The sequence below is a fragment of the Ictalurus punctatus genome, chromosome 15 (genome assembly GCF_001660625.3).
Source record: "Ictalurus punctatus breed USDA103 chromosome 15, Coco_2.0, whole genome shotgun sequence".
NCBI lineage: Eukaryota > Metazoa > Chordata > Actinopteri > Siluriformes > Ictaluridae > Ictalurus > Ictalurus punctatus.
Window position 1 is genome coordinate 4,511,339 of NC_030430.2, and position 136,162 is coordinate 4,647,500.

At 38.6% G+C, this 136,162-nt stretch overlaps 5 protein-coding genes and 3 long non-coding RNA genes across 12 annotated transcripts; 4 read left to right on the forward strand and 4 right to left on the reverse strand.

Annotated features, from left to right (window-relative positions):
* The first annotated feature begins 212 nt into the window (after positions 1–212).
* Positions 213–37,826, forward strand: rarga (retinoic acid receptor gamma a). 3 transcript variants are annotated; one of them, XM_017486976.3, is made up of 10 exons: positions 213–343; positions 604–725; positions 10,072–10,348; positions 32,222–32,370; positions 32,696–32,837; positions 33,762–33,925; positions 34,361–34,537; positions 34,633–34,837; positions 35,277–35,435; positions 35,629–37,826. In XM_017486976.3, the coding sequence occupies exons 3-10, from the start codon at positions 10,192–10,194 to the stop codon at positions 36,003–36,005; spliced, it is 1,530 nt and encodes a 509-aa protein (XP_017342465.1). In that variant the 5' UTR covers positions 213–343; positions 604–725; positions 10,072–10,191; the 3' UTR covers positions 36,006–37,826. The 3 variants fall into 3 exon arrangements, with proteins under 3 accessions (XP_017342465.1, XP_017342464.1, XP_017342467.1); XM_017486975.3 differs by having other exon boundaries at positions 218–343; positions 455–725; XM_017486978.3 differs by lacking the exons at positions 213–343; positions 604–725; positions 10,072–10,348 and adding an exon at positions 16,323–21,713.
* On the reverse strand, positions 35,298–35,728 carry LOC124628967 (uncharacterized). The gene is made up of 2 exons (XR_006983756.2): positions 35,593–35,728; positions 35,298–35,495 (listed from the first exon to the last, which is right to left on the reverse strand). It is a non-coding gene; the product is annotated as an uncharacterized LOC124628967 (long non-coding RNA).
* Positions 37,827–40,174: 2,348 nt separating the features above from the next.
* Positions 40,175–83,700, reverse strand: calcoco1a (calcium binding and coiled-coil domain 1a). 3 transcript variants are annotated; one of them, XM_017486980.3, is made up of 16 exons: positions 59,727–59,905; positions 57,069–57,218; positions 56,871–56,973; positions 54,041–54,243; positions 53,552–53,743; positions 53,062–53,210; positions 52,449–52,518; positions 51,514–51,669; positions 50,973–51,227; positions 50,058–50,183; positions 49,854–49,949; positions 48,543–48,630; positions 48,066–48,316; positions 47,517–47,608; positions 46,808–46,866; positions 40,175–45,958 (listed from the first exon to the last, which is right to left on the reverse strand). In XM_017486980.3, the coding sequence occupies exons 2-15, from the start codon at positions 57,198–57,200 to the stop codon at positions 46,839–46,841; spliced, it is 1,941 nt and encodes a 646-aa protein (XP_017342469.2). In that variant the 5' UTR covers positions 57,201–57,218; positions 59,727–59,905; the 3' UTR covers positions 40,175–45,958; positions 46,808–46,838. The 3 variants fall into 3 exon arrangements, with proteins under 3 accessions (XP_017342469.2, XP_047016426.2, XP_017342468.2); XM_047160470.2 differs by lacking the exon at positions 59,727–59,905 and adding an exon at positions 83,680–83,700 and having other exon boundaries at positions 40,175–46,866; XM_017486979.3 differs by having other exon boundaries at positions 40,175–46,866.
* A 24,644-nt stretch (positions 83,701–108,344) lies between these two features.
* Positions 108,345–112,535, forward strand: hoxc13a (homeobox C13a). Its single transcript, XM_017486492.3, has 2 exons — positions 108,345–109,152; positions 110,769–112,535. The coding sequence occupies exons 1-2, from the start codon at positions 108,489–108,491 to the stop codon at positions 111,023–111,025; spliced, it is 921 nt and encodes a 306-aa protein (XP_017341981.2). The 5' UTR covers positions 108,345–108,488; the 3' UTR covers positions 111,026–112,535.
* A 3,024-nt stretch (positions 112,536–115,559) lies between these two features.
* On the reverse strand, positions 115,560–118,583 carry LOC128635155 (uncharacterized). Its single transcript, XR_008398047.1, has 2 exons — positions 118,465–118,583; positions 115,560–118,384 (listed from the first exon to the last, which is right to left on the reverse strand). It is a non-coding gene; the product is annotated as an uncharacterized LOC128635155 (long non-coding RNA).
* hoxc12a (homeobox C12a) lies at positions 118,052–119,925 on the forward strand. The gene is made up of 2 exons (XM_017486477.3): positions 118,052–118,640; positions 119,442–119,925. The coding sequence occupies exons 1-2, from the start codon at positions 118,052–118,054 to the stop codon at positions 119,678–119,680; spliced, it is 828 nt and encodes a 275-aa protein (XP_017341966.1). The 3' UTR covers positions 119,681–119,925.
* Positions 119,926–126,517: 6,592 nt separating this feature from the next.
* On the reverse strand, positions 126,518–128,991 carry LOC108276190 (uncharacterized). Its single transcript, XR_006983774.2, has 3 exons — positions 128,853–128,991; positions 128,666–128,717; positions 126,518–126,606 (listed from the first exon to the last, which is right to left on the reverse strand). It is a non-coding gene; the product is annotated as an uncharacterized LOC108276190 (long non-coding RNA).
* A 45-nt stretch (positions 128,992–129,036) lies between these two features.
* Positions 129,037–131,715, forward strand: hoxc11a (homeobox C11a). The gene is made up of 2 exons (XM_017487642.3): positions 129,037–129,727; positions 130,952–131,715. Exons 1-2 carry the CDS (start codon positions 129,037–129,039, stop codon positions 131,182–131,184), a joined length of 924 nt encoding a protein of 307 aa, XP_017343131.2. The 3' UTR covers positions 131,185–131,715.
* The last annotated feature ends 4,447 nt before the right edge of the window (positions 131,716–136,162 follow it).

A 136,162-nucleotide genomic window follows, 5' to 3' on the forward strand; every position in this document is an offset into this window, starting at 1 on the left:
TGTCCATATTGTACAATAATACCCAAAGGACACCCTGCATTTAAGCCCCTGGTTTCCTCTACAGGATATGGTGTTTGTAGCTGGTGTTGGAGGAATACTATGTTGGAATCGTATGACGGAGGGGGAGGAACACCCCGAGGCTTCAGTCAGCTCTGCCTCTGTGCAGCACTTCTAAATGAGTTCCTTATTGCCATCCGAAAATCAGCCATTGTTCAGTGTTTGTCAGTTTCTCCGACAGAGGGAGATTGAGGTGAAGAAAACAAGAGAGCGAGAGAGAGACGGAGAGACAGAAAGAGAGGGAGGGGGATAAGAAAAAGGAGACTTAGGAGACAGAGAAAGAAACGTAGGTCTCTCTTTTTCTCCTGTCTAGACATTTTGTGTCTTGTCAAAAAAAAGAAAAAAAAGTGCTGTTTATTTAAAGTCACATGACCCAGGCTGCATTTATGATTCACAGAGCCTAATTATTTCTCACCGAGAGCCACAGGGAGTGTGTGAGTGCCTGTAGAAAGAGAGGGAGGAAGAAACGAAAGAGAAGGAGGGAGGGAGAGGGAAAGAAAGAGACAGAAACGAGTTGGTGAGTTGGTTTGTGCTCTGCCTCTACAGCTTAAGGGACCCGGACGGACAACGAGCGCACTCGCTTCCTCTCCTCACGCACTCTTGTCTCCTCCTTCATCCTGGGTGAAGCTGGGAAAGTTTCTACAACGGCTGGAGCTGCGCACAAGTGGGTGAGTTTGGCTCCCAGGACACTTTCTAAACAATGCCTTTGTTTGTTTTTTCTTCTTTTCCCCCCCCTGGACTTCCTCTCTCTTTTCTGCTACGAGAGTTCGAAAAAAGGAAAGAAAGGCATTTTTGACTGCAGTCTGAGCCGATACCGCTGTCAGCCTTAATTGAAGACAGAGATTGAGAAAGTGAGTAAAGGGGAAAGAGAAGAAAACCAATCAGAGTTTCCATACTCTGGGACCAGCTCCCGGTACAAATATACCACTCTTTCCACTCTTTGATTTCGTTCCATGTGTGTATATCACCATACTTGTATTTGTTAACTCTGTCTGTGTTCAATTGCCCGAAACATTTTTATGTCCTTTTAACAGAGAAAAGATGTGAGTAGTACTCCGTAGAGTGTCCCGATATGTGTAAAGGGATACTCTCAACATTTGCATGTTTGTACCGGCTGTGAAGGGACCATTCTACACACGTGTTTGTTTATAAACAGCCGTCACATTGCGATTATTTGCATCTATGAAGCATTTTCTCTGCAATGCTATGATTGAGGAATGCCTGCCAATCTCACCATTGTCGTCCTGTCAGTCTCGCTGGCGAACAGACTGTACACGCAGCCAGGTGAGCAGGTTCATCAGCACCTGAGTCACATTGCACAACTTCCGAGAGACACGGTTTGCTCAAAACTGCAAAGACAGACACTTGTGAGCGTTAGTGCATGACCATGTGGCGCCACAGGGATTTTGATGTCACCTGATAAGCCTCCGCAGGTATAACTCGTAATTGTAAATGCATAAAGATTGGTGTTAACGGTTTTGAGAGCTGTTAAGAGGAGGAAAAAGTTTACGTCCCTTTCGGTGACTCGTGATTTGTAGCAAACGTGTAACTTATATGTTATTACCTCTTAGTAAACATAAATCATCTCCAAAAAAGTATTGATCTGGCTATAAATTGTAGCGAGGGAAATATTTGGTCGGGATCGATTATTTAAGCTTGATCAAAGATTTGCATTTTAATTTGACAGTACTTCGTCTTGTTGAGTGCTTGCTATGTGTCGTATATTAAAATATTGAACGTTGGTATTTAGCATAGGCCTACTCTGGGTTTATTTTTAATGTGTGACAGAATGATGGTTAACACATCCAGGAACAATCTGGGCTGAGGAGGAGCCTGAGATGCGAACAAATTGCAAACATGGCAGCCATCAATTTAGCCACCCACCCACACACACACACACACACACACACACACACACACACACAGGATCAGGTCCTAACTTTTATAGCTGGAATGCCCCGGCCTTTCTCTGTTCCGAGCTGTTTACATCTCTCAGATTAACCACGAGTTTACACGAGCGGAAACAAAAGGGACCGTCACAAAGAAAAACAAACTATTGTCAAACCAGATATTCACGTTCCGCCATGTTTCAGGCCCGAACTGTAATGTGCCTTCTCACCCCTGCTTAATGGAACAGCAGACATTCCTCAGCTGATTGTGAATAAACAGATTAAATATAGCATCGTCAATTGCATCCATTCATTTCCGCTGGCGTCAAAGAAACAATGACTGTGTGAGAGGTGTGAGATGAGGAGTGTGTGTGTATATATATTATATATATGGTTTGAGAATTTACCTTCACAGCCAGCCTCCTTGTTTAGTAATTCACTTTTAATTCACTTTTATAGGTCTAGATACATCTGTATTTACTAAGTTATATGTGACAGTGAGCTGTTTTCACACAAGGATAGGAATATCTGACCGTTTGACCTGGTGGAGATGATTGTGTTGTTCCTTCAAGCAAAACTTATTTTTTTTAAACAAACAAACAAAAAAACCTAGCAGATTTTATTTGGAAAGCTAAAGCTAAGTTTTCTTTTGGTTTCTGAGATTAAGGTTAGGGTTAGATTTTAGGTGCGGATGACGATTGTAGAAAATCGGGTCTGATGAGAATATTTTAAACACTGAAGTCGTGCGATTAAATACGCAAGTAAATAATTTCCACCCTTATAATAATAGTAATAATAATAATCTTTTCGCCCTTCTTCTAGAACAGGGTATTTTGGCCTTTGTCAAAGTGGAACTGCATGAAAGAAATAAGTTCAAGGCTGACGTACAGCACAGGGATTTATTTATTTTCTTAAAAAGTGTTTTAAGTGTAAGTGATTTATGGAGAGACCACCCCACTGTGTGACTGAGGGTCTCATCTCTCTTTTTTTTCTGTCAAGAACTGTTTCTTAGGGCAATGAAGTGCAAACATCAGGGAGGAGCCAGACAGGTGGTTTAAGGGCAAAATGAAAGCTGGGGATGGGAGCTGGGGAGCAAGACTCTCTGTACCCTATAATTACGTAGGAAGCTGTCAGATCACTATTTTCCTCTGTATATTTTTGCAGGTGTGTAAGGATGTGTGTATGTGACTATTTGCGTGTCAGTCGGCGTGTACGCATGTCTGTATGTGTTTGTGTGAAAGATGAACATCTGCTTTTTGAAGTTTTTTTTTTTCTGCCTGCATGTGCTTGTGTGCATGTTAGGACTTATATTAATGTGCATATAGTGTGTGTGTGTGTGTGTGTGTGTGTGTGTGTGTTTTTATACTCGTGAGCTACTGTAACGAGAGACGCCTAATTGTCTGATTAAATAAACGGAGCTTGTATGAAAAAGCTAGCACAAAGAGCAGCTCAATTGTGACTTTTTCTGAACCATAGCTGCAATCAGAGTGGATTTAGTAAGTGATTTCTGGTCACGATATTGAAGAATGGGAGGACTAACAAAAAAAAAGCTAATACCTATCAGTAACTTGCAAGTACTATTCTAGGGTTCAGCCATATAGCATGGGGTGTCATCATGAGCATCAAACTGTTACACACACACACACACACACACACACACACACACACACACACACACACACACACACACACACACACACACACACTAATCCATTTGTGATTGCTGATTTTTTTTTTTATTGTAAAGCTTTCTTCAAACCAAGGTACACAAAACTTAATTTCCTAGTTTGTCCTTTGATTGGAAGACGCATATCTCATCTATTTACTCATAGGCATTTTGAAAAAAAAAAAGAATGATCAAGAAAGTGATCCTCCTGGCTGATGTATTTTACACCCATGATTATATTTCACATGCTCCATCTCAATCACTGCTTATGACATGTTACAGATGTGTTAAAGATGTGTCAGGCTCAAATAATTTAGCCCCAATGGCGATGAAATATGGAGAGTAGTTCACTATGCTTCTGGGCTGGAAAGAAATCAGCCCAAGCCTCTACTTATAAAACGTAGAATTCTGGCTTTTGAGATTGAAATCATAAACCTCAAATCTCAAAAATACCGATGTTATGGAAATGAGGCCAGAGGTGATTCCCAGGAAAACCTTTCAGAGCTTTCAGCCAATCACAGTCATTTCTCACGCTCATGCTCACGAAGTTAAGCAAAGAGACGCAACGTAGAATTAAGTGGAGTCAAAAGGAAAGATGTGATCCGGTCCATAAGTGCATCTAAAGACGTCATGTTCTACTGTTTGCCAGCAAGCTGACGTTAGTGTATCCTGACTAGCTAGAACGTCACCTAAATACCGAAATACGCCGGGCATGTTTTAACATCACTATAGAAAGCTAGCTATTTTAGTTTAATATAAAAACGTTTTTAATTTGCTCGAACACCTTCAAACAAAGAAAAAAACCTTAGCAAGAATGTAATTTTTTTACATTAACAGTGTTATTTAATGTGATGTGTATATAATTCAAATATTTACAGAATTCATTTGAATACTTTTTTTTTCTTTTTTTTTTAAAACCGTGTTAACGTCGCAAATACGACAATGTGGATGGCACAAAAATGGCGATTTTTCCAAAAAATCTATAAATATTCTATAAAGACAATGAGGCTTAGTCTTGTTAGCTGTCCTTCACTGTCCCATTACACACAGAAAAAGTAATGTATTTCAACCATAAATAATTTGTCCTAATAATAATGCGCTCCTTGAGTTTCTGCCTTGTTTTCAAGACTCGTTTTAATCATCGCCTGTTTTTCTGTCCTCCCTATACCGCTCTCTTTTTCCCTCCTGAGGTTCAACATCACATCATGGAACACTAATGTCAGTGGCTTCAGTCCTGCCACTCTCTCGTCACCTCACACTCCATCCTTCTCTCTCTTCTAGCTGCCATGGCATGACACACACATAATTCGGGAGGCTGAGTATAAAGTGGAACACCGGCTCGTCCCGCTAGCGTTTCGTCTATTTCTCTTCCTGTGATTGAGAAATCGACGGTTTCACTGATGGCCGGATTTAAAACATTCATACATAAGTAGCGAGCCTCTCCCTTCCTACGTGGGTGAAAACGGATACAGTGTACAAATTGCTTGTTGTGACACCTATTGGCATTCGGAAGAGGCAGACAGAAACAGAATCTCTCACGCAGGTGTGTGATTACAGGACAATTTATTTGATTCTTCAGCTACTTCACTTCAGGATGAGTGACTCTCAAGTGATGTGGATTCTGCATGGCAGGTGCTGGGTTACTCTTTGGTCAGAGTGGAGGTCATTCCAACCTCCACCTTTTTAAAAAAATTTTTTAGGGGTGTTAAGAATATGTGACTTCTGCCAGGAGAGGCTCTGTTTCAGTCTGTTTTAGCTCATGAGACTTGCCAATCAGAGAAGATGTTGAAATTAAATATGCCAGTGATTTATGGTTGCTTTGTCTTCAAGATAAGTCAGATGCTCAGTTTTTCAGCTGTGCAAAAAACATACAGGAAGGAGGAAAAGATCAAGGGGGTTGGGGGAAACGAAGGCAGACATAGCTGGAAGAAATAAGGAATGAAAAGCAGTCAGAGACGAAAAGACAAAATTGTGTGTTTTTGTGTATGCGCGCGTCTCGTCTGCTCCTTTTCCTTCTCCATACTTTGTTGTGATGTGCGCTTGTTGCCCAAGCTCATGACCACCCGAACCCCTCTTCGCCTCAGGGCGTCTCTGCAGCAGCCAAAACGTTTTGCACAACACACTTCACATTCAGACATCTTTATTCAATTGGATCCACATGCATTTCTTTATAGGAAGCCATGGCACACAAGGCCGGTGTGATTTCACCACGCTCTCCTGTGAACGTCTCCCTGGCAAACCACGGAGTCGGATTGTTTTACCAACAAGAGCTCCGGATGTAAACGGCGCCTTGCGCACACATGTTCGCCATTTCATTCACAGGATATAAATATCATTAATTTTATTCAAAAAAAAAATCTGTTAGAACAATTCTTCAGCAACCTTTCATTTTGTACAGCTGAATCATTCGGATCTTGTGAAATATGGATTCAAGGCATGTGTTAGCAGAGAGAACAGGAGCGGGCAAGTCTTTCTGTGGAGCGTCAGAAGAACCTGAAGTGTGCCAGTCACCGATAGCAATTTGACCACATTCCTTTATATGGTTTAGATTTAAAAAAATGATTTCTTTCATGCTGAGTATAAAATGTTCTCTTTTTTTTTGTAGTGGAACAGCTTTAAAGCTCAGAATCCTAACTTTCACCGTATGCCCCATCTCACGTTTTCTCTCTCTCTCTTATTTAACCCAGACGAATCCAAGACTCCAGGCTGTGGTTAGACCTTCTCGTAAGAATGTCTCTTTGATGAAAAACAAATGTGGAAATTTAAAGCCGGGTATATGATCCATATATTTAAGAGTATAGAGTGGAAATATTCAGAGAGAACTTGAGGAGGCAGGAAGTGACCCCAAAAACCGCGAGTCCTACCACCAGGGCAAGAAGGGTTCATTTTGTGAAACCCTATTCACCCTCATCTTTTCCTCCTGACATCCTGTGTCATCATCTTATTTCTTTCTCTCTCTCTCTCTCTCTCTCTCTCTCTCTCTCTCTCTCTCTCTCTGTTGTGGCACCTATGGCCAGTTCAGCGCTTAAGTCTCAAGTGGTTGTTTTAACGAAGGTAGAGTGCGAGAAAGGCCGTAGACGAGCGACACCCGATCCCGACAGAAAAGGGACACTCGACTCCGGAAAACCCGACCCTCCAAAACACTCTTTCACTGTGTTTTCAGCACCTCAGGCAAGAACCAACCCAGACCATCAATCATGTCCCTGTGACACTACTATAGACACAAAATGCATCATCGACCATGCTCAGAGCTTCTCTCTGTTTCTCTGTGCCTTTTTCTGACTCTCTGGGACTAATAAGCCTCGGCATGCTCAGCTAATGATGTGTCGAAAAAGTTTGGTCAAAGCCCGAGTCAACAGTGAAAGCAGTGGTTGGTGGAAAGTCCCAGCTTGGGCTTTTAATCCCTGCAAACAGTGCGGGCCTACTGCGTGCCCCCCGAGTCCACTGGAGCTGCCAGACACGGTCGATGAGTTTGTGTGTGTGTGTGTGTGTGTGTGTGTGTGTGTGTGTGTGTTGGAGTCTGCCAGAATATAGCTGTAATAAGAGACCATATGTGTATGTACTTATGTGTGCTTGTGGTGTGTGTGTATATATATATATATATATATATATATATATATATATATATATATATAATATATATAATATATGTATATATGTGTGTGTATATATATATATATATATATAAATATATATATAAAATATATGTTTGTGTATGTGTGTGTGTGTGTGTGTGTGTGTGTGTGTGTGTGCGCCCCAGGGCTTAGGGGGCTGTGCCAGAGACTGGGCTGAGGGTGTTGGGGGAATGAGCTCACTCCATGCAGTCCGTGCTCCATAAACCCAGCACAGGCCGTGTAAAAAAGCCAATGTGACTCATTAAAACACGCTGGCGCCAGCTTTTTTTATTAATTCATTACTGTGTTTTCGGGAAAATTCTATGAACAGGGATCCCTTTTCAGTTCCCCTTTAAGATGCCTGCTTGAGACTTTTTCTTAGGGACACACCAAAATTCTGGTCATTGAAAAAACTTTTTAATTTTTTTATTTTTCAAATAAATGACAAAAAAATCATTACAGTATTGGAAATGGTCTAAAAATCTAAAAATGCTTTTTGTACTCACTGATTTCCTGCACATGTCACTGTTGATTAATTTTTAGTGATGATGATCTCGGCCTTTGTGGAGGTTTCTCAGCCTTTATGAATTTTTTTTTTAAATCTGCCATTTGATATTTTGTTTTTGAACCTGTGTGTTCGGAATTTTTTATGTAACCAAATGAACAGTATTTTTGTTTTTCCTGCAGCCACAAACATTTTTTCTTTTCTTCTTGCTTTGCAGCTTACAGTTGATTTTGATTAGATGTAAAAGCCGTAATAATAATAATAATAATAGAAAAGCTTTGAATTGCTTTTTAACATCACTTTGAACTTCCAAGGCAGACAAACATTTAGCAGAAGTCAGGAAAAGAAAATGTCTGTATTTAATTTGAAGCAGGCATTTCCTGGCTTTGATTAAGAACGTGAAGAAAACACATCTCTTATTGTCTGTTTGTAATGATTGTGTAATGGCTGTGGATGGGACCTTGCGACTGGCTTTCTTCTCCTTGGATTTGAGAACCGTGCAGAGAAACGCATTTGTTCTGTCACAGGACCGAGCGAGGCTCAGAGGCACCTGTGTGGAACTTTGGGCCATGTGTGCTTTCATCGGGCGCCGACTTCCAAATGATATCTGTTACATATGGAAAAGTTCTGTGGGGTCATGCGAGGCGTTGTATAAGCAGTCGGGGCCGAGGGTGGGGAGACATGGGTGAAAAAAAAAAATAGGGGGTGAGGCTACGGTCTTCGTCGGAGCTTGAAAAAAAAAAAGAAATTAAATCGGGGAGCCCTTTGGAGACGAGAGAGGATGAAAAACAGACTCATAGAGAGAGAGGGGCATGGATAGAAAAAAGAAAGACAGGGTAAAAGGGAGAGAGCAAGGGATAGCAAGGCCCTGTGGCAGTGGCTGGCTGGCTGGGGGCGGGTGCCTCTCTACCTCGTTCCTTCCTGAGACGTGGCCACTCGAGGCCGCCTGTGCCGCGGATGCACATGTGGAACAGTTTACGGTAATGGAACTCTAAATTAGTGGCGGTTTCAAGCTGCCTGCAGCAGTAGGCTGTAATTAACTGGCTCTGTTGAAAGAGAAAGAGCCAGAAAGACATGCAGGGAGTGTATGTGTGCTTTTCAGGAGACATATATTTAGAGACCAAGAGAAGAAAGCACTCAGTGAGAAAGGTTTGACGCCTGGCGCTTTCAAGTTTTAAGATGGCACAAATTTCTGCAGACTGTGCGTCTTTTAACCTTCCATCATTTTGTGTTCTGTGTGAGCGCGTGCACTAGAACGAGCACCGTATCCCTTTTATACGGTATATGTGTAAATGCTTTTCTAGGTGTGTGTGATTGAAAGAAAGGAAGGCAGTATCCTGCGTGTCTTGGAATGCAGTAGCTGCTTTTGTGGGGCATGTGGCCGGCGCTGGTGCCCCCCAGTGCCCAGAGTTTGAGTTGCTCCGTTCAGACAATCCACATTTCAGTTGCCCATCACCCTTTAGACTTGTTTATTTCCAGTTCTTTGCTGTTTCCCCCCTCCCTCTCCACTGCTGCACAAGCCACAGCACTTCCAGAAAGCTAAATTTTTTGGCTCGGTGCATTCACAAAGGGTGGAAAAAAAAGCCACATGTAAAGAATAGGCCGCTGGCCCCCACCCACTCATAAAATCACTCTGGGCAAGCGAAAAATCGGACGAGACGGCACAAAGTTTGCAAGTGAGAGGATGGAGAGATGTAGAGGCAAAAAATGAGAAGTTCAACCAAGTTCAATGTAGCAGATGCAAATTTACCTCCGTTTTTTGCCCTTTAACTTTCTTGCTTCTCTCTCTCTCTCTCTCTCTCTCTCTCTCTCTCTCTCTCTCTCTCTCTCTCTCTCCATTGGGGTGAGTGGGGCAGTTCAGGGCCCGGAGCCTGGCTGGGGCTGAGCTGGCCTGGCAGCACAAACAGAGAGGTTCTTTCTTGTGGAGTTCTGGTGATTTAAATCATATGGCATAGCCTGGAAGCACTGCAGAAGTCTGGACGCTTTTCAAAAGTGCAGGAACAAGAGCTCTCTCTCTCTCTCTCTCTCTCTCTCTCTCTCTCTCTCTCTTTTTCCTAACCACTTTCTTATTTTCCTTTCCCCTCCCTCTACCCCCTTTTTTGCTTTGCCTTTTCATTTTTATTGCTCTCTACTTTCTCTGGTACTTTCTGTACTTCAGAACCCTCTCCACGCACGCATACACCCACAGTCATCAGTACACTTTTTTGGCAGGTAGAGAAGCAGTTGTCATTCACCTCTTTTGATTTATTGCATGAATTTATTGAGTCTCACGCTCTACTTCCTGGTGTTGTTCTAATCAAAAGCTTATGTATTTTTGCTGTTTTGTCTGTATTCGTGCAGGTCCTCCGGCTCTGGAGTGCTGAGTACGCCAGGTTGTAGTACCGTTAACCCTCCATCACCCTGGCATCTTGGCCGGGATCACAGGGCCAGCCAATCAGAGCCCCGGCCTGTAGTGTCGCCATGGCCACCAATCGTGGTCACATGCCCGGCTTCCCGCCCGCCGTCTACCCATTCGCCTTCAACTCTATGCGGAGCCACTCCCCCTTTGACCTGATGGCCAATGGCAGTCTCTTCGGTCGCTTCGGGGCGGACCTTCCCAAAGAGATGGCGGCCTTGTGTGAGTACACTCCCCCCACCCCCCCTCTCTCTCTCTCTCGCTGTGTCAAACTGTATATAGAACAGTATGATTAAAGCAGTATGTCCAGATCATTAACCTTTTAGGATTGTCAGGAGCAAGATTAGCCTTTACAAGGGGCCTGAAATGTCATATTAAAGGGCTTGGAAAAAAAAGAGGAGAATGAAACACAGCTGATTAAAAAAGAATGAGTGTTTTTAAAGTGACTTTTTAAAATGAATGCAACTTGAGTTAGATCCTAGAGGGCGCTGTTGCACACTAAATGGCCAAACCAGCGAGTGAAAAGAAGGTAACGATGAAACTAAAACTGTTTTTTTTTTTTGTGCAAAACCTTTGAGACATTCCAGAAAAATAACAAGGTTTCTTAAGCACTGATTATCTTGGCCATGTGAAAGAAGCGAACCTATAAAGTTATTTTGGAGTCAGAATGTGTCATTAGCGGTGTGTGAGAATTTCTGGCAAGACAAAAGGGGGTGGGGGGTTCTATCAGTGAGGCAGTGGTTAGGGTGAAAAGTTAAGACAGTGATTTGAAATCTTATCTGGCTGCTGGGGGAGTTTATGAGTGGCAACAAGTAAGTAAAAGACAATGCGTTTCCCCCCTCACACAGACGTGCACACATTCTCCCGGTGCGGTGTCTCACTCACTCTTCAGCATGCCCGAACAGCGCTCTTGCCTTTCAGATGTCAATCAATACCCCCCCCCCCCCCCCCCCCCCCCCCCATCATGCTGCCAACCTAATCCAGTAGGTATTTATTTACACAGAGAGGGAGAGAGAGACAGAAAAAAATAGAAAGAGAGACAGAAGTGGGTTGAGGAGATGTGTGTGTGTGTGTGTGTGAGAGAGAGAGCACCTGGGGTGACGTTCCTAATGTGGCGGAATCCAAGAACACACCCTGCTATGAAAACACACCAACAGAGCCTCTCTGTCTCCCTCTCCTGAAAATTAAAAACATGCACCTTTGTATATGAAGACAGCCAAGATCGAGTCGCCATCGTGGAAAAACACTCGTATGAATGTGAAGAAATCGGTCATAGAGAATCCATCATAGTAGTCTGACGCGCCAAATGTGGATTTAAATAATAGGACCTGGCTCACATGGACTTCTAAGATAGTTTAAAAAAGACAGGTTCAGTATTTTTCAGAGTTGGAACTACCAGGCTACCCCACAGAAGGAGTTCAGCAGGGTCTGGGGTTTGGGCGAGCGTCAAACCCCACAGAGGCCCCCCTGTTTGACTTTTTTTTTTCTGGATGGAGTTTGACATTCTTTTCAGACAGACATGCCATAAGTCATTTTACTGACACGCTGCCATTGCAGGCAAAACAAGTGTCGCAGTGCTGGTTTACTTTTGAAGGAGTTGCTTTAACAGGCTTCCCCATTGTTGTCAAAGCAGTCTGTTGGCAAGACAACAAAAATCCCCGGCTCATAATGAGCCCAGTGCAAAGAGGAGCCTGTTTCTAAATATGTGTGTGTGTGTGTGTGTGTGTGTGTGTGTGTGTGTGTGTGTGTGTGTATGTGTGTATCTGTGTGTGTGTGTGTTGTGCATTTATCCTCAGGCTTATGTGTAACTGCCTGCAGAGTGCACACATGCTCTTGGCTTTGTTGAGTGTACAGCATGCAGATGTGCAGACAGTTTCGAGCATCTCTCATGATCCTACAGTGCCCTCCACTAATATTGGCACCCTTGGAAAATATGAGCAAAGAAGGCTACAAAAAATTGTCTTTATTGTTTAACCTTCTGATGTTTTGTTCAAAAAATCTCATTGATATCAAACAATTGCAGACAAAACACAGGTTTATATATATATATATATATATATATATATATATATATATATATATATATATATATATATATATATATATATAAAACTTTATTAAATATATGTGTGCAACAATTATTGCCACCCTTTTAGTCAATACTACCTCCCTTTGACAAGATAACAGCTCTGAGTCTTTTCCTATAATGCCTGATGAGGTTGGAGAATGCATGGCAAGGGATCTGAGACCATTCCTCGATACAATATCTCTCCAGATCCTTCACATGTTGATATCCATGATGATGGACTCTACTCTTCAGTTCACCTCACAGGTTTTCTATGGGGTTCAAGTCAGGCGATTGGGATGGCCATGGCAGGACCTTGATTTTGTGGTTTGACCTTGACATTTTGTTTTGATTTTGAGGTATGTTTTGGATCACGGTCCTGCTGGAAGATCCAACCACAGTTCATTTTAAGCTTTCTGGCAGAGGCAGTCAGATTTAATATCTATTGATATTTGATAGAGACCATGATGCCATGTATCCTAACAAAATGTCCAGGTCCTCTGAAAACATCCCCAAAACATTAAAGAGTCACCACCATATTTAACCGTGGGAATGAGGTACTTTTCCATATGGCTACCTCTTTGTGTGCGCCAAAACCATCTCTGGTGTTTATCACCAAAAAGCTCTATTTTGGTTTCATCTGGCCATAAAACCCGATCCTATTTGAAGTTCCAGTAGTGTCTGGAAAACTGAAGACGCTCGAGTTTGTTTTTGGATGAGATTCGAGGCTTTTTCTTGAAACTCTTCCAAAGAAGTTGTGGTGATGTAGGTGACTTCGGATTGTAGTTTTGGAGACTTTCTGACCCCAAGACACAACTAACTTCTGCAATTCTCCAGCTGTGATCCTTGGAGATTTTTTGTTTTCAATGATTTTCTCAAACATTTTCATTGATTGTGCTATTTTCTTATAGCGACTTCCCATTTTGTGACACCCAACAACCTTTTGCCGCACATCACAGCTACATTCCTTGGTCTTACCCATTGTTATGAATGACTAAGGAAATTTCACCTATGTGTTACCTCCACATTTATACCCCTGTGAAACAGGAAGTCATGGTCATCAACAATTTCCTGTTCCTAGTCACCGAGGTGTACTAAATTCTTTTTAAATATCAATGGGAATATACTTCAAATATAATTTTCTCACATGAATTCATAGGGGTACCAATAATTGTTGCACACCTATATTTAACAAAGATTATATATATATATATATATATATATATATATATATATATATATATATATATATATATATATATATATATATATATATATATAAACCTGTGTTTCATTTGCAGTTCTTTTATATCCATTTAAACAAAAGATCAAAAGGTTCAACAATAAAGACATTTTTTCACAGCCTTCTTGGCACCCTTGGTAAATATGAGCAAAAATTAGTGGAGGGCACTGTAAGTGGAACATGTCTCTCCGTAGCAAAAGGTTTGGGACAGACAGTGGGAAGAAAGGGCAGGGAAAGAGGGACACTGATTAAATAAGAGAAAAGAAAATGGTAGCATATGAAAAAGATTCTTCAGCAGTGTGTCATATGTGAATATGCCAGCTTGGTGCTCAGCTCTAATAAACAGTGGTGTGTGTATGTGTGTGTATGGCACTGCCATAATCTCCACCATCCCAGGTCCAAATCTGTTCTGATTCTGATCCCTGTCATTAATCGGAGACCTTTACCCAAACGGCTGGAAGTCCATTGGCAACACTTTCCATGTGATAACTTTTACACTAAGCTATGCAACGCTCCAGCGAACTTCAGCCAGTCAGAATGGAGGCATGTTTTGAAAAGCTTATTTCATTTATCTCCACAGACCCCCTCAGGACCAGCTGTAGCACCAATCCTAAGGTCCTGTTTATTCTTTACAATGTACAGAAGCTTACTTGAAGTTTTTCCATATAGATTTTGCAAATCCTGTTATGATGTGTAATGTCCTGAAGGAATGGTGTGCTAGTTTCTCCTAAAAAAAAAATATTAAAAAATTTAAAAAAAAAGTGTAATGCTGCCCCTTCAGGAAAGAACTAGTAATTGTTTTGCTATGAACAAAAGTCTGTATGCATCAGACACATTTGCGTGCGCGCACACACACACACACACACACACAGTCTACAAGGTCCAAACCTGATCTAACCAAGACCTCATGTTTCAGCATCCCAGTTGAAAATTACATTAATATATATATATTTTTTTTAACTGTGGAAAATTGCATCAATTTTTTCCCCTCACACACACATACTCACATGCTACTTTTTAAGAATTGTTCTCAGCCTGTGTGAAAAAGAGCACTGAGAAAGGATTGTTTAAAAATCAGAGTAGAGGAAAATCTAGAGGAGAGTGGCGGTTAAGGGTCTGAGTGCAAACAGCTCGCTGGTCCTGATTATTTATTCTTTTAAAAAAAGTTCACTTGAAGTATTGGGTTTCAGCCCAGCTCTTGGCTGCCCCTGCTCTCTGAATGTGTGCATTCCTGCGTGTGTGTGTCTATGAGAGAGGGAATGAGAAAAAAAGTCAGAGAGAGAGAGAGAGAGAGAAATGGAATGAGAATAAAGTATATACTCAAGATCTGGACACTTCATCATAGGCATAAAGACTCCATTATTTCCTGTTTACACCTTCACTTTCATTATCCCTCCTTTAGCCCCAATAGGAACTGACTGGTTTTTACTAAAAGCCTATATTGTAAACAACTCTGTTCGACTTCATATTGAATGAATCAGGCACGTGGGCCCTTGATGTATTCACCAGTCCATTTACCGTCCTTTTGAAGTCTTTGCTAATAAATCGTTACAGCAGGAAACAATGCAATCAAGACGTGACGTTCCAGATGATTCAGCCTCATTGTTGGTGGCCATGAACTGAATGCCCTCACGTTCACCCTCATCTGGGCTTAAGGCACGAACAGAACAAAGAAACCAGAGTCCAGGAGCAACTGATATAAAAGCTGGACATGAATAACTTTATTCACTTGATCCCCTGTGCAGGTTTTTGCTATTGTAGAACATTGCCTTACAGGAAATCTCCACCGTGGAGCACAGTTAATGTGTTTATACTGTAATATTTGAAAGATTTCACCGCTAGCTCTGAACAGCAAAAGATCAAGAGTTTCTTTTCTCACTCACCATTTTCCACAGTGTGATATTAATGAGAAATCCAATGTAGAAGTAGTGAAGGTATTGATGCCAACATTGGGCTCATGTATACTGAAATATATGACGCAGTGGAGTTACGGCAGAGACTCGTCTCAGCTAATTGGCAACCTATGAGATAATGAGCATGATGGCACTTATGGCGGCATTATAATTCTAATTGAATCGTTGGAAGCTGATCTGTCTGAGTGGAATGTACAGATTAAGAGACTATAGGACTAAATCACCGTTGCATTACTCGCTTTTAGCTAGAGATGAAGCAAGGGCTAAATAAAACCAGCACCTCTATCAGAACACCATTGTATGTAATATAATGATTTAACCAGAGTGAAAATATGTTTATGAAAGAAGCTTAAGCAAAAAATAAAAACAAAACTTCAACTCAGAATTCTCAAAAGTCTAGGACACCACTGAAGATCACATGTTAATTCTAAAGATATATGCAAATAGTTCAGTGTGGATTTTTCCTTTAAGATTCCTTCTTGATTTGTTTGCTGTCCTCTCAACACCCATAGACATTTTCCTAAGCCTTGATCTTTTTGACCCAGGACACGGCTCACGGTATATTTTTAAGAGATTTAATGTTGTCTGAGCGCGTTAGAGGGATAAAAACAGCCTTGCAAGTGCATTGCCAGGCAGTTTTAGCAGATGGAATTATGCCAAACCCTCAAATCCGACGGCTTCAGCTTCTTATTTTCCTCGTTTCCACACATCTCTAATCCTCAGCTGGATATCCTATCTCGATCTCACCATTCCAGTGGGGTGGAGAAAGAGAAATGTGGTGGGATAGAGCGGCTGAGTACTCTGAACACTGGGCCACTGGAGTCTCCACATGACGACAGATGAAGAGGCGAGTATCGAGCATAGGAGACAGGACCGGGCATGACGTGCAGGACAAGGACCCGACCATGGTGACCAGGAAGAGAACGAATGAGGGGAGGGGACTTTTGCAGTGGGTGGGTGTTCAAAAGGGGGAAAGGGGAGATTTTGGCATGCGAGACGAGTATCCATTTTTAAACGCCTCAGATTATGACATGAGGGACTGACCATGAGAGAGAAGCTCTTTGAGTGGGCATTGGTTCTTTGTGAAGACCTTCTCACCAAACTGACCCCTGAAGTTAGCCAGAGTCAGATGGCAGCACAAGATTACGTGCCCTTTCTGAGCTGAACATGTGTCTACCGGCATCCTGGGTGTATTATCTGATTGATGAGGGAAGGTTCGGAAGACAGGAGAGTGAAAGACACTCACTGTGAATAATCAACAAAGCTGCACTCCATACACACTAATAAACCCACAAAACCCTCTGGAATGTGCTTGGCATATGTGCCTTTATGTGTGGTACGCTATGTGTCATGAGAATTGTGGTGTGTTTTGGTTGGTGTGTGCTTGCACATGTGCGGACTTGCCCTGGTGAAGCTTCAAGAGCACAATGAGTCGTCTAAAGAAAAGTCAATTTACAGGCAATGTGTTTCATACACAAATATACCAACACATATGTAACACTGGGTATACCCATAGTACATCCCACATAGCTGGATTCACGTTCTCATATTTTCATTATAATCTCTCACCTTTTTGTCAGCTGAACCTAAATAATTTGGCTTAAAGTGCTTTTTGAAGTTAAAATTGGTGTTCAGACCTTTTTGTATCTGTCCATTACTGGTTTGGACAGTAGAATATCTGTGGGGGGGGTTTGAAGATATTATCGTTTAAATTTTTATAATATTTCACTTTTGGAAAAACGTAAAATAATTTTTTAATGACTTATATATGCATATACATGTACAAGTCTTGTGTTCATCCAATGAAATGCCTTCTAGAGCGTTTATGTCCCGTCCCCCAGAGGTGGGTATTTCTGTACACTAGCAGCTTGCTAGCAACAAACATATTTCCCTTTTTCAACCATCCCTTTAGTTGAGAAAAAAAAATGGTCACAGTTTATTCATTCTAAAAATTCTATGCACTTATCGGAAGAGTTTTTTTTTTCACCATCTTAGCGCCGGAATGTCGATCACACTGATCGAGAATGTGATCCCATCTTTATACGCCTTCCGAGCTTCTCCATCTGTAAAAGGTTTACAAGTAGTTTAATATTTAACATTTTTCAAATTGTAATCCTAATGTTTTTCGATGTGTCCGATATCTCCCAGTGATGAACCTGTGGATCTCCGTCACCGTCACCACCACTGATTTGTTAACCTCAACTTAAACGTACAGCATAATTACAAAGACACGCAATGCATCATCTCATCGTCCTTTTTAAATCAGACATGCTTGGGTGAAGTTGGTGGTGAATAATCCTGCACAGTTGGAAAAAAAAAAAAGGCTCTTGCTTAATTCTTCGCCAGTTTGCTAAACTACTGGCTGTTGTGTAAATCAGTACAGCACTTCAACACTGAAACTACGTCAGCATTAAGTGAAACTTTTGTAATACATGTTGGAAACTTATTTAGAGGATGTTACGGTTCAGTTTATGAAATATATTAACAGCTTTAACATAATTTCTTTGGTGATTCATTGAGTTGATTATATTTAGGTTTTTTTTATTTTTTTTGTACCATTTCTACCCATTTGACACTTTCATGCACTTTGGGTGGTGTACATTTTTTGTGTGTCTGTATATCTATCTACAAATCTATGTATTTGTGTGTATTTTCTGTCGTTCTCTTGCACAGTAGTTGAACCTGAGTTAAACACGACGTTGCTCTGCAGCTCGTCTGCCTGCAACACGTCTCCGGCCTGCCGAGGCTAGATGACAGAGCCAGCTAAGTGAGATGGATTTCCTGCAGTTCAGGGCCTGTTTGTCATTGCAGTTTTGTCACACGAGATGGAGAAAGAGAAGGAGGGTGGGTGAAGACAGACTAAGAGAGTCTGGTCTTTGGCAAGGATGAAAGAAAATAACTGGGTCTCATCTTTTTGGAATCATTCTTGACTTAGTGTTTGATGGGAAAAAATGGCAGACGGATATGTAGAGTTGGATATGTAGAGTGTCTCTTTCAAAAGTCGACACGAGGTGAAAAAGCGAAAGAGAGAGAAAAAGAGAGCAGGATAAGTTGGAGGGGGAAAAGTTAGTGGCCCTGTGGGGGTTTCTCCTGGAGTTCACTCCTTTTGGACCGGGAAGGAAAGGGAGGGCGGGGGCTCAGGTCAACAGCACTATGATGTTGGAGCGGATTAAATGTCTGAGCCAACTCGTTTTTTTTCCCCTCCAGGTACAGGAGCCGTGCCTAACAAAACTCTTCGATTAGAGGAAGGGAGAGAGAAGAAAAAGTGTGTGACTGAGTTTTTGTGTCTCTGTTTAGTGAAGACAGATGACAGGCCATGAATTAGTCTAATCTGCAATGATAAAAGCTGCTAGCTAGCACTTTATGTGGACAATCACCGCAATCTGGTACAGGGGAATTCCATAGTCATCTTTCTAAGCAAAAAATGAAACTTGAAAAGAAAATGTCATTCTATGGTATTTCACCATGATGACTTCATTCTGGTTTCTGAGCATCATTTAGAAAGTGACATGGACAATAAAGAGAAAACAAAAGACAAAAAATGCTGCAAACCCCGCTCTGTCCACTTCCAACACGACTGCAGTGTATGACTTAAACTTAAAAAGGCAAGTTTTATTAGTGAAACAACCAGCCTCTCCACCATGCTACTTTTTGATCTGTTCTTTTACCGCCCTCTTCCTTTATGACATGACAATTACATGAAGGAGAAGAGCAAGTCAATTGATGTTTAGGATCAGCTCAAACAAAAGGGCAATTAACCAACCCAACCCTCCCCCCTCCTCCTTTTCCTCTCTCCCCTCTCTTTTCGTCTCTGCTCGTGTGTGAGGGCCAACTAAGGAAAATAGATGAGAACCATAACAAAGTCAAGAGCCTCAGGATCAATAAACAGTGTAATCAGCACTAGTCCCAGTGCACAAGTATGAAAAATGCTTATTCTGCACCCTGTGAAAAGACTAAACGCACACAGAGCGAGAAACAGCAGAGTATGAGTGAAAAGACTGTACTTGTATACAGAGAAGCTAACTATAAGCACAAATTGACAGGAAATGGTGCCTTTTTCTGAGGCAGTCTGGGCTGTACCACTTTCGCGATGAAGGGGGTGTGTGTGATGGTTGTAGTGGGGCAATAAGCTCAGCCATCTCTGCTGCTTCTGGCATTGAGTTCAGCTGTTTGCTTGATATGAACCCTGCTGAGGGTCTGGCTTTCCCTCAGCTGTTCTGCCACTGACAGCCATTGGCAGTGAAACTGGCCGAGCTATTTATTTCCTAATGTCTCATCTCACCCCCCCCCCCAAAAAAAAAAAAACAAAAAAAAAAACACCCACACTTAATGTCGTACTAACAACCTGTGTCTACAGAGATACTAACTTGGTGACTTTGTTTCTAGATTTTGCAACTTTTTACACTCCTTAAAGAGACTTTATTGGTAAAAAAAAAAGAGCCTAGTGGCAAATCTGAGCAGATGTTAGCAACTGTCCTGCACTTGACACAGCTCTCTAACTCGCATCACAGCTGCTGGTTATATGAGTTGATCACTGATCACCATAGTTTCCTAACGACCAATCACTTTTCACCATTATTTACAAGCAATAAAAGTGAGTTATTCAAATGAGTAACCATTTGTTTCCCGTTTCCCAACTACTAACTACTACTGATTCTTTCTGTCTGCATTCTTGATAGAAATGATAGTATTTTGTACATAAATATGTAAATGGTTATTTTATGCTGCCATCATCAAAGATGACTTTTTTTCCCCCCTATAAAAAATAAGCTATAATCTTAAAATTTTCTCTTCTGATCAAACTCTGTTCTTGTCCATTCTTTTGCGTGTCTCTTTGGAAAATCGTCCTTCTTCATGTAACACCTTTTGATATGCAAATTTCTACGACAATTCAATTAATATGCAGATCAGCCTATGACATCATGTGGAGTCTTCTAGTGACTTTTTCAACACGCATTAGCTACTTTTCTTGGCAGCACTGCGTGTGTCAGTTATATGAAGGAGATCAATGGAGTTACTGATATCACGGTTGGCGTGGGTGAAAAATGTAGGGAGGAAAAGTCTCCGGTCTCAGGTGAACTTAACATTCTGTGACTTTAGGTAACGGCAAGCTGTTTGTAAAAATATTGTATGCAAACCAACAGCTCGAGTAAATGTTTACCGTTGCTGATATTTTCATATTGTTAGGCAAAGTGAAAAGCAAGGTATTTGAATCCACGCCACATATTTAATGAAGGTCCCACAGAAGTGGTCATCAGTCATTTGCTGTCTTTTGTGGAGACAAAAAAGGAGACTTTTTTTTTTTCTCACTCTGGCATCTGCTCCATGCACAATGCTTGCTCTCTCTCTCTCTCTCTCTCTCTCTCTCTCTCTCTCTCTGTGTCTCTCTCTATCTCTCTCTGTCTCACACACTCACTCTTTCTCTTTCACTCACTCATGCTGGACTTTAATATGGTTATGATTAGAGACGGAGTTGAAAAGGGAGGGAGGGATAGGGGGTCTCATATTTACTGCAGGAGAAATGGGGGAGGTGCGGCGTCGCTAACATGCTGAATAGAGAAGAGTTGGTGTGTGAACATGTGTATTCATGGCTTGGGAGTTCTGTGTGCTAAAATATTAATCACCAAAAGATGCCAAAAATTTAGAGGCCAATGAGATTCAAATAGAAGTTGTTCTCTAAGCAGATCACGGCCGACAGGCACACACACAAACACACTAACTCTGGCCCTTCCTTTGCCCCACCTCCTGCCTCCCTTTCTCCTTCTCTCCTCCTCCCTCCCCCTTCCTCCCTCCCTCCCTTCTCTCGCTCTCTTTCTCCACCCCCCTTCGTGGGTGCGGGACTGAAGCAGTTGGTTCGCTCCTCTCTGCCTAGGACTCAGTGAGTGCTATGTGGAGCTCTTATTTAGGTCGGTTACAGAAGACTAAGAGCAGCTTGCCCAAGGGCATCCGGTGAACTAAGAGTGCGATAGAGTTAGAGAGAAAGAGAGAGAGTGAGTTCCAGCAAGCCAGGAACTAGCTCCATATTCCGGCCGAGAGAAAGGCAGGCAAGCAGCACTAAGACTACAGTGGAAGAAAGCAACAACAGGCGCAGATCCTGAGCAGAGGAATTCCAGCCTGGGTTTTGTTGTTTGTCCAGTGTGGTTTGTTGTCTTCTTGTTGTTTTGAGCTAGGAAACAGCTGTTAAACTTCGAAGAGTCTTTGGGTAGGGGACAGGGATAGGCAGTATGTTCGACTGTATGGAGCCTCTGGGGATGGGACCCCGGCAGCTCTACGATGTCACTAACCGTGCGTGTATGCTGAGGAAGGCGAGCCCCTACTTTACAGGGCTGGATCACTTCGCCTGGACGGGGACTACAGCCGTTCAGTGTAAGTGACGTTCTTTTTATTCCTGTCCATGCTGTCATCTTGCACTCATTCAGGCAGTTTGTAACTTCGTGAGCCTTTTCTATGCAGTGAGGGTCCTTACACTATGGAGCATTCATCATGCTGTTTATTTGTGTGAACATGTGATTGGCCAGAGGAGTATGTGTGTATGTATGTATATGTGTGTGTTTGTGTGTGTGTGTCCATGCTGTTTGAATGTGATTATTTGTACATGAATGTCAAACTGAGTGTCTAGTTTCAGCACCAATGCAGGTAACCTAATTCCTGACCTTGTCAGTTGTTGAAAAATTAAACAGCGAAGATCAGGGGGGTAAAAAATAAGGAGGAAGAGAATTAGATGTGGGGAGGATGAGAATCAGAATATTTGCTGTAATTTCAGACATGCAGATTGCATTTGTTTTTCTTCACATGCCAACTGATGGCAGACAAGTCTGAGATGCCAGCATGTCTGTCCATGACCCTATTTATCATTCCCAGCATCACCCAGGACACAAACACAGCAGGAGGATAGACATGGTTTAGAAGTGTTCCCCACCCTTTAAATAAAGGATTTATCCAGGGCATTGCAAGCATCTGGCTTATGGGATTGTAAATAAATAAACTAAGGACACTAAGTGAAATAAAGAGTAGGGAATTGGGATAAACAATGTTCGAGCTGAGTCAAAAGCAGGAGTACAGTGTTCCTGTGGCCTGGATCGTCCCCCATTTCTGTAACTCTCTCCCTTTTGGCCCTCCCTTGCTTTTGACAGTCTTCTGGCTCCCACAAGGGCCCTGTCCTAGCACAGACAAAACTGGGATCTTTTTTCATAGTCTCACAGGGAGGGTTAGCATGTGTATGCATGGGTGTGTGCTAGGAGAAAGAAGGAACAGCCTTGTGTTTTCTGAGGCGAATCCAAAAAATGAGCATTTGCACAAGTAACACATCTCTCATTCTTCAGCTTCTCAAATGGGAGCCGGTTGCTGCGCTTTAGGGTTTTTATTTGTTCAACCTTCTGTTTTTTTGTTCCTCGGTGCTGGCCTCTGTGTGGTGAGTCATCTGTCTTCATTAATCCTGAAGACACCAACGTTTCAGTGGCTGTCAGCCACACTGGGCCGCCATTTAATGAAGACAGATGCCCTGTCAGGGGCCTGGCCGAGGCTTGGTGCTCCACACTGCCTCCCCAGATCAGAGTGTGATGAGATCTGTTTATTTAATCAATCAGGTTTTACCAGCCAAGAGCAAGCATGCACACACAGACACACACACACACACGCAAGCAGGAAAAGTATCCCTGTGCTCCTTGACTGTTCGAATTCGTAGCCCACTTGAGTTCCAGGAAACGGGGGAGCTAGAAATGTGGTGGGAAAGCGTGGGCTGGCCTGAGGGAAGGACCGGTGTCCTGTTTCAGCCCTGCATGCCCGCTAAAGCTCAGTAAACAAGGCCAGCTTGTCCCCCTCCAGCCGCCACTCGACTCATTGTCCCCCTCGATGAAGCAGATGAATTGATGTTCAAACCCAATATCTCATTAGGGGCAAACCAGCTGCGGAACATGGCTGGATGATTCAGGGAGGTTCAGACGGTTGACTTCTGCTGCTGGCTGGCTGTCTCTCTCAGCACTTTACAATCCCCAACATTGTCTTTGTAGTCTACAGGAAGGAACTTTCCCTCATAAAAAAAATGTCTGCTTTGCCAGTGAGACACAGATATTCTGTTTTGCAAGTTACTTCTGTGGATGAATCTCTCTCACACACTTCCTAACACCACCTCAGAAGCTTTTGTAATTGTTTGCACCATGTCTCTTTTGTTCATCCAGGCTTGAGACTTGAACCATCCGAGAGACCCACTTGACAATGAAGAGCCTTTGTCTTTGTGCCATTCAGTAAAAGCTCTAGCTGTCTGCAATAGGTGGAGAAATAAAAGCCTTACTGGTCACTTTGGGATGCGTAGTCAGCTTTCCTGTTTTTTTTTCATGCATCTTTTTTCATCCCTAGAGTCAAAGGTGATGGAGAGGTTACACGCTGGGCAGTGTCAGCTCTCCACACTATGTGCACTGCACTTTTTAAGACCCAGAAAAGGAAGACAAGTCAAAGGTTTTTTTTTTCCTCCTTTTTTTTTTTTTTTTTTTTTTTTTTAAAAAACTGTGTAACACTTAGAACAGTGGCAAAGACTTGAAGGAGGGGCTGGTATGTGCACTTGAGACACCAGCGTCAATGATTTGGAAACATATCGGTTAGCAACAAGATAACATCACTTCCTCTCACCAATTGCTTTTTGAAATGCTTAGGTGAAGTCTACTGACATTTGAGCATTATATGGTTGCTACTATGATTAATACACAGTAAATACACGTTAATACGCAGCATAAAGCATTGAATATTTTTCAAAATTTGAAATCCCATGGTTGAAATCCTGATTGCGCTGTGGCCTTCTCAATGTAGGACACACACCCCCTTTCATTAATTTTGTGTTAATGGAGGTCTTCCCTTACAAAAGATTCAATTAAAAGATTACAATGCTTCAGGGGTCGGGTGTGCAAGTAGATAAAATGGTGATTTGAAGATGGATATGTGTGTAACATGGAGAAAGAGATAGTATTGTATAGTGTGTGTGTGTGTGTATGTGGTGGTGACCGTTTAGTGGCCCTTTAGTGAGAGGGGTATGTTTTTGCACTCTGTGTTCATGAGGCTGCAAAGGGATTTCTGTTTTAGCAGTTTAGAATTATGTGTGTTGATTATGGAAAAAGAATGGTCGTTCTGTATTAAACATATGTACATATCCACCTAAGGATTTTTTATGTGTGTGTGTGTGTGTGTGTGTGTGTGTGTGTGTAGGTATGTATGTGAACTCAACCTTAAACAGGTATGACAGTGCCTCATTTCAGTTCCTCATCTCAAAATAATCATTTGACTGGCTACCCTTTAGTTAGACTCTTATCACGGAGTCTGCCTCTGTAGATTGTATCATAGGTTACTATATCTATGCTTGAGCATGAATCGTTATATGTGGAGTGCCTATATGTGGACGGGCGATGATCTGTGTTGCAAAAGGAGTGTCCTATACTGTCAGTCCCAGAAAAAGAGGCCTGACGTGGCTGCTGAGATTCCACAGTGGGCCGCTGGAATCCGGATTGCTGCCATAATGGCAGTAGAGCCTCTTGCTGGGGTCAGGGAACTGTAAATAAGAGATCTTTCCTGTCAAAAAGCAGGACGACTCCATAATCTTGACTTGGCGGTATAAAACTAGATACTCAGGCTTGGATTCAGTGCAATAGAAAAATGCTCCATTGTGCAGTCCCTGACCTAACCAAACATTTGGCAAGACATTGCTATGAAAATACCTATTAACACTAGCTTGTTGCAGATTTCCATGCCGTCTCAGATGCAAGTTGAAGCTGTCTGTATGCTGTTGGCCCTACCCATGGTCTGTCCCAGATTTGGACTGTAATTAGCCGTCTGTCTTCTTCCCTGTCTCAGATTTCTGTGACACACAAACAGGGTTGAACGTCATGCTTTAGGGAATTCTGAGACAGCCTTGTTGATTTCTCTGTTTTGGCCAGCACCTCTGTGCTGTTCTCAACTCTGCTGCCTGTTTACTGAGAAGCTCAATGCTTGCAGAAGGCTAGGCATTGGCAAGGGGTTGTTTTACTGTTGTATGTGAACATGTGCTGAAGGGCCTTGGCTTAGAGGACAGTGGTCTCAAGCCAAGAAAGAGCAAACCACTGTAAGTTTCACTGTTTAATGTTATCTCAAACCTCAGTTCCCAGGGAAAAACTGCACTATATTCAAACTTTACTCTTAATGCAAAGTTAGATAAGGACTTTGTTGGACTGGCATGGTAATATTACAGTTGATCTCTCCTAGTTAATGATGATGATACATTTTAATTGACCTACTAAACACGTCTTTTATCCTCCTTGACAAATTAGATTGTACTGCCCAGAACCTTAATAAAAGAAGCCTTCTTTAATCTGAAGTAAATGTTCAGGATTTTTTCATATATGCCTCACTAGACTAGGCCTTTCAAGATTTTTTAGTGTAGTCATTTTGATGCGCAGGAATGAAACAGTCTGGCTGATATGACAAAGTAAATGCCAGACATTTAACCCGTGCCCCGATTAAACAAGAAAAAAAAGAAACGTGCTCCAAAAAGCACTGTGATATCTCAACCATGGGGAGGACTTTCCACCTCAAGATGATTCACACACAGGTTTCCAGTGAAGAACCTTTTCAGTAAAATTCATGAACAGGATATGTGCTGCTTTGACGGCTGCCAGTCCACGCCCTTCACTGTTGGGCAATCACTTTTCAGAGCTTGCTGCCCCACAAGGGTGGAAAAATTCCACCTATGTAATCAAGCATCATTTCTTGTTTTCTGTCACTCAAAGCAGAAGTTTCTCACACTTCCTCTATAGTGGCATTAGAAATAACCAAACCGGTGCCCTGGTATGATCTATGATTTTTGAACGGCTTTGTATTTCTGAACCTCACATTGTACACACAGATGGAGCTTTCACTGACCACAAATCATAAAGAGAACAGGAAGCAACAGTCTCAGTGTCTCCTTATGTTCTGTTGAGTAGTAAAGTCAGCCTTGAATGGAAACTCATGAGTACTTTAAGGCAATAAGCCTAATCAAATTGTCATTTCAGTTGGTCACAGTATGGTCCACAACCAACAATATTAACCAGAAGAACAAAGTGGAGAAATAGAAAAAAACTGTGCAACACTTTGTCCAATTTGTATAATACTGGAGTGTTATTTCTACATAATGACAATGAAATCCCTTTGTCTTTGGTGTCTTTATTTCCGTCACAAAGGCGTCAACCGACTTGCTACTTCTACATTTGTGGTTTCTATTATTTGGGGAAGGAAGCAATAAGAGCCATACAAGGAGTTCCTTGAATCTGTTGCGTAGGGACGCGTGGGATCATGGCACCATGGCAGGTGAGTGCAGACGGCTAGACAGATGGAGAAAGGAAATGTGTGAGAGCAAGCAGAAGCTTTGGGATCAAAGCTGAATGGTAGACCAGGCTGAGCCTGTCATTTGGCTCCATTGCTTGCAGACAGATCAACACCCTAGCGTCTGTGTCCATACAAGAATGATCCAACTACTGGAGTGAAGAGGAATTGGAGGAGACAGTATCCCCCAAAGTCTGAATGCACATATGAGGCTTGGCAGGCAGTGACAGGTTCAGTGCCAGAGATCTGTCTCCTTTGGATCTGATCTCCATCTACTGCCTCACAATGAATTGTTTAGATTGGGTCACCGTGATAGATCCATGGTAGTGCCTTTCTCATAAAGTTGTTTAACCGGCAGCTGGGGGAAGTCCAAACCGAGTGCAAGTCCTGGATGAATTTTGAACTTGTGCTGAAGCAACTCCAGAATAGGTGGAATGGTTCACGGTCACTCCATGTTTCTTTGATGGACTGGTGTTGTGCAGTGAGGAAGGGCTTTCATGGCCAAATGCTGACATGGAAAAAAAGGGTTCTAAAAGGGGTTTATGAGGCACTATAAAGAAGAAAGTGTTGAATGTGTACTGCTGTCTCCAAGGGTAATTTCCCAGACCCTGAGGGCCTGGCTGCCCCCACCTGCTGAATGCCTCCTATGGAAGGTGCTGGCATCTCAGCTAGTTTTGTTCTGAGATCGATTTCTAAGGTGTGTGCGCACACCAGGCGATTTCTGCTCCAAGAGCGTTCATGTGTGTGCATGTATGTATTCATGCCTTCGTGCTGTTTATGACATGAAGGTGCAAATTCCCTGAGACTCCAATCTCGGTCGGATTCTCTGGTCTTGTCCAGCGTGGTGCATGTTCTTGCTTTTTCTCCCTTCTGAGCCATCGTCTGGCTGGCAGCTTAGGTCTTTTTCAGAAAGGGTTTCGCTGTAGCAGGAAGAATATCTCTCAACATGCCCAGACAGGGGGGAGGAGAGAAATTGAGAAAGAGGTGGGGGTTCAGATAATGAAGTCATACTCAGCTGTTGACAGGAACTGCTACTGCTGAGTACCTTAACACAAGCATGCATGCACTCCCTCCTGTCATAACACCAGTGTATCCCTCTTTTAAAAATTTTTTTTTTTTTTAAATGAAACCACTATGGGTGAAGTCAAATAGTCTGGTCAGACTTACGAGCATAATTTGATTATACATGGACAGTCATATTCAGTGATTACTTGAAATCAGTTGTCTCTGACTGATAATGCCTTGAAGATAGTTTTCAGTTTAACGATCTGTTTTGCAACATATGACTAATAGTGGAAATGCCACTCACTGAGATAGTCAGCAATCAGAAAACATCCAGCGGAAAAAAAGCGAGTAAAGCAGAAAGGAGGAAGGAAGTGTGGTTGTGTTGTAGTGAAGTGTTGTGATGACAACCATGCACCGGAGATGGCAGGAAGCTGTGGGCAGAGACAAAGAGAAAGGCAAAGCAAGAGAAAGCGAGTGAGCCGCACCTGGTCCCCTCATCAGGAAGCTGGTGTAAGTTTTCTGGAGAGGACTGCGCGTCCTTGCTCGTCAGGCGAGGCTTGGAGAGAAGCCTCCTGCTCATGCAGCCTGTGCCAGTCAGCTTATCAATCATGCTGTTCGCGACAACCTGGCCAATCTGTGCACCGTCTGCCGCACAGCGCGTCTGGGCATGCAGAACTGAGAATAATACAAAAAAAACAAATCAAAGCCCGATGCTTCTAGAACAAGGTTTCAGGTTCCTGGGCTAAGCAATGATAGTGATCAAAGTTAGGTCCCACATCTCATAAACACATGCAGATAAATACCGACAGATTCATTTAAAGAGGAATTGAGAAGAGATGACTACATTTGCAAATCAAATTTGGTGCTTTGGAAACAGGGTCATTGGTAGCCATGCAAGTACCCACACAAAACTGCATACACACACACACATGCACAGGCCAAGACTAGATCTGGGAAGAGTGTTTCCAGAAGATTCAATCACACCCATAGTCACGTACACAAAATCTGCTGTCCTATTGTGAAAGAATATTTGTTCCTCAGCCAATGTGTCATATGCTTCTAGTGTAAGTAGTGTTGCAACAGAAAACGCATACAACATTTACCTTCACACACACACACACAACATACCATGTGCTATATTTTTATAGCACATATTGTGTTGGTCATCGTGCATACATTTAAAGTTGGAGTTGGAAATGCTTGAGAAAAGGTTGGAATGTTTGCCCGTATATATAACCATGTGGATATGCTGTGTTCCATCCATCCATCCATCCATCCATCCATCTTCAACCGCTTACTCCATTTCAGGGTCACAGGAAACCCTGGAGCCTATCCCAGGGAGCATCGGGCACTAGGCGGGGTACACCCTGGACAGGGTGCCAATCCAAGATGCTGTGTTATTTTTATTATTTCTAAAATGGTTAATTTGTTCTCTGGAACACTTGTTTCGATAGTATCGGCACCCCACAATAATAGCACTCAGCCTAGTCCTATTTTGTCCTGACGATTCCAGAGAGACGGCCATTACAAAACATTGATTTTGTCTTCTTTGTTGATTCAGACGTATGGCTGGGTGTATTATCCTTTAGAAACACTCATCTACATCTAAGTAAACTCCTGTCAGAGGCAACCAGACAATCAGGTGGAAAAATCCTGGTAGTCAGTGGAATGCATACTCAATCTTCCCAAGAGCCCCCTGGGCCCGTAGAGTTAAAACAAGCAGCAAGTATCTCTTGTATGCTAATATACTCAATTCATAACAAATTTGAAACTGTTCCAGAACTTTTAACCTTTTAAGATCGTGTCCTGATTGCGATTAATGGTATTTCTAACCATGTATGTATTTTTTATATCCATTACCTGATTTTTGCAGGTAAAGAACCATCTATCTTTTTTGTATTGAAAGCTTTTTTGGCAACGCCAACAATAGAGCTGGTTGAAGGCAACAGACAGAGCAATTTTAAAGGATAGGGGTTTCTTTTTCAAGGATGCCACCTTTGTTTGCATTTATTTTGCATGGCTTCAAGCGATAATCCTACTTCAACCAAAAAAGTCTTGTAAGATTATTTTTGTCGTTCAAGCTAAGGAAAGAAGACAGTTTTTGTATTAGGAGAATGTGGGCATAATATTTATTTTAAACAACGATTTTTCCCATTCTCTTAAAATGTGCCAATAATTCTGGAGTTAACTGTATATGCACTGTATAGGTTTGTGTGTTTTGTTTACTTTTTACTGATGCTTCATACTGTGGGTATGGATAGGAAGGCTCTTAAATGTAATTGAATGGTTGCATGAATGCAGGCCTGCTCATGTGGCTCTTGTGTGTAGAAAGCTTTAAGTGAGAGGATTAGCAGTAAAATTAAACAACAGGAAATGAGTAGTGGCTACTGATAACTATGACCTCGACATCCCCACCTAGCCCTGTCCCGCCCCCAACCTGTCCCTCCATCAGCCAACAGCTAGGCCTGCAGATTGTCATGCAAATAGAGGCCCTGATAAGGAGGCCTTGTGTTTTTGCAGAGAATTGTTTTCCAAATAGAAAGATGAGATGAGTAGAGAAACAAGAGTGAAGGACCTATTGGGTTGTGGGGGGCAGCTGTCAAAGACAACCGATCCCATTGTAATCCACGGAAGTGTTGACTGAACTTTGGAATGATGTGTGAAAGAGGTGTAAGAGAAGCCTTATTTACCACAGGAACCAGTTTGGGCTGTTGACAGACGCTGATGGATTTTAGTCCCCCTCCTGTCTCGTTGTCTGAGATGGTGCCAGTCTCCATGCTTGACGCCACCCACGGTTCTGCCTTTTTAGAGTGTGTGAAAGAGGTGCAGTCACTATATTGCTATGATTACTACAGAAACAAATGATTCATACCAGGTTTAACCCACAGAAATAGTTTTTCTCTGTTTTGGTTTTTGATGTCAGGACTGGATTTAGTATTATAACCTTTAACACCATTATGTGAAAGTTCTTTTTTGTTAATAAAAAGGCTGTAACTGACTGTTTTGATATCCAAAAACTGCAAGTAAACTGAGACAAAACATTTGATCATTCTGCACAAATGTACAGGTGGTATGTAAATTTAATTTTCAGCTCCATGTTTTTTTTCGTAACCATGGCCATGAACAGGGACATTGCTGCTTCTAAGCCTGGAACATTTGCTTTTCCCTTCCCCCCAATCTCATTTGTCCCTTTTTCTGTTTTCTATCAAATTCCTCTTTTTATGCCCTCTTTTCTTCTTTTTGAAGTCTCCCAAGTCTTGTAAAATGCCAAGCCGGTGCTTTGGCTGAGTCCTGTGGGGTGTGTGTGTGTGTGTGAGAAAGAGAAAAAGGAGGGGGTTTGTAGGTTAAGTTCAGGCTAGTCTCTGTGCTTTCCATTGACCATAGCTGGGGAATGGAGTGCAATAAAAGTTAGAAGTTTAGAGCCTCCCTGTTTTTTGTTTTATGATTGGGCCTTTTTTTAACAGGCCAGGGCTACAGCTGGTGGTGTGAATGGCTGCCCGAGGTGACTGAACCCCAGTAAAAGCCCCAGCAGCCAGGCTGTTGCCTCCACCATGGCCCTGAGAGTACCTTTATAGGCCAAGCTTATGAGGCCCGGCCTCCAATAAAAACTGGTAGGGCCATACTCAGGAATTTAGGGCCAGGAAAAATAGGGTTTGTGTGTCAAGAGGTGGCAAAGGGGTGGTGCCAAAGTTTTAGGGGTGACCACAAGGTGAAAGTTGAAAGAAGTGTTGCCCAGGATGCATTGTCCAGCAAAGTACCTGTTTCAGATTACATGTGTGTTGTGTGAAATGTCTCTGAGATACACACGGATGAATGCATAGCTTAAAAAAAAAACAAAAACAAAAAAAAAACACAACACCACCCAAACACAATAGCTTAGTAATTTGTCATTGTGGTGTTTTGTGAAAGACGCTTGGTGGTTGCGAGTGTGTAATTCAAAGTGTGTTTCGAGGGAGGGAAAGGTATTTGTGTCTATAAGCTGAGAAGCAGAGCAGCCAATCAGCTGGCTATGTAAAAATGAGGAAGCCTTGCGCTGAAGCCCCACCTCTGTGCCTCTGGAACAGATGAGATGCATGTCTTATCAGAACGTTAGTGATGCTACTACTTATCTGTCAGTGTGTTAAACTGTTTTTTTTTCCGTTTTTTTTTTCCTCTCTCTCTCTCTCTCTCTCTCTCTCTTCCTGTCAATCAAACCACACTAATCTCCATGAAACCCCACCCCCTAAGGAGAGGGTTGGCCAGAGGGAGGGGTTAGGTGAGATTAATTCAACAGACGTCACCCCCACTTAACCCCCACCAATCTGTCACCGATTACACAAAATACAGCAGTAAACGAACCACCGCTTAGCTAAGTTAGCATCTTCTGTTAAACTGCAGGGAAATAAAGAAACACAGAGCTCGTCTGGCCATTCTACTTAATCTGCCTCTAAAGATATGCAATTCTTGACATGCATATATTAATCCTTCCTATTCTTTGTCTATATTTTAAGAGGATTACACACTGTACCAGAATGTAATGTATATCTTTTGCATTATTCTCTATTCAGCTGTGGAGACTCAGAGCACCAGTTCAGAGGAGATGGTACCCAGTTCACCCTCTCCACCCCCGCCACCTCGTGTCTACAAGCCATGCTTCGTGTGCCAGGATAAGTCGTCGGGCTACCACTACGGCGTCAGCTCCTGTGAGGGCTGCAAGGTGAGAAGAATGTGTTAAAGCACGCTTTCTTTTGATGCAGTGTTCCTGGATGTGAAAGACTATAATGCAGTCTGGAACTAGAAATATTTGTATCTGAGAGGTCACAAAGTATCAGAAACAAGAAAAAACACCCCAAGTATATATTTTGGACAAAGACTAACCATAGTCCTATGGGTATAGGGGACTGTGGAGAGAATGTTTCTGTTCAGCAAGTTCAGACACGAAGATAAAGAGTCTATTGAAAAGAGAAAAAGAGAACAGGTAAGAGCAAGCGTACACGATGGGTGGTAGTGGCTAACATGCGCACACTCTTGCCTGGCTGCAGGGCTTCTTTCGCCGCAGCATCCAGAAGAACATGGTGTACACCTGCCACCGTGACAAGAACTGCCAGATCAACAAGATCACACGCAACCGCTGCCAGTACTGCCGCCTGCAGAAGTGCTTTGAGGTCGGCATGTCCAAGGAAGGTGAGGCTGCTGTTTGGCATGTAGGCATTCTTGGCGCCATGCCCACACACAGACATGCTGACACTTACACATTCGCGTACAGAGCCATGAAGACTAGAACACAGATCTGAACAGATATAAAAGCAGTAGTCTGCAGGTTTTGACAAAAGAAAAAAGATAGAAGCCACAAAGTGGCACATCAACCTCAGATTACTGTCATAATTATTAAACTGTGTGAAAATGTCAAGTCAATGAGTATTAATATGCAAATCGTTATCACCTTATAAATGAGTCTTTACCCCATCTACATAAATCCGTCAGCGTTTGCTCGTTTTTTAAGTAGCCTTTCCTAAAGGCGCCTTTATGACCTGGCACTAACAGATTTGTGCCATGCCAGAGACAATAGCACCAAGTTCAAAGACTGCAAGCTGGCTTTGTGTTTGTTCACTTGCCAGAGTCATAGCAGTGATCTCACCAGGAGAGTGGCACATTGGCCACTCTATGTGTCCACAGGGACATGTATGTGTGTCTTTATATGTGTGGGATGTATGTAGAAACCGGGATCACATTGTGCCTTTGCTATTACTGGATATCCTGAGAGGAAGGAAAGAATGGGAGGAGGGAAGGTGGGAGGGAGGGTGAGGGTGAGCGAGAGGGTTATTGAGAAGGCTAGGCTTGGCAACTCAGATGTGCTCCTCCAGGTCACACACATTACAACAAGTTGTTCTCAGGTTAGTTTCCCCAATGCTGTTGATTTATGAGTCACAGATTTTGGTGAACTGGTCCTAGAGTTCCTAGGGATGATTGCTGTGTGCCAGACAAATGTCCAAAGTGTCAGCGATTTGCCAAAAAGCACTTCCACCTGCCAAGATCATATTTTGGCTATAGTTCGATGGGCCTGATTCATGGCTGAGGTATTGACTCGTCTCCTCTTGTAACCCTCAGCTGTGCGGAATGACCGAAACAAGAAGAAGAAGGACGTGAAGGAGGAAATTTTGCCGGTTGAGAGCTACGAGCTGAGTGGTGAACTGGAGGAATTGGTGAACAAAGTGAGCAAAGCACACCAAGAGACCTGCCCTTCATTGTGCCAGCTGGGAAAATACACCACAGTGAGTTGAACCACACAGCAAATAATCCTATACACACCAACATAGAAATATACAAATGATGGTCAATATTGAAATTATTATTATTTTTTTAAATGGTTTTTGAGAGTATACTGGATATGGCCATATTGGGTATATTTTACTAATGGTTTGGTCTTCCTTGTTTTTTTTAATCTTTGTTGATTTAGCAAAATCTTTAAAACTGTAATTGTTACATGACTAAATATTATCATATGTGTCATGTGATCATGAAAATGTACTCTGGTATTGTATACCAGTATTATATATTTTGTTCCATACCGCTCAATCTACTGCAGCATGACACAATTTATGTGCATTAAAACCTAATTTTTGCAGTTCTTATTTTGCACTTATGTGATGTCTCTTTTGCTAATTTATTTGTCTTACTCCGGTTCTCCTTGTCGCATCTGCTCTCAGAACTCCAGCTCAGATCACCGCGTTCAGTTGGACCTTGGATTGTGGGATAAGTTCAGTGAACTTTCCACCAAGTGCATTATCAAGATCGTGGAGTTTGCCAAGCGCCTCCCTGGCTTCACATCCCTCACCATTGCTGACCAGATCACCCTGCTCAAATCAGCCTGCCTGGACATTCTGGTAACGAAACTGTTAACTAAAGACACTGCATACGTACATTGATGAGGCCATAAAATTAACACTTTTTTTTGTCCACACTTTTTTTGCTACGGTAGATGCTGCGGATCTGCACACGCTACACACCGGAGCAGGATACAATGACTTTCTCAGATGGACTCACTCTAAACCGCACTCAGATGCACAATGCAGGCTTCGGTCCACTAACTGATCTGGTCTTTGCCTTTGCTGGCCAACTTTTACCGCTGGAGATGGACGACACCGAAACAGGACTCCTCAGTGCCATCTGTCTGATCTGTGGAGGTACTGCATTCTGCACTTATATAGTACCACTGCTGCCATCTGGTGGTGGGTTTTCTATTAGTAGTAGTAAGTCAAGACAACTGATGTAATCTTGACGATGTTTCCGTACTCGTCAAATCGTTGAGCAGTGACAAAGTCCTTTAGATGAATGGCAAAAAAAGAAGTCCAGTCGCCTTGATTTTCTAATAATAGTCATTCAAATTCTGAGAACTAATAGACAATCTGTTGGATGGAGTTATTCACCAAATGTTAAAACATCTCTTAGTCATCAGCATTTGAGGATAACTTAGGAATGTCTTGTGCAAATAACAAAACAAAGTCATTCCTTTAGCATTAAAAATGCAGAGTTCAACTGAAAGACACCAAAAGCATGTTTGGTGCTGGTGTATGAGTAGAAAGGAACACACTTAGGCCAAGTTTTCTTCCTGTCTCTACCCAGACCGTATGGACCTAGAAGAGCCCCAGCGTGTAGATCGTCTACAGGAGCCCTTGCTGGAGGCACTGAAAATCTACGCCCGCCGCCGCCGGCCCAACAAACCCCACATGTTCCCCCGGATGCTGATGAAGATCACAGACCTGCGTGGCATCAGCACCAAAGGTCAGTCCACTTGCAGAATGTTTTCAGATCACTTGAGATACTCCATGCTGATATGATTTTCTATAAAAAGGAATAAGGGCAGAAACTATTGATGAATAAAATCGCAGAATAAATCTGAGTAGAGAGAATTTTTTTGTATTAACACAAAAGATAATACCTTCTGATTTATACCATTTTCCGTGGTTTGTTACAGGAGCAGAAAGGGCGGTCACATTGAAGATGGAGATCCCGGGCCCAATGCCACCTCTGATCCGGGAAATGTTGGAGAATCCGGAGGCGTTTGAAGAGCAGCCGGAGTGCAGCGAGAGCAAAGCTGAACCAGCTCCTCCTCCTCCTCCTCCTCCCCCTCCTCCTCCAACAGTTCCCCCGTTTACCATGAAGACAGAGCGTGAGGATGAGGAAGAGAGCTGGGCCACTGAGAATGGAAGTGAGCCATCACCGGAGGAAGAAGATGACGAAGACGAAGATGCCGAGGAGGACAGGGGAACGGACAGTGACGGAGAGGCCTGGCCTGGTCAGGAACCTAATGTGGACATGTCCAGAAAGAGCCATGGTGGAAGGGCCCAATGAGCAGGCTTCTTCTCTGTAAACACACACCCACACCTCATACAAACATTTTGACCCCCACTTTCCCTTCAGTTACCCTGCTCTCACAGCAATCTGCCCCTGTAGGGGTAAACACAGAGCCTTATATCCGTACAGCCAACCCTAACTCAGGCCTCATGGTCAGCAATGAGACACACATGCACGATGTGTGTGAAGACTTGAGATGGATGGCTCTTCTCAGGAACTCTGCAAAGAGGGAAGACGCAAGACAAAACAAACGACTGTACAGACAAAGCAGTTACTTTTTTTTTTATACTATCATGTTTGTATTAAAGATAAAGGAGCAGCCATACAGAAAGACACAACATAAAACAGTCAACGGGTTCAACAAAAAAAACAAAAAACTGCAAGGTGAAAAACAAACAAACAAAAGAAAATCAGTTAATAACTTTTTTTGGATGCATTTGAATACCGTTTTGACTTTTTTCAGCCTCTTTTACTTTTTATGAATATGCCCATACATATCTATATACCTTTTATATTTTTGTCTTTGTATACTATTTCTTCAGTTATACATTATTTGGATAGCTTTCCTAAGGAGAGATGGAGATGATCGAATACTTATAACTGGCAGACATCTACTGAGTCTCTACCCAGACCTCCGGCTGGGTTCTCAAGCACTTGGCTCATTGTAGACGTCGACGCTAATCAGTTCGCTAGGTCGTCTCTTCCTTGACTCCTGCTAGTTGATCGGCGATTTAACAACTGGGATTACTGATACGAGTTCTGGTTGCTTAAGCTGCAGTACCTTCCTGCCAACCGAATGGTGTTTTTTGTGCCAAAGCATGCAGTTAATAATGTCAGCTTTCGGTGACAAACTCTAAAGAGTACACTCGGTTCATACGTAAGACAGGCTTTATATGATAAACGTTCAGAATGATCACCTCCTTAATGTTCTTTTGAGACATGGATTCCAGAAGAATGCTTCACTAAGATTTTCATACACACACGAAAATACCCACATCTTATATAACCGCGTTATCCCCACACATCGAATGCACATCCAGCATGCCGACAGAACTCTTTCTATATATAAAAAATAAAACGGAAACTCCGACTCAGGGCATTTCGGTGAGGACCAAACGCTAGCTGCCTGCAGGCATGCTGCAAAAACAGCAATATTTATGTGTGTGTAGTATTGAATATGTTTGCTCAGATTAGATGTCCTACTTGGAAGTGGTGACATCTACAGACCTTAGTAAAGCCATTGTAAAACTTTTATATGCTCTCTTTTATTATAGAAATGGTCGTCATTTTGTTTTTTGTAATATACTGCCAAAAAACAACAAACAAACAAACAAACAGCATGCAAATTAGGTGACCATGTGTAATGTGCCACTTTTACAGTTATGCAATACAGGAACCAGTTGTGTGTGTTTGTCTCTGGGATTGTGAGGTCTGTTGAGCATAGATTTGGAATGATGAATGTCATTAGTGTGGTGCGAAAACATTAAGAATGTGAACGTACACCCACTCTTCATTACACACACCCACACACACAAAAGCACCATCACCTGTCTATTGTGCACACTCATGTCTGTCCTGTTTGTTCAGAAACACATGCGCGCACACACATCTCTCCTGGCACCTTGTGGAGTGTAGCACCTCCGGTAAGACGTTGCTATGTTGCAAACTGAATGTTGACATGATGTTGTCTGTTTTTGCTCATTTTCATGTCCTCAATTTGGCTGAGGCATTCTCAAATGACCTGTTCATGTTCAAGCAGCTCTGTTATATAAAGAAAAGCCATATAAACATTCAGAGGCAATAAATGACTGATTGCAAGGCTGTATTTTGTTTTTTTATACACTTTTCTAATTCATTGTTACATTTTTTTTTACATCGTAAATAATTCCATTTCAGTGAAACGTTAAGAGTTTCTAGAAGAAGAATAGATCAAGAAGTATAACAAACAGGTTTGAGTATTTTGAGGATATCAGGTATTGGCCGATACTCAGAGCTGTGTAAAGATGAGATTAGTGCATCACTGCTTTCTAGAATCACAGTTTTTTTAAGCGTGGATCATTTGTGGATCAGTGAACGCTTTTTAAGAAACCGCCACCGTTTCACATTTTTTGTTCTAGCCCACCAGTTAATATAAAGGACTATAATTTATGAATTTTGATGACTTTGCTCAGCTGAGGAAGGATCTGGAACAGAATAAAAATAGGGACTGGATTCAGAAACTTAAGGCAAAAAAAAAAGAGTTACGCTAAGTACATTTTTATATCTGTATTAACTATATTTGGAACTTCATTGTTGGTCATGCTGAGCCATGGTCCAGCACAGTTTTGTGGTTTCCCTACTAAACTTGGGTAATTCCATGACTCAGATGCCATTTAGTTATTGTACCTCTTAAAATTAAAGCTTAATTTCTTTTTCCAACGTGGAGTCTAAGAAAACATGCTGAGAGGCTGCATTTTAATCTTAAATAAGTAACAGGGTTGAGTTTAAAAAAAAAAAAAAAAAAAAAAAAAAAAAAAAAAAACAACACCCCCAGAGTATTAGCAAATACACAAATCTGGTGCACTAGTATCCATGCTAATGGCACAAGGATAATAATGGACAATAAGGACTTAATGTCCTTTTTTAAAAAAACAACACACAACAACAAACACATAAAAAACTAAACTATTTACATTTACTTTAATAAGTTACTTTCGATCTATAATTTGCTTAACAGTTATACTTTTTAAACAACCTCATTAGTCAGTATAAATGATATAATAAATCTCCGCGTGATCTTCAGCTGCTACAACTTCCTGTTGAACATGTGACTTGAACATGGAAAATATTCAAGTGAATGTGTTCAAGTTACATGGTTGAGTGAACAATGACTAAAATGTTTATTTTTCATAACCTATAATAAATGACTTGGAGAAAAAGACATTTCTAGAATGAGATGGTAAAATTGATTCATATTTATACACCAATAATATTTGTAATTATTTTTTATGATTATATTTCAAGGTAGAGTGTAATTCTATTGAGATTTATGATGTTATTTCAAGTTTTTTTATTTTTATTTTATCTTTACCTGTGTTTAAAATGTGTTTGACCTTTACTTTTCATAAAAAAAATATATAACTTAAATATAATATCAGTGGGATACAAATGGCACCCCAAACATATAATCACCCAGGACACTGAATCAAGTGTAGCAAGGAAGAGCAAGGAAATCTCCAAACTAGTGTGTACTCATGTCAGGAACACAGTTGGGCTTGTGTGCTTATGGATGTCAAACAATCCTACATCAAACAGGTCAATATGTACAGTGGTAAACTGATTATCTGAAAACAATATGGCCATGCAATCAATTCCATTGATGCATAACCAACTTTTCAATTAGTGTTAGCATTAAGCATAAAAATTTCCCTTACTATTCAAGTATCATTTACATGTACATTTATTCATTTAGCAGACGCTTTTATCCAAAGCGTCTTACAAATAAGGAAATACAAGCCAAGCAATAGATCAAGCGGAGAACAATACAAGTAGTGCAACCGTACAAGATCTTTTAATTGAGTTCTAGAAAAGCAAATTGCATAGAGTAGAGGTGTAAAAGCCAGAGTAATTTTTTTTTCTTTTCTTTTAAGGATGGTGTGGGGTTGGTTAAGTAGTTAAGTGTTCACGGAAGAGGTGGGTCTTTGGCTGTTTTTTGAAGATGGTGACAGATTCTGCTGTCCAGATCAATTGTCCATAGGGATTAAACAAAGGCAAAAAGAACATAATTTCTGGGGCGAGGTGGGTGGGGGGGGCAGTAAATCCTATATGAATCAGAAGGTGTATTTATAGTATTATTGCATAATAGTAAAAAAATATATATAAAAAAAAGAAAGAAAGAAAGAAAGAAACAAAGAAAGAAAGGGGGGAAAGCCTAGGCTAAAAGATAAACAAGTCTAAGAATAAATCCAGCCACTTGGGGGCGATCGAGTTCTACAGCTTAGAGAGCTGCTCACACAGTGTGCGCTAATTCTAGGGAACAAAAACATCAAGCTTCATTATGCATGCATGCAGAAGGAAGCAAAGCCAATGGCTCATTCTGTCACTCTTATTAATCCTCAGTGGGGGTGCAGACAATAAAGGGCACTGTAGTAGATATACTGTAGGTCATCTTCATAATCAGCAACAAGCCAGGCTCATACAGATGCATAATCATTTCCATTTTGCATAAAAGTGCCTCAGTGAAAAGACCAAAATATAGGCTATGACTTTGTATATTCTTAAATATTTTATTTATTTATTTTTTATTACAACCATATGGCTGCATGACTTGATTTTTTATTCATACTTGTCTGGAGGCTATGGAAACAAAAGTTGTGGCTATGAAGGCAGGCTTATCTATCAAAGGCAAGACCCATTTATAGAGACTTTCATATAGTTCCTAAAAGAAGCTAAGACATAAGGTGCAATGCTGTGAATGTGCTAGACTCATTAGTGTACACACTTATCCCCGTGACTCCAGTCTGATTCAACCCTTTTCTCTTTTCATCCAGTATGAACACACAGTTTGCTGTAAGTCTGTGCATAAGACTCCTGGTGACACCAAGAATATACAGTTATTTTTATTCAGAGATTAAAGCCGGTGATAAACAGGGATATGGCACTATTAATTAAATGATTGCTATAATGAAACTTCATTAAACAGAAATCAATAAACCAGGGCTCAAATTAAAACAAGGTCCATACATTATACGCTCTTTTACAAGGAGGCTCTAAATGGCCTCATATATTCAACCCAATAAGATGTTGCTATGGGAACACGGGAAGGGCGCGGGATCTTTGCTGAATTTAAAAAGACAGTGTACGTTTTTAAGTCTTGCAGAGCATAGTCTTTGTGAGGTCTGCAACTTCTATGCAATTTATACAGAGTTAATGATCATATCTAAATAATCGTGAGTTAAATCAACATTCCATGGTATTATAACCATGAACTACGTCTATGTAGCCATTCATTCATGAAACTGATATTCTGCAAATGCAACATCGTCTTTAAATGTGATTAGTGTGGTCTCGACCCCTCTTTATTGCCATCTGTAACATAATAAAGCTACTGAACTCAAACACAAGCAACAATGCTATGTTTAGGGATCCAACATTTAGTTATGAATGACACAGATATAGCCACTCTATTATGTGTTTCATGCAATTATCCAATCAGCCAATCATGTGGCAGCAGTGCTATGCATATAACCATGCAGATACAGGTCAAGAGCTTCAGTTAATGTTCACATCAAAGATCAGAATGTGGAAAGAAAATGTCACCTCACCATGGCATGGTTTATGCTGTTAGACAGTCTGGTGTGATTATTTCAAAAACTGCTGATTTCCTGGAATTTCGAGAATATACACAGAATGTTTTGGATAAAACAAACTCCAAAACACATTCTGTTGGTGGAAATGGCTTGTTGATGACAGAGGTCAGAGGAGAATGGCCAGACTGGTTCGAGCTCAGGAAGGCTACGATAACCCAAATAACCACTTTTCACAACCATAGTGAGTAGAACAGCATCTCAGAATGCACAAGACTTCAGACCTTGAAGCAAATGGGCTACAACAGTGAAAACCACTTCAGATTCCATTCCTGTCAGCCAAGAACAGGAATCAAGTTTACCAAAACTGGTCAGGTCAAGGCTGGTAAAAGACCAGGCGATGTATTCCTGTTCAAATGGCCAGTGAATGGAAGTCTTTTTTTTTTATTTTTTTATTTTTTATAAACTACAGAACAAAATGTGGAGGTCCATGGCAGGCTCACTGGTGCTAACAGTCTAATCTTTGCTAATGAGAGCTATAAAAATAATTGGGATGCTCTTGTGCCTTGAACATTGAAGATAAGACTAGGTTAATTTTTCCCCCCATAAATATTCTGTAGCTTTCTGAGCAGGCACAAGAGGTGTTCAAGTGCTCTGTAGAGCCACAGAAGGATAATTTATTGCAACATTGACTACTTTGTAGCAATCTACCCAGGAAAAGTGGGAAGAAGCATTAGGAATGCAGGATTAAATTCACAGACCTGAAAAGAAAAAATAATCAATTATGTATGAATGAATGATAGCAGTCGAAGGAGTCTAAATCACTTCACATTAGCATTTACATACCATGTGAGACATGAATAAACAGGTGAAGGCAGAAAGCATCGAGAGACTGAGGTGTGGAAAAAACGCCAAGGCATACACAAAATGGAGGCATATCAAATATGGCACTGGAGGAGTACATGGGCCTTTGGAGGAAGACAAGACAGATCAGACCCCAGTGGAAAGGAAGGGAGGGGTGAAAAGTCGTAAAAACCTGGGTGCACTACTCTGGCCTCTGGCTCTTCATGTCTTTTACATTTCTAATTAAAAGAGATAAAGAGTGAGGGAGTCATCAATCCTACAGTGATTTCCCTGTTAAGGTTTTAGAGGAGGCCATAAAGCAGGCAGCCCGGCTCCATTGATTTTATAATTAGACCCCCTGCACAAGGAGAACACAGAGAATACAGAAGAAGAAAGAATAAGAGAGGCGCTAAAAAAAGGCAGTGAGAAAAAGAGGGATGAAGGTCAGCGATTAAAAGGGAAAAGATTATTTTGCTCCTAGGATAAATCAGTAGCGCGTGGTGCACTGGAATTACACTGTTTAGGACATATTATAAGTGCACTTATGCAGGTCATGCATACTCTAGCATTGGTGGAACCAAACAGGAAGTTAATTAACAGCATATTGACACATCTACAGGGTGTCTCAAAAGTCTCCATACATGGGGGACTACGTATACCAGCACCACGCCGGGTGCGCCTTCGTCAGTGGATGTTCTCGGTTGGACCACAACATGTTTCCTGTTAAAGTATGAACAATTTTGGAAGCCAATGTTAATTTCCCCTTCGTATGGAGTCTTTTGGGGAACCCTGTATTGTGTTTACTATTATAATGTTAAAAAAGTCAGGTCCTACTGTATGTGCATGTACAGTATGTTTATGTCCAGAAATATAATCGAAAGCTTATACTTGAACGTGTACTAAACTGATGTCTCTACCTGTACTGCTCTCTCTCCCCATGACCTCAAAACCAAAAAATGTGTAAAAAAAATAAAATGAAAGAAAAAAATCAGGTCGATTTTTTTTTTTTTTTTAAAGATTATCAATACTTTATTGTTGAAACCCACCCAAACCCATACAGTACAGCACAGTCTGGAAAATACATATTGGATAAGTGAATATATAAAAAAATAATAAAGAAAAAGCAAAGAAAACAGAAAAGATGGCTTATTGCTATGAATACAAACTGAAAGAGTTCTTCCGAACGGATCTGGATACAAGTCTATATAGAATTAAAGCTCAGGATTTTTACAGGGCTGGAAACAGTGAGGATCTCGTAGTACTTTAAACACAAACCGGCATGGCACAGCAGATGGATGCTAATTAGTTTACAACAGTAAAAGCTACAAACCACCAAGAGGTGAAAAGTATCTAGTACAATTAAAACGTTGAGCCTTGTTAGTCATCACGCTGACCATTTCATACAATTTCAAAAAGTTCACTGATGCCTTGGTTAAATTTATGTAGTGACAATACGACACCACCCACATCAATGAGCTTATGTACAAACCTGTGTTGTATATTAAACATTAAACAGGCTACAAATGATTCCACTAGCACAGTTTCAATGCAACAGGAAAAACAGTAGAACAGTACAGGATAGAACCGAACATCTTACAGTACACGGACTGAATCTGTATCATCCTGTATAAAAATTTATAGATAAAAATGATTCAAACCTTAAAGCAGTGGCTCTCAAATTGGGGTATATAGCCAAGGACAACCTTTTTTTTTTTTTTCCCCCCTGTTACAATAGTGGAAAACCTCACCATTATCAAAACTGTTATATTAATGCTTGTTATACTTACTAGTCTACTTGACTGGTCACTTGCATTTCACTGGTTCAATCCAAACCTCAAAATAATAACTCAAAAACAAATAGGCCTTTAAACAATGCCTCCTTGGGCCTAATGTGTTCTGTTGGTAGGAAGTCCAGGAATAAAAAACTCTATGGCTTTTAATAAACAGCAAGATTATTATTGCACATAATTAAGCAAAGAGCTTAATATTTGAACAGTTGGATTATGTTCATAAAACAAATCGGTACTGAGTGTTTTTTTGGGGAGGGGTTATTATTATTATTTTATTTTTATTTATTTATTTTTTACATTAAACAGGTCAATGGCTGCAAAAATTTGAGAACCCATGCCTTTAAGAAAAGACAAAACATCACCTGGTTAAATAAGCAAAACAAAACTTTAAATGGTAGAAAACTTTGATATTATAATTTGTTGCAGAAACAGATCATAAAGTATTCGCATTAATGAAAGTAAGTTAATTATAACTATTATTGTTAGGATTATTGCAATCAGGACTGCTCAAGCCTGTAAAAACACTTCCATGGTCATTTCCTGTTTAACTCCATTGCCAATTGCCATCAATTCAGTCTCTTTCTTTATTACACATTCACATGTCATTTCCTTTCTGACCCATAATTCATAATATCCTCAATGGGCTGCTGTTAACCTTTTTTTAAAATTATTATCATTAATTTATTTTTTTTTTACCAACATTTCAGAAATATTTGACATAATAGCATTAAAGTTCAAACAAAATCCTATCTTCTCAAACATGGATTCAAATTTGTTTTACATACTACATTATTGTAATATTGCAAGTCCTATCTCTTATAAAAAGAAAAACTGATATAAGCTTAATTATAGCCTTTTTGGAGTAAAAAGCTATTCATCATATTTCAAAACTAGCCTTACACACCGAAAATACACAAAGACACACCTTCTTTGTAACATACCAATCCATTTTGTATTATACAACTTCCTTTTGATATGTGCTAAGCAAGGATGCATCAATATCATTATACATATTTTTTCAGACTGAGTATGAGTACATGTTGTTTGATATATGTTGATACTGATATGGAAGCGAGTAACATACTCATCAATCAGGGGCATTACAGAAGATTTTATTTAGCTCTGTTTATACTGATTGCTGCTAGCAATGAACAACTCGTGCTGAGTTTCAAGTTTAAGATATCGTGTTCAAACAGTTAATAGATTAATAGAGAGCATGAGGGTGGCTGAAATGAGTGTGCAGAGCATTATCAGTGAGCGTTTCTGTGACGGTGGCCATGACAAACGCACCAATTCGGTGGTAGTTTGCCACCGTGGTGGTGTCGCATCACACGCCATGTTAATGTTTCTGCTTGAGTGGGCGCTATGATAAGTAAAAAGTATGTTTTGTATACCAGTGTAATAATAATAATAATAATAATAATAATAATAATAATAATAATAACAGTTGCTATATTAATTTGTATTTATAGCCTACCACATAGTGGGAGATTTTATATTAATACAGAAATTACATAACCATAATCAAAACTTATATGGTGGTGTCTGTTAGTTTGGTGCGGGTTTGTTTGAATGCGGCAAAATCCAGTCAGGAAAATGCTGCTATTTCTCTATGGGTTCTGCTGCTGTGATAGAGCTGGTTGGGAAACCAAACAGCAGCGATTTGGGAAAATTTTGGATTTGTGTCCAACGAACGAGCTGAACCAATAAAATTGGATGAAGCCATATGTCGGCTTTGTGGGAAATAAATAAGATTTAAACAGGCAAACACTAGACTACAAATCTCAGGATCCATCTCCAGGCATGACACCCGACCGCGTTTTTTATTTTATTTAATATTTAGCTTTTTAACATATTATTTAGGTTACCGTCCTACTGGTGTTTCTTTCCAAGTTTTATTGGATTGTGATATACTACACTTGTAAAAGAAATAAAGAATTCCTCAGAGAAACGTGTGTGCTTCACTTCTTCTCCTCTCCTCTGCGGGTCAATCACAATACCGTATCTCACAGTGCCCTCAGCCTGTTTCTCACTGCAACCACATGACACAACAAGGCTGTATTGAGTTGTTTCAGTGACAGAAGTGCTAACATAAAGCCTCATTTAATTTTTTTATATTGAGGTTTTTATTTAATTGAATTCATTTAATTTAAGCCTATAAAACTATCAAATATATAGTACTATACAGTGATATAAATTTCACTCACAAACACCCACAGATACCTACTATTATACTGGTCTCCGATTTCTGGTAGATTTTCGAAGTGTGGATCCGTGGACACTTTCATTTATTTATTTTTTTTATATTGCCCACAACTCTGTGTGCAAGGGAGGAGGAGTTTTGTGATGGTTTGCTTTGCTGAATTCAACCTGAAAACATGGCGGATGACTGTAAAGTCAACTATGCGCCTTCAGCATTGCAACAAGTTTCTTTGCATGCCTGGGTCACTGCTCCACACTCACCAATTCTTCACTGTTGCTGATACTGTTCTGGACGATCAGTTGGCCACCCCTGTACACTATTAAAGATACTATTTAATCACCATACAGGTATTCCTCCTTTTGATATTTTCACAGAACACAGATCCCAACTCCATATTGTTCTTGTTTCATGTCATCGGTTTAATTAAAGTGGCAATGTATACCAGGCTTATCTCTCATACGATCACGCTGTAACGGATGCTGCCACTGGAGCATTTCTTATGAGTACAAGTAAAAGAGATACAGATAACAGTATCTGTATTGAAGCATCCATAGTGTTAAGTATTTGAACAGGTGAATGTGTGAAACACTGAGTAGTCTAGTAGCTTGTGCATACAGAAAGTGCATTAAAAAATGTAAAGCAAATTGCATATGTCAGTACGTGTTACTGTGCAAAGACCTGTAACAGGCTGCTCTCGTAGTTCCACTCCTCACCACAGGGGGCTCTCTTCCACCTCACTAAAGTGAACCAGCAGAAAGAAGAGTTAGCGATAGTGTACTTCTGAACTAAACTGAGAAGAGCAGAGAGGAGAACACTAGGGGTAAGGAGGGGACAGAAGAGGAGAGGAGAGAGGACAGGACGAGTGATTGAGCGAGTGAGTGAAGTGAGGGAGAGACAGTTTTAATGATGCTGAAAATTGGCCAGTGCGCGCTGACTACCCTTTCAGTAAATCATTGCTACAGCTTGCTGTCAACTTATCTGTCCTCTTGTCCTCCTATCATACTGCTCCCACATCCACTATTCACACTCTGCCTCCTCCTCTCACTCACACTATTTTCTTCTCCCTAGCTATAGCCGTCTGTCTCTCTCACTTCTCTCCCTCACTAATTTTATGAGGAGGTATTCAAAACTTCCATCTCCACACCATATTTGCCTTGTCACCATAAATCTTATGTTTGGAGTGTGCGCGTGTGTGTGTGGGACACAATCACTGCTTCTGAGAAAGGGATATGAAAAAGGACATGAGGCCAGTGTGCACTTGTCAGTGACATGGTAGCCTGTGTGCCAAACATGACTTCGATAGAAATGCCCATAAGAACAAGTGATAGCAAATCACACCATGACATTATGATCGAGATTTTATGATCTCTGTGTGTATATTGTGTACCTGAGAATAGTGTTTCTGTGGTTAGGCAGGAGGAGAGCCAGCTCTTCTCCAGAGCTATTCCCACCTGATTGAAACAATTCATACTCCTCTTCCTGTAACACAAATGAACATGCACAGTTTAAATAATAATAATATAATAATAATATTTAAAAATATAATGTTTTATTTCTGGTGGATCGTTAGCCAACGTTACAGCCATGAGATGTCGGGTCTTTGCATTGCACGTAAAAGATATTATTCAGATCTGGCTAGCGAATCTTTTTCATCTCGAGACATTTAAGAAAACTCTTATTCTTTCCCCACTTTTCCTAAGTAAAGAGAGCAGACCTATGCAGCTCTGTTGTAAAGGGGTGGAGCTTATTTCGGTGCCAGAAAAAAAAATAAAAAATACACAAAAGGCTGAAACAAAGAAAGTAGTAAGCATGGTAATGGTGTATATGGAATTATATGATTATTGCTCTGATTATTCTTCAAAATATTACAAACTGCACCTTTTAAAAGAAATACTATTTGCAAGAAATAAATTGACAACATAACCGTACAACTTACCGACTCGGAACTGTGCACGTGTGGGTGTGTGTCATCACTAGGCTGGTGTGGGGAGCAGAGTGGAGCGGGCTGACTGATCACCACGGCCTGAGACGAGTGGAGGAGTCGCGGAGACGGAGGAGGAGTAGTGGGCAGAATGAGCAGGAGGTCAGGGTCAGCCTGGTGTTGCTCACACAGGCTGTAGTGGCTCAGAGGCCTTAGTGCTTCTGGATTCTCATCCTCTGACTCTGACAGGGAGCTGTCTGCTTGACCTGTGCATTAAAACACATCACTATTGTACGGGATGCAGTTTCCATATACCTGATGATCTATTTTACAGCCTCTGCTCTGCTTGGTTTTGCAAATTTTTGTGACAAAATCACACATGATGATTATCATATTGGTTGTATTACAAAGTTCGTTAGTGGCTTGTATGACAGCCTGCCGTGTTGTGCTGCATGACAATATGTAGCATAAGATGAGCAGTTAGTCACTCACTGCTCTGCAACAATGCTGTCATGCTCCATTTAGAGCCACTCAGGGTCTCTAGCCTCTGCTCCAGCTGATGGATGTACTCAATCACCTCCTACATACACAAACAAGCACACACACACACACACACAAAGTCAAAAGGACACACACTACACAACAAAGCAGTCAACACTTCCATTAATCCATTTAGACTGTAATGATGCTTTTTCCATGGCAATATCAAAACACGTACTAACCCGATCAGGAATCTGAGAGACGACTGAAATGGTCATAGTGATGTGTACAACAGTATATAAACAACTGCATTATTTCACTGTGCGTTTTATGCCAGAAATCAAACAAGTGCTTGGATTAATATTGTCTTGTTTGGATCCTTTTTAATCCATCAGTGATTTGAAAACTGCACTGTGATGAAATGCGATCCCTAATAGTAACATATATGACAAAATAAAAATGACATTATTATTATAGCAACATACCAACACACTAAAAACATTCATGAAGTTGCACTTCATATAATTATGCTATCGAGATCAGAGTTGACACACTGCTGTAGACAGCGCATCATCCATCTAAGGAAAGCTGATCACTGAGCTATAAGAAGGGGATCTGTTGACGGGCATGAGTTTCCATTCTGCGCGCTCTCAGTTTTAGAACCAACAATTTCAGATGAGCCAAATATGTCTGTCAAGTGCATTTTAAAAAGGAGTTTGTCCTTAAATTGTGTCATATGATGCACAGATTTCTTATTTTCCTTAGTGGTTAACACGGTTGCCTCGCACCTCTGGGGTTGGGGGTTTGAATCCCGCCTCCGCCAAGTGCGCGTGGAGTATCCATGTACTCTTCGTGCTTCTGGGTTTAATCCGGGTACTCCGGTTTCCTCCCCCAGTCCAAAGACATGCGTTGTAGGCTGACATTTCCAAATTGTCCGTAGTGCATGACTGTGTGTATGATTGTTCCCTGTGATTAGCTGGCACCCTGTCCGGGGTGTCCCCTACCTTGTGCCCGGAGTTCTTTGGGATAGCCTCCAGGCTCCGCACGGCCCAGTGTAGGATAAGCGGTATGGAAAATGGATGGATTGCACTGATTTATTTAGTTTTGTCATCACCAGTGCAGGAAATCTGTTAGCTGGTGTATGGCTGGTAATTGTAGTGCAGTTTAAAAGCTTTTTTTGTTACTGTCTTTAACTGCACTAATAAAATAGTGATGTCCTGAATCAGTTTTGGTTCCTTTAAAAAAAAAAGTTTTATAGTTAAGCAACTCCCATTAGCTACATGGGCTTATTAGCCTGCGTGTTAAATAAGAGCAGCAGATTGCCTTTTTCTCAGCCTGCAGTTGCTCTTTTTCCTTCTGAGCCACCCTGAGACTGGCTTTCAGTTCCTGCAGCTCCCTTCGTGTTTCACTCAGCTGCACCTGCATACACAAAGCACATGCACATACACACAACCAGGTCAGAAATTAGTTATGCCCTATAATTTCATTCTGTAACTCCAAACGAGCAATGTTTGAGCTTGCGCTCACCCGGTTGCAGTCTTTCTCTCGCCCAAGCTCCACCTCCGCTTTATTTCTTTCCATCCTCTCCTCCTGCAGCTGCTCTTCCTTCTGCTTGATCTCGTCATTCAGCCTGTCCAAATGCGTCCTGATCATCTATACAGACAACACAGACACACCCTGAAAATCAATGCAAGTACTCACCAGCTCTAGTCTAGCCTTCATCTAGCCTTTATTATTTAGTCTATGCATATCTCAGCATTTTTGCACTTGATTGTGCCTTAAAAGCAGAAAATCAGAGGTTTAGCATTATGATTTCTAAAACGTCCTTGAAAAAAAGTTCCTAAATTCTTCCCAGCTCTTGTTGATTAATATCACATCATTTTAAAACGAATGGTCATTTTTCTCCAAAAAATGGTGGAAAATGATGGCTCTCAGTAGCCGATAGTGATTTATAAGGCTAATTGAATTTGGAAAAATGTGCTCTCTGAGTAATGTGCCGCTGGTGAGGCCATCAGAGTCTCTCATTCATTTATAACTGGTGTTTATTATTTTATTTTTTAACGTATTTAGTCAGTGGGAATATATAAATTCCAGCATAACCTCTTTTTGCATTAAACTGTTTCCGACATGTCATTTCTAATTTCAGTAGCCTACTTTAGTTCTTTCCTTAAAGAAATTAAATTAATTAATAATAACAACATTATTCAGAATGGTGCATGAGGACAAAAAAAAATCTCTGCGCATGTAGATATGCAAACTAAAAATGATAAGAATATTTTATTTTTATACTGTACGTCACATTTTATGTAAGTTCATGAAATTAAGGAGCAAATCTGATTGTCTGAACCTCCACCCCTTGTCTACATACCCGATTGGTCTATCACTGTTTGTCCCCCATGCTTTATTCAATCATTATCATTTTTGCTTTGTCTCATCAGTCACCTCAGTGCTACACTGCAGACTCTCTCTCTCCTGCACCCAGCTGGCACGAGCCTCCCGCAGTGCCAGGTTGGCATCTGCAAGCTGCAGGGTGAGCTGTGCAGCCTGTAGTCTGGCCTGGTGAAGGTCAGCCTGGACGTTGTCCCTCTGAGCTGCCATGTCTCTGATATCAGTCCGCAGAGTCTCAACACAGCGTTCACTGCCACTCAGTCGCTCCTGAACGCCACGTAACTCGGCTAAAGCCGCTTCGTTGGCTGCCTGCATCACAACACTATGTTCAGCAGATCTCACACTACAGTCCTACTGCTCCAGTTTGTGTGGGAAAGTGATACTACAGTGATTGTGTGAGCATGTAAAGTGGGAGGGTAGTTACAGACTGTTAAATCTCCTCTGCTTGAAATGTTTAGTTTGTGTGGGTGTAGGAGAGTATAAAATGAGATATGTCGGTGTGAGTGAGTTTTGTTTGCACTGACACCCCTCTGCATGTAATAATTAGTATGTGTGTGTGTGTGTGTGTGTGTGTGTGAGAGAGAGAGACACACACCTCCTTCCTGTGTGCGTTGTTGAGTTTGTGCGTGAGTGTTGTGATGGTGTCTCGGAGCTGCAGGGCGTGCGTGTCTCTCTGGGCCAGAGAACTTCTCAAACTCTGGAACTCCGTCGAGAGGCTATGCAGCTCTTTCTCAGTCTGTTCCAGCTTCAGCTAACAGAACACAACACACCCCCACACACATTTTGTTTACCTTCTCAATTGACCATGACTGAGTGATACCACTCCTGTGGTTTCCCCTGTCTAGGAGTTTTGCATGCATCAGGCAAATTATATTTACATGTATTACAATACAGTAAAAACTACAATCAAATAACATTAAAATCCTACACCACTGACCACAAGATCATTGCAAACAACACAGCGATGGAAAACACTCACTCACCATAACTCTAAACACTTCAGCATTCATTAGTGCTCTCCAGTCATACACACCTTCTCAACATTCACTATGTGACTATATAACTATATGAAACCACAATACTGTTGAATTCTGATTGGTCAGAAGGTGTTAAAAAATTCACAGGTTTATTAATGGACACTTTTGAATATGTTAGGGTTTGTATAGTAACAACTAAAAAAGTGAACTGTATGGTGTATGTGTCACAAACAGATTGGAAACGTGAGTAATTGTTGATAGTCGGAAATGTTTATTTAACATTTTGGAATTAGTCTCCATTGTCAGTCAGAGGTAAAGCTGTAACTTTAAGTAACTCTCCCGACACGGGAAAGTTGTTAGGACAGAATGTGGGATTTGTGGTTTCTCTGTAACATGACAAGCTGTTTTATTTTTTTTTGTCGTACTTATTTCAAGAGAGAGAGAAAAAAGAGAGGCTGGCGAGGTGACGACTGTTTATATGCTTTTGTTGTGCAAACATGAAAACACTTTAGTACGTGATGCAAGTTAAAATATCTGTGCAATTTTTACGTACCTTTAGATTCGTCTGTTCACTTTCTATTTCTTTCTTTTGGGCTGCAGCTTTTTTGGCTCGCTCTTTCATCCTAGGTGAAAAAAATAAATAAATGAAATTATTCACAATGCTGGTTACACTATCAAGTAGGCAGCCCTGATGTTCTCCTCCAATCTTCTGACTAAATATAACAATGTAAAAGTGAAATGACAATGTACTGTACATTACATGTAATTTTCTACAATCACTTGCTTCTGTGGCTCTATCTCAAACGCCGTTGTACTTCTGCATACAATGCTCTTAACTAGGTGATAGGAAGCCATTATGCTAGAACCAATATAGCACATACACTTAGGAATAGGAACACTTATAATGAATTGGAACCCATTTGGGATTTGGCCGTATGGTGTGAATTAATCCTAACTGAAATCTTGTTATAGAAATGGCTGGGTGACACATTAATGGGTCATAACATTACTTTGGGTAAATGCATTAAAATGACTATCACAGTTTAAAGCTTATGATATGAATTTGCTGATTTTCTGTGCAGTTAGTAGGGCAAGTTGGTGCCAACCCAACTTAATTATTGCAGCCTTTTTATTCAGCCCTTTTACCTACACACAGGAGCTTTTACCTCTCTAGATCCGTCTCCCTCTCCAGGGCTTTTTGGGTGAGCACCCTGATGTCGTCCTCTAGCTGGCTGATCTTCTGCTCACTGGCTGCTTCTTTTACTAACAGAGCCTGTTTCTCCTCCTGTAGAACCTTACTGAGAGCTGCCAACTCCTAAATAACAAACAGTTTTAAATGTCTAGTTAAACTAGTGGTGAAACAATATGATAAAATTACAATATACAGACAAACAGACCAGAGACAGACAGACTAACCAGACAGACAGACAGATGCTACAGAATAGAATTACTTTGTTTGCACAGTTAAGGAAGGACCCTTCCGGTTTGTCCAGTACACTGAACAACTGCTTCATTTATATTTCAGCAGGTCTGGTTGATAGTATTATATATGGTATTCTATATATAATACTATCATTAGATTGGGACCAACATAATGTCAGAATAAACAGGATTTCGTTTGGAGAGTTTACTAGAGGAGAGTTATTGGTCTTCTACCTCCTGCCTCTTCTTCATGTCCTCCATTTGTTCTCTGGTGTGTCTGAGCTCCTCCTCCAGCTCCTTGCTCCTCTGCTCCCACACCTCTCTGGTCCTAAGTGAGCACTCTCGCTCATGTTTGCAGCTCCTTTCTGCTGCTTCTAGAGACTGTAATAACTCAGCCCTCTCTTTCAGACACTCCTGCAGCCGGCTCTGAAGAAAGGCAAGAATTTGTAAGAAATCATTTATCTTTATTCAGACGCATACAGATGGGTGAAAAATAAAAACAAAACATACTGCGCCACCACAAACCGCCAGAAAAGTGTCAGTGCTATGATTTAAATTATTTATTTCCAAAATATCAGAACATAACTGACATGGTCAACTGAAAACAGCTTTTTTTTTTCTTTTGCAGTGATGTCCAAAACAAGACATGGTGAACCCAAAGCTGTGCAACACTGTAGCTTATAGTTGCATTTAAAGCTAGAACTCGTGAGTGTGTCCTCGCACCTGCAGAAGCTCGGCTTTGGGAACGACAACTAGCATGTCCTCGCTGCCTTCACCTCCCTCCAGGGCTTGCTCCAGAGTCATCAGCTCCTCCAGTGGCTTTGGAGCAGAGAAAGTGAAAGCAGAGCTGCGGGAGCACACTTCGCCCTTCCCATCCACATACACAAACTGGTATTGCTCAGCACTGGGGCCTGGCAAATAGCAAGCTGTGGGAGTGTGGGAAAGATAACATGATTACATGTGTACAACCCCAATTCCGAAAAAGATGGGACAATATGGAAACTGCTAATAAAAACAAAGAGGAGTGATTTGTAAATGTACTTTGACAAAGACAGGGTATTTGATGTTTTACCTAAACAATTGCATAGTTTTTTTTAAGGTAATCTTTTATTTTGAAATTGATGCATGCAACACATTCCAAAAAAGTTGGGACAGGGACAATTTAGGACTAATAGCAATGTGACAAGTTGAAATAATAAGGTGATGTAAAACAGGTGAAGCGATCATCTAATCATAGTGTATAAGGAGCCTCCAAAAAAGGCCTAGTCCTTCAAGAACAAGGATGGGTCGAGACTCGCCAATCTGCCAGCAGATCCAACACTTTGAGAACAACATTCCCCAAAGACCAATCGGTAGGATTTTGGGCATTTCACCTTTTACAGTGCACAATACAATTAAAAGATTCAAGGTATCCAGTGAAATGTCGGTGCGTAATGGGCAAGGCTGAAAATCACTTCTGAATGCGCGTGATCTCCGATCCCTCAGACGTCACCGTCTTAAAAACAGTCATGAGTGTGTAATGTATATCCTGACAAGGGCTCGGGAATACTTTGGTAAACCTTTGTCAGTCAACACCATTCGCCGCTGCATCCACAGATGCAAGTTAAGGCTTTACTATGCAAAGCAAAAGCCATACATCAACACTGTCCAGAAGCGCTGCCGACTTGTCTGCGCTCGGTCTCAACGGAGATGGACAGTAGCACAGAGGAATTGTGTTTTGTGGTCCGACGAGTTTTCAAATCGTTTTTGGACAAAATAGCCGTCGTGTTCTCCGGGCCAAAGAGGAAAAGGACCATACAAGCTGTTATCAGCGTCAGGTCCCAAAGCTGATAATGGGGAAAATTCCGCATGCTAAACTTAACCAACTGATGTCTTCAGTGCCCAAACACTTAATAAAATTCAAAAATAAATTAAATTCAAAAAGTAAAACATCAAACAACGTGTTAAAGATGTGTTTTCAATATAGTACAGGGTGAACTGAATGATCAAATTACTCATTTTGTTTGTCTTTTTGCATTTTCAATACTGTTCCAACTTTTGGGGAATTGGGGTTGTACGTTATATGTATATTATCCATACACATTAAAGCCTCAGACTATGACCTTTTTTTATGCGAGATTTCTGCCTACCCTCAAAATCTATTAGTTTGAAATATATCCATAATACTAATCCATATTAAGTCCAAGTTACAATTATTTGCAAGCCACTTGTTTTTGACTTTTGAGGTTTGCATTCAATCCATTTAACTGAAAGGAGCAATCAAACAGTATAATTAATCTAATAACTCAATAATAATTAAACTTATGATAATGGCAAGTTGTGATTTCCAAAGCTGGAACTAAATTAAAAATAATGAACCCCTTGGTTATGGTTTACAGATCTCTGAAGATCACTGGAACCCATTTTGAGAACCACTGTCATGATTTAAGTACCTACAAACACTAGCCTTGTATTAATTTTGTATTAATATCTTTACATTTGGGTATATGTCAGTAGTACTCAATCATCTTGACTGTGCTACAGTGATTAGATTTTCTGTATAAGCCCAGTTCTCAGCTGCCGATGACCTCACTGATGACCTCATCAAGCCACGTCAGTTAGTGCAGCAGGTTCACTGTGTCCTCTACTGCACCAACTCACTCATCTCTTTGTGCCAGTGTCTCCCATCTTCATTACTTAAGCCAACTTTCCAACACATCCATTCTCGGCTGTTCATTATGGTGTTTAAGATACTACCTCAAAGACATGCTGATACACTCACTCGAACACACATGCGCATTAGTCTTTTAAAACACACCATATCTGATCAAGACTTTTCTTTGCACTCTAATCTATTTTCTTGACTGAAACATTGTCTAAACCCACTTCATCAACAAGATCAGAACAATGGGTCTCCTTTAGCAATCTTTTGTGAATCTGGCAGGGATTTTTTTTAGTTCAGTTTGTCCCACGAAAACTATTTACACAAAAATTTATTTTACTAAAAGTTTTGGAAGATTTTCTTTGTACTCAAATTAGCAAACACTTTCAGCTGATTTTCATTCAATGACACACCCAAACTCCATAAAAGGCAAAGCTCACGAGGACTGAAAACAACAAAAATAACGACTAAACAGCAATCCTCCTCCTAATCGTTGCATATGTTAAATCTTCCTGTGGCATTTCTTTCCTTCTAACCGAATGGGTAACTTTAATTGTCTTACTATGATTTCCTTCAGAGTTATTAATATGAAACTACTGAGTTTCATTAAATTTGAGTGTACGATTGAAATAAATAAGCAATTTAACAGCATAATTGATTTATAAAACTGCAGTAACTCATTGCCAATGACAAGATTTGAAGCTTATCAATTGAGGCACATATTTCAAGAGTTCTAGTAATTATATGATCATGTTTTCCCCGAAATTAACTGGATTTTCATGAACACATCATTTCTTTTGTAAATGCTCTTGCTAATGATTTCTAAATAAATCCGGTCGTATCCAGCTTGATAAGGAGGCCCAGGATGAAAAAATATTTTCTTACAGAATCTTAAAAAAAGGTGACCATTACCTTGGAAGTGGACACAGCAGTTAACATCAGTCCCTTCCTTGTAGTTGGTTGGAGCCAGAGCCCACACAAATGTATGGTAGTTCCTCACAGATGACCAACCAACCTGGGAAAAAACAAACAATAATCTATAAATATGGTCTTGTTAGTGATGTAACAAATGTATAACAAAAATAAAGGTGATGACAGAATAATTGTCACCTTAAACAGGCCGATCCAGTCACTGCTAGCCCAGCTGTGCTGAGAACTGATGCTGTAGTGGCATTCCACTCTGCTCTGTGGGAAGTAGCTGGTTCCCACGTTCTGAAACTCCACCTTCCATGCTTTCTCCATGGTCAGAAAAAAACGTTTCTGATGGATCAGGGAAAATATATATAAATTGAAAAGGGCACACATGGGATCCAGTGCAGCAGTGCACAAGGTTGTGTTAATGAAATTTATCCAGTCTGTCATTGAGCAGGAGCAGTACCAATCAAGGAAAGAATCTCCTATGCCCCTATGTCCAGAAGTTTTTGTTTTCATGGTCTGGTGTGTCACTCCTTAAGCAAGTAAAGACAAGTTCCCATACCCAGGCCACCTGACCACAAACCACAATAACAACAGTAATCAGCTATCCCAGAATACAGGAAGGAATTCACATGCTGAAGCTGCATAACAGTTATGGGAGATGGTGTATCTCATGTCCAGTAGATACAACATGACAGGTGGAGCAGAATAAGAAACCAAGGTGCATATTTATAGACTGGTGTGTCAAACTGAGTTCCTGAGGGACCTTGGAGAGTTTTGCCTGGTTTAACACGTGCAATCCGTGTTACATTAAATCAGTTGTGGTAAACAAAAGAGAATGATCTTTACTGTGCTGTAGTCTTTTCAGACTGAGTGCAATTTTCAAAGTGCTTTGAAATACCTAGTAATGCAACACAATCAGGTTAAATTAACAACAGGAATTGGAAAAATGTTGTATTACAGGTTGTGTGTACTGATGGACTTATGGGGGGGATCACACAGGGGTGAGGGATATAACAAAAATATCATAATTAGAGGTCGACCGATAGTGGATTTTACCAATGCATTCAAGCTGAACCAAAAGAAGAAGAATATAGACTGGTGACATTTTAACATGGTTAAAATGTTAGCATTTAACAATTTTAAAGCTGCAAACTTATCAGGTTAAAAATGAACAAAAATGAACTATTGAGTAAGAGCACTAAAAAAAGTGTTCAAAACTGTCTCCTTACCCCAATTCACAAGTTATGCTTATAATTATGATTTATCATTTGAGCTGTCGGGTCAGATTTCGCAGGAATTGTCAGTTTGACGTCAGAAAGAAGAAGACCCGGCTATTAAATCGTGTGTGGGGGTGCCGAGGATAGCGGAGTGTTTGTAGCTAGTTCTTACAACAGTGGCTTAGAATTTAAACTAGTCATCTAGATGACCACTTTTAACGTGGATAGTTCGAAACGGCAATCATAGTTGACATCTAGAGAATCACCTGCTGTCAAACCCAATAAACATCGAACTGCGGAGAGCCTGCATTCAAAAAGGGAAAGCGACAGAGCCTGTGCTAAAGTGAGAATAATCATTGAGATGGCTTTGGAGAGGTGGTGACAACACTGAGATCTGAAGGGATTGAAGACTCACGCAGAGATGGATTTTTTTTTCTGTTGCACAGGTAACATTAGCACACTTGTTCGCTTGATTCAGCTAGGTATCAAGTTTCCTAGGTTGTTTTTTTGTTTTGCTATAGTCAGTGTGGTAAATTGCACTTATTTTCTGCTAGTTACGAGAGAGCAATTCACCTCTACTCAGAGAAAGCCGTATCCGCTACCAACTCCATTGTCAAGTATCGGAGTTAATACACACCCCATACCTATACCTCAAACCATCAGATTCAACCGTGCAGAGGAGCGGTGTCGAAGCACAAACCGTGTAAAAGAAGAAAAAAAAAATGTCTGCAAGTAACTTGCAATTTTATGTTTCAAACAGCGATGGCGACAGAGACGAAAAGTTCAGTACTGCAGCTTTAAATATTCAGTAATTAGTGACAGGCGATATATCGATATAATATCAATGATAATAAATGATTACGCGCTACACTTTTCTGAGATAGAATTGGTATGGTGATGTATTTTTTAAAACCTTTTTAATAATTACAAATTAAATGATACAGAATGGATGCTGTTGATTTGACAATTTTCTAAACACTTATTCCTCTTTGTCTTTGTAAGCATTAAAGAAAAGTATCGCTAAACTCAGTTTAAAGTTTAAAAAAATTATTATTACTGTTTTGCAGACAGTTTGTTAGCTAAATGATATATTATGATACGCATCCTGTATCCTAGAAATGTCCTCAAGTATCGTGATATGATATTTCGTCATATCACCCAGCCCTACTTGTAATTGTAATCGGTATTATATTGTCATATTGACCAGCCATAAAATCACAAACATTCCACGCAATCATAATTGTCATTTTTTTATGTTAGTGTTGACTACAAATAGAAACCATGTCATAATCTTCTTAAATAAAACAACAACAAGGGCTGAATAACGTGTGTGTATATATATATGTGTGTGTTGTTACTATGGTGACGTAAGTAGTTACACAATTGTAAAATTGCACGCGGTGACCGATTTACAGCCGCACATTTTAACACGGTCGTGACGTTGACAGCAATAAAAATACAACTTTCAGGGGTACTAATTTAAAAAAAAAAGTTAGACATAGCTCTCCTGCTGCAATTTATGACCTCGCGTGCTTTTTTTTTTTTTAAAACTGCGTGCTACCACGCGCGCACACTTTGTACAGAGAGCTACGCCACTGTTTAATCTTCTTCCTACAGATGACAAATAACTCACCCGAGTTCAGCTGCTCAGTGCTGTTTGCTTTCAAAAGACAAGCGTGAGATTGGTTTAAACTGCAATGTCATGAGTAAGCTGATCAAAGTTATTCGTCAGGAGCTGTGCCTTAAACCGTTAACAACAAAAAACAAAGGCACGGGGTTATTTTTTTGTTGTTGTTGCATAGTTCCGCTGAATTGTGGGAAATGTTGTACTCATTCGTAGAGCAACTATATAAACGAACCTTAATATAACTACAATTCCCATGTGGGAAGAAGAAGACTGAAGGGTCAGCAACCAGTGACGTCATGAACGAGCGTTACAGCGGATACGATTCTGATTGGTTTATGACCCCTAAAGATCTCGCGAGGCTTCCGCGTCCACCCCCTCCCCCATTTTTACTTCTTTTTGTATATTATACAGTATGTCTGCTAAAATATCATTTCCAGCACACACTTACATTGAAACGTGCATTAACAGTCCTTATGGGTTTCTTATTACTACAATTTGTATGTACAATTATTCTTATATCGCTTATATACGCTTTTGGGTCAGTCCACCTCAAGTGGCCCAATAGCTGCAAAGTTGGTTGCTTGACTGAGCATCAAATAAAACCAAAGTTTGTTGTGTGCCATAACACAAAGTTGGCCACCATATTTATTTATTTATATACACTGTCATAGGGTGCCACCTTTGCCACAAGACAGTTTGTGAAATTGCTAGATAGTGAAGTGGTCACCCACTTCACTATCTGGCAGTCTGATGGACAAATCTGGGTGTGGCAGGAAAACGCTACCTATGGGAATACATGGTGCCAACAGTAAAGTTAGGTGGAGAAGGGATAAAAGTCTGGCGTTGTTTTTCAGGGTTTGGGCTACAGGCCTCTTAGTTCCCGTGATAATGGTAATGTTAATGCTATTGCATACAAACACATTTTAGACGATTGTACGATTGTGGCAACAGTTTGAGAAAGGCCCTTAACTGTTCCTGCATGACTGTGACAGACAAGATCTGAATGGTTTTGGTGTGGAAAAACTCCACTGGCCCTGACCTCAATCCCACTGAACACCTTTGAGATGAATTGTAACAGTGATTGTGAGCCAGGCCTTTTTTGTCCAACATTACTGTCTGGCCTCACATTTGCTGTTTTGATTGAATGGGCACTAATTCCCACAACCACACTCCAAAATCTTGTAGAAAGACTCCCCAGAAGAAAGGAGGCGGTTATAGTTGAAACCTTGCGCATAGTAATGCCCATGGTTTGGAATGGGATGCCCAACAAACAAACAAAAATTCATACATACATACATACGTATATACTTTTTTTTTGTTTGCTTGGCATCCCATTCCAGACCATTTTTTTCTGCCTGACTGTGGATTAAACATGGCTGGGCAAAGAATAAAAATCATAGACCACTAGATGGCAGTGCACTTTAACTAACCCCTAAACCATTGCGTAAAGGGAATGAAAACTTGAATGAGGAAGTAGGACGGATGTGTGACGCGGGAGTGGGTGAGGGGGGCGGGGTCGGGGATATGATATTAACAGAGATGACAGGAATGATTAGCATTACTATCACTATACTTATTAAACAAGTTAGTCAAAGGGCTTCTGAAAAAAAAAATACCCCCCCCCCCTATTAAAAATATAAAAAAGAATAACATTTTAACCAGAATTGGATGTGTGATGTGGCCTATTCCTATGTTTCCCTAATGTCACTTTTATTACAATGACATGATAGTGAAAAACCCCATTTTCCCCCAACCCCCCACCCCCTTTTTTCCCTCTTGGGCTTTATATTTTAAGTGCTAATGTGTATGACATGTAAAATAATGTTGACTTAAACCATTTCATTAAAAATATATCAAAGTAACATATTTAAATAGATCAATTTCCATTTTACATACACACACACACACACATACATATATATATATATATATATATATATATATATATATATATATATATATATATATATATATATATATATAAATTGGCCTGTACGATCGTTAGCTTTTGTTTTTCTTTATCTGTCCTCTATGGCTTTAGTAATAAAACTTATGACATATTTAAAAATGTATATAAAATCATGACTTAAAACCCTGTCAAGTTATAATTGCCTAATGAGGTGTTGTTTATAAGTCACGTGAGGAAAAACTACGATTTATGAAGTGTGTGAATCATTATATTTGAATTTTGGGCCATGCTGGAATTAGGATGTAGTATGTCCAAATGATATAGGATAATTAAACTACAAGTGGTGTATTTAACACTCACAAGTCTGAAGTTTACAGTACAAGTTAGCATTCCACTTTTTTGTTGAAATACCGTCCACCGTCCTCTCCAAACCCTAATTATTCCATTAATGCTCAGTGTCTCCCTCATGGTTTACCACTCACCAACCATACATATGTTCTGTCTATGGGATGACATTGGTGCCTTTGGAGCACACACCACACTGTAAAGCAATCCACAGCAGCCATTATGAACAAGATGGCCGCCCTACCAGCCTACCAGTCCCTATACATGCAATAAATGAGGCGGATCTATAAAGGGGCTGGGGTTGTTTTAACCGATAGCGTGTGAGCTATATGGAGTGGGTGGTGCTGTAAGGCTGCATGCCATTGGGGGATGGGGACAAGGATTGATTGATGGAAGAGAGATGTGGTGTTCTTGACCTTCTTGGATGACATGCTTCGTACCTCATGTCTTTTTGAGGTGATCTAGAAGCATAAATGGCAGTGCCTTGTTCCAGGCTATGTATTTCCATACAATTACAGAGATTGTTGTGGGTCTAATGTTTTTTTTTTTTTTTTTTTTTTACTGTTCTTTCTTTTCTTTCCTTCTTAGTTATTGATAAATTGATAACTAAATAAATTGATGGCTAACTCATTGACTGTATTGATATGAAGTAGTAATAGAATAGAAGTAGTCTGTGGTTTCCAGCAAAACCCTACACAATAATTCTTCCGGGTCCTGGAGACCTCTAGTGTTAGATTCTTCCTTGCTATGTATAATCCAATGCCTAATCAGTTCATCAACTAATTACAACAAGCTATTCCAGAGATGAGCTCAAATATGTTGGCACTATGCATCTGCTGATATCAGACTGCTTAATTAAAATGAGGTTCTCTTTACTGACACTAACACTGATTAAAGCCAGCTAGATATTAGGGCATGTTATATTATCTAGCTGAACTTAATCACATGCAGGGAATCTGGCAAGCTGCAAACATAAATATTACTGTTAATCAAAACTAGGCAGTTATCTTAATTTTGTAAATGTATTCCTTAGTCCTCCTCAGTACAGTGAAGACCACTCTACTAGATTTTAAGAGGTCCTTGATAAGAATATTTTCACCAGAATCATACTGTATAACTGATTATTCAAACATGTTTGTTGGAAAAGAGGAGACAATAATTCAACTTGTTCAGGGTAAAATGATATTTTAAATTACGGACTGAACTGCCCACATAAAAATCAGTACAAGACTATCATCTGAAATGCTTTTATTTATCTATTATTTATTTATTTATCTACATTCAGACAGTAATATTTGTTACAATATTGCTTTTTCAGCTACATTATCTTGAATGATATTGTCATAAGATACCACCCATCTTTGGCAGAGAGAGACCCCCAGCAAGCTTCTCTCTCTTTAAAAGTCACTCTCATATTCTACACGACTTTACACTATTTTGACTGTCTGATAATCATCTATCATGTCTATCCAAGATGGCAGACAATGGAGGCCAGGACTTAGTCCTCATGACCTTTTGACAGACACTACAGCACTTATGGCTGATTAATACTCTTTTCAGACCTGTCTAAATGTACAAATTTACACTGACATTACAGTCATATAAATCTGATCGTAATAATAATTACACATAATTGTATAGGTGTATAATTCACAGAAAGCAGAACACTGGAACTTCTAGCTCCACAAATTCATTAATTGTATTTTACTAATTTGTCTTGATTCTTGGGAACTTCTTACAGGAAAGATATAAACAAACAAACAAAAAAAAAGAATAGATGCACATTATGTAGATCTTAGTGATTAGTGACTGGTAACTGATAGTAATCTCTGAATATATTTTGTAATATAATTAACCATCCTTGTAACCTATAAGTGCTGAACTCCTTCTTTGTTACACTTATCACAAAGCTGTCAAAGTATGGCTGAATTACATAAACATATTAACTTAGCGCACTATTTGAAAACTGAGTTTTATTCCTAGGTCAGTGTTTAAATTGCTATTGCTGTGTAGATGAGTACTTTCTATTTATGTAACACCACATCTCCTTTAGAATTTATGACGTCCTCAAATGGTTCAATTTTGTGTCCAAGATGCTGAGGTATTTTAGCAAAACAAACAGCTAGCAGTTCTTAATATGTATCCATGAAATAATGGTAAAGATTATGCTGTCTTCTACACCACAAATTGTACACTGGCAAGCAATTTATAAGCATAGCTGTTGATATTCCCTGTGTACTCTGTATAATCAGTACAATGCCATGTACTTGATAGTATTTCAAATCAAGACTAAGGCATGAGACATTTAATGCAATATATTTTCCTTATTGATTGTAATTTGTGTAAGTAGCAGGATCAGTGTGGTGGTCTCGCAGTGAGTCAGCACAGATTTCAGACTGGCTCATGTTGAGATGATATCTATTTTGATTCAGTAATCATCAAAGTCTTATAAAAACAAATGGAGGAGTAATCTGTGATTTAACTATTCAAAAAGAAGACACTATCTGACTGACAGGTTTCATCTTGTATGAGTTGTCATCAGGCTTGATCTTGACTGACACAGGATGCAAGTAATGTCATTTAAAATGACAGTAGATGTTATGTAAGGAATTAAACACAATGAGGTATGCACAATAAGGTAAACAATGAGGATGACTTATAACAGAACATCCAAATGTTTTATGCATTATGCAACATCAGCTTTTCAGCTGTTAATATTTTTAATCAATGACACACAGGTTTTAACCATTTATGCATGAAATTTGATGTTGTGCAATATCTGTGAGAAAATTTATTTCCCGTTATCAGAAGCAATATTAGAAGCAATATAGCAGCAATAAACAGCCAATCTCTCAGCAGCATCTCTAATTTTCTGTCTCTTGAAGTTAAACACACACACACACACACACACACACACACACACACACACACACAGCTTCTCATGTTACCAAGAAACACAATGTCCTCTGTCTTGAAGACTCTAATGTGTTGAAGGCTTACTTTTACAAAAAGAGCTGACATTGGAAACTCCTTCCATAAATGTAAAAGAAACATCTCCTTTCAAAAATCTTCACCATAACGATGATTAGATGTTTTTTCTTTGTTAAATAGCAACATTCAAAAAAATTTAGCCTGGAGCCTATACCAGAGAACTTGGGGGACTAGGCAGGGGACACTTTGGATGGGGCCAACCCATTGCAGGGCACAATCACAGACACATTCACACACTATGGCCAATTTGGAAATGCCAATCAGCCAACAATGCATGTTTTTCCCAACCAAACCAAAGTACCCTGAGGAAACCCCTGAAGCATGGGGAGAACATGCAAACATCACGTACGTAGGGTGGAGGCAGGATTCAAACCCCCAACCCCTGGAGGTGTGACGCAAACTTACTAGCCACTAAGCCACCATGTCCCCTCAAGCTGTTATTATAGAAACAATAACATATTAGAAAGAACGCATTGATATGAACTTGTGGTTTGAACTACAGCCTGCACTATTGTCAGAGCTACTGTTATAGAAAATTAATTAAAACCTATCACCTGTCCAAGTCTTGAATGAGAATGCTTTGCGGTATTGTGAAAAGCCAATGATTGGAATTAACCACAGTTAAATGTAATGCTCTCATTGTTAAAATGAAAGAAAAAAGTATTGTACCATAAGCAGCAGTGAGATAGTACTGATAAAAGAATGAGGGGTGGAGAGGACAGCGGTAAGGGGAGGAGGGTGTAACAGATAAAAAGTCAAAGACACTGCAAGGGTAGAAGACTAGGCGTAAGGTAAGGAAGGCTGAGGATGTAAATGAGACATTGAGGAAGAGAGAGGGAAGATGTAGAGAGGAGCAGAGTGAGAGACGAAGAGAGAGGGGTGGAAAGGGGGAACAGGAGTATTTAGTATGCACGGCCAAGCGGCCCCATCTGCTTAGCGCAGCAGTACCCGTCGTATAACTGTCTGTAGGCACATAAAGAATGTCTCTGATTTGATGTAATTCTGCAAAATTAATGACAGCTTTACTTGGGATGGGCCGTGAGGGAATGATTAGTGTTTCATCGTCCATCTGATCGTCTGCCATGCCTGTACCAGGCATAGCAGTGACTCATGATGGGTACAGCCTTACCAGTGAATTTTTCTCACAAAAAACACTGAACCAACACAGATTTTAAGGCTAAATCCCTGCCAGGCACTAACAATTTTTGTGTGTTGTAATGAAGCCTAGTGGTGTGGCACATGCCAGCACATCTTCCTGATTCCTGCACACAAATCCTCTGTTATGGCAGCAGAAGGTATCTCATGGGCAGATACCGGCCATTCCGTATTTCAGATCAAAGTGGTGCAACAGGCATGCCGTATAGTGAAGCCTGAGGTAGTGCTGTGGTATTTTTACAAGGGATGCTTTACTGTAGCTGTGATTGGAACGGGGTGTCCGTTTTTAAGAGATAGGGAAGCGATCTGGAATTGCAAGCTGAACAGATCAATCTGCTATGGAATGCTAGAGTCAGTTTGTTCCGACTGAGTGACATTCCTCTCTGGGCTTCTTGCACTACCCCAGACAGTCATCCTTGAACCATCCCCCCTTCTCTCCTCCCCCACTTTTACTAGCGAGTGAGGGCATTCCTTTTACTAGCAAGCCTGCTGTGTGTCTGCTGGGAACAGTAAAATTGAAACCCTTGTCTTATCAGAGTGGAGTGCTGGGCTCTAGATCAGGGCCTGTCACCTGGAACACACAGCTCCTCTGGGCTACCAATGCTATGCAGTGCCAGAGAGCCCCACACCAATTAAACTTAAACCTGTAGATAAACAAGCAACTGTGTTGCACGGAAAGATACATCATGTTACCCGTGTTCTAATACTGCAAACCTAAGAAGCTATGTTTTAACAGGTTTTTGGAACTCAACCACCAAGTAAATGTATAAAATAGCCAATCATACATGCATACTCGTGCATGGAGTAACTCTGTACAAGCAGCATTGTTCATATATGTTCTTGTGTACCTTTTGTACACCTGGTAGTTTAAAGCATGTCTGCATGTTGATTTGTTAAAATGAAAAATTTAATGACAGCTATTCTGGCACGATTATTTGTCACTGCTCAGTCGCATGGAACAGTCACACAATTGAGACACAGGGCAGCTATCCTGAGTTGTAAATGGGTAGAATTGTGTTGTGTGTTATTGATTTGTTTTCAGGGTAATTCTATTATACACAAAAGTGCACAGAGAGACTAATTAGAGTAAAATTTTATATTCCATCTGACGAAGGCTGAACATTTGGTACGAGAGTCTACTTTAGCTCTGCCAGGCTCCTGCATTAAAGGAATGCCACAAGCACAGATTGCTGTGCCGATCAACAGTTTTGCTGATAGAAAACTTTAATAGTTTTTATACATTTGTCACAGTTCCATCCTGTTCCCTTGCATCATTTGCATTACTATATATTACTATATTTTTGTGTTTGTCGTATTTTATTCATCATCTCCCATCTGCATGATTTACCCACTCACCATACCTCTCTCCCTCTCTTACTCATTTGATATATTTGGCTGCGTTGAAGACCTTTCTCTATGCTATGACCTTTAGGCTTTAAATGAAGCCCCTCTGTGGCATGTGTCTCTTCATAGAGTACTGGTTATGAGCCTTTGGAGGACCGCAAAGAAATAACGATTCTGATGAAATGGCCCTTTTAAATAGCTATTCCAAATTCCTTTCACCGTTTTCCCTCCTCATGCCCTTTTCGCCCCTCCTGTCTTCTGGCTGCATTAATATTCATGCTAATGAGGATGAGCCATAACAGCAAACTTCATAAGATGTGAGACTGCAAATGGAGTAGGCAAGTAGCAATCACACATGTATAAACATACAAACAAACACACACACTCACGGAATGATACAGTCACGCACATACTTTGGCTGATTTTGATTATAGGTGGAGCTCAAACAAAAGCCACATGTTTTTCATATGATTTATGGAATGAAGAAAACCTTGATTGCATGTTAGCCATGAAATTTCGACCACTTTCCATTCACATCCTGACAAAGTTTTAGAAGTGGCCATCTCTTTAAGAAGCAGTTCATATTTCATTGAGATTTCTTATTTGAACGAATCTAATTTGGCATGAGGAAGAAAGGACCCAAAAGAATGATTTCAGGAATCCATTCAAGATGTCTTCAGATCAATACTCTAACACACACACATACACACAGAGAGAGAGAGAGAGAGAGAGAGAGAGAGAGAGAGAGAGAGAGAGAGAGAGAGAGAAGACTTCTTTTGCTTGTTTAAAAAAAAAAAAAAAAAAAAAAAACTGTTCATTTAGAGTACAGACAATCTTGACATACCTGTTCATTACTAGGCTATAAAATTAGGTCTGGGAAAGAAAGGTTGATTGTGAGGGATAATTAGAGCAATTAAGTTAAGTTGGTGAAGAGAACATGCAGACAGAACTCACTTCTTGGCCTCTTGAGCCTAGAGAAACTCAAGCTTTGCACTCCAGCTGCCTCTCACTGGCGCTGTGATTAGTTAAGACCAAAATAACAAAACAAATAACCTTGCCACCACTGGCCAAACCATTATATTTGTTATACTAACAAACTGTACAACCTACACGTAAACAATGACTCTTTGGGGTCGAGCTGTATGTTAGTACTAGTTGTTTTTTTTTTATTATTTATTTATAGTTGCCCAGTGGACAAGTAAGTTCAACAACCATAGAAAGAAAATAAACCCTTCTTCTTAGTGACTTTTACAAAACAAAGTTTTCATTTGGTACGTATGTTTAAACTTAACACACCTCACTGTGGTGCACAACGGTAACTACAGCACCAACTTCCAACCCCCACTTCCTACTGCACTACACACATCAGCTGAAGCTAATTTCACAGTGGAACTTTTTTTTTTTGCTAGATTAACAGGTGTGCATAGATCACAGACAATCTTTTCAGAATATTAAACAGTGAAGTGCTAAGATATTATGTAACTCTCCTACTAGCACAATGCATCACCTCACAATTAACATAGCAAGAAAAAATACATAGTCTAGCCAGATTTAAATTTGCAATCCACCACACCACATCTTATAACTGAAGTGTTCACCAATGACTTGGTGACTTTTTGTTGTGGTCACAAACACAATGTGTCTTTACTTTCATGTGGGTGTGAGTGAGGGTTCAGAAATGAAGCTTGTGGGACAACCAAAGACCATGGTGCACAATGCATTTACAGTGTTTATTTATGAGGACAATCCTGGCTTTTCTACTGCACCTATTTTAAATTTGAATACAGATAAAAATATGAACAGGTGGAACAAAAAAAAATGTGATACAGATAGTGGCATTGTGTTACACCCCTAGTCTGTATTAATGCACTTAACTAGCAAGCTAGCTAGCTGGCCATGTGTTATTACATTACATTAGCTACCACTTTTTAGCCTGGTCTGTTATGTTTCAAAATATTGCACTGAGCAGCACATTGGTGTTTCACTTTTATAGTTAATAAAAGTATAATTTGTCCCTTCCTTATATTATTATATTGTATACTATATACTCCATTATATTGAAATGACTGTGTGCTCATATTTAGGATTTCACAATTAAGACCTCAAACTGTCTATGCCTACCTTTTTCTGGAAGACATTAAAACTGTGGTTTATGGCATTAGAAACATGGCTGCGTTGAACAAAGCAGCACACGTTTTCCATTTGCAGATCCTTGTAAAATTTCCTCTATGTCTCCAAACAACAGGGCAAGAAACGTGAGCAGTGGAAAAGTTGACAGCATTTGGGAATGGAATTGCGAAAGCGAGATGTTTGGTAATTATTCACTGTGAATAACAACACAAATCACAAAGTCTTGCACTTCTCTGAGTGATATACAATGCTTGCCAGGCTGATGGAGTTTAAACACAATATAACTATATTGGTTTAAGATATACTATTTACTTTATATTTGGCAGGCACCCTTATCCAGAGCAACTTAAAATTATCTCATCTATACAATTGAGTAGTTGAGGGCCTTGCTCAAGGGCCCAGAAATGGCAGTTTGGTAATACAGGGATTTGAACTGACAACCTTCCAAGGAGGAGTCCAACAGCTTAACTACTAAGCTACCACTGTGCCAACTTCTGTTCTTAATTTCATACAGCATTAAGTGATTACATTTAATAATAACGGTACCTATCCAATAAAACCCTTGATCTTGTGTATGGTTACTTGAAATATATTGACTCAGAGAGCAGGAGGTCCCTGTAGAAGATCCATAGCTGGAGCCAAATCTTTTGTTTTAATATGTGTCCTGCAGATCATGATTCATAGTTATGGTGGAACATAGTAAAGCCATATGATCTAACCTGAAACAGATTATTCGACAAAGCATGTGAGTAAAGAAGTCAGTCCAAGAAGTCACCTTACCCTCATATTTAAGTCAGGTTAAAGTCCCTAAGCTGCTACTCCAGGCCAAGTCTTGAATGGGGTCCAGGAGCGTTCCAGAAACTCTGGATGCATTACATAATTGAAGTAGGCTGTAGTAGCATAGAGTTACCTTATTAATGTAAAAAAAATGCTCTTACATAGCCCATTAACCTAAAGAATATAAAATTCCTTCTTTCATTCCTCTTCAGTAAGCACTTTATCCTGCTTAATCAGGAGCCTATCCCTGTTACACTGGTCAGAGAATGCATCCCAGATGATACACCAGTCAACTGCAGGGTGCCGTGCACACACACACACACACACACACACACACACACACACACACACACACACACACACACGCATACATTCACACACTCATTCACAACTAGAGGCAATTTGGTATAGCCAAAATGTATGTGTTTTGGACAGTGGGAGGTAACTGGACGCATGTGAACATGAGAAGAACGTGCAAAATTCTATACAATCCATAACCCAAACTCATGAACCAACAAAGGTTCCTGGAGCTGTGAGGCGGCAACACTATCTTGCCACCCATTTAAAATTCAGACTCCTGCAAAACTGAAAGTCCAAGTCTCATAGAATTGTGAGGTCCAGGACTAATATATAGCTTCCAATACGTCCTTCAGACACAAGACAATCCAAACCCTGATTTAGCCCAATTCCAAGAACTGGACAATAAATGAAAGTACTTTTCCTGTCCTACCCCTTCACGCACACCTCTCAGTGAATGTAGTACGATTTGGACTAGGCAACCTTTAACAACTCTTCTACTAATCTATTAGTATCTATTAGAGTAAGATGTGCCATACAAATACACCCATTAATCACATTCAGTAATGTCCACTAGACATTAGCTCCACTAATCACTAATTAAAGCCCAATAGACAAAGTCATTTTGGACATCTACAGTATTTTTTATACTGGAACAAAGCTCAGAAAATATAGAGAAAACCGTAAAGAGCACTAAATATAAAGCACAAATAGCTTCCATGGGAGCACACACTGCCTTGTGTGTGATTTGCAGCCCGAATGGAATACTTTGGCAGCACATAAACAAAATTTCGCCAATTAAAAAAAAATGTTTGTTCCAAACACACATAAAACTAGCACCCCTTTACAAACACATAAACTTTGAACACATAAACTTTACCCACATTAAACTCCTGCCTAGGCTCCAAATCAGCCATGTTTACAGATAAATCAGACAATGCACAAAAGGTTTTCTCAGAATTAGCCACAGAGATGAAAAAGAAAACAGGTCTATTTGAATTATTTTTGTTATGGGTTGATGACATTTTGGTGGTTAAGAACACATAGTAGCGTCTGTTGTGAATTACGATCAGAGTGAAAAGATTAATTCATGGCAATAATAATGACTTACTGAGTGTGAGAGATTTATAGGCAGGTGAGAAAGTGCAAAAAAATAAGGTCACTGCTATTTATGAAGAACCTCTAAAACATGCTAAAAAGCCTTTTTTGTAGTTTCTGTCATCTTTAAAAGATTGTCTAATATTTCAATTAAAAAAAGTTAGGCAATATTGAGTAAGTCATAGGTTTAATGGGCAGTCTAATTCAGTAACTGCAACTGGCGATTGGCAAAAGCATTATTCTTTTTGAAGGACCCAGGCAAATCAATTAAAATCAAATTGAGGGTTTTGGCAGTTGAAATAGAGAAGGTGTTTGTGTCAAACATTTAGACACCCCTCAGAATAACTAGTGTAAGCTCTAAATATTAAAACATTAATACATCTCAGAAAGTCCAGTGAGAATTGTTGAAAGTATCACTTTGTCATGTTTTGGAAATAAATTTATCTTTTGAAGGATGTTCTATATGTATATATGGTTTCTAAAAAAGGAATATAAATATCAAAGAGAACTATAAGCATGATTAAAATATTGTACAAAGTTAAACCATTGAAAGCCTTTAAGACCTAATTATTAGTAAACCCTCTACATGCCTTTAGTGAATTATAACTGTATTATTAATTTCCCGTAAATACATCATGAATGTAGAAAAGGAAGACAGGAAGCCATAATATAAAGGAAGAAATGGCCTGTAGTATAAACTAGGGATTGCATGACTATTAATTTTTAATAGCTGACCATTCATCCATCCATTATCCTTACAGCTTGTCCTACACAGGGTTGTGGGGGAGCCTGGAGCCTATCCAAGGGAACTTGGGGCACAAGGCGGGGGGAAACCCTGGACCAGGTGACAACCCATCGCAGGGCAAAATCACACACACATTCACACACTACGGACAATTTGGGAATGCCAGTCAGCCTACAATGCATGTCATTGGACTGTGGGAGGAAACTGGAGTACCCGGAGGAAACCCCCAGAAAGCAAGGGAAGAGCATGCAAGCTCAGTGCACACAGGTTTCGCTGTTCAAAACGATCCGAGTGTCTGCTCCTAATGCACTCTACACACACGGAATTAAACAGTCACACGCACACAGTACATTAACTGATTTTGATTATAAATGGAGCTCAAACAAAAGCCACACACTATGAATCGTCCAGGCAGCAAAGGGTTCATGCTCTAGAGCTTGCCTGGAAAAAGCAGCCATTTTAGGAATCACTGCTGAGGTTCATTCTTTTTACCTGTAGCATGTAATGGAGCTGGTTTTGTGCCAGTGTATGACTTCTCTTCCTTGGTGATTCCTTCACAGTTCAGCAACTACTAGTTGGCTCAGATATATTAGACTGTACAAGAGAGTCAATCATTTTTGTGTTGAGTGAATAACATCCTGTTTGAGGTGTTCAGAAAACTGTCCAGGTGCCAGGATTAGCAGTCTGCCATTTAAGGAAATATCTTCAACTGCGACAGGAGAGGAAACTGTTCTAGGAAGCTTTCTGCTCTGGGCAAACATTCTTAGGTAAACATTCATGCATTGCTATACACTGCTAACATCGAAAGACTTTATTAATTTAGATCAATTTGACTAGGATTCTAGCGTTTTGCAACCATAATATTATACAAAAAGAAGAAATAGCCTATAGCATTACATGAAAACACAACAGGGCTACCAACTCACAGTCTCATAACTACACATGAACATGAATCAAGACAACTAGGAATCAAGATGGATAAAGCAAGGAAGAAAAGTGCTGGCTGACGTGAAGTAATTAGTCAATTATTAAAACTTTGATTGTTTAGCTGGGATTGGCTGGATGGATCAGAAGCAGGGTGATGAGTCTAACTAAACCTCACTATCTGAAGGTTCACCTATGCAAAAATAGTTATAAAAATATGCCTAATAAGTTAAAGGGCTGATCTTCTGTAGTTGTAATTGATATGTTGATATTTTAAACATGTCTAATGTCATGCTCAAATTGTAGCATGCTCAAGACAGAAACAATGCAGTTATACCACATGTATTATTAGCATTTAGATTCATTCATTGATTCATCTTCTGTAACTGCTTTATCCGGAATCAATGCTGGTAACACAGAACCAAGGCAGGAGAATTTCCCTCTGGATGGGACACCAGAACATCACAGGGCACCTAACAAATTCACCTACCTGCATGTTTTTGGACAGTAGGACGAAACTGGAGAACCTGAAGGAAATTCACACGACCATGGGGAGAACATGTGACACTAAGTAACCTCACTACAGACACTAACCCAAGATTAGGACTGAATCAGGGACCCTGGAGCTGTGAGGCAGCAATGCTACCCCCTGTACCATTATGCCTCAAGCAATTAAATTGGAATGTGAAACACTGTTTTAGCTAGACTATTACATAAATAGTAGTAATAGTAGTAATTTCTTAGATATTAAATATGTCATTATCTAGAGAATGTGATAGAATGAGACCCTGAATCTAGGATACACACTATGTGTTTGGATGCCATTTGCTGTGAGTGTTCCAGCCCCCAAAATTTCGTTAATTTACTGAACCAGTAAAGAATGTCTTACAGTCATGACTAGTAAAACGAATATAAATTCATGATATATTTAAGGTTAACCTGTTTGAGTTGGCTGGACCTTGACCCCCATCTTTAATGGAGGTCTGCAGATAGAGGGAATTTTCTAGAAAGTAAGAGTAGAAGAGATTAGGGAAGATGTAGATTGCTTGTCACACAGAGTATTGCCAGATTGAATTGACTGCTTCCAGCCTAAATGAAAGTATGCCAAATGATATGTACCATGCCAAGTTCATTTTCTGACCCAATGTTAAAAAAGCCAACACAACCAAGCTGCTCCTACTGCAATGCAGAGACATTTTTTTCTCTCCAATCCATGAAGGTCTGCCTACTGTTCACGCCATACATACACACAGCCCTCACCCTCCCTTCCCTTATCAGGGAAATAAGCATTTTTTTTTTTTAACAGAGTTTTAGCTGTAAAAAGCCCCGAGCGGATAGCCCATAAATCTGGCCATAAACCCGTTAAGTTGTCAGAGGTGCCATCAGCTATCAATCGTGAGCTGTGAGGCTGATGGAGGGGAAATAGGTGATAAAAAACAGCATTTTAGGGAAATTATGTCTAGTCTTCCATTTGCAAAGTGCTGCAGTAGCATCCATCTAGAATCTTAATCGTGGGCTCTGGTGTGGGCGTGTGCGTATGCATGTGTGTCTACGGTGAGACAAGGGATATTCAGAAACCCCAACGAGGGTGGGCCAGTGCGCTCAGTGAAGTAGAGGATGGGGGGAGGGTTGAGGCGGATGGAGGTGTAAGACATTATACAACTAGTATAAATCCCTTCCACACTCCTATTTTTCTCTCTCAATCTTCCAAGCACGTTTCCCCCTCCCATTCTTTTCATCATCCATCTATCTCTCGCTTGATCGCGTCTTCCTCTTGCCCTCTCCTCATTTTCACCCTTCCTCTTTTCCTCTTTCTCTTGTTTTTGTCTCCCCTTTTCTTAAGCCACGTGTACCATGTCATCTTCTCTCCATCCCTCCATCCCTCCATCTTAAAGCATGCCAGATTGGTCTGTCTGTTGGCAGACTAATAAATGTTTAAAAAGAATAACTCTTTAAAATTTACCATAACACAGTCCCAAACTATAACTTTTCTGAATCAATTTTTAAATTGTAAAATTATTAGACTGAAGAATTCATGAATAATTATATAAAGCAATCCCAATTGTAGCCTGCACAGATCTTTTATTTTGCATTATGATTAATTTATTCCACATATTTTATTTCAGACACAAAGAATGACTTAAACCAGAAGATCCCTCACACTGAGTTTAAATATTAAACAACATCCAATTCATCCCTCATCTGGTTTATTGCCCTCTAGACCAATAACACAGTGTCTTGTGACACTGTGTTTACTGCTGCTGTACTCTGGACATAAAATATATCGGATTTAGTCAAAAGACAGTTTTAAATTTATATAGAAGAATAGAGCCCTGCAATCCCACTCTAACTCAGGAAGTGCATTGAAAAGTGTATAGTGGAGCTGCATTTGCATTAGTGCAGCACACTAATTTTATAAATGGCACATTGTTCCTTATGCAGTTCCCCTGTTTAATTTTAGGTAATTTGTTAATTAATTTGAATATCCGCTCTGTCTCGTTCTGCTCCAGAGCTCTCATTATCTGACTGATATCATTGGGAGGGAGAGCCTAGAAATCACAGCCACCATTATTTTTTTTAAAAAACAACTATAGTAGTATCCTATAACACTTGATCCTTTCATCTTTTGTATCACAAATAATTCTGCCAATAAGGTCCATTTTCATTTTTCTAAGTGTATAAGTTCTGTCAAAATCAATATATTGATCTGTTATGCTTTTTGCCAAGATAACAGGCCATGATAAAATGAAACATGTTACATTCGACTGAATGAAAGAACATTACTTTTTTGTATTACATGTAAATTTAAAAAATTGCGCTTATTTTAGGATTGTTGATTGGGAATTTTCTTATTTTAAACACACAAAACTTAGCAGAATTCAGAAGTCTCTGAAAGTTAAATATTTCTGAAGCCTCAGGTTTGGCAGGTAGACCAACCTATAGTCTAGCAAAAACAATCCCACAAGGCAGTGTGCATAGAAATCTATAGCTTTCTAATGGGCTTCTGTTCAGTATTATAGAACTTATGTAGCTTAATAACACATGGCTTGGCTGAATAAACCTGGTGCTTTGTATGTGCAAAAGACTGGTTAATACGGACAAGTCATGAAAAAGTACTGTGTTGCCATCCACAGGCAGTCTGTGGAGTTGCACATTCATACTGCAAAGCCCAAACCCACCTTGGTTGAGCCTAGCTGGTCAGAGAGGAAGATATATTCACATTTATTTAAAGTTTCTGTCTAGTATACTAGACTTAGGAGTCTACAAACATGAGGAGTGTCTAGAAACTCTGTTAACACATAGTTAAGAACTGAGCATGCTTTTGTATCTGAAACAACTGCCACATCATGAGGTAGCCCTATAACACAGGTTCCCATCCCTCATCCTGGACAACCCCCTGTCCTATGCTTTCCATGCTTTAACACACCCACTTCAACTCAGGAATTGATGTAATAATAATTAGCTAATTAATTGGATCAGTTGTGTTGGCAGCAGTGAAAGTGCTAATATGTACAGGACAGGTGGTACTCCAGCACCAGGATTGGGAACCTGTGCCCTATAAGAATATAATCTATCACCCTTTCTTATTATCAGGGTTTAAAAGTGTCTAATTGAAATGTAACGTTGAAATGTTCCACATTATTAACTCTTATGATTGTGATTACTGAAAACCACAGCAATGCAGAAGCCATACTTAACACCTCGACAGCTTATGTGACACAGTTGCTGAAGAACATAATGCGGAAACTCTTGAGGAGGGGTGGACATCACAGAAGATAGTTCTGTAATAGCAGACACCACAAATAGGGGGCAGTGAAGCTTTCAGAAGCACTGAGTGTGTCAGCAAAGCTATGGATACTCAGTATATCCACTGTTGTAAAAGGCTTAGTTCATTGTTTAATATACACTATATGGCAATATTTGTGGACACCTGATTATCACACTTACACTTAAATGTGCTTTTTGAACATCCCATTCTATATTTGCTGTTATAATAACCTCCATTATTCTGGAAAGGCCTTTTGCTATATTTTGGAGCCTGATTGTGCAGTAAGATGCAGAGTAAGGCGGGAACTCGGTTTTAACCGTAAGTCTGAGTCACTAGAGTAATGCTCTCTAGAGCTAATGTAAAAATACTATAACCCCAAAATACTATAGACCACAAAATGCAACCTGAAACTATACATGATTTTCTCTTGCATAATCAAACTCAATCTCTGTGTGTACTGTCTGGAACAGTCGATCTTACCGTGTTTCACAAAGAGGTTCGGTTTCATCACATCCTTACTACAGGAAACCCTCAGAGGTCAGCTCTTGCTCCACTCTTGTTCTCCATTTATACCAAATCACTTTGCTCAGTGATATCACTGCTATGCCGATGACACAAAACTTTGCTTCTCTTTATCTGCATCCACCACTCAAGATGCTCTGAAGATAATCAGACTGCCTTTCAGACTGACATCTCTTCCTGATGAAGTCCTACCATCTGAAATTCAGCCTTGATAAAACTGAAGTGATATAACTACAGACAAAGAACCTTGCTTTGATTGCCACCAACACCCTCAGTGCCCACCTGGCACACATAGCTAAGAATCTTGATAATATATTAAATGACAGCCTTCTTCAATCACTTCTTTTACTTCAATCTAACCCCATAATCTGCTCAACTACTTATACACGCCCTAGTTATTTCTAGACTAGCCTACTGCATCTCCCATCTCTTTATATGTCACATCTCTTCAACAGAGCATTCAGAATGTTGCTGTTTATAACAACCCTCATGTGACCATTCCCCTCATGAGGTCATGCAACTGGCCTCCTCTTTCAGAATCACATTCAAAACTCATTTTAGTACTTGTCTTGGTACTCCAGGCTTTGGCATGTCCTTCTCTGAGGTCTAAACATGATTATAGAGCAAGATCTCTCTGTGTCAGTGTCCTGGCTCCTCAATGGTGGAATCAGCTTTTTTCTTCATTCCAAATAGTCCTCTGTCTATTTTGTATTAACTGCATTTAGAATTACTTGCTTATTTGTTTTATAATGTATGCTTTTAGATTTAAAATTCTAGCACTTGTAAAAACTAGCATTTGCCTCTGTCTTTCAGGTTATGAATCCTTGCGGATTCATTAGATGCTTTGTATTGCTTCGTCTTCAAATGTTTGCATGTTTTGTAAGTCGCTCTAAATGAGAGCTTCTGCTAAATGACTAAATGTAAATGTATGTCATCATGGATGTACGGTTTTAACTTGTTTTGTTGCTCTGTGTCACTTCTGATTCCCCAGGCCTATGTACAACCAGGGTCATAAAATGCCCTTTTTCACATCTGTGTTAAAAGGAACACCTGTAACTCGATTCAAGGCTCTGAGCTCAGATACTGATGGCAGTTTTATGGCTCTTGGGAATGAGGACGCACACTTAAATAGACACTTTGTGTACATGACCAACTCAGTGTACCCTCACATTCCCTGGCCTGAGAGAGGCCATCTCTTGAAGTGTGTGAATGGACACCATTTTGACTTTGTGTGCATGTTTGCTCAGTCTGTGGTTGGTTAGGGATGGGGGAGTGTGTAGCCACCCTGTGGATTACTGCTACTGTTTTAGTCATTCAGAGACTCTGAACTGGCAGACACATTCAGTCAAAAAACATTTGAGCGCCCCCAGGTTCTTGTGGTGATTTACTGCTTATTTGGACATCTGCAAAGAGCTTCTGCACCCCTAGCATTTTCTCTGTCTTGCTTACTCAGTTATGCACACTCCCTCAGACATTCCCTTTCTGTCTCTCGTTTCCTTGTCCCCGCCGCTTCCTCACACTACAACATACTCCACCCCATGTCTTCACCCTGCTAAATTCATTCAGCAGCAAAATACCTGCTGCTTAGTATCACTGCCTGACCAGTCTTTTGTTTTTTTTTTTGCATTTCATCAACTTTTGATTCTAGGTAATGTACTGGCTCAGACCTGCTGACATCTTCACTAGCTGGACTGATCACTCCCACTGACAGCTGGCTGGCAGTGCATACACAAGTGGATCACAATTTATTTTTCAGACCACTTCTGACAGCAGTTAATTTTCTCTCTTGTTCTTTTTTTCAGTTTGCACATCTATAGTGCTTATGCATAGTCACTCAGCTGCATTCTGGAAAGGAAATTTACAGATATTTGACATTTGACCTCCAAACTAGTAACTAAATCATTTTTTGCACTTTTCTGTCATGGAGGCCTACAGCTATTGCAAATGTAATGGCCATTGATGGCTCTGAGGACTGTGGGTGGTGTTAACTGTGTGGCATGCATCTTAAAAGGCATGGCCAGGGGCCCTCTGTCTTTCTTGAAAATATGGTGTTATTAGCCTCTGTCTGTCCACAGGAAACGTACGTACACACACACACACACACACACACACACACACACACACACACACACACACACACACACACACACACTCATTAGCTGGGGAGCAGCCGTACAGGATAATTGGTAGAGAGGCAATGTTCACAGCTCTAGTTTAAGTAAAGCTTGTCTTAATGTGTTTTACACCTCAAGTGGAAATATTTTAAGGTACTATATTAAGGATTGGTTTATTGGTATGGAATGATTTATCACCCTACTGTAAAACAACATCAGTAACTCCATATGTCTTAATTTGCACTATTTGCGTTGATCTATTAAAATTCACTTGCATCTTTTATAAAACCTAGAATGTAAATATAAAACTACCTTTGAGTGAGTCATTGTTTTATTAAGACACTGAGTAAATATGCATTTTTATCACTGGATACTGGGATACACATAGTGTTTTTTATTTGCACAGTGGTAAACAACTGCAATACGGAAAACAGCATAAAATAGGGCAAAGGGGAGGTTACGCAAAGAAGCAGAGGGGGTGAGATGCCAGTATTTGAAGTTAGCATTGTAAAAAGTAAAAGGCACTTTTATGACATTTAGTGTTCAAGGGAATAGGGCACAACAAGAAGCAGCACGGGACAACAGCCCCATCACAAAATCGTCCTTCCCTCCCTTTTCATTCATCTCCACTTTTAGAAATGACAATTAGAAAAAAAAAAACATTTAAGGATTTTTGTATGAAGGTTGACCTCTATTTCATTACAAAATTATACAGATGTGTTTATAGTCAAAAGTCATGTTTTCTCATCAGCAGTGGCTCCGGGATAGATACTACCAAGACAAGATATGACAAATATAGTATGTAGCAGGATTGACTTTACCATTTTGGGGTATCTAGTCTTTATAAAATACAGTAAATATATTTTCCATGTAGCTGGGGTGGAACAAGGGTACATCTCTTGTACCTGTAGTATATATCTTTTACATGGGAAGGTATGTCTTGTACCTTTATTAGCTTTTAGAATAAGGTAGTCCTTATAAAGATATATACTGAGGATACAAAATTTGTATCCTTGATAATACCACCCCAGTGATTACGAAAAGTACAGTTTGGTACATTTATTTCTGAGTATGTAATGCTCATCAAAAATGACCAAGGTATATTTAATCTTCTATTCTTCTGTGACAGTAGAGTACAGATCAATGCCTATAGAGATATGCTTTTTCAGTTTTAATTAAAACCATGCTTAAAAATATGTATTCTATTTTCTAAAGAACTTATGCCTGTATGAACATTCCCTTGAATCATCCAGCTAAAATAGAAAAGATGATTTGTCATTTTGTGTATCAGTAACACATATTAGCTCAGAGAAGCTCCTCCTTCACAGCTTACTTTTTCCTTCAATCATCTGACAAGCTTGGTCCAAAGGTCAGGACATTGGGTTTGCACTCCCTTCTGTATATACAGAGCTGTAAAAAAGAAAACGGTACTACCCACTTCTCATACGGATGTCATAAACTTATAGTATGCTGCAGTGTTTATATGTGGGCATATCAGCTAGATGGAATGGTCCACGCCCAGGGGTCATTACCAGAACTTAGCCTTTTGTTGCATGGCTGTACTCTCTTGAAAAACTAAGAAAAGCCAATTCATGTATTGGCTCTTCTTGGCTTTTCAAGAGAGTACAGCCATGCAACAAAATAGCTATCGGTTAGTCAGGTTTTAAGGTCATGGTGAGCTAAGCTCAGGTAATGAGCTTGTTAGACAGGCTGTAACCTTGTACAGAGTATGTTCTTTGTATGCATTGGCTGGATTTTAGATGCAACTTGCTTCTTCCCAAACATGTATAACTGTACAACGGATGTCATAAACTTATAAACTACGCAGCATATGGAGAACATACTAAAATCCAGCCAATGCATACAAAGGACATATTCTGTACAAGGTATAACTGTTTTAGCACAAACAGATATGTGACAAATTAAAGTACATGGGTAGAAAAACATAATGAGCACAGATGCTCCAGGTGTATTGCATGATATAGTTAAGCAATTAACAAATTCCATGTTCTGTGCCATGAATAAAAATGCTGAACAGGTGAAGTTGATCTCAATTTTGGATCAAAGTGACAAGAGGGAAAAAGGTGATTTAAAAAGGGGTTAATGAGGGGGCCACTGGGTTCCCAGGGGGTAAGTTCCTGGTTCACTCATCTTTTCTATTTATACTACATCTCTGGGGCCTATGATTGAGTCTCATGTCACTGTTACACTGATGACACTCAACTATATTTGTCCTTCCAGCCTGAAGATCCATCCAACTCAATACACATCTTTTCCTGCCTGTCTAACATCTCAGACTCGATGAAGGAATGCCACCTTAAGCTCAACTTGGCAAAAACAGAACTTATCATCATCCCTGCCTGCCCCTCAATCAACCACAATCTCACCATACAACTAGGCTCAAACACAAACAAACCAACCAGGACAACCAGAAACCTTGGGATGACTTTCAATGACCACCTGAACTTGAATCACAGACCACTTGAACCACAGACATTTCAACAACTGCATGGTTCTGTAGGTTCATTCTGTATAACATCAAGCAAATCAGACCCTATTTCACTGCTAAGGCCACACAGCTACTAGTCCAGGCTCTTGTTATCTCAAAACTGGACTTATACAATGCACTACTCTCTGGCCATCCAACCAGCTCTATCAAACCCTTCAGATGATTCAGAATGCAGCAATATGCCTTGTTTTCAACCAGCCCAAAAGGACCCATGTCACACCTCTTTTCGTCTTCCTCCACTGGCTTCCTGTAGCTGCCCGCATCAAATTCAAGGCCTTGATGCTCATGTGCAAGACCTTGTCTGGAACGGCACCCCCATACCTCAACAATCTCCTTGAGGTTTACATTCCCTCATGAAATCTGCGATCAGTTAGCGACCAATACCTGGTAGTGTCTACTCAGCGAGGCATGAGGTCCCGTTCTATAACCTTCAAACTGACGTTTCCTCAATGATGGAATGAACTTCCATCCTCAATCTGGACAGCAGAATCTGTCACTATCTTCAAAACAGACCCACCTCCTCCGTGAACACTTAACTATCCCCTAACATCTCCCCTGCCCCCAACTCCTAAAAAGAAATCTGGACTTACACTGATGCTTACACCTCTACTCTGTGCACTTTGCTCTTCTAGAACTCAATTAAAAATCTTGTATGGTAGCACTATTTGTATTGTTCTCTGCTTGATATATCGCTTTGCTTGTATTTCCTCATTTGTAAGTCGCTTTGGATAAAAGCATCTCCTAAATGAATAAATGTAAATGTAAAGGTAATTATTGGGGCTTCAGTTACAAAGACTGCTAAAGTGGCTGTGCTTCAATAGATACACTGACTAAAGTGGCATCTGGATTTTGATCTATGGGAAAGACATCAGTAAAAGACATCAGGCAATGCAGACATGCATCAACTCATTAGCTAAGGATACATTTGTGTGATACCTGGAAATTTTTACTTTAAATGGAATTAAAGTGGATGAGTGGAGATGCTAAAAGAAAACATACCAGCCAATGTACCAGCGATATGGACCTATTTTAAACAACAGTTGTTAGTAGAGAAGTGAGTACTGTAGCTAATATTACTTAGCTAATTACTGTAGCTAATTACATGCATCTCCATGGTGTATTGGCCTATGGGCCTCTGAGTTCTTAATCCTTGCCTCTACCTGTTTGAGTTAATGTTTAATTTGACCCCATTTGTCAGTTGTCAATGCAGTAAATAGACGTGGAAACTGTGGTCAAAAGCACACATTCAATAATAGTGATCTTCATGCATTAGTGCGGCATGAGGCAAAACAGTATAGCAACCACTCAAAATGTGATCAGACATGCTTACCAAACAGTGGAGTTGGAGGATGTTTACAGGGCTTAGGGTGCCATTTGGGACAGGGCTATGTTATGGGGGCCAAAGAGTAAAACCAGAAATTCCACCACAGAAGAAGTGCTGCTCATTTTTCAGGAGACTGTGACCTCTGCTGGCCGGGAGGAGTACTTCCCTGAGCTAGTGTGACAAATATTCATAGTCATTAAAGATTAATATTTATGCTGCCACCCTTCTTTGTTTCTTTTTTTTGTATGCATCAGTGAAGGCATGGCAAACATGACCCATTGCATTTTTTAATATTTATTTATTTTTTATATTTTTTTTTTTTTACAAATGTTTCACTGTATGGGCAAGTTGAGGTTTGATTGAGATAACGAAAAATACTCACTTATTATTTAATTACAGGCATCGTTCAATTCGATGGCTTACATGTTGATGTGGAGCCAGTGGTAGTGAACTGTTTGGAAGGAGGGCGCAGTGACATAAATGGTGTTAACTAGAACAAGATGAAGGCTAATTAACTGTAGGCATGATGCTACAATGGAAATGTACCCTGTGTTCCTACACAGGTGTTAAAGAAGTTGGAAAGACAGTAGAGGAAGATGGTGCAAAGGAAGAAGGAGGGCCCGACAACTTCAATGGATTGGGTTCTGACAAGGCATTTTTTTTATCCCTTAGGTCATAACTGAAGACCAGGCACTGTGCTGGAGAACACCATCCACCATGGCTCTGGTTTGAGGCAAAAACTCACTTGTGCACTTTGCATGACAACGTCATTTTTGCCATTTACTTAATTTGCAATGACATTTTCTGCATGTTTATGTGTAAATGGCTTTTTGGAGACTTTTTAGAACACTATAAAAGACTAAGCTAGACAGGGTGTGGGTGAAGATTATTAAGGTTATTAAATGAGTGCCAAAATAACACTACAAACAACTTGCCTTTTTGTGTGTGGTGGATACAAACTGCATAATAAAACAGATGAAATAACTTAACATTAAGACTGTGCAAATATTAATAGAAATGTCAGTAAACAACAATGAAGTAAAAAAGGTTGGAGTATGTCCATGCATAAATGTATAAATTCCATGTGCTGCTATTTAGACAAAGGAAATATAATGACATAGTAGCAGCAATTCAGTGGTTTCTGTATGTGATGTGAATGACATTATTACAAAGTAAATTCTAATATATTTCAACATTATGGAATAAACCAATATCTAAACTGTTAGTTAGGTTAACCTCTACAGTTTTTTGTTGTTGTGGTTGTTTTTTTACGATTGCGTAAGCACGGCTCATTTTGTTAAATCACTACACACAATTCACACAACTATATGCACAAGTAGCATGACGCCTCAGATCTTTTGCAAAACTAAACACTTCATTAAAAACTATTCAATAACAATAACTAGACAAAACACCATTTTGACTCCGTATGGCACACACATTATTCATACGATTTGATTTTGTTGGAACCAGCTACACACTGACGTGCTCAATCTAAATGTCATGGATATGTGGGAACTAGATCAGGACTACAATTCCCAGCAGCCACTACACCGCACTGCATCACTGTCACATGTCCATCTGCACCTGATTCATGGTTGAGGTTAATGCACACTATATAAGTCACAGTTTGTACAGCACTCAGGGTCTTGCTTTGATTGTATTATGTTGTCACGTTATGCTCGCATGTCATTTATGTATTGTTTCATGTTTGTTTTCTAGTTCTGGTAACCACATGTTCATTGTGTCTTATTATGCTTTGTTTTGATTATCATTAAACCTTATATCTGCACTTGTATCCGCCTTCGCCGACATAACCTGACAGAAAGCAAGACTGTCAAATGGATGCAGCAGATTTTTTTCCACCCAAAAGAGAATCTTGAGAATCTCTGAGGTTGAAACCAGAGAGGAGGGAGTCTTGGATCAGGGCCACAGAAGCATGGCTAAAAGCCATGCATAAGATCTTTCCTCATCCTCCCTCCCCTACTGCGGATCTCGCTCAGCATGCCGAGTCAACTGAGAACATTGCTCAGCCTCCCTGCTCTACTGAGGACGCCGCTCAGCACTCCTGTTCAGCTGAGGATGCCGCTCAATCTCCCTGTTCAGCTGAAGATATTGCTCAGTCTCCCGTTTCGGCCAAGAACTCTGCTTTGCCTCCCTGCTCTGCCTCGGACATCACTACACCAGGCTTCTCTACGGACCTCGCTCCGCTTTCCTACTCCACTGAGGGTGTCACTCTGCCATCCTGCTCCGCTGAGGATATGGTTCTGCCTCCATGTTCTGCTGAAGACATCACTACATTTCTCTGCTTTGTGCCGTATGTCGCTCCCCCTTCTTGCTCCACGGATGACATCTCTCCCCCCTCGTGCTTCGCGTTAAGAAGAGTTCTTAATCCTTGCCTCTACCTGTTTGAGTTAATGTTTAATTTTACCTGTGTTTGTCAGTTATCAATGCTACATTTCACTGGACCTGCTTGTTGTGTGCATTACTGAGGAAAAAGAAATGATTGGGAAATACTCAAGAAGTGGGCCATACAATGGCACAGTGATGGTACGGTTGGTAGCAGTGAACATATATTAACTAGTAGTACTGTCAGTAATGATGCAAGTGCCCAATAAATTATATACATTTATCTCATTTCTGGTTTTCAAAAATCAAACAAAATATCTTCTTATTTTTTTCTGTCAGAATGCCTTGGACCATTGTCAGTAAGCAAAGAAGAATTGTTTGGGTTGCTATCTCGATGATGTAAATAAAATCAAGACTGGATTTACATGGATTCTGTAAAACTGCTAAGAGTGATATTGCTCAGACAAATGCACATTATCTACCAAATAAACTGCTTCTTTGCCAGCTGAGAAAAGAAGTCTTCCTGAGCAATACTGAAATACAATTTATTGTTGCCATGGCAGTACTGGCAATACTGACAACTGTAGCCCTGGATTAGATATGCTGCATCTGATTACCCTGGTAGAGCCTGTGCAATGAGCACAAGCACATGGCTTAGCTGGGCCCACACTGTGCCAAAGAGTCTTTTTAAAGCATCACTAATGGAGCAACAGTCCCTGCACTTTACTTTAGTTTCTCCTTCTCTGACACAATTTTCTCATCCATCAGCACAAGAGATCCTGCAAGTCCATGTCTTGTCCTGCAATCCCACCACCTGCCTGTTGGATCCTATCCCTTCCACAGTGCTCCAGACCAGAGCCATAGCTAGGGAATTCTGGGCCCTCTGAAAAAAATATTAATGTGGGCCCCACTGCCCTCCACCCATATAATATATTGTATAAGATATATTCATGGAGGCCCACATCTACATATTATTGTAAAAGTTTAAATATCGTATCACTTTGATGCAGTTTATTTACTCATAACAGAACATGGTAATGTGGTTGTGAACACTTTTATTTCAAAAGCTAAATGTTTAAATAAATATTACATCAAATCTATTGAGTTAAGCCATTAATAACTTCTTATGAAACATTGTATAAAGTCATCAAGCAATTATTCAAGACAAACTAATAAAATAATAACAAAAGACAAGAAATTAATACAATAATAAAATAAAACAATTTTACCAGTAAGTACCAGTAATATAATAAATAAAAATCTTTCCGGTTGGTTTGGTGTTTAAATAAGCTAATAGCTTATTTAAACATTCTGAAATTGATAAGAATGCAGTCAAATGTAAAATACAACCCCTTAAGTTGCTTATTTTGTTCATTTTTGATGACAATAATACGCTATTGCATAACATATTATTAAATAAACTTAATTTATGTATCCATCCAAGAGAAACGAGTTGTATTCGCGTTTTCTTGACAATATTGTTATCTTAAAACATATCAAATCAGCAGTAGGCAGGTCTATAATCCTTGTGACACACATATCCATTTTTTCCAATGTGTTGTACAAACCAACTCTATTTGCATAATAGCTCAAAAAGACAGGGACTTTGACCACATAATCTTTCGGTCAGTGTGCACCAGTACAGTAATGACAAAATGTGACAGTACCAGCAGGGAGGGTGGACCATCGGACTAAAGCATTTTTAGGGAGGGGAGGGGAGGGGAGTGGAGATATTTGGAAAACGTCTTTCACAAGATGTTTTTGTGGTTTTCATTAAACATTCAGGCAAACTGAAGCTGAAATATATACATACATTATAATAATTCATAGAGTAAGGGCCTATATAGCGTAACTACTGGTTTTAGTGGGGCCCCCTTTCCAGTGAGGGCTCCTATAATTGTCACCACCTTTTACCTCACTGCTCCTGACCATCTCACAACACCTCCCCCCCTTCATCACTATGACTTCATAACATCTTTCAATGTACCAAGTGAAGAAACCCATTCTAGATCCCGCAGACATCGGGAACTACTGACCAGTATCACTTTATTTTCTTTCGGAAATCCTCCATTGCACCTTCTACAATCAACTGTTTCTCTGTCTCCCAGAACAACATCCAAGACCCTAATTAGTTTGGCTTGAGTCTTGGAATTTGTGGCACAGCATGGCTATGGTTTGCTTCCTACCTGTTACCCATCTAGGGTTGGGGAGCCAGAAACAAAGTAAAGAAAAATGAAAAAAAGTAATGAAAGAAAAAGATAACCTCAGAGACAGAGAACCAGGATGTCCAACCTCCTGTTCCAGAATCATCACCATAGACACCACTTTAAAGAAAGTAATAATTAATTTTATAGTTGTAGAAGATGTCAATCACAACTATCACAAAACAAAATAACCAAAGAATAATCATGAAAAAGAAAAAAGGTCAACAGCTTCAGGGGAGGCCCAGGCCAAAATAACAAACAAACATATCTAACTAACCCAAAAGCCTCTCTAACTTACCTAAAAGAAAAAAAAACATGCAAAAGAAAAAAAAAGAAACTACAAGAACCCTTCCCTCTCTCCCTGTCTAACCATAAACCAGGAGAAAAGTCAGAGTGCCTACAAAAATGGCACCCTCCCCCTACATTCCCCAAACAAGAAAGAAAGAGAAATATTGAGCAAACACTTCTGCTACGGCACAAAATCCTGAGCTCACTCAATCAGAAACAAAACAACTCAACATGTAAATCAACTCTGGATTCTGGAGACCAGGAGATAGACCTCATCCTCGTCCTAAGAAAGTCTCTCTCACTTCTCCACAGATCCAATGTGGCTTATGTCTCTGCTACACCATCCAATCACCTCCAACATCGACTAATTAGGTCCAGGTGGTCAGAATACCTGTATGACGATGGAGGGAAAAGAAAGAGGGTAGAGAACAAAACACACATCCAAAACACAATTTACACACACAGAAACACAAACACACTGTTATACATAAAGTAACATCCCTGGGACGTAACACTGTAGGGACAGTCATATCAGGTGATGTGGAGGTGATTCACATCAGGTCGATGTAGACTCTGCACTGGGGTCCCAAAAGGCTCAGTGCTCAGTCCTCTTCTTTTCTCACTCCCTATGCCCAATCTCTTGGAGAGGTTATTTCCTCACATGGGTTTTCATACCATGGCTATACAGATGACACTCAACTTATCCTCTCCTTTCATGCCTGAAACACTCATGTTTTTGCTCGGATTTCAGCATGTCTGGTAGACATCTCATCACAGATACCAGCTCATCAGCTGAAACTTAATATTAGCAAATCTGAACTGCTGTACATCTAGGAAATACATTCCCACATCAACATTTTGTGATCTTTGTGGACAACTCTCAGAGCTGACCATCTGTCATTGCATGCAACCTTAGGGTGACCATTGACAAGTCTTTCTCCTCTCATATTGGAAAACTGATGCATGATTCTGATGCCAAACTCATGCAGATGTCTCCTTGACAAGGATTCATCTATTTCCATCCACAGAGGCTACTCAGATGTTTGTTCAGTCCATTGTCATTTCGAGACTGGACTGCTGCAACTTGGCAGGTCTACCTCTTCATGCCATTTGACTTCTGCAACTGATCCAGGATGCAGCTGCACAAAATGTTTTCAAACTTCTCAAGTTCTCTCCAACATCACCCTACTGCTATGCTCCCTCCACTGGCTTCCTGTAGCTGCCCACATCAGATATAAATTGACCAGCACTCACCTACTTTAAACCCCATACTGCACAACGCTTCCTACAATCCTCTAGCATTGCTCAGTTGGACCCACTACCTCTCATGGTACAAGTGAGACATGCATGCATCAAAGCTCTGTTCTGACATCTAGGTGGAATGATCTTCCCCTAGATGTCCGAACAGCTGAGTCAAATAACAATTAAAGACCTACCTTTTCATGAGGTACTTAAATTAGTACTTTTTAATGAAAAATATTCTTGTGTTGTCTGGTGTGTATTTCATACTATACTACTTCTCTTTTAGACTGATAATACTTTTAGTCCCTGACCTAGTGGACCAGTATGAGGATGTATTTATTAATAGAGACTTCAAAGCACTTCTGTAAGTCACTTTGGATAAGTGTGTCTGCCAAATGTAAATGTAAGTCATGTATTGACCATTTGCTTCTCTTAAACTTTAAATTAAATCCAAACTGAATTAAATTTAATCCAAACCACTAAGCTGTAAACTTTCCAAACTCCACCAAGTTTAAATTCAAGCTTAAGGCAAGTGTGTTGTGTCAGCTCTGCCAGGTCTGGCTCTCTCTGGCTGCTGGTAATAACACACAGGTGGTAACAATCACATGTTACCTGCCAGTTCAACTCACTTCCTCTCTGCATCCACAGCTGATGCCTGACTACAACCCCCACCACCCAACTCAGGCTGGGGAGTCATCTGGCCTGGAGCCATCAGCCAAAGCCATCTGCACTCTGGTCTGTGGACCGCCTTGAAATTAAATTATTAGTGCCTGTTATCCATAAGCGATCCATCTGTTGGCATCCTTCATGCTGTATAGCTATTTGAGCAGGGCCTGATCCGAAAAGAGGGTAAAAAGTGTCCTAATAGGTATTATAATAGGGTGAGGACCTCTCACTTGATGGCCAAGCAAATCTTTTGAATGAGTTGTACATGCTGTCCCTTAATGAGAACTTCCAGCCAATGTACAGTACTAGGCACTCCTCCACACCTGGGAGAAAACGGCCCCAGTCCTCTGTCCGATGCATCAGTCTTCAGAACAAAAGAATAGGAAAGACAAGTCATGAGAATGCAACATCAGGCCCTTACACGAACTGCTTTTATCTGGCTAAAATTTCATTTGCACTGGCACCCCCCTTTTTTTAGTGAGATTTGTCAATAGCCTGGCAACATCTGCCTAACACCCTTTTTGGTTTTGCATTTTGGGCTGGCCACAATTGCTGCTGTCTTGTCAATTTTGGGACACACATGCCCATGGCCCAAGTGCAAGCCCAGATACCACACTTCTACCAGTCCAACTGAGCACTTCTTTGGAAGTCCTGCCCATCTCAAGGAATTTAACATGTCATGTTGTCATTTTTATTTGACACTTGCATGCAATTCTACCTTCATTGCGGTAGAACATAGTCGCCATCCATTTTCCCAAACTGAAGTTTATTATTAGGGGACCTAGCAACGAAGGCATCCTATTGTTATTCTATCTTTTCTTATTATTATTGTGTCCAAAATTTAAAAGCCAGGCATCCTTGGATTCCCTGGCTCAAGATGAGTTCAATGGACCCTGTGACATTAATGAGATTTTCTGCCATCTTTGATTTTCTCAAAAACAGTTCATTTTTGCTAGTCCTCCTACAACTTTTGGCCATAATTTGGCATACAATTACCATAATTTGGCATACATCATTTTCAGAATAAGCCTCAAAAAATCATCAATAGAATTTTGATACTCCAAATGGTTTGCCCGTAATGGGCCATCAAATATGATAGTAAAGCCACCAAACAGGAAGTGAGGCTGTATAGGTAGGTGTCTTCAGAACCATGCCCTGGTGCTACGCACCAAATCTAACGTCAGTGGCACTTACTGGTCAAAAGTTACAATAACATGCCCAAAATGTTTCTGTCTAAGTGCCATTTTTACACAAAGTAGGGAGAAAATGCCCATACTGATGAGAAAAAAACATAAATATATTAGATATTTTTAAATTAAATGAAGAAAAAAAAATCAGGTCAGAGCAGTAGCAATCATGACCACAGGTCAAAGTAGCAACACACAACACCATAGGTCACAGCAGTAGTGGCAGCTGCAGCAGCAATGCCACCCTGCTGCACATTTGTTCATCTAGACCTTTCCTCCTACTGTCAGAGAATTCCACCACTGTCCAAACTACAAATCTACTTGAATCCCTTTGGCTAAAGTTATAGTTCTGCTTTTCTGTGATTGCTTAAACAACAATGGGTCAGACCCAACAGTGGGTCTCATTTTTTATTCAATAATAATAATAATAATAATAATAATAATAATAATAATAATAATAATAATAATAATAATAATGATGATGATGATGATGATGATGATGATGTTGATGATGATAATAATTATTATTATTATTATTATGTTGCTGTTGTTGTTGTTGTTGTTGTTGTTGTTGTTGTTGTATTATCTACGATAATAATTAATTCTAATTATTATACCAGACTCTATTCCAGTCTGTATTTCCTCTGTGGCCAAAAGGCTTTCATTCCACACAGGGAAAATAAAAACGCAATAAATATATAATCACCTTTAAGTTGGATATCTGGCAACCTAATGACTGAGATAGGAACATTTGAGAGAGAGCAAGTGACTGACACGTTGTGGCTTATTAATGTTGTCACACTTACTTCCTGTAGATGCTAATAGTGTTTACAACTGTGTATTAAAATGGAGAAAGGTTCACCTTCTCTTCTTTTACTTGTAAAAATCCAATCTACAAATAAAAGAATTAAAATTATACACAAATGCAGTGACAAAAATAAAAAACAAGCATTAATTGAGAAAATGAACAGCGAGACAGTAAAAACAAAACAACAAAAAAAAAATAAAAAATAAAAGGGAAGCTTGAAATTTATCTCCTATGTACCAACAATTGTGTTGCTAACAGTCATTGCGGCGCGTGATCTCAAATATTTTTCCTGGTTACATAAATAACTATTCTATTTTCTTTACTCCGTTTTCACTCCACCACTTATAATATTTTAAGATCCTTTATCCATGAAGGCTATGCATCTTTAAGAAAGGAAAGGATAGGAATGAAAGGATTGAAAGGTTCAGTAATGTTAGTTTGCCACTTTGCAAGTTTCCTAATCGAAAAAACCCCAAAATGCACACACAACTCGTTTTCACTCGAAACGTGTCAAATACTGAAGCATGGTCAGAAGCCTTCAACGTCACTGCATGCACGCAGAAGGGTGCCTTTGGCTTCACAGTTTTGAAACGCTCGCTAATCCTGTGTTAATCAGTGAAAGCCCATTTGCTTCAGCTATCCAATGCAAAAATATCGTTTAAATATACTAGCTTTGTGGATGCACCTCGAGCTTCAAAGTTCTTACACAAAAAGTTGAACAAAATGGACAAAGCACAGTCCAGAATAAAGGATTACACGTTGTTGTTTTTTGTTTTTCTTTTGTGCTACATCTGCATAGGGTTTTAATATTTTAATTACGATGTTTATCAGTAGGCAACGGCTGAGTACTTCTCTGTGGAAATCTTTTCATGAACTTTATTTTCCTTCTTATATCTTATATATCCATTCTTATATTTTCAAACGTGTGTATTTTTTCGTACTTTATTATTTCTATGTAGGCTACCAATATACCGTTAACTAGCCTACTCTATTCCCATCAAACTAACGTTTGTACCAGAAGTCAGAAATAATGTTTTTCAGGCAATTTTTGTCATAACTAGCTCATCTGCTACCTGATCCGCGTCCCCTGAGTGAGCGGTGCAAGTCGGGCAGGAAACGTGGACCGGTGTTCTGTTTGTATCCACGCTAAAATATATTGTTAACTGGAGGAAAATGTTAGTAATAAAATTTTCCAAGCCCAAACTTTTTCCAAACCCGCCAAGAGAAACCCGTTGCGTAAATATTCGCGCGTACGACATTTTAATGCCCACTTCTTCTTCTTCTTCATCCTCTTCTTCTTCTCCTTTTTCTTCTTCTTCTTCTTCTTCTTATTAATATTGTAATTATTGTTGTTGCTGATGTTGTTGTTGTTGTTATTGTTAGTGTTATTGATAAAGCCTTTCTGGTGCGGTGTGTGTGTGTGTGTGTGTGTGTGTTGTCGCACACTCATGCACACTCATGCATGATATGATTTGTATTTAGTATGAATATTTTGCTTACACGCTACCTATGTACTGTAAATTACTTATATGCTAAATTAATGTGTAGCTTGGATGCAATTATACACACCTTGTAGGGGTTACATATATAAGGCACTGACTTAAAGACATTGTCACTTGAAATAGTTTTAATTAAATGTAAACTGTATAGCAAAGGTTTGTTTTGTATTTTAATATAAGTGCCACATGAAATCAGTGAGACAGAGCAAGTGAAGAAAATTTATCCATGATATAAAACTTTCTTTGGAAGCCCTCCATAGCTTCTTCCATTTCTGTATCTTAACGTTACACGTGTCAAAGAAACATTATATTTAGGGTACAGCACGAAAGCTTAGGCTTGAATATATATTTTAAAAAAACATGACTTTGCATGGCGAGCTGTCTAGATCACGTGTATGTCAACTATCCGGGCTAAACAGCTCTGTGTTTACTTCCCGGATTAGCTACGCAGGTGGGAATTCACTAAGAGAAAAAATATGAAGCGAGACTGCTGATTGGTCGTTGTGTTTATTTGCTGATGGTGTTTGCCTGATTGTGCTATGTCACATAGTAATAAACTTTAGAAAGTAGAAGACAATCACCACTGCAGTCACAAAAATGCACTACGAGTCAGTTTTGACTCTGTCCTGACAGGGATAGATCAACTCAAAAAACAAACAAACAAAAAAAAAACCCAAACAAAAAAAAAAGTATTTAGGCTGTAAATTCTGTAGGCTACAGAAACAACGGAGAATTTCCACGTTTTGAAAATACAGTTACAGTACCGGGTTACCATGTGACTTGCAACCTCACCCGATCCGTGATTCCAAAATTACTGGAGACCAACTCTGAATAATTTCCAACAAAACTGGAAATAATATCCCACATTAAGTAAGCACTTGAGGAAAATTCTCATTATCAGTTAATTTGAATGAAGGGAGCTTCCAATATAGAAGCAAAATGCTATATGGTGTTTGTATTTTGTTTCATGTATACGTTTATACAGTAGGCCTATATTCCATAAACATGAGATACGCATGCAAAAAATGTAGTACAGGTTAAAAATTGTTCTGATGATTTACACTAGTTTTTACATCAAACAGGCTACCTGGATATTTACATCAAACTGGCTACATGTAAAGTGGCGTAAAGTGCATGTTTGAAGCAGACAAATGCCTATGTTTGTTTGCATGTTTATAACATTACATTAAATAAGCACTTGAGGAAAATTCTCATGATCAGTTAATCTTAATGAAGGAAACTTTCAATATAGAAGCAAAATACTATATTCATAATAGCAGCCTTTTTTTACGTTATGCCTTTTAAGTTATGATAAAAGTTTGTATTTGGGTTTGAAGTGCGAAGATTTCAGTCGAGCCGTAAACCGTTAACGCATGCGTGGTACAAATCTCTCTGCACCTTCGCTGTTTGACCGCGCATGTGTGGCGCAAATCAGGAATCAGATGATTCAGGTAACTGTACTACGTTACCATATGACTTGCACGCCCGATTGTGTGTGCAGAGAAAATGAAAAGTTTAAGCTCCCGTGACCATTAGAAATAGACCGAAACCTTTATTTGTAAATCCCAATACATGGCTCGTTCGGTGGATTTTTTTATTTAAATTATTAATTAGTTAATTAATCAGCTTATTTATATATCTATCTATTTATTTATTTATTTAAATAGGGGTTTTTGTTCAGTATCTTGTTTTTTTTTTTTAATAAATAATAAATCTCGCAAATCCATACACGTTTGGCAATAGGTACAAACGTGATAGCTTACCAAACATACCATTAATGAAGAGACCTCCACAGACATGTACCCTAATAAGCTGTTGCCTACTTATAAATATCTTAATTTAGGCTACATATTATGACCCTATGCAGATAGGTCTAGCACTCAAGAAAACACGAATAGGAAATCACGAAAGTCTTATTCTTTATTATGAACTGTACTTTGTTCATTCATTCACCTTTTTTGCGTCAGACCATTGAAACACAAGTTTCAACCCCAAAGCCAGTAAATGAATTTACCGAGTGCATCAGTGGCCCCGTTCACACCTGGCATTAACATGCGTCCTGAGTAATCAGATCACAATTGGACAGCGCTAAGTATAGGTGTGAACGATGTCAGATGTGAGCGCAAGTAACCTTTTGCAAATCCAAAACCCGCTCTTCTGTGTGCGTGCAGTGAGGCTAAAGTTTTCTGCCCATGCTTCAGTATTTGACGCGCTGGGAGTGAGAACGGTTCGTTCCACAGCTTACGTTCTTGTGGAGGGGTTCTACTTCGGGTTGATGTATAGAACTGCCCTTGGTAAAGCTACATGCACAATTTATGCCACGACATTAAGAAAATAATAAAACTTTTTCTACATTTTACGATTTACGAAACAGATGTGGAAACGTAATACTTTATTTGTAATTTAATTATTTCACGGGCAAATGATTATATACATATATAAGGTACTGAGTACTAAGCCCAATTTTTTCTCATTTTGAAACCAATTTTCTTTCTTTTTTCTTAGAGAGCAGAGTGTAACACTGTTTACAACACTATTCCTTTTCCAGTCACAACCTTAATGTATGATTAGCAAACATGGACCAATACTTTAGGCCCCACAATCAGAGCCAAACTAAGCACAATCTTGTCCAATGATACAACGGATGAAAAATACTTAGAAATTATTTACTTTAAATAAGGGGAGATTTATTTATTTATTTTTTGCAACAAAGGGCACTTTTAACACCCTAAGTATCTCTGAAAATGAAGTAACTACGGTTCATTTCTGATTCTGTACATGCGTATCAATGTATCAATAAACTCATTGAAAAGGTATCTGTCTAAAAGACACTGTATTTCCAACAAACTTTCTTTGCAGTTCAGAAAGTAAAACTTTATACTTGTTTTTTTCCCCTTGATTGATGTTCCTGTGCTATGCTAATGAATATCAAGCTTTCGGCAAAGCTGAAATGTCAGATAAACAGTTAGGCATTTGTTTGGTAATAATATATTGGAGCGAAACATTAGAGAAGGGCACAATGGAAGCTTGTGTAATGGTTAACTGTAACAAATGGTTTAGAGTTAATTGCAATAAAGCATGGGAATATTTCTACAAAACAAACCCCAAAACCTGCAAAAAACATTATATAACCATTATATCATGGTTCAATGCTAGCATTGTGAATTATCCAGAACATATGTATCAACTAGGATTCTAACTTAGAGACAAACCAGCCACACACAGTTGGTGTTAAACTGTTTAAATAAAAAGTATTTTTTTAAAATTGTGTCTTGTATTAGGAAAATCAGGTTGTGAAACATACACTAAGGCCACCTGTGTTTAAAATAGAACTAAATAGTTCTAAATGAGCACATACTTGAACAGACCTTCTATTACAACACATTATTTTTATATCTAACAAAAAAATTGTCACTAAGCAAACAGCAAATAAGCTGTTTGCATGGTTATCCTGTATGGTTTCCTCATTTAAAGTTTTACATGTTTTCTTATTTGTCATTCTGCTTTTTTATTTACTGCTATATTCCCAGGATTGAAATTTTTTGAGGAAGTGTTTTTGTGGGCTTCTGGCCATGACTTAAAAACACAACCACATTTCAACAATCAAAAAAATGAGGTCTAAGTTGAAAATATAATGTATATGATTGAAAAGTGGATGATGCCACTTGAATTTGTTTTGTCATTGTGTTCAGTATTGGCTTATTGGTTAATTGATTGTGATTTATTGTGTTTTTGGTTAATTGGTTGCTGGCTATGCTAGTATTTCAGTTTTGAGTCAAATTTGGCTAAACTTTGGAACTCTGCCTGGTTATAGTGAATATACTTCTTTTATGTATGTCTTTGTATTTTATTAAGACAGCCTTTCTCTGTAAACATTTAAAATATATCAAGTCCACCAGTGGTAAAATCTGTGTGCACCATCCAAAAACACAGTTTGTAAAGCATACAAGGCTTACACCTAATATATTTAATACAAGCAAAGGTGCATTTGAATTATGGTCTGCTTAACAAGATGGAGATATGATTGTGACTATATGTTTGTATGTTCTGGTCTAAACTGTGTTTATCCTTTTAACATTTTTGGTGTTTGTATTTTATTTCATGTATACATTTTTACAGTAGGCCTATATTCCATACACATGAGATACGCATGCAAAAAATGTAGTACAGGTAAAAAATTGTTTTGATGATTTACACTAGTTTTTACATCAAACAGGCTACCTGGATATTTACATCAAACTGGCTACATGTAAAGTGGCGTAAAGTGTTTGAAGCAGACAAATGTCCAATTTTGGTATAAATTTTGGTATCAATTTTGGTAATTTTGGTATTTTGGTTGGTCTAGAGCCTATGTTTGTTTGCATGTTTATAAACACTAAAATGGAAACCCTGTCACAATCATCTCTGGTCTTCTCTAATTACAAATATGCTAGTAATACATACATAATAGATGATGTTTAGAGTACTACATCGGAGAATTTGTTCGTGCATAGTAAAATTGTTTTATCTGGCGGGTCATAGACTTCAAATTACTCAATCAACAACCATGTAAATTCTCCTCATGCATTTAATATCTCGCTCATGCAAGTGACTTTACAACCTTTGGATCAGTTAATTATGCAATTAAAACGCAATTAATTAAGGGACTATGTAGCATGCTTTTTTTTAATATAAGCCGAATTTAAAATCACAGCTCCGTAATTCTGCAAGTATCTATAAAATTTTTGCAAAAGATGAACTAATACAATCGCCTTATAACCGCGTTGGATATTTAAAAAAAAAAAAAAAAAAAAAAAAGCAATTATATTTGAAATTAAACTTTATTCGCATTTATTTATTTGTTGAAGAAAAACAACGTCAACAACATTAATTGTTATGAAGTTTAATTAAAGCACAGAGCCGAATGAGTTTAACTGACGTCCTCTTTATATATCGATGCAATTTCAAAACTCAGCAATGGAATGGTACTTTTAGTCGTATGATACGTTAGTGGCCCATATAATTAGTACGTAGGATTACACGTGTTCTCGTGTTTCTTCATTCTCTGTCACGTAAGGTTATTTATTTATTTATTTATTTATTTATTTATTTATTTATTTATTCTTTTTTGCATATTGATGAGTTTCAAGCATGCAGTTAGTCCTATGAAGATAGGAAATTAATGCATTAAGCTACATTCCTGATAACGTCATGCTGGTGTATGGATTCTTTAATATTTTTTAAAACATAAAATTACTGCGGAAATAGGCATGGCTCACAATAACCAATCATTCCTAGTGAAAGATTTTTATATACGTTTTATTATTTATTTATTTATTTATTTTTGCTTGTTTAAGCGTAGGTAATAGACCATTGGAATTATGAAACGTGGCTGCTTGGTGTATAATTCCAGCACACATAATTATAATTATAATTACAACATTAGAATAGTATTAATATTACAATCTAAACACATGTATTTAAATAAAGTTCAGAAGACAAATAAATGCTGATTCTACACATGTATACATAAATTAAATTTTACATAGGCCTACATTAAGATTTGTGTGGAAATGAAACAAAGACGATATGTATCTGAAGGCTTTCTGTATCAGATTTTTTTTCTTGTTCACCCCATTTATAGACGAGAAACTTTAGATTTCTTGACTGAAACTATTTTAAGCCAGTGCATGGGCATTGAAATACGATATAAGGTGCGGATATTCATATACATTACTGAAATGTGTTTTTACAGTTCTGTAAGTTTAAAGTACTGGCTATAAACTAGTAAATGGGGAACGCAAAAACACAAATTCATGTATATAATGAAATGAAACGAAAAAAATAAATCTCTCGAGGTGTGTTAGGATTCGGCTGAGGAGACTGATAGTACAGTTCACTTTAATTGTTGTTAAAAATGCGAGAATGGAGAGCATTCCGTGCGCAAAAACGAGGACCCGCCTTTTAAATGCAGCTGAAAATTTTCGGAATCACGGGTCTGACCTTTTGTTTACACAGGAACAATACAGAAAATATTTGCTTATAACGCTCAAGGCCTGATCTTACTAATATTTGTTGTGCTAGTACAAAACTACTGAAAACGATTTCATTTACATGATAGATTTGAGTTTATTTATAAGCATTGAATGTTCTGGTTGTGATTTATTTTCAAGGCTAAGGGGTTAAAGGTGTCGCTTGCGTCTGCACCCTGCTTGTCTGTGGAAAAGACTTTGAACTTGAACTCCAGATTTCGTCTGTGCTGAAACCACTCATATAATTCGTTTCAATAAAACTCTTGCTTCTTTGCATCCCTTTATATGCAATTATTGGATACATACGATAAATAGTTGGTACTCACTAACTGGTTTCATTGTTTTATATTTTATTTTATTTATGGATTATTTATGTTCGTTAATTGTTTTTAAAGGAAGATGTCTCTTCATATATAGCGTACTTAAACAAACTGCAGCATAATGCCTGCTCATAAGAAAGCGTATGAAGGTGTGAAGCTGAGTTCATGATACAAAAATGTTATTTATTAAAAGAAATATGCAAGAATTCTTACACCAAGATATTTGCAACAACAACAACAACAACAACAACAACAACAATAATAATAATAATAATAATAATAATAATAATAATAATAATGCAAAAATTTAAAACTTAAACGTTTTGAGGTTCAAAAATTTTGGCCCAATTTCTTAAAATCAAATAATTGTCACATAGAACTTTATAATTCAATGGATTTCTGCGCGCACATGTTACAAACACCTGCTTTTCAGGTCTCTGTAGAGTTCTGATATGCATGGGTAAACTGAAACAGTATGGCAAATTAATTTATTCAGAACAATTCACAGCTCTTAATCTTTTCTCCCTGGATCTACCTTTAAGTGTATAGATTAAATGTTGCAGTTGGCTAATATTCGGGTTTAATTATTATAGTTAATTGCACTGTCCTTATTATCTGTATAATAAAGTATATTCTTTTTTTCCCCCAAAATAAAAAAGCTCAGCTTTAGGACGAACATAAAACATAAATAATCATTTACATGTTTACTGTTGTGTCTTTCTTTATGGAAAACGTTGACATTCTTACTTATACTAATATTAATGCGTAAAAACTGAAGCTAGCACCCACCCTTAACAGGCCAGTGTAAGACCTTGACGAGGAGTCGTTGCCTTTACTGATCCAACCAAATGCACACAATAAAGAAATATGCCTTTTCAGTATGCCGTTTTAATTTTTTTTGTCTAACCTGTCAAGAAAAATTTAAAGAAGTGTTCGCTATTTCATGTATTATTTCTCAAATTTATTTTACAATGATTAATCAACTAGACAAAGGAATGGAAACGTATTCCGAAACACAGAATTCTATTCAGAAACTAATAGTTGTATATGGCGCTTGTATTCAAAGCTATATGTGTCCTTGCCTCTGCTTTGTCGCACACTACAGATTGTGAACTTGCTTCATAGTTGTATTAATTTTCGGCATTTCAAAACCCTATACTGTTTTTTATTTCATTTTTATTTATTTATTTATTTTAACATCTTTTTCCACCAAATGCTGAAATATAGCAAAAAGAATGTTATTATAAGCAATAAATATTGTAATGTTGTTATAAAAACTTGACAATCAAAAGTACTTCAATAGTTTTTACCGACTGATTGATTTAGATCATGAAATAGGCCTCTTTTTATATCTTAAGAACACAACAACCATCTTCACCATTGAAAACGACAAAAATCATGTCGTGTCGTGTTGTAAGGAAGACCTTGGGTTCTGTATCATAAATTTTTTTGAGAGAAATAATTTTTTATAAGTTTATTGTGAGGCATGGGATATGGAATCAATGTAGCACGACTGCCACCACCACCACCACCACCACCAACAATAACAACAACATAATCCTGTATAATATCGATAGGTATGTGGCTAATAGCAAAATGTATGATCCCTGATTTGTACGTGCACGTAGTTTAAAGAGGCAGCAACAACAGCAAAAACAACAACATCCCATAAAGCTTTTGCTGCTGCTACTGGATATGTAAGATGGTGAATTATCAGAAGTAAAATATATTTCGTTATAATAGCTATAATAGCCTATATAACAAAGAAAAATATTCTCATCCAAGGATGAATGAAAATCCTGAAACCAGATGCAAAGTGATTTCAGAGGATGCTTTTGTGTTTCATTTTGCGTGGAAAATAGAAGAAATAAGATATGATATAGTCTGTTGACAGTTGCATCCCGATTTAGGGTGTTGTGTCTTGTGCAACTACTAAATAATAAGTTAATTTTCAAAATTCAAATGCAATTTAATGTCATCTCGATTATAAAGATTCTTTAAATCGAATTAGGACGCAGTTATTTTCGTTTTATTGTGTTAAGAGAAATTCGTATTATTTTTTGCAACATCAGCGCATGTCTACTAGCACAACAAAACATGGACCACAAGTCTACTTAGGGACTAGTTTAACATTTAAATGATTATCAGAATTTTTCCTACTTGAATTGTGCGGTTTCCTTAATTTAAACTGGAATACAACCTGGAAATAATTTTCGTTTAACAAACGTTATTTCCTAATATTCTTTTTCTTTTAAATTACGGCCTAGACTAAACCTTCTGAGAGTCTTACGAAGAAGCAATTGTCTTTCCAGTCTTGTTTATCTAGAGCAAGACTTTAGACCACGGGGTCAAATGAAGCTACTTAATCCCACATACTGTATAGAGCATGCATACACATTAGCCCAGGCATAATAACCTTTTTACAAATAGCTATGATGCACTGTATTTTCTGTTTTTGTGCCTTCACTTTTTACACATTAATTCTCTGTGAATTCGCTATTCAGCATTAATCGAGACAAAGCTTTCAATTTACCTACTCTAAAAATCATCACAACAAAATGTTTTTTTTTCTTCAAAATTTTATTTTGGGTTATTGAAACGAATATCATACATAATATAGCAATATAAATAGCAAAATAAATTTCGGGGACTACACTTAGGACGAAATGCAACCTACAATAGAAGCCTGCCGTCGCAATCAACATGTCTGGGCAAATAATTGACAGCCTCTTTTAACTTGAACTTGGACTTCCGACTAGACGCATCGGCATGTAGGACAGACAATTTGTCTGCTGCTTGATTCACTCGTGCACGCGCAGTCAGAACACTGATTATAATTCAGTCATAGAATAAGATGATTACCAAAAAGCGAAATATATGCAAAATGTATTACCTGGGAAATCATAAAATTATACAAATGCCGTGTCTTGGCAATATTAAATTGTTTAATATGACGGATTATTATAGTGAACAGGGTCTATCATAGTATTTTTTTTTTTATAGCAAAATAAGATAAAATTGAAACAAAGAGGCTGTACAAACAAAGAATATAAAAATAAACAATCAATAGTCAATAGGCTTCGTGTTGTGATTGAAGGGGATGGGGGTTGTGCTCTTGTGTCGAACACACTACAGGCTGTGCTTCATGTTAGTTTTCAGTCTGCTACAGTGTTTACTAAGCACAAACCAGATCTGTGGATTATGATATCCTATGTCTATATGAAATATTATTTTGCTATTTTCGATTTATAAAGTAAAAAAAAACTGACGTTTTCAGAGGACGAGAAAGTAGCCTATTTTTCAAATCCGAACCTTTACATTTTTAGTCTGAACACATGTATATTTACTGAACATCACTCACTTGATTTGCAATCTTCATAATCAGGTCCTTGGTATGGAAACACTGTGCTGCTCAATATAATCTCGTCATATTTTCTGAGAATTATTGGCACACTCGATGGGGGGATGGTGGTGTGAATTCATCTGAGTTACATATAAGAGACCATTCCCACTACTTCCCCCTCCCTCTGCAGGATTGTGCGTGCAGAGTCAAAGGTGTGGTCGCTGTGCGCCCAGAGCGCATTACACAGGTCTGTTTAATGCTCCAAGGTAGTACCAGTAGGTACAGCATGTCGATTGATTCTAGTCATATATAATGAAAATAAGGGATACTCGTGTTTCCAGAGGTGGAAATCCCATTTCTGCTTTCACAGAAACTCATATGATTACTTATCATCGATTGTTAAGTATATTGGAATAGGCTATATAATATATTAATATATGTGCCACAGGCGAACTGCACATTAAATCTCTTTGTACTTGTACATATTCGTACAGAGTATACAGTGTAGGCCTATACAATGATGTGCTCTAAATGAATATGTTTCATATACATATATTACATCTATAGATGCTCGGAATGGAAATCAAAGTACAATATTACATACATAATGTGTCAATAGTACATTATAAATTGCGCATTGTCGTTAAGGGTGCATTCCGCTCCCGAGATCCTAAACACTGAGCAAAAACTAGGTAGATCAAATAATGGAAGAATTTTGTAATATAGGGTCATATATGATCATGGTTTATAGCGAGATGCTGAGTTTATAATAATTATTCCAGCGGTGGAAAGCCAATGATTACTTATCAGGGGGAAGAAGAAGAAGAAGAAAGAGGGAACAAAAATATGTAGAAATACAATATATATACAAAATATTATGAATATATTATTCGTTCTGGTTATGTATGTTCTTTAGGTTATAAAGTGCAGATCCTAACTGTAGACACTGGAATCTCTCTCTCTCTCTCTCTCTCTCTCTCTCTCTCTCTCTCTCTCTCTCTCTCTCTCTCTCTCTCTCACACACACACACACACACACACACACACACACACACACACACACACACACAACACGCCAACACAGTCTGTATGGAAGAAACGTAGTCCATGCTTTAAAACGTCTGGGTCGGGTCAGGGTAGATTTAACTGGTACGGCAATCGATTTTTTAGTTCTCCATAGCAACCAGCGCCCGCAATCGAGAACGTGGAGCTCACCAGTGTCTGGGCGTCTTGTGGTGGGACCACGTCGCTGAGGAACAGAGGAGCACCTTAAAATCATATGGGTTTATATCTTATTGCATGTTAGTATTTATTATTATTATTTTATTATTAAAGTTTCTTTATTGTGCTTTGATTGGATACGCTTAAAAAGGTTAAATCCGAATCCCATGAGTGTTGTTCTTCGGCCCTCTGTAGGAATCCTGTAGAAGTTGCATGTAGAACCGCACACCACTCTTTCTCTCTCACAAAGGGTTCCAAACTAGAACCATTTTAGGAGGCAAGAACATTTAACTATACAAAAGAACCCTCGAAAACCTCTTTTAAAAAACCCGAAACACCGCAGGAAATAGCTTGTAACAAATCCGTCATTTGTATATAGCATATCCCATATCCTGTGCGGTTTGCGTGCAAATAGACATTGATGATGTGTGCCTGACTCTAAATTCAATAAACTGTTCTGTGTATTATTAGCCTATGTTCTTATTTCCTACCCCAGTTATCACCAATCATATAACCAAAATACAAAGCTGAACAAAAAGCCTGGTTTACCTTACACGCCCTTATAAGTAGGAAGAAATAGAGCAAATACTTTTCCAAACATAAAGTTTTATTCAAAGAAGACTCTACTACCTTTTACGTGGTTCTAGAAAAAAGTAATTAAATATTAATCGTTATTTTTGTAAGATTTCATGAAGTACATATTTAAAATGCTACCTAACGTAAGTTATTATAGTAGGCATAGCAGACAGACAGACCGACAGACAGACGGACAGACAGAAAGAAAGAAAGAAAGAAAGACAGACAGACAGACCGACAGACAGACAAGCATCAACAGCAGCAAAAATAACAGCAATAACAATTTGTTCAGTAACACATTTTCCTTAATAAACTTTTGTTTTTCTGTCTCATATTGTGTCGTTAGCATAGTATAACGATAGACTCCTTAGACATTAGATATTTAGACTTTAGTAAATGATTTTTATGGGCTTGTATTTAAATAACCGTAGACACAAATCCTAATCGACTAACTTTGAGTTTAATTAGTGCAGCAAAGCATTTCATATAATGTAATATATGTGCCATAAATTTATAAATATCCACTCAACTGAAATATGCTCAGATGCGAAATGGTTTAAGATTATATGCATCCGACAAAGTGAATCGTCAACGATTATCATATTAATAACGATTATCTTTGGGTTAAAATGTTTCTTTTGCTTCCTCGTTTAACAGAAGTGATGTGACATTTAGGAATGTAGGACATAAATATAATAAAAAGGACAAGCGAGAGAAATGTAGTTGCGCAATCAAATCTACAGTAGAACATCATTTAAGTGTTGCTAGTAAACTAACTGCTTTGGTTCCCTAGTTAAAATAGGATGTAATCATGTGAAACTGAACCTATAGAAATGTTAGAATATAGAGACCACTTCAAGAAAATCATATTTTATTATTTATGTAGTTAAGAATACATTTATTATGCAATAAATTAATTGCTTTATTTCACCAAAGAAGATGTGTAATTTAATTTTATTGATTTAATTTTTTATTAATACATCTATTTGCAAGGAAACTGTTATTTGAATGTCGTCTTCTATAGCCCTATAGTCTAGTAGCCTTTTTTCCGAACTAACTCCATAATCAGAAATATAAGCGCAAATCTCGTTGACGGTGTTGGTATCTGACTTTGCATTACATCCAAATTAGACTTAACATTATTCCACATTGTACTGCTCCTTTTTTTTTTTTTTACAGTTGTAGTTTGTGAATAGTATGAGAATTAACTGTTCTTATTTGCCTGCATATTCAACATCTAGCCTATATGATAATGTGCTATAAATAAATAATATTTCAAAAGAACCAAATGCATTAAAAACAATATAGCCCGTTATACACGAATAAAATGAAGTGATGCTAGTTAATACACTAACATTTACTGTTTAATTCAACATCTAATTAATCTTTACCATGTAACCCTGTATTGCATAGCCGTATAGTGCGTGGCAATGTTAGTCTTTTAACGTTGTTGGCTGTGTATGTGGTCCTGTACACCCGTCTTTCGTTCATGTTAAGAGCGGAAATTCATTATTCGGGAGTAATTCCTTGCGAACCTTCCATTTCGTTGAGTCTTAAAGTTTTTCAAGTACTGCAAGAAGCATTCATGGAGTCGAATGTGTAGCTCATTCTTGTCTGTCTAGACAATGACCCTGTGTGTCTGCGGTTTTTACCTTGACCTTGGACTTCCGTGCAGCTGCCATTTGGAAGAGCCGTTCATATTTATCAATCCCGAATAGAGAGAGAGTGAGTGAGAGTGTGAGGGAGAGAGAGAGAGAGAGAGAGAGAGAGAGAGAGAGAGAGAGAGAGAGAGTGAGAGAGAGAGAGAGAGAGAGAGAGAGAGAGAGAGAGAGAGAGAGAGAGAGATTTGTTTAATCTATATCTTGGTTAGATATTGTTATCGGCTGATTTTTTATAGTGCTACACATTTTAGCTTCTTGTACCTTATAGCGTCTTGATATGTCAAAAGTACAGTGTGTGTGTGTGTGTGTGTGTGTGTGTGTGTGTGTGTGTGTGTGTGTGAGTAATGGCAAGCTCCTTGCTAATTCTACCACGTAAATATGAATAAAATAATTTACAAATATCTTTATATCATCAGCTCTAAATGCGCATCTATAAGTGTCGTGCAAAGTCAAATGTAGCCTGTGTAGGACATTATGCATATCTCTAGCACATTTACACAACACACAGTGAAACTCTGCTTTACAGCAGTTCAGAGGGTAAAAAAAATATAGCAAGCCAACAATGTAACTTACTTTAATTTTCTCGACGTAATCTGTCGCTACTAAACATTTATAGAATTTCTGGACTTCCTGGTAAAGTAGAAATTGGCCTATGTATTCCAAAAAAACGAAAAAACAAACAAAAAAAAACGTTAAATATTCTCATAAATAAGTTACTTGAACATGATCTAGGCTATAATATGTACTGAAGATTGGAAATACATATGAAGAGTTACACCATGAAACTCAATACATAAACTTGTTCGAAAGAGTCTGCAAAAGCCTCCTATAATTAGGTATATTACGGTCATTAATTTACATTCCTTTTACGAAGGACAAAATTCTTGTTTTTATTTAAAAATATGAAACAGTATAACAGGAAATAGTATCTAATAAATATTCTAAACTAAAGGCAGACTATTTATTAAGTAGTTTACCAGACTGCGTAAAAAACGGTGGGTTTGATCGTAAAATATTATCTCTGCACTATATGCGTTAACATAGATGCTGCGCTGCTGTGCAGGGAATCCAATCTGAAAATCAGGGTTTACTTCAGAACATGCTTGTCGGCCAAAACGTGAGGGCTGTTTTGGTCTCCCTTAAATCGAGATCACTACCTTCCCCTTTAAGGATAGTTTTCATGGGCTCACTCAGCCAATGTGCGTCCACTGAAAACCCCAGGACCAGCCAGTGAAACGTGAGCCAGAGCATGTTTAAAGGGATTATTATACCCGCCCACCACAGCCAGTCTCTTCGGAGTTGTTACCGGAGTCACGTGCCTGCACATTAATGAACAGGACGCGCAGAGCTCAGCGTGCGCATGCGCGTGCGTAAAATGTAGTTGGAAATGAGGTATCGCCGTGGAGTAGTCGACTTTTAAAAAGCATCTGCAGCCCATGATATGACGACTTCGCTGGTCTTGCATCCACGCTGGGCGGACACCTTGATGTACGTTTATGAAAAAAGCCCGAATGAAAGTGGTCACAATAAAAATCAAGCTATGGAGGGACTGAGCGGGAATTGCCCTGCTACCCACTGCAGGGATCTAATCTCGCACCCAGCTTTGGGGCGACATTCGGGCACCATCACAACTCACCAGGGCACCGTGTACTCGGATATATCTTCACCTGACGCAGGACGACAGTGTCCCGCGCCTCAGACGTCGTCCAGCGCCTCTCTGGGCTATAGTTACCCGTTTGGAAACCCGTACTACGGCTGCAGGCTGTCTCATTCGCACAACGTGAACTTGCAGCAGAAGCCGTGCTCTTATCATCCCGCAGACAAATACACCGAGCCCAGTACGGCACTGCCTACTGAGGAGCTTTCCAGCAGGGCAAAGGAATTCGCTTTCTACCCCAGCTTCGCCAGCTCATATCAGACGGTTCCTGGCTATCTCGATGTGTCGGTGGTCCCCAGCATCAGCGCACATACCGAGCCCCGACACGATGCGCTGATTCCAATGGAGGGCTATCAGCACTGGGCTCTTTCAAACGGCTGGGATGGGCAGGTGTACTGTTCAAAGGAACAAACACAGTCGTCTCATCTGTGGAAATCTCCTTTTCCAGGTATATGATACGAACTTCCTTGATATTTTCTCATCTAAATGTTTGTGATCTTAATAATAATAATAATAATAATAATAATAATAATAATAATAATAATAATACATTTTGACTGAGTATTTTCTAGGATATTCAAAGTATGTAGTTTGCATATTTTACACTTCAAATAATATAATTTTAGGGAGTTAATAAATATATAAGATACTATATATTACAACAACTCAAAGACGTTCGTTTTTTTGCTTGGGTAAAAGATCAGTCAGGCAGAACAGTCATGCAGTTAGGGCAGGCTATGACAATATAAGCTACCTTTGCTCCTCCTGTATAATAATATGATGAGTCTTGTTTGTACTGCGTCTATAAATCCCTGTAGTGGCCCGCGGTATGTTGTGGACTCTTTGGAGATTTGCACATGTAAGTGCCATGCTGTAGTTGGTGTAGTGCCTGGTATTTGTTTTACTTTTGCATGAGAGGACATCTTCTTAGACATGATGAGTCTACAAAGTTGCCGGTGAGGTCCAGTGTTATTCACTGGCACGTCACCGATATGTAAACAAGCAAAGCAATCATTGGATTGTCCAAGTAACGCATGGCCACGTTGGTAGTTTGAATAGCCTATAGTGACTGTTGTACAATTTAAAACACAGCAGCGCAAAACAACAGACTTGTCACACACTTTAACTTCTCATTCGAGTCATTACTGGGGCAGAGAAAGAGAGAGGGAAAGGGGGAACAGAAAGACAGACAGACTAGCATACTTCGCGCACACGCCTCACGCGCGCACGCGCACGCGCATAGTACTTAATTTTAAAGCGCTTTTGTTTACTGTAAACACACAATCCGTAAAATAAGATACCAATAAGACTTAGATTTATTACTCTCAATATTCTATAAGTATATATTTATATAAGTATTTTTCTTAAATATTTGTGACTATCTATTATTGTGCACAGCTCTTATATCTGGGAGTTAATAAATTATAACAAAAGCCGAACGTCCATCACCGTCTTAAGATGGTTGTATAGCCGTTAACAATAAATAATTTGTCATGGCAATAAGTGATACAGAGAGGTGAACTCGCTGCTATTGACCTTAATATACCTGAACACAAGGTTGATTAGATTGCGCGTTCGCTGATTCTTAGGCTATTGAAAGGTACATTATTAAAATGTGTTATGTGAAGCTATCATAATTGATAATATCTTGTGAAATAATGTGTAAGATGTATGGGCTAAAATTAGGTTATAATCTTTACATTAGTGCTATACACACTGTCAGATAGGCCTATGTAGTCTTATAAAGATATCAACACGTTATATTATAAACACATGCAGTAAGTATTATATCATATACATTAAGACATGCGTTGAGAATTATTTTCTTAAATCCGAGAAAGAAGAACTATTTTAGTAAGTATTTGGCCAGTGAATTTGGAAAAAAAAACAACTTTAAGCCTTATACTTTAAGAATACTATTTTGGTTTATGCAAGAGAAAATAAAATATTTTAACTTAATATTAAATCAATTTGATGAACTTTTTTAAATGCTATATAGGTTGATTTTTAGTACCAAGAAGTTAGTATATGAATTAATTTGTTTATGATTTTTTTTTCTTATAGACGTCGTCCCGTTGCAACCTGAGGTTAGCAGTTACCGGCGAGGACGCAAAAAGCGTGTTCCCTACACCAAGCTCCAACTGAAGGAACTGGAAAAAGAGTATGCAGCCAGCAAATTCATCACTAAAGACAAAAGAAGACGCATCTCTGCCACCACCAATCTGTCTGAGCGCCAAGTTACTATTTGGTTTCAGAACCGCAGAGTGAAAGAGAAGAAATTCATCAGCAAATCTAAAGCGAACAATCACATGCACACTTAATGGATTCCCCATGAATTGCTTTTACAGTTGGTCTCAATACGTTCTGAAAGTCTGATATTTACTTCTTCTCAAAAACCATGAACGAAGAAAATCCGAGGCCGTGTCACATCACCCAAGTCTGGCTTTACTTTATTTAATAATAATAATAAAAAAAAATGATGCACACGATTTAATAATCGCTCATCCGTAAGCTTTAAGGGACATAGGCCATGCCCTAAAAACTGTGAACATATTGAAAATCATTTTGTCTTTGCTCTTTTTTTATGAATGTACATATATAAATATATAATATTTAAAATATTTGGGTTTCCAAGAGACAGTTTGGTCATGTGCTTTGTTCCAGTGATAAAAAGAGACGCGAACATTTGTTGATGTGTAAAATCCAGTGCAAAAATCAGCAGAAACACACAAGGACTTTTAACTCGCATGAAGTATCAATAGTAAATCCTTATTTGAAAATTACGTTTGAATGAGAACAAAGTGGAAAGGCTAAAGACAACATTGAACACTGAATGTGTAGTGTCTCAAATAGAGCCATGCACCATCGTTTTTGTGGTGGCAGGAGTCCACAGGTTGATTTCCAAAAAGCCTTCGAGATTTCAAAAGCTACATGTTTCACTGTGGGATACATTACTTTCTAATGCCGATGGTAAACCAGGCTGCTAATGTTAACTGTACAGTGCAATGTCTTTATTATTTAATTCATGTTCTGGCAAATTACAGGGCTGTAAAATTGAATGTGTTAAGATCATCTTAGTATCCTTTTTTTTTTTTTAGCAGTGAAGTATCTGTCTGCCCTGCAACTGGAATGATTGTAAGCGATTGCAACATTTAGTATTACACGTTAATACACAATCTTTCTTGTTTTATGTATAGAAACAAATATCGTAAAGCATTTGGAGCTGTTCACACACGCTGTCAGTCTGTACCTCTTTCTGTGAAGTACGTGAACTGTATTGTGGTGTTTAATTCCTAAAGTTCTGAATGGAGACATGTTTCTTAAATAAATAATGGCAATGCAAATCATTCGATTAAATCCACTACCTTGGTATAAGTGGATACCAAGTGTCTTGTAAATCGAGTACTATCACGCAACAAATAAATAATTCCGATTTAGACCTCAAGCAGGCAACTACTAAGATGAGCACTCTTTCTTGCAGTGACCTAGAACAATAAATAACATGCTTCATTGCTGAAGTATAATAAATTTTCACGATCAATTATAAAATAATTCACACGCTTTGATTTGGAAAAATATTTAGAAAATAAGGGATCATTTGGAAAACTAAGATATTTCTAAGCCCTTACCGTACGACTAGTTGTTTTAAACACACTGAGTCACCTGTGGAAAACAACGGACAAGACCACGTTCCTTTCCAAGCCAACAGTGTAAGTGTATATATGTATGTATGTATGCGTGTGTGTGTGTGTGTGTGTGTGTGTGTGTGTGTGTGTGTGTGTGTGTGTGTGTTTGTGTGTGTGTGTGTGTGTGTGTGTGTGTGTGTGTGTGTGTGTGAATAAAAATTAATAAACTAATTAATTAATAAATAATAAACTAATAAACCCACAACACTATTTGCAATAATAAAGAAATGTATTTAAATTATATTATGAATATACATTACTCATTATTTTTATTTGGTCACTTAGATCAGAGGCTGGTTTATGCAAAACGTTCTTAATGCTAACATTGTATACTATTTCCCGTTAAAATCTAACCTTAATTTATAATAAAATTGTACATAAAATAAAAAACGCTTTTGGGGAGCTAAGGCTAGACGAGAATAACGTTCCCAGAACGTCAAGATTCTATAAACATTTGGCTCAAATTGTTCAATCTGTTAAGTTTTTAAGTGTTCGGAGGAGGTTTAGTATATGAAAGTTAACACCAATTCTTCCATAACGTTATTTTTATCTAACTGGGAGCCTTGCATGAGCATTGTCCTAGTAACATTATGGAACGGTAAACCAGATGTTTTAGCACGTGTCAGGAACCGGTTGAAGAGTTACTGAATGCTCCAATACTCTGTTAGCTAGGTAAATCTGTATATGAATTTCGGCACTTTGCGTAAAACTGTACAATGGGACGCAGTAGCATAGTGGGCAAAGGTTCACTTTCTCCGTCCGTACCCTTTTTCTCCATTCATGGCCTTTCCTATGAGATTTTGAGTATTTACACAGGAATTTGTTATTACTAACAAACAGCTGTATTTCATCGTCTTTAACAATATTTTAACAGCATGTTGAAAATATTGGTTACTAAAAAAACAGTTTGCTGCCTGTTGTAATGTCCACTGAATTCTTCAATCAAATATTAGTCTAACTGAAAGACAATATGTAGTAGAAAATTGATAGTGTTAAAACAATGCTATATTGAATTGCTGGTCTGTTCTTTTGAGAACCTTTGTGTAAATGCTTGCTTTATTGATTTAGTGGTTTAGAACTTCATATAGTTAAAAGTTTTTAGTGTATTCCCATTAAAATGTAAAAAAAATGTTTTAGTGACCGGGTAACTTTGGACACCAACAAAAATGAAATTTCTCACAGTCAGGTAGACCTGTGTGCCGAGAGTATTCACGAGACCATGCATGTAGGTTTAAGCAATGCAGACGCTTCTCAGATTAGCTATGACTTTTAAAGATGATGTGGAAAATATTGTCTTTTACATTTCATTTGTATTTGTGTCTAGTGTCAATGTCCGTGTACACTCTAGATGCAATAACAGCCTATATTTACTGTACAGATAGCAATAATTCCAGTTATGTTACAGTTCTGTTATTTCATGCACAAAAGAAAATTATTCTTTTTTCTGTTTATGCGTATTTTGTCTCACAACGATTTTTACCAATTATTTGCTCCTTGTATTAATGGGCGTATGCAATATATATAGAAGCTCTCTGCCGATTTCTTGTCACGTGGTCTTTACCCTTGACCTTGACTATGCAGTAAATTTGACCTTGACATCACAGAGACTTGTGAATAATAAATAGGGGCTGGACACGAATGCCCCCGGTTTGTTTGCAGGCAAACAAGGTGTTATTTCCCTGTCTAGACAACTCAAGTTAATGGCATGCCATAAATAAATAAAAAAGGGAAAAAGCACGGATATCCCATGTCTTTGCCATTTCTGACTATGCAAAGCATTGCAGAGATTTAAAATTTGCTGTTCTTTCCTCTCAGCGACTTCAGTGCTTTCTCTGCGCGTCTGATTCTTCAACCAATGAAGGTATTTTCTCTCAACGTGAATTTTGCGTTATATTCACCACAACGACAGGTAGAGCTTTGCTGACACAAAAGGTTTGCAGAGGCCACGGGCCTTCGTTTTACCGCCATCGGACCGCGCAGGAAAATGACGGCACGTCTGTGCAAAATCGTGTTAAAAGGTATGGCGCTAGTATCTTTGTTTAACCTGGTAGCCTGCAACACTTAAAGTATAAAACATTATAACGTCTGAGTTCATAACAGAATTGCAATGCATATGAATTCATATCTCAGAACTGAATTACCTAACGCTAATTTCATGATAATTAAACGCTGACCTAAATTTTATATATATATATATATATATATATATATATATATATATATATATATATATATATATATATAAACCGTGTATTGTAAATTATAAAACAATAAAATTAATATATTAATTCATTTGCAATACTAAAAAACTGTACGCACACACAGATGCAAACGATGTGTGTGTGTGTGTGTGTGTGTGTGTGTGTGTGTGTGTGTGTGTGTGTGTGTGTGTTTAATGAGAAAATTGCAATGTACAGAAGGAGCAGAAGGCTGAAGAGAAAGGTGGCTGATATCCTCTGGTGGTGGTATGGTGCAAATGTCAGGAAGTGCAGAGAGTAACATACAGCCTCCTTGTGTTCAGCAAGCTACAGCACTCTGAGCCTGCAAGACCTGTTAGCAACTCGTAGACTTTTTGGATACAGTGAACAGAAAACACAGACTTAAATGTGATGTTTGTGGCGCTACAAAACTGGAAAATGAATTACATTATTAAAGCATAAATTTGCTGTTAGATAAAGCAGTACACACCAAGCAGTCGGATAGAACGTAGAACTTCGTTGCTTAAAAGCAGACCTATTGAAACGTAACCCAGAACCTTTCATCTACAATTTAAAATAATTGTTATCTTTTGGATTATAATTGTAATTTAAATACTATTTACTTTACTGTTTTAAATTAATTTCTCATTAATTTTAAGTGATGCGTTAGCACTACCTACACTAAAAGAGGAAATCTGGTCTTATTTATTCATAGTATATGTTTAAAATATATATAAACACTGTGTAAAGAAACTACGAAAACAACTTATTTTCTAGTTGTGTTAACATAATATAATCAACTACGAGATGTAGACGAAAACATTCTGAGAAATCATGAACGCCGGCAATAGAGTAACAAAATACGACACATCACCATATTTGTAAACAATGATAGATGGACTTAGTATTTTTACTTCTTATTTTTTATTTTTATTTGATGATAACAAAAACAATTCCCTATAACAAAGCTGTTCAGTTTAATTAATTTCATTTTATTTTGAAACATCTTCAGAAAATGGTGATACATTGTAGTTAAACATGCAAAACTGATATATAAATAATTAAGTATTATGACAAGACAATTCATTATCTGATTTCTAACTTGAACGATATCGTGTCCAGTCATTTCATTTTATTCACACAAATAACTCATAGGCACAAGTCAGTGGTAAATAAATACGAAGATTAACTAATAATAATAATTTTAAAAATACTAAATTAAGAAAGAAACATTGATATTATTTAGTACTGATGTATTTGAAGTGCAATATAGAGATAAAACTTTTCAAGTATAACTATTTTTACACGTATATGTGCTGTAGTTAAGATTCGGGTAAAAACTTAATAGAAATATATTCGTGTTAAGACTAAAACTGAGGCAATCTGTCCCTTTAGAAGATATAGAGAGAATAAAACGCCTTTATTTGTGCTGTTGCCCTGTCTGGACGGTAAAAACATTCGAAGACTGCTTTTCAGTACGACGTAGGCAGTGCACTAGACACTGACCTTGAACTGAAAACAAGCACTTTCAGCGACTTTACTAACAATTCGGAGACTTAAGATTCCCATTTCAAGCGATAACACATAACTTACCGATAATGACAGATATTGGTGTTATTGTTTGGAGATTTACCTTGTTCACAATCGTCGAGACGTTTTGTGATTAAATGAAGTTGATCGACATTTCACCATAAAAGGACAGAAAAAAAATTATAGTCGGTCGACAAAGTAATTTTACGACGTGTGTCCTAACCTGCAATATCTCGATGTGGTAGTTGGCTGCAGTTTAATTTTATTCACATCTACGGTGAATAAAAAGAAACATAACATATCCCAAAAAAAGAAAAAGAAAGGAATATGTCTATTACGATCTCGTAAAATTAATCAGTTCTCAGCACTTGTGCGTTGGACTGAATTTGGATAGATACTTATCGGACATAGGGAATGAATTGTATAGTATAATGTCGAGATAAACAGTAGCTGCAAAATAGCACTTTTTCATTTCATTCTGTTTGTAACACAGACCCTATATTTTATGTCTGTAGCACGGTTGCTTTTGGGTTATTTTTGCTTCTTTAATAGAATTGTGAAACGTCAAATACAGATAATGACCGTCTAATGTTGTAGTTATATTATTTTTGTCCGTTGCTTATCATGTAGTCTATAGGTGCTCATGAAAATGATAAGCGACACACAAGTTACCTAAGATGGACTTATGTGTTGTTGTGTGTAATTATATTACGTAAAGTTACATTAAACGACCAGTGAACTGTGGTTCGCATTTTAAAATAAAATGTGTAATTTCAGCAAATATTAAGCAACAAAAAGCTGCGCCCCTTACACACACACACACACACACACACACACACACACACACACACACACACACGATCACATGGACAGCCACACAAATGGTAGATTCATATTAGTGAAGAAAAAAAAAGGTTACCCATCCAGCCTAATAATACAAAACATAGCTATTGTATTATGCAGCATTTGAAGTTATCTAAAAAGCTGATTGTTGACCTATACTCGTATACTCGCATGTAGATATATATTTATGAAATTTCTAGATAATCTTAAGTTATCTTACATACGATTGCTCTTAGCGTACGCAGTATAACTATCCCGGCCTATTTAGTGTTTGAAATTATTTATCAATTAAGGTAGTGTGGTGGCTTTGGAACTGCTGAATCGTTTAAATACCCTCTGCTAGCTTGTAAAGTTAATATAAAAGAATTGCGAGATGTGTAATAATCTTCCCACAGTTTGGCTGCGAGTATTTATAGAGGGAATCTGTTAAAGTTGTTCATATGAGGTGTGTGAGTGCATATTATTTGAAATATAGGTTACGTTCTTGAAGAAACTCTATAGAATATCATCCAATTTTACTGAGCCAACGGTTTCAACCTGCTGACCCTGTTACAGTAAATACGAGTGTTAGTGAAGCGCTGAGCATCAGTCTTTCTCTAAAACAAGCCTGTAAAAGTGGATCATCAAAGCTTTATATGACACCGAATTCAATCGTAATTTTTTCATGAAAACAAAATGTCATCAGCACCCACATCGGTTCCAAAAATCAACAGTTTTCGTATGAAAAAAGTTTTAAAGTAAATGTGTTAGCTTATAAAGATATTAAACAGGTCTAGGAACGGTACTATATTTTGTACTCAAGAGAACGAAGAGAGAACCCGTTTGGAACCTGCAGACATAGGAAAGTGAAAAACAAGAGTCTACATTTTAATACGAAATTTTATAGTATTTTTAAAAAGCATATAAAGACCCGTAACACATAAGTTAATGTTTTGTTTTGTCTAAAATAGTCCAAGTGGGTGGTACCTTCTGGAGTTCGAGTAAGCTCCGCCACGTGACGTGGAGATGACCAATCGGATGCATCTCCAGGTTTAACTACGTTAAATGTCAGATTGCAATAAACTAGAAGCTGTTGGTCAGGCCCGCGGAAATGGGCGAGCATAATCTCCTTAATCCTGGGTTTGTGGGACCTTTGGTAAACATCCACACTGGAGATACGTTTTACTTCCCGAATTTTAGAGCCTCGGGGGGACAACTGGCGGGGTTACCATCTCTCTCGTACCCAAGAAGGGACAATGTGTGCTCCCTCCCATGGAATCCATCGGAGTCGTGCAATGGATATCCTCAGTCTTACTTTGGCAGCCCTCTGTCCATTAATCCGTCTTTCAACCGATCTTGTGCTGAAACAGCCCGACCGGAGGAGAAATGTTATTATGGCGGCAGCGGCGGCAACAGAGAGGCTTGCTCGGACGGCACAGTCAGCCTAAAACGAGAGGAGAGAACAAGGGAGACATCAGTATCATCAGATCACGGGGTGCACAATGGGATGGGCAATAGTAGTACCTTCAACAAGTATGACTATGGCACCGAACATCTGACCCCAAACCCGCCGTCATGTCAGTCTCTCGAATCCGATTCCAGCTCCTCGTTGCTCAATGATGGAGGAAAAAGCACGGCAAGCGATACACAAACCCTGATATCTCCCGCAAATCACACGAGCAATATCTCAACAGGAGGAGGTGGGTGGTCACATGCAGCTGCAGTTTTTTTTTTTTGTTTTTTTTTTTTAAGTAAATCATTTGTAGAGTATGCACACCAGCAAAGGTTTTGCCCTAGCAAACTTTTGTAAGGCAGTGGACTTGTGGATAAGCTGTCAAATGCACTGATTTTTTTTTCCCTGCAGCATACTTGCGTGGTGGATAAGCGCCGCTAGGGGCTGCCCTAATAAAATGCTCCAAGTTCACCAGCATTATAGCATTCAGTTACTTATATATACAGTAAATGGAACACCATAAAAATATCCATGCTACTGTTTGTATTTTAGACTCTTCCTATTTTTTTTTGTTGTTATTATTATAGCAGAGTAGTAATTTCTGGCTTTAAGTCTGGTTTAAGAAATATGGAAGCTAAGGTGAGAACCAAAATAGAGCTTTCTGTGTTGCAGACATCTGTTGTTCTGACTTGTGCAGCAGGTAATGAATGAACGTCTTTATGTCAAAATACTAAATATATGTTTACAGGGAAAACTCAACTGTCTTTGTAATGTGAAAATAAAAGTCATAAGACAGAAGTACATCGATAGTTGACTTCTATATAGAAAAATCATATTGTTTACGCATTGCCACTAGAGTTTTTATGCCTTAGCTTCAGCTGACAGGTACGCCTTTGGTATATGTTGAGAGCGCAAACTTGCATTAACTTTGGAGATTGCTACTTTGCATGACATTGGGATGTTCTTAGACACTAACGTTTCTGTTGTTGTTGTTGTTATTGTTGTTTTTAGATGTATTACATTCTCTTCTATATTCTGCCCCCTCTAGGTGCCCCGTGGTATCCTATGCACACCCGAACCCGCAAGAAACGAAAGCCCTATTCTAAATTGCAACTGGCCGAGCTGGAGGGCGAGTTCATGCTAAACGAATTCATCACTCGGCAACGGCGGAGGGAGTTGTCAGACAGGCTCAGCCTTAGTGACCAACAGGTTAAGATCTGGTTTCAGAATCGGAGAATGAAGAAGAAGAGACTGTTGCTGAGGGAACAGGCCTTAACCTTCTTTTAAGCAGTCGTTTATTAGTAGCCCCACACCAATCATCCACTGTGGATAATATTAAAACAGCTCAGTATTATTCTCAATAGTCTTTATTTTTAAGGTTTGATATTTATGCATTTTTGCTTAAAAGCAAAATGCATAAGAAAGCAGAAATTATTTCAGGGAAGGAGACCAAATGTTTGCAGGAAAAAAGCTCTGTTGATATGACACTTTGTATTGTAATATAGGCTATGTATTAAAGTGGATGCAGTGTTTCTCGTGGTGTCTAGAGAAAATGTATGTTAACTTGCGTCGTTTGAAAGAGACGTGCCCTTGGCCACATTTCCTCTCCACTTCGAATTGCAAAATGTTGCAAGTTATATTTACTCAAAGTTAAACTGTGAGATATTCAATCAAAGCGAAAGTATATGCCTGTATTTAACTGGCAATTAAACGTGCTTTGTGAGATGTACTGTCAATAATATCAGCTATTTATTACATCGTAAAATTACAAATAATCTGCAATATCTACTTGCGCATTGTTCAGAAGTAATTTTATCAGTATTCCATGAAAACAAATAGTTAGCGTGGTCTTAAATGAAGCTTGCTAACGACTATTGCCCTTTATAGCCATGGCACTGCATAAATGACCTTAATTTTCACGAACCTTACTATTTCAGTGGGCGTAGTCCTTAATGCTGATCTTTGCAACTAGGAAGTGGAAGAAAACTAAAAACAGTGTGGAGCGGAAAATCACGAAAATCATGTCTCTCACCATGTGTTTCCTTGCACGTTCATGGTCATGGGCACAAAGTCATTCATCTAGATGATCAGCATATCTGAGAGACTTCAAAACCATACCGCAGCTGGAATATATTCTGTCAGGTGATCGATGCCATGTTGTCTCTCTCAAGCTCATTGCTTTTAGGCACGACCTCAATCAGACTTTGGTCAAGACTGGTATTAAGACTGGTATAACTGTGCTGGTATAAGACTGGTAATACTGTGTTGGTATGTCTGTGTATTTGGTAACACCGTGTTGTTACTGCTATTGATAACTTTATTTATAAGTCGTGCCACAACCTGGGTACGGAGAATAATTTCTTTAATAATTGCATGTCCCTTGATCCAATTTTAGAAATATGTAGGCCAGCTTAATTAAGCCTCTAACATGCTTTTGGGAGGGAAGTGCATGATTCATTGTCAGTTACTATAGTCTACCTTGGTGAAAGGTAAAAGGTAAAGCACCTGATGTCTTAAGAACATATGACACGATGCTAAAAACATATTCCCAATTCCCTATAAGCGAAGGTATCCTTTTATTAAAAGATATTGTTTAATATCAAGAAATCAGATAAGAAAATGATTTCTTCATATTACGCAATGTATAAATTGCATGTTATTTATGGTTAAGCCCTCTTACGTTTCAGTGTTGAGCATGCATAATTTTAAAGACACTTTATCAAAATAGAAAAGGAATCTTAATCTTGTCTTAATCTTGTAAAAAAAAAAAAAGAAAAAAAGAAAAAAAGAAGTGGTTTAGAATCGTACCGTGATATTTAAGCTTTAAAACAAAATATTATTTTGCTTCTTTTGCTTTGTTATTATTATTATTATTATTATTATTATTATTATTATTATTATTATTATTGTTGTTGTTGTTGTTGTTGTTGTTGTTAATAATAATAACAACAACAATAACAACAACAATAATAATGGTGTTGTTGTTGTCAACAACAACAACAACAACAACAACAACAACAACAATAATAATAATAATAATAATAATAATAATAATAATAATAATAATAATAATAAGCCACTTCTTCATCGGTGCTACCTTTTCCTTTTTTTTCGGGTTGTTATGCAACTCCTATTTTTGTAGATTATTTCTGCATTGAAATTTTCTTTTTTGAATCTGTGGAAAACGTGTTATCACATATTTAACGCTATTTTACACTCTCCCATTTTTCTATTTTTATGTCGCATTTTTCTTGAGTTCTAAAACTGCCCTGTATATGACGCTTCGAATTCTTGAATGTACTGATGTATGTGTAGCCCAAGGTTTCTGTTAAATAAAGTCTATGAACTTCTCTGTAAATGTAGTTCCTGTTCGACATCTTCTTGCTGATATAGGCTACAGTATGGCTCTCGCCAAAATAGGTAACACCATTACACACGTGTTCTGGGGTTTAAGTTCATATACGCGTCCCAAGTAGAGCTTATATTAATATCGACAGAACTGGCCTGTATCTGATTTGTAAACCAAAGTTTTCTTTTAATTAAACCGGCTTCATGGTCGATCTAATTTATGCTTTGAAAAATACCTCTGACTTCTGCTTACCTTACCTAAGTGTATTTAATCTTGCTATACAGCTTATTAAATATAATTTACTTACTAAGGCCTTGGAATATGATCATGTTAGTAGGCCTCTAGTTTCGGTACTCTGCCACACCGAGTAAAAATATCCACTTAGGGGATATTCGCTACTTGAACTTTAGGCCCAACTACGGAAACCGCCGATTTGTATACTTGGACAGTTTACATTTCTGGAACCGAATTTCACCGTTGACGCGTCCTGGAGAATACCGCTACTCAGGAGCTACTCATGAACTAAATATACCAGCTCCTCTCTTTTCTTTATTTTCTTAAAATCACGTTTCTAAGCCTGCAAACTAAAGAAATTATTTGTGGATCATGAAATGAAGAGTTGTGGTAAGTTACATTTCATGGTTCTTCAAAGTTACCTACTCCGGCCAACATTAGTTTCATGAGATTAGAGAACTGTTACAAATCTGCGATAGTATAAAACCAAAGTGGCATTAAATTGATGTATTAGTGTATAAATTGATGTAAAGTAGACACATGGTTGCTTCCTTTATAAAAGCAAGAGCTTCAACCTATACAATGACACTTTACGCGCTGCGGCGTTTTTGACTTTGAGCCTGGTTCAGTTTGTTTATGGGGGTTTGTCTCAGCGGCTCAGACCGTGCCCTTCACACAGAACTTGTGTTGTTGTCATGTGGTCTAGAAAGCCCCAGGTGTCCCTCTGCATCAAATTCTACATTTCTGTATAGTAGCGAGAGAAAGACAAAGAAAAAGAAAAGTAGTCAATTACGGGTCGCTATGTTTAGGGCTTAGCCACTGAGAGAAATTGCTACACATTTAGAGAAACACGACTATTTAATGAACGTAATTGCAATTGAATTTTGGCTAATTTTATTTATTTATCATATTTTCCCCCCTATTAGTAAACAATAGTATAATATGGAACCAAACGCATTTAAGAATTATTATTATTATTATTATTATTATTATTATTATTATTATTATTATTATTATTTTGTTTATTTTTATTAGTCTAGAAAAGCGCTATATAAATGTAACTGTAACTAACTAACTAAAATTATTATTATTGTGCTTGTTGTTCTTTTCTTGTACAATTTCTAGCCTAATCATTATTTTCTTCAATTTCACTGTTATTAGCACATTTCCCGAAGATATTGAAGCTATTACCGAACATCATTAGTGTGTGAAAAATTTTAGGCCTGTAAAAATGTCGACTGATGCAAAAATCTACGTTTGCTTAAAAGGTGGGGTGTCGGCACTCGGGTGGAAACTGTATGAAAACCCTTCAAGAATCACATACTCTAGATTTATTTACACACTCTAGATTTATTCTGCATTCTTGTTTACATAATAACAAATCTCTTCTAACATAAGATCTTTCATTAGGAGAAGTTTCGGTTGTAATCTAGATTATTTTGCGTCGTCACTTCTTCACCTTATCACCACCATTTGCTTTAATATGCATTATTTAATAAGTCAGTTTCTTCACTTGCTGCGTGCTTGATCTGCTGCTTCAGGGGCTTCTCACAACGCCGATTTCTCCGCTTCCATAGCTTATCTTTTCAGCTAACCCGGCATTGCAAAGCTACTTTGATGTACCGGTTGTTGAATGCGCGTATTATTCAAGGGTAGAATCACAATAACGTTTGCAATAAAAAAGATTCTTGAAATGCTTATTAAATAGCGTTACGAATTGTTGCTGTTTTAAAAAAAAAAGTCTTATCCTGTAACCTATAGCCAGCATTCTTTATTGTCAGTACTGGAAAGCGAAACGGCCAGCGATAGAATTCAGGAAGAGGATGAGTCTCGATCCCACCCCCTCTGCCGTAGGCCCGTTTTGGTGGGCGGGAGCGAAGCACAAATTGAAGGTCAAGTTAGTGTGCACCTTACATGGATTGCAAGTATCCAGTACCGTACACACTTCAAGTGACATGAAAGACATGCACAAGCGTAATCTTTTGGGTATATGCAAAAGGTAACTGTGGCATTTGTATATGAATAGTTACACACATACATACATTTTAGACTTCCCTGTTATTTATTTATTTTTTTATGTCTGACTCTGGTGTTAGCGACAGCCTGTATAGGTCCTGCATTCACATACTAATCTGAATTTGACTAAATAGGATGCGCATGGTCACTGTTTCAGTTAACATAATTCACTAAAAAGTGCGCATTAGCCAGAAATTGCTATCCGTTTCATTTTAACACAAGACTGTTTTCGCTTAACTTTACGTTTCATCTGTGACTTCAAAAAGCAAGCACACAGATGATGGCACGAGAAAAGGCTTGGCGCATTAGGGCGCATCTCTACATTGCGGAGGCGTGAAATATATTTTTTAATAAATAAGTTTATTTATTTTTTTTATTTATTCGTGCCGCAATTACCTAATATTGAAAATTATTATCTATTATATTTATAATCTATTATATATTATAATAACGCAAGTAGAGAGAAACACACACACACACACACACACACACACACACCCACACACACACACACACAAACACACGAAAAGTTTACGAAAGTTTTCTTACCAGGCATCTTTAATTAATGTCATATGAGCGTAACAACAACAACAACAACAACAATACTAATAGGCTACTATTACTACTACTAATAATAATAACATTATATGTCAAAACATTATATAAATCATGGTTCTTTGCAAACAAAGGGCAAATACATGCTCACATATAATTTAAATGATATGTGAGCCTATCACATATCACATCACTATACAGTATATCACATCACTATACAATTTTAGAAAAGCATAAAAATCATATACGCCATATGAGCAGACATGTGCGCACGCACCTATGATCACATTAAATGTAAGATCTCATTTTAAAATAACTTTAGATGTCTGCTGGTTTAGATGTCAAATGTCAAAGCCTTCTTTTTTTCTTTTTTCTCTCTTTTTTTAAATACACAACATGGTCTTTACGGTTACAGTAAAAATCCATTACGCTTTGGTGAATCAACTCAAAATTCCAATGCATGTCCCATTCCCCACCCAAACTTAATCTCAGCCAAATAATACCCAATATTAAGCATAGATGATATGTATATTTGCAGAGTATAATAACTGTTTTAACTGGATACTAGTGTGTGTGTGTGTGTGTGTGTGTGTGTGTGTGTGTGTGTGCGCGCGCGCGCGCGTGTGCGTGTGCGCGTGTGTGTGTGCGTGTGTGTGTGTGTGTGTGTGTGTGTGTGTGTATTTTATATGCCTCCGTGCACTCCCCGTACATCAGTACAAAAAAAAAACCCATCAAATAAATAAAAAATAAAAAAGGAGCCATTTTCTTGTTCTTTAAAAGTGTTCACAGTTCATGCAATGTGGTTTAACAGCCTGACTTACATCCAATTAAATTTCTCTAGGCCATGAGGGAACAGTAATATGTGACGCTGCTTCCGATTTTAGTTCTGTTATCAAACTTAAACTCTCTCAGGCAGTGCTTAATTACTTGGAATTGACATAGGTCGGTATTTTAAATATTTGAAGGTGTATACATGTGTCTGTATATATTTCTTTCACCATGACGCACAAAATAAGGTAAATCGTCGAAAACAATAATATTGCGTATTGAACTGTATGCAAATTCGCATTGGTGAACTACCTGTTCTTCTTCTTCTTCTTCTTCTTCTTCTTCTTCTTCTTCTTCTTCTTTAGCAAACCTTTTTAGCGTTACATTTTAACTTGTAATTATGGAATGAGGGTGACATTGCTTAGAATCCACAGACAGCCATAAAACCTGTGGTGCCGAAGAGCGCTGGTTTTAAGCAGAGCATGCCAAACCTTTACAACACCTCTGTCCTCGCTAGCTCTGAAAACTTTAAAGGACCTTTTCATTGACATGCAGTTTGTTCAATTCAAATTGTACACAGTGTCCACAATTGCCAAATCTCCAGCAGGGGCTGACCATTTGCGAGGAAATGGTGACTGTTTGAAGGGGAAACAGCTGAGTCTTTGTTTGAACTTCTGGGTCCTACTGCGAAAGGGAAACAATATGATATAATATAAAGCATAAGTACATTTCAAACACATACATAATTGGCTCTTGTTATGCAAGACGTGTTGCGAGTTGCGCAAACAAGTTACGCGTAACACGATATTCTCGTAGCTAATTCATGTGCTGTTTTTTTATTCTGTGAAAAGATAACGAAATATATATTAGTATGCCACAGAATTTAATTGTTAAAATTCGAGGATAAGTTAATCTAATGCAACAACCATGTGCAACCGGTGCTTCCCCACAATTATTTGTGTTATTAGCCTACTTGTTACTAGCCTTTTTTTTTTGTTGCCAGCACCAGCTTTTACTAGTCATGTTATATGAAGATTTGGTTCAGTTTCAGGTCTAGTTACTGATTCAAAAGAAGGAAAGAAGAAGGTAAATAGTACATAAACCTAAACGGCTTTACGTAGAATCCCTTTGTGTTTGCGTAATATGAAAACAACCCCGTGCTTTCTTTCAGTTAATAGTGGGTTATAAATTTAGACTTGCCTTTCAGTTTAAGTATGTTTTTTGCCATCGCCAGCTTTTATTAATAATGTTATCCGTAGTTTTTGTTCAGTCTCACAGCCAGTTACAGGTTCTAAAAAAGAAAAAAAAAGGAAAAATAATACGTAATCTTCAAATGCTTTGCACAGAAGACTTTTATTCCTGTTTGCATAATATTAACAAAAATCTAATTATTATTATTTCAATGTAATTTTAAAAAAATCTTCTATTTTTTAAATTACATTTTTAATTCATTGTCTTTTTATGTAACAAAAGTCTTTTTTCAAAAGTATTTTTTCTCCCGTTGCGCTTTTTATGGTGGTAGCATCAAGAATGTTAGTGGTCAAATTCAAGTGCTGCGTCTGGGTAGCTGTCTGGTTTCTTTGTACTTGAATGCGGGTATCTTGCACAACTACCCTTTGTCTTTGTAAAAGAGACACTAAACATACATTCATTACCTTTTTTTCAAATGTAAAAAGTCTAAACAGTTTAAACGTTTGAAATCTATGAGATGTTGCCTGATCGATTTTTATTATACCTTTGCTTTGTTTTCTCATATAATTCTGGTTTATATGACTAATAGAGTAGGCCTAATACATTTTTGTGCGAAGTATATTGTTTAATTGATTTTAATTGTTTCACTGATTATTCGAAGTAAAAAACACTGCTGTTTTAAAAATAAAAAGTGACAAAAAAAGTGACAACCTTGTAAGGTATTGCTGCGTCGGTAGTTAGTTATTTTGGTATACGTAGAGTATACCAAACGATAATAGAGTAAACGATATTTACCAGTTTACTCTCTCAGTTGTTTATTATGAAAAAGACAAATTATATTCAGACTAGCTTAAATTTAAACAAAAAATAATTCCAAACCTTCTACACTTGGAGACATTGGAATTAAGATTGTATTTAACTATACTTTCTTTTTCTTCTTTTTTGTTGCAAAAATAAGTTGTTCCTGAATAAATCAAAATATTGCTTTTAAAGTTAAAAAGTATAAAGTTAAAAAAGTGCCCTTTACTGAGAACCAATAGTACATAGCTCAACATCTCCATAATTACCTAACTGCAGAACCATAACTAACGCTATTTTAAATAAGTGACTTGCTTTTTAATTTAAACTGATTTGTGAATCGGCAATACTTAAATTTCCTTCAAGACGGAATACAGGCATAGACTATTATTATTATTATTATTATTATTATTATTATTAGTAGTAGTAGTAGTAGTAGTAGTAGTAGTAGTAGTAGTAGTAGCAGTAGTAGTAGTAGTAGTAGTATTATTTTATAACACATGCAAATAGGTTTTCTGTTCACATAGATATTACTATTTATGGAATCTGTCAAGAAATGCAATATTACCCTGATCTGCTTCTTAAATGCTACCAAAAACACTGAATTTTGTTTTATTGTGTAAATATACAGTAAAACAGTATAAAAATAGTGCTTTAGATATCATGCTTTAACGTACACTCAAATGACACAGTAATATAACCTGTGCAAGGACTGTTTTGAAACTGGTTTAACTTACAGGCAATATGTGGAGTGCAGGAGAAAGAGGACAAAACTCAAGTGTTTCATTGTCGTTTTATTTCCTGTTTCGCTTTGATTTAAAAATGCATCACATACATAGAAAATAATCTAACAAAAAATGTTAAAACATAAAAAAATATATATTTCAACAGCCACAAATAGGCCCCGTATATAAGCAATAATAAAATAATTACATTCTCTAGAAGCTACAGAATGTGGTTTAGAATGTGTCATTCCACACTGTTCAAATTATTTTAGACATTAATTTCATGTGTCAACTTTAAGCTGATCAGTGTTTTCACATATATGATTATACTATAAGGTATGTAATTATACTTAACTAGTATTGTCATGTTACCAAAGAAATGCAGATTAATCTATTGAAGTGTTTTAGACAAAAATTATGCAAAGACAGGGTGGAGCTAACATTTTACATCCATCCATGCACTACTTATCAAAACTAGCTGACTATGCTAACTGTTCGACAAAAAACTATAGCCGATCACTGTTAGCGTGGGTTAAATCATTAAGATGAAATGGGTGGACTTCACTAAGGTCTAAACGTTTACGTTTTAGGCTACTCCAAAATAATGCAAATATGAGAGAATATTAAACGTCTTACCTCATTAAATCCTAAACCCATTGCTACTTAGCATACAGGCTCTCCGACGTTCCTATAAATAGAAAGAATACGCTTCCTTTCATTCTCATAAACTGCTTAAAGACAACAAAACTGACATTTGTTACTCATATTCCTCGTGTTCCTGTACTGTTTTAAAATTTAATTGTTTGAATCTCTTAGAGCTCACCTAAGTGAACCACTCCTACGCATCCAAGTGCTCCAAATTGATATATGACAATATCTACTTTCGATCACGTGTTACAGGGCGACTTAGACGGATTGCGCGTCATCTAGCCTTCCCAAATTTTCTCCTTTTGCAGCTCGAATCCAAAACATCTATCTATAGTAAGCAAAGAAGTACAGGGGGAAAGATGTTTAACTCGGTAAATCTGAGCAACTTCTGCTCCCAGACACGTAAAGACCGGACATCTGAGTTCGGGGACAGGACGGGCTGTGCCTCCAATATCTACCTCCCCAGCTGCACCTACTACGTCCCAGAATTTTCAACCGTTTCTTCGTTTCTTCCGCAGGGGCCTTCACGGCAAATTACATACCCCTACACTACAAATTTGTCTCAAGTGCAACCGGTACGAGATGTTTCCTACGGCCTGGATCCATCCAGCAAGTGGCACCACAGAACCAACTACGCGACGTGCTACTCCGGAGAGGATCTGGTGCACAGGGATTGTCTTCCGCCATCCACCATGACAGAAATGCTCATGAAAAACGAGAGCGTGTACAGCCACCACCACCATCACCACCATCCTAGCTCTAACCACCCATCTACTGGTTTCTATTCCAGTGTCGGGAAAAACAACGTGCTGCCTCAAGGTTTTGATCGCTTTTTTGAATCGGCGTATTGTGGAGCTGACAACCAGTCAGACCATTGTTTACAAAAGAGCGAGACGACTAAACTAGAGAGCACGTCCCAGCAGCCCAGCGCAGTTTCGGGGGTGGAAGAGCCAGAAAAGGACGCCGAGGACGAAGAAGAACGAACAAATTCGGGCTCATGTAGCTCCTCAGGCACAAAGGAGAGCAACGCAAGCAAAATCAACCATTCGAGTAGGTACCCAGAGCTGTAAATAGGGAAAGGTTAAGGGATTAGCCCGGTGTTTTGTCGGTCAGAGTTTATGTGGAGTTTTATAAGCATTCAAAGGATTTTATTATAACCTACAAAGCTCTTTCCTTCAACGAAAAGAATTTTTACGATGGGAACACGCTTTGAAAAAGGGGGATGTTATACACAGACGCTGCTATCCTAGAGTCTGTGAAATTTTAAGAGCGCGCTATTGTGACAAATGCTAACTTTGATCATGAACTTGCGTTGGGCATTTTAGGAGGTTTTCTTGTTGGGCTCTCGTGAGTAAAAATCAATTGGGCAGAACACAAGTTTTGGCGTACTGTGATTTTTTTTTCTCTTTTAGCAGCTTGCATGCATATTAGTCATGTTTTAGTCCAAGTCTTGTTGTTATATCATGCATTTGACACAATAGTGACAACTCCTTATGTGTTAAGAAGCTATCTATCTATCTAAATATCTATCTATCTATCTATCTATCTATCTATCTATCTATCTATCTATCTATCGTTTTCAATGCGTTGTTGATGGGAACAAAGAAACGACAGCTTAGTTTAAAACCCGTGGTGCTTGTGCTGCGGGCCCGGTGTTAATAATAAACAAAAAATGTGTTTTCTTATAAAAACCGACTTGTAACAGCTCCGAGTAACTCTTAAAACATCATTTTGGGTATTGTGGTTTTGTTCAATAACGTCGAGGAATATCACTCTATGTTTTGTAATATCCAGTAATTCACTTTAAATTAAAGTGAAAAATGTTTGAAAACTATTTTATGAGAATCATCTATCTTTGCAATAACAAGAATATTGTTTGTTGTTACATTAATTTCTATTATTTTAATGGCAGTTCTCTGTTAGCTTCAGAAATCAAAACAAGAAAGAATGCCCATTAACTGGGTTTTCCAGTGGATAATTCTCTCCTACATATTACACTAATTTACGAGTAGATTCAAGCGTGCACTTTTCATTTTATTTATGATCCATTAGCAGCCAAACATAATCTTATTTAAAGCTTTAAAAACTTGTATTTCTTAATCTATACCTACTTCCAATTTCAAGTTCATTTTTTGATAGACACTATGTATTTTTAGACTTTAAGCAGTGAATGCACGACATTCATATGCATTTTTTCGTATTTTAGCAGCGTACTACTTTTCATCAATGTTTTGCAAAATAATGACTTTTCACTGTCCTTTTGATATTTCCAAGGTGCCCCCCGCACGAGGAAGAAGAGATGTCCATACTCCAAGTTTCAGATTCGCGAACTGGAACGAGAGTTTTTCTTTAACGTTTACATCAACAAGGAGAAAAGGCTGCAGCTATCCAGAATGCTAAACCTTACTGACAGACAAGTGAAAATATGGTTTCAAAATCGCAGAATGAAAGAAAAGAAATTAAGCAGAGACCGCTTGCAGTATTTCTCTGGGAACCCACTGTTGTAAACAATGGACTTATTTCAGTAGGCCAAGGTTGATTTTACTTGATATTTCCGAAAACTTTGGATGTTCCATCATTCTATGAACTATTGATCATTTATCTCGATGAAGCCGACATTTCTGACTAAATTCGCATGGATTTGAAAAAAATTATATTTTTTTGTAATAACAGAGAAAAGGCGTCTTGGGAAGATAATTATGGAGCCTTTGTAGTTAAAAATCCAAGTTCAGATTTACTATTCACAAGGTTTTTGAGGAAAATCACAGGCTACACTGAAATCTTTGTAGATATCTTATTCACAATACAACCTTAATGACTAGTTGCTGTAAATATGTAACAAAACAAGTCGAACTGAAGTCGGAGTCGTCGTACAATATCTTGTATTTTTCTTTTCTTTTCTTTCTTTTTTTTTTAAACATTTTCGTCATTTTAAACTGTGACTTGTACAATCTGTAATAATGTATTCCTTGTACAGAGACTATGCAACGTGCATTTGTGATTGTAAATATAGCAAATATTAAGTTCACTTTCCCTAACATTGCTGCTATTTTCTTTATATTGCCCGAGCAGTTCTCGCGCGCTTTAGCCTAGGACCCACGTTCCTCTCTTTAACTTATTTGCTTCATGTTAAGCTCAGTGTTCTTTTGTCAGAGAACGCAAAGATTACATTTGGACTGTGTATGATATATGGTATACCGCATATGAAATAAATATATACAATGTAAAAGGCATTTAGAAGTGAATCCTGCCTCAGTTTCAGACAGTGAAACAGACGAAAAACTTCAGCATGTACGATTAAACGTTTCAGTAATTTAACTGGTTAACAGTGCTGAAGAAACTGACATCATCTGAAAGAACCATTTACAGTCTCATAATAAAATCTACTCAGAGAAGCCTTTTGATGAATTTAACTAGCATATATCAAAATAAATCATTTATTTTACTCGAATCATAGGTGCGAATGACAAATACACGACGTATTAGATCCGCGTTTTGGACCACAAACTATGTCTACTTCAACTAACAATCATAGGACCTAGTTATATTGCAAAGACATTGAAATTGTAGTTCGTCGTTCGAGAGAAAGGCAGAAGGAAAAGATAACCTCTTTTAGTACCCAGTAAATGGAATCGCCACTCTTGTGGTCTAGACAGTGCCATAAAGCCAGAGGCCCTAAATGGCTATTTTTTTTCTCTTAATTGCACCGTCTGTTTGCGGGGAATGGCGTCCACTTCCGCAGTAAACAGTAAACAAGAGAGTCTGAATCTTCGAACAAAGAAACTTGAAAGAACTTAGAGAATGAACACTAGTGCACTAGTAGTCTACTTATATAATCAACCCCGTGTAACACTACTAACTTATGGTTGCGTATTAATTAAATAACTAAAATTCAAGAAGATATATTTAAAGCAAAAATATCTGCGTTAAATCTCCGATCAACGTGGAGGAATAATATCGATCGTTGAAAAAACGACAGAAACATAGCGATTTGAGACTACACACACACACACACACACACACAGACACACACACACACACACACACACACACACAGGGGGCGAGAGAGAGAGAGAGAGAGAAAGAGAGAGAGAGTGAGTGAGAGAGAGATATTTGTGTGTAGCCGTTTGAGATTTAGGTTTACATAAACCAATTTATTCTATCATTCTCAAAATGTTAGCTTGTGGGGTCTGTGCATGCGCATATTAATATAACAATTATTAAATGTTCTCGTCATGCTTCACTAATGTGAATGCCTTCACCTTTAACCTGTTTAAACTGAAAAGAGAACCAATGAGAATAAGCGTGTTTGCAACGGGAAATGTGTGAAAAGTCAGACTTTAACCTGCAGGTACACCAGGTAACTTGTCACGCCCAGTGACATAAGCCCATACCTTATTATCCCAATAAAAATGCTCTTTTGGGCATGCAAGGTAACGTTTTGCCATTCACTTTTGCAATTCTTCTGTCTTTCATTGGCTATTTAAAAGCAGTACACGCAATAAAGTCTTAGTGCAACACCCTTGTAAATTTCATACTGTGTGCACTTAGTAATGAAGTTACTCCCGTACGCACGAAAATGTCACGAAACAGTGACTTATTACGCTATCTTAACGTTAACGTTTTAGCATACTAGATATTCCATTATTTATTCCAGTGTATTTATACAAGAATAGAAACAAACATGTGTGCATGCCTGAAAGAGAATGGGTGTCGCTAGTCGATGGCTTTCATGCCTTCCTTGGCAGTGAGCTTTGCCCGCAGAATTGTGGGAGAGACAGATAGCAACCGAGAAGGAAGGTGGGGGGTGGGGGGCATAGCCAAGGATCAAGGCTAAAAGACTACTCTTGTCACGCCCACCAACCTTGGCCCTGGTTTGGTGACGTACCTAATTTGTCGAATTCCTTGGGCATGCGTCATCATCCTACCGAAGAAGAGACTCCTTGAGTGTCCGCCTACCGAACGAGAGACACTGGGACGTCTGCATCGCCTGGAAAACGTTCTGTGTGCAGTGCAATTGCCCATTTTTTGATAGTTTGTGAGAGTGAAAAATAAGACCCTTTAAAGAAATAGTAAGTTTGCATAATTTTTGCGCGGGTACTGAATTTAATTTCTGCAACAATACGGAGAGAGATGCAAAAAGGAGTGATCGGACACAATATATGTCATCTGAGTGCACTCTTTGAGAAAAAGGAGGAAATGGCTTGGACTTGATAGACATCAATACTCTCAGACTCAAAGCCTGGAGCCAACTCACTATAAAAATTAAATGGAAACTGGATTTCGATTTTATGTCGGTATAATTTGCCGATGAGGGGAAAAAACAAACAAAACACAGGCTCAAAGAAAAATTAAATATAAATATTTTCTTCTATTGTAGCCTCCCTTACCTATTGTTTAACAACAATATAGCTTACTTCCTCTCCTGTGGATGTGATGAACTGTTGTAAATATATTCTCTATTGGTGAGCAGCAGTTATTTATGTGGTCTTTCGTGATATTAAAATTTTAATAAAATGCTGACGTGATTTCCGATTACTACTCTCTGATTTATAATTGTCTTTAAGATGTTACATGCATCAACCGTAAATTTCCATTAGGCGTAGTAGATAGATGCCAGTTTGATGAAGGAAGACGGCTAAAACCTAGCCACTTCAAAGTAAAAAAATATTCCATTGTACTCTCAGTTCACACAAGCGACCAATGCCGCAACCTTCTCCTCACGTTCTTAGTGAAGTGATGTACTCTTAGAACTACCAAGTAATTTCACGTTTGATTTGTTGCTTTCATTTGAAATAGGTCTATTCAAGTATGGCAGGATAGAATGTATATGATAAATATATGAATCTATACAAATGATATATTAGGTAAGTATTTCATTTTTATTCACAAGTATTTCAAGAGTATTGTCATAGAATAAAACAAATTAAACAATACACAAATCATGCTTTCATAAATTTTATTGAATAAATCACAGTTTGGAAATAGTTTACAATAATATCTTGTTTAGAGCAAACAATGGCACTGGAAAATGACTTTACATTGTCACTAAAATGTTTTATTGATCTTTCTTAGTTTTAAATAGGTCTGTATATAAAGTCTACTTTGAAGTTTATAGCTGATCAAACGCATAAAACCACACACACAAAGTTTATGAAAAAGTTTTGTACATGAAACATTAGTGTGACGTCGGTTCACGTAGAATATATTAGACTTAAAAACCCACTCAGAATAAAATAAAATGCTCAGCGTTATCGATGAAGTGAAATAATTACCAAATGAATAAAAAAAAAAAATACCGAAATGATTAACTAATTGAAATTTGACGGCAAGTATATTTTAAAATACCACAATTGTAAAATCAAAATAAATTAATAAATAAATAACCTGAAAAGCCAGTTGAAGAAATTCGGCAATTGTTGGGAGAGAAATGAGAATTACAAATTATTCACATGCTTAAGTTCTGGCTTCATAAGGAAAGCTTCTTGATGAAATGAAGAGGCATTTTCTGAAAATTGTACATTTGGGGAAAACGCATTTTTGTATCTCATATATTGTTGTGCAAAAATATTAATTCTGAAATCAACCCTAACTAATATATAATTTAACCTATAAATAGCCAAACGCACAAACTCATTTATTTACGATGATAATACATAACAATGGAACCATCTTGAGCTTTCAATTATAAAGGGTGCCATTTTTAAATACATAAGTAGAAATACAAAAACGACAGAAAATCTTAAAATGCATTTATACACACACACACACACACACACACACACACGTATATATATATATATATATATATATATATATATATATATATATATATATATATATATATATTATATATGCATATATTACATATAAATACACATAGTTTTGTACACAACGATTGTTTGCACGATTATTTGCAAACTCTGATTAAAGCACATTTTTCCTTCCGTTATTTACTTTATATAAAATATTTAACCTAATTGGACAATTAGTTGAATTGATCTCAAGTGGATAAATTACATTGAGCTAAACCGATTCCAATAATGATTTAAAAACTGTCAGGATTTTTAAGATATTTTAAAGATATACTATAATGAAATGTACTGCACCCCAAGATGCTACATTCATTTATTTATTCATTCATTAATTCACACACACACACACACACACACACACACACACACACACACACACACACACACACACACACACACACACACACACACATATGTGTGTGTTATGCCACGCCAGGGTGGTTGTTTTCCATTCTAAAGGTATTAAGCACTTACTTTGTGGTGAAAATATTTTACAGATGATTTTAAAATAAAAAACTGACGTTCCATTCATGGTGTATTCTTCTGTGTACTGTCATCCAGGAGATGGAATGAACTTCTCCTATTTGTCCAACCAGATTAGTAATCAAACAAAGACTGAAAACCTACCTTCTCATCAAAGTGCGTAAAAGAAAAAAATTCTCACCCAAAG

Excerpts from the sequence above, each read along its gene's own strand:
- hoxc11a (XM_017487642.3), top strand. The coding sequence starts at position 129,037 with ATGTTTAACTCGGTAAATCTGAGCAACTTCTGCTCCCAGACACGTAAA. Across the intron at positions 129,728-130,951 it reads AAGCAAAATCAACCATTCGA|GTGCCCCCCGCACGAGGAAG; the intron begins GTAGGTACCCAG and ends GATATTTCCAAG.
- hoxc12a (XM_017486477.3), top strand. The coding sequence starts at position 118,052 with ATGGGCGAGCATAATCTCCTTAATCCTGGGTTTGTGGGACCTTTGGTA. Across the intron at positions 118,641-119,441 it reads CAATATCTCAACAGGAGGAG|GTGCCCCGTGGTATCCTATG; the intron begins GTGGGTGGTCAC and ends TGCCCCCTCTAG.
- rarga (XM_017486976.3), top strand. The coding sequence starts at position 10,192 with ATGGCCACCAATCGTGGTCACATGCCCGGCTTCCCGCCCGCCGTCTAC. Across the intron at positions 10,349-32,221 it reads CAAAGAGATGGCGGCCTTGT|CTGTGGAGACTCAGAGCACC; the intron begins GTGAGTACACTC and ends TTCTCTATTCAG. Across the intron at positions 34,538-34,632 it reads CAGCCTGCCTGGACATTCTG|ATGCTGCGGATCTGCACACG; the intron begins GTAACGAAACTG and ends TTGCTACGGTAG.
- calcoco1a (XM_047160470.2), bottom strand. The coding sequence starts at position 57,200 with ATGGAGAAAGCATGGAAGGTGGAGTTTCAGAACGTGGGAACCAGCTAC. Across the intron at positions 52,519-53,061 it reads AGGGAGACGGATCTAGAGAG|GATGAAAGAGCGAGCCAAAA; the intron begins GTAAAAGCTCCT and ends TTTTTCACCTAG. Across the intron at positions 51,670-52,448 it reads GTGAACAGACGAATCTAAAG|CTGAAGCTGGAACAGACTGA; the intron begins GTACGTAAAAAT and ends GTGTTCTGTTAG.
- hoxc13a (XM_017486492.3), top strand. The coding sequence starts at position 108,489 with ATGACGACTTCGCTGGTCTTGCATCCACGCTGGGCGGACACCTTGATG. Across the intron at positions 109,153-110,768 it reads GTGGAAATCTCCTTTTCCAG|ACGTCGTCCCGTTGCAACCT; the intron begins GTATATGATACG and ends TTTTTCTTATAG.